At 40.1% G+C, this 144179-nt stretch overlaps 5 protein-coding genes across 11 annotated transcripts; 2 read left to right on the top strand and 3 right to left on the bottom strand.

The window, feature by feature from the left end:
* Positions 1 to 37730: 37730 nt before the first annotated feature.
* Positions 37731 to 85772, bottom strand: PMS1 (PMS1 homolog 1, mismatch repair system component). Of its 4 annotated transcripts, none has more exons than XM_086615825.1 (13): positions 85703 to 85772; positions 82175 to 82327; positions 76859 to 77041; positions 74720 to 74822; positions 73040 to 73203; positions 63090 to 63206; positions 59170 to 59292; positions 57040 to 57183; positions 54799 to 55694; positions 49198 to 49653; positions 48555 to 48685; positions 40230 to 40390; positions 37731 to 38105 (listed from the first exon to the last, which is right to left on the bottom strand). In XM_086615825.1, exons 2-13 carry the CDS (start codon positions 82304 to 82306, stop codon positions 37914 to 37916), a joined length of 2802 nt encoding a protein of 933 aa, XP_086471951.1. In that variant the 5' UTR covers positions 82307 to 82327; positions 85703 to 85772; the 3' UTR covers positions 37731 to 37913. The 4 variants fall into 4 exon arrangements, with proteins under 4 accessions (XP_086471951.1, XP_086471950.1, XP_086471953.1 ...); XM_086615824.1 differs by lacking the exon at positions 85703 to 85772 and adding an exon at positions 85589 to 85624; XM_086615826.1 differs by lacking the exons at positions 40230 to 40390; positions 85703 to 85772 and adding an exon at positions 85589 to 85624 and having other exon boundaries at positions 37964 to 38105.
* Positions 85773 to 87306: 1534 nt separating this feature from the next.
* On the top strand, positions 87307 to 91631 carry ORMDL1 (ORMDL sphingolipid biosynthesis regulator 1). The gene is made up of 3 exons (XM_009992435.2): positions 87307 to 87483; positions 89909 to 90060; positions 91496 to 91631. Exons 1-3 carry the CDS (start codon positions 87310 to 87312, stop codon positions 91629 to 91631), a joined length of 462 nt encoding a protein of 153 aa, XP_009990737.1. The 5' UTR covers positions 87307 to 87309.
* A 2270-nt stretch (positions 91632 to 93901) lies between these two features.
* Positions 93902 to 98819, top strand: OSGEPL1 (O-sialoglycoprotein endopeptidase like 1). 2 transcript variants are annotated; one of them, XM_009992981.2, is made up of 7 exons: positions 93902 to 94374; positions 95017 to 95404; positions 96421 to 96625; positions 96709 to 96857; positions 97281 to 97411; positions 97545 to 97616; positions 98677 to 98819. In XM_009992981.2, exons 1-7 carry the CDS (start codon positions 94163 to 94165, stop codon positions 98768 to 98770), a joined length of 1251 nt encoding a protein of 416 aa, XP_009991283.1. In that variant the 5' UTR covers positions 93902 to 94162; the 3' UTR covers positions 98771 to 98819. The 2 variants fall into 2 exon arrangements, with proteins under 2 accessions (XP_009991283.1, XP_086471830.1); XM_086615704.1 differs by having other exon boundaries at positions 94278 to 94374; positions 95022 to 95404.
* A 9985-nt stretch (positions 98820 to 108804) lies between these two features.
* ASNSD1 (asparagine synthetase domain containing 1) lies at positions 108805 to 113343 on the bottom strand. Of its 3 annotated transcripts, XM_086615455.1 has the most exons (4): positions 112986 to 113343; positions 111862 to 112835; positions 110049 to 110230; positions 108805 to 109110 (listed from the first exon to the last, which is right to left on the bottom strand). In XM_086615455.1, exons 1-4 carry the CDS (start codon positions 113341 to 113343, stop codon positions 108861 to 108863), a joined length of 1764 nt encoding a protein of 587 aa, XP_086471581.1. In that variant the 3' UTR covers positions 108805 to 108860. The 3 variants fall into 3 exon arrangements, with proteins under 3 accessions (XP_086471581.1, XP_009988201.2, XP_086471583.1); XM_009989899.2 differs by having other exon boundaries at positions 111862 to 113343; XM_086615457.1 differs by having other exon boundaries at positions 109019 to 109054; positions 111862 to 113343.
* A 7-nt stretch (positions 113344 to 113350) lies between these two features.
* On the bottom strand, positions 113351 to 116566 carry ASDURF (ASNSD1 upstream open reading frame). Its single transcript, XM_086615458.1, has 4 exons — positions 116492 to 116566; positions 114393 to 114446; positions 113770 to 113845; positions 113351 to 113436 (listed from the first exon to the last, which is right to left on the bottom strand). Exons 1-4 carry the CDS (start codon positions 116564 to 116566, stop codon positions 113366 to 113368), a joined length of 276 nt encoding a protein of 91 aa, XP_086471584.1. The 3' UTR covers positions 113351 to 113365.
* Between the last annotated feature and the right edge of the window lie 27613 nt (positions 116567 to 144179).

The raw sequence follows: 144179 nt of genomic DNA, 5'->3' as shown, positions 1-144179 counted from the left end.
AGACTGTTTGTTTTCTTCAGAAGTGGAGATAATTCCCACTAAGCATGCTTTCAAAATAGTAGTTTTCAGAGAAAATAAAACAGCTTAGCGTTCGCGACTCAACCGATGGTGCATCAGTTCTTAACCTAGAGGCTCTTTGCGCTCTAAACCTAATGTTGTCTCCAAAGCAACTAGTGACCCTAAAAGCCTTTTCTCCCTAAAGAAACGTCTTTCACTTGGAAGTCAATAACCAAGTTTAATTTCAAGTCTGTTGCTTTTCCATTATATTTATCATACTACCTAGAGTCTGCAAAAGTAAAGCCAATCCCTCTTCAAGAGCTGAAAGCATTCAGCTCAAATGAATCCTGCCTGTGGAAAGGCAGAGGCACAAGCCCTGGCTCAGCACTGTCGTTTCTGTTACTCCTGATGAAAGCTGTATGACCTTTGGGTGAGATGTGGTTAGGCAAGAAAGCATAATTATGCTCACTTTTGGCAGGAAATGCACCTTACGTTCCATGTTTCACCAGTAAAATTAAGAAGAGTCCTCAAAGATTCTGATGGTATAGGAAGAGCATCCTGGAAACCATTACGGAGGCATTGTTTGGTAGACGGCTTCCACAAAACTTAGAAAAGGCAGTTTGTAAAGTGTAACATGTTTATTGTAACTGATCATGTGCAAAGGATGGTCTGCTTCTACATATTTTGAGGAACTGAGCATAACATAAAAACTGAAATTTAAACGAGTTAAATAATTTGATGGGATGTAACCAAGACAGTAAGAAAGATTTTATCTTCCCAAATCCAGGATGCTACTGGAGGCATTTGCCTAAACTTCGACTTCCTTTCTCATAAGAATGCTTAAACTGAAAAGCCTGTAAGAGGTTTGTTCTTTACCAAGATTAAAAGATCTTTTAAAGTAAATCTAACTTAATCATAATCTGTTGCATCATAATCTGAATATGGAGCAATCCAAAACATATTTGCTGATGACTTGGCTAACAGCTTGCAGCTAAGATTATTCAGTTCAAGGACTTCTCCTGCAGAAATACAGTCAAAATATCTTTTTTCCTTGTTAGTTTTTCACCTAGGAGGGGAACAACTACCTTCCCAACCAAGCAGCAGTATTAGGCAGACAGCACTGCAAATTCAGCACCATAAAGCACTCTGAACTAATGCACTTTGTTAAGCATCACGCGGAACAGCATGCAGAGCAAAGGCTTTACGTATGCTATAGCATCTACATCTTTGAACAAGAGGTTTATTCTGATTTTAGTCAAGCAGCAATCCGCTCTCCTGCTAGCATTTCCGTCACTGTTTTTCATCAAGTTTAGTAGCACTGACATAGGAAACAGCAAAACTGAACACCTGGCTGCCATGCATTATAGCATCAGGTTGCAGCTTCACCTCGTGCGTGGTGCCAGGTGGTCACAGCAGCGGAGGAGCGGGAGGCACGTCAAACACATGCCTTCGGGCTGAGCTCAGCTGCCTACTGTATGCTGCTGTCATGTGGGATAGCACAGCGTAGGTGCTAGTTTGGGGGAGGGAAATAAAAATAAAAAAAGCCCGTTGCTTCGCTGCTATAGGTGACACCCACCACAACATGCTGAAGCTTCACCTCACCGGTTGGCCAGAGGTTTCTGTTCAGTTGCACTGCTCACCCATCGTAGCATGGAATAACGAATCCCATAGGATTCCAGTAACAATCAGTGTGTGTCCCAGGGTACCAAAAAGCATGGGTTATGCCAACTAACAACAGCATAACTTTATCATAATTATTTCCCTCTAGACAGGAATCATTCTAAGAGCACAGTAAAATTGGGCTTTTTGCCAATGCAGAAGCGTTCCTCCAAAGTCACATCGCAATATGCAGCCACAGCACCAGAATTTTATCCACTGACCTGCACTCAGATCTCATGGATCTGAGTCCTTACAATGCTATGTATCAACAGTTGCCAAAAACCTCAATAAACCAAACCAATCAAACTTACTTAATTTGGTTTTGTTTTGGCTTTTTTCTCTCCAGAGGAAGCTCTTACCTAGAGAGATATCACCTTTATAGTGATGATATTTATGATATTTTCCCAGGGAGACAGAAAACGTAGCTGCCCAAATCATTCTGTTTTGAGGTCACTGTCTCATCTCTGAAATATTCTCAGGCTACTTGCCTTACTTTTTATTTGTTAGCTTTTATGTATAACTTGTGGCTTCCCCATCTATTAATCTACACTTTCGTACCAATGTCTTTATTTCAGTTTTCAAGTATCTTATCAAAACTGGAAATGTTATTAAGGCATCCTCACAGATTTCTCTTCTGACTTCTAAGAGCATTTTACCCTTCTTGTTTCCAAACAACCGTCTCAACTTTCCTTATCAACCAACCCAGATCTAGACTCAAGCTGTAGTTGCCACAAAATGATAGGCAATAAGCCCAATGAGGGGCTTATTATCATTTCAGGTTTCTTTGAGGGGCTTATTATCATTTCAGGTTTCTTTGGTTGTCAAAAATTTTATCTGCTATTAAAATTCTCTTTTTCCTTCTTTTATTTTAAACTCTGTCTTTGTTCATGGAAATGTTAATAGTAAAGTAAAAAAAGCACAGAGAAATTTCTAGATTGTAGGGAAAAAAGTATTTAGAAAAAAAACACTAGCTTTTAGAGCTTTATCCATATTAAAAACTTTCAAACGGATTAATTTACTTATTTGTATTTAAAAATAGCAGTTCTGAACATTGGAAAAAAAGAAGAGGTATTTTTTAGTAAAAGCCATTTTTCATCTTAACCATTGGTGAATAAGATATTTATTCGTGACTCTTTTCTTACATATTCTCTCATCATACGTAATAAGCAACAGTGAATTACTTTTTTGCTGGTTCTTATTTCAGAGCACAAGTTTAAGGCTGCAAGATACTGGTCTAGTAAGAGATCTCATACAGACCTGCACCTTTTACCACCATTTGCTTCTGGCAGCAGTGATAGGCCTGTTACCTTACTTTTATCCATGTACTTGTGTAAAGACCACACTGGCCTTTACAAAATGCTTCAGAAATCTGTAGCTGCCCATGATTTCCCCACTTCTTTAAATCTCCCACCTCAATTGTACAAGATCTCATTTGTCCAGATCTGCGTTAATCGTTGCTGCGACACAATCATATATGCAGCCCTCTGCCTCTTTTTCTCTTTTTGAGTGGATCTCAAAACAAATTATGCCTACTGAAGGCACGATGCAATCCTCGGTATCTGTTTTTTGGTTTAGATATGGCTAAACTTCAGATCTTTCGCTGAAAAAGAACCAAAAATTGGTTCCACAAATTTCTCCTGACTGTGATTAAGAAGGAGCTTAGTTAGAACAAAATGCAATTACTCGGTTTTGGCCATGCAGCCTTCACAAGGCGTTTCCAGATCCGCTCCCACGGACCGTAATTCTGGTTCGGAAGCCAATTGTTCCTTGGCAATGTTGCCATGGATCTCACTCAGAAATTTAGCAACACCTTCTTCACTAGCTTACAGCAAACACTGACGTCCCCAGTACACTCACAGCTTGCTTATACCACAATTGTAGGTTATCCATATTAAATTACAGTGACAGGAAGGGTCAGATGCAGTGTCAACTGAGATTGAGCTCTTCTAACAGTACCCGATACTGTATTTTCACAGTAAAAAGTCAAAGGTTTGTGTAAGTAGAATATGCAGTTACAGACTAGACAGACATATCTGAGCTAAGCATAATCTACTCGGCATGAGAGCAATAGTTGAGATGCAGCAGCAAAAAGTTGGTTCTATGCCTGCCAGTTGGATGACCAGGACCATGCACTTGAGCTTCTCTCCCTCGAGCAGGTGAGGTGGAATCGGCCTGTGTTGATCTAACACCTCTCCGCAAGGCTCACTGTTTGTTCTTTTTGCTCTTCCACAGAGACAAAGCTATCCCTGTTGCATAAGGCACACACCAAAGACAAGACAACGCAGTCAGTACTTCAGCAGCAAGAAGCCAGGTCTCAAAAGCCAGCTTCACTCCCAAACGTGCCACCACATGCAGACAAGGACCTGACTTCCCTATATATACTTGACCTACACCATTTCTGCAGTTCTAGAAGTGACACCAACTCATACATGGTCTACTAAAAAAACCCAAACCCACGGTATTAGAGTTTCATTTAAACAGTTAAAGAAAATTGCATTTCTATGAGGCTTATATAGGTAGAACAAGGGTCTCTTCTGAGAGGGAGAAGTAGCAAGAGTGCTGTGAATGCCTCCTTTGCTACTACTGAAGCTCAGCAGCTGGCTGCACAGTTGGTTGCAGAACCATTTCTGTGTTAACAGGATCCTCTTTGAGGGTGAGCACTGCCAGGGAGAGGTGGGATCTACCTGACAAAGTGACCAAGATCATCTTTGCCAGCCAGCTCGCAAAATCAGTAAGCAGAGTTTTACCTAAGTTATTTGGGGGGTAGATTCCAAGTCCCTAGTGAGTGCGGGAATAGGGGATGGAAACATGGATGGAAGGGTGGTACTGCCCCTGAGCAAAGCTGCAAAATCGCCAGGTCCATCTCCAGTGCCCATACACATCATCACACATAGTGGAAACATACAGGAGGAATTAAGATTCTCCAAGCACTTGCAGAGACATTAGGATCAAAGATATGTCTCTCAAGAAGACAGACATGGTGGGTGTCTGTTATGGACCATCAATCAAGAAATGCAGAAGCCTTCCTTAAAGAACTAGATGAAACTTCATGGATACCGGTTAACATAGGGACTTCAACCACCCCAGCACCTGCTGCAAGGGCAACACAGCAGGGCACCAGCAATCCTAGAGATTTCTGAAGGATACTGGAGACAGGTGCAGGATGGGCTGCATGAGAGAGAACTTCCACTGGCTCTGCTGCTCACACCTGGATAGGAATGCGATAACTGCACGTAACTGTGTTATTGTGACTATGAGATGGTAGGGCAAGGGAAATGAGGGAAGCAAAACAACAGGAGAGCAGCCCTGGGCTTCTGGCTTGTTTCAGCAGGTGGGATCATGGTGGAAAGATGCCCTGAAAGGTGGAGAGCCCAAGAGAACTCGCTGATCCCAGAGGGTAACCTCTGCGCAACCTGGGAACGGTCCTGTCTGGTGTGCAGAAAGGGACGTTTCTATTAGATCAGAGTAACTACTATCAGTGCAGACAGCAGAAAAGAAAATAACCACACAATAAAATAGTCGACTCAATATTTTGACAGATGTTTCTTTAGGTGCAACGTTTCTGGGTTCTTTCTTGCAAACTCAAAGAGGCAGAACTGATGTTTGAAGTCAGTGAAGTGATTTAGAACCTTTTCTTTCAGATTATTGTTTTCTATGTGCTTCACCTGTTCAAGAGCGCTAAACAAATTGAAACAAGCATGAAACTGAAAAACTGAAATAGAAACAGATAAGCTGAAAGGGAACCATTTCAAGAATGACCTTCTGTCTCCTTCTTGAGCCAAAGCATCAAGTTTCCATGTCTAAAGTAGTTCCCATCCATCCATGTAGTATGACATGATGCTAACAGAAAGCCAAATCAGACAGTTGTCATTCCAAGAAAGCACATCTTGCACTTCACTGTATTGCCTTTACCACTATCAGATCTTTCATTTCACAAATCGCAAGATATGTAGGCACTTGTAACCAGCTTTACAGAAAAATAAATGACAAATTTTCTTCTGTAACAGCCAAATAATTATCATAACAAAAGAGAGGAAAAAAACCCACACCAAAACATAACTTCATCAACTCTCGCTTTCCTAAAAGCTTGTGAAACTTTGGCAAAACTGAAGGTTGTGTGGCATTAACATGGAAGTCAGAACCAGGCACCTTGAATTGCCAATGGTTTTGATTATTACAGAAACAATGACAGAAAAGTAAGTATTTACTGGATCTGAGAAGCCTCTGTTCCACTGGTCCTCCCACTCCGCTGAGTCATCTGGCTTAAACTTGTATTCTACAGAGTAATACGTTTTACATTCTACACAAAATGTAAGTTTTCAAGTATCCTACAGATAATATCCAGAAGGTTATGTCAAAAAAGTGCAATAAATTAGTGGGACGACTAATCTCCATCTTGCACCTAAAAATATTATTTCTCTAAAACCAGGCAAATTCTATCTCAAACAGGATGATCTTTTGGAGAATAAGTAACTTGGTAACTTTTCATGTTGGACAGGAGAAGGTGACATACACATGGATCAGCATCTTTGAAAGTCTTCTGGCATTAATATTCTCTCTCTACTGTAAATTACAGGAGAGGGATACAGTGGATTAATATTTGCCGAAAGACATCCCTGAAAATGTTTTTCAGCCTAAACCTTGACAACCTGACAACATTTAAAGAGTAAATTCAAAACAGACATTTTAGATAGTTAAGTCAAACACATAGGTACGGCTCACAAGCATCTACATTTCTGTATCAGGATCCACAACTGCCTAAGTCTTGCTATCCCTAACACCAAATCCATCCTACAAAGGTCCAACTGCATAACACTAAATTCATTTCATCCTCCTTCTCTTTGACTTAACTGTGTTGTGCTGCTGTTGTTTCTCTGGTGGGTTGTTCTGGTTTTGCTTTTGTTGTTGTTGTTGTTTAGTTGGGGTTTTTTTGTAGGTTTCTTTTATTTGTTGTTTGTTGTGTTTGGTTTGTTTTTTTTTTTTAATATACGGGAAGCCTTCTAAATTCAGTGTTGCTTTTCTTCTGGATGAGTGCACTCTCAAGCTGCAGGATAAATCTACTAAAGTATTACTACCTAAAGAGGAATAAGTATTTATTACATGGGGAAAAGAAGAGAATGGTATAGACTCATTCACTGGGTAGGAGGAGGAATAATATTTTCATCCTTTGTTCCAGTTCATTTTTAAGTCTTTTCTCAGCATTCATTGGTGGTCCAGGTCATTAGATTTCCAACAAGCCCCCAACTCTGTGAGCTGCATGGGCTTTTGTCAGTAAGGAATGTTTTGCAAAAACCAATAAATTGTAAAAAATAATAAATTTGTTAAAAAAAAAAATTAATCTCTTCCAGTGAAATTTTTGAAGTTTAATTATGTTCTTTAATGATTTTTAATTTTTAATTTAAAAAAAAAATATTTGCCCTTTTCCAATAATGCTTGGCCAGCATGAATAACTGGAAGAGTTATTGGCATTATTATTAAAAAGAAAATAGTCACAGAAAGATTCTTTCTTTTGTCTGTCCAGATGGTCGTATTTAAGCAAACAGTAAAACAACAAAAATAAATCCCCCTTGGACTCTGACAAAAATCACGGGCTGGATTCTCAATTTCATGACGATTATTTCATAAGTGAGATGAAAGTCTTGAATTCTAAATTTCAGTTGTGCTGAAACATTCAAGACATCTTTATTCTATACATGTGGAAAGAACGTAAGAGAATATTGCTATTATGATGGCTTGCTTTAGCGCACTACAGACACTACTAATAAATGTATTTTATCCCAGGAATTTAGCTGGGAATACCAAAAAAGCTTTTGGTACACCTATTAACAAAAAAATGAAGTTTCACTCACTCTCGCTGTCAGTAAGATAGAGCAATTTGGCTGTTTAAAGTTGAAATTTCTAGTTGGATATTTTTAATGCTTTTTAATATTTCACATATTTGGGATTAAAAGGAAGCATGACTGCACATAGGCCTCTGGGTGGGGAAGTGGCTTTAGCATGAAACTTCAACTTCACCATTATTCCATAGTTTTGTTCTTGCTTAAGAGTTCAACCCAGAGCAGGCTATAATTTATATTAAATTATTCTTAGAGTGTAAAATTCTGTCTGTTTTACTCTTGTGTTGTTCAGCGCACTAAGTGACCCTATTCTGAGATTGCTGACCAAGCACCCCTCTAGAACTACAGAAGATTTTGCTCAGCTAATGCCCAGCCTCGCTCATCAGTGCAGGGCTTGCACTAAAAATGGAAGAATAATGAACTCGTGTTCCAATTTCCCAGAATAGTGCTATATAAATAAAAAAATCAGAAAGACTCATCTTACAGTTGAAATGAGTATTGTAAGAAAATTCTGATAATGTATATTTGTCACTCGCAACTCACATTTGCACTAAAACTGTATATCATACAGTAGAATGATCACTCCTTAATCATAAACATTACTAGTTGCATATTTCAAGGATATATTTTTCATATCATTGTGAGCATGAACTCCCACTGCCACAGACTGGGTTACACATGCACTCTGACCAAAGGAATACCCTGTTATCTTCTGCGCCACTGTTCAAATACTCCAGACTATTGCCAGATGCTAAAAGCAGACTTCATAATTTGTACTAGTGATAGTAGAGGCACATGAAGTACTGTACAAAGAAATAGAGATGTAATTTCAAATAATTCACAGATGACGTAACAGTATTATACTCTTTACCAGAAATTAATCTAATAATTTCCCTATTGAAAACTAAAAGCACTAGATATCTAGATTTTGATTCATATATAGAATATTCCTAAACTACTTATTTAGAAAGTTCATCCTTTCTAGATGTGATGACCACATATATTTTTATCTACTCGACACAAGATGGCACTAATGAAAATAACCTTATTGAAAAAGCGAAGTGTAAAAGAACTTCTTCCAATTGAAGATTTCACAACAAAATTATGACAATCCTACAGCAGCAGCACTGTCACTGAAATAGTCTTATTGAAGATTCTCCATTCCTCTTATGAGGACACCCTGCATGAAGTGCTGAGGTCTGGAAACATACCTCTGGCTACAATAGTTGTTCTTAACCCCATCAGTAGCATTAAGATATTAGAAGCAGAATCCTTTGCGTTACTCTAATTTACACTCTGTTTCCCAGCTACCTTTTAAGACAAAACTATGCAAAACTCTACCTTCAAGATGAAATTGTATAAACATCTGAAACAATAGCAACCACAGGATGATGAAAGGTAGGTTTAAAAGCTAATACATGCTCCAGACTTAATCTTTTTGGGTGACTGTGACACGGGTTTCTATCACCAGTTTCTGGTGATAGACTTGATAGGTTTCCCAAGATAACTGTATCTCCTCTTGCCCTGCAACAGACAAGTCAGTAATCATACCTAAAACTAAAGAAAGTATTTGTGTAAACAGAAGATTTTATCCTAATTAACTACATCCAAAACATTTCCATTCGTGTTGGTAAAATAAATCAGCAATATAAAGGAAGATTGAGAAAAATTACTTTGAACAGGTTTGAGAATCATTAAGCAGTGTCAGCAAAACCCAACTTCTAATGAGCTTTCTTATCTTCAAGACAGTGGAGGATACGCAACAAAAAAATCATCCTTCCAGAATGCATTAAAATATTGGTACTAAAAAAACCCATCAAGAAGCACATACAGCTCAAAGTCTGTATGACAGTAGATATGTGCTCATATGTGAAAATTTCACAGCAAAGCAGTTCTAAAATACAGCACAGTTACTTCAACATCTTGGGAACATATCTGCAATACCACAAGATATGCAATAAAACTTTGTAATACTGCAAAAGGATGAAAACTCTAAAGAAACTCTAAAAGAAAACTCTTTTGCGCTAAGACGAGGGTCTTAGCGCAACAGCTAGCAGGGCTCGTTGACAGGGCTTTAAACTAGATTTGAAGGGGGAGGGGGGGAATATCAAGAATGATAAAGATATGCTGGAAGTACCTGTAGAACAGAAGAAGGGAATTCCAGCCGCTCCAGCCAGGAAGTCAGATTCATCTGGGGCCCAACTTAAATGCCTTTATGCCAATGCGCGCAGCATGGGGAATAAGCAAGAGGAGTTAGAGGTGTGTGTGCGCCTGTTGGGATATGATCTTATTGGCATCACGGAGACGTGGTGGGATGAATCCTATGACTGGAGTGTCAGAATAGAAGGGTACAGGCTCTTTAGGAAGCATAGGCAAGGAAGAAGAGGAGGAGGAGTTGCCTTCTATGTCAAGGACCAACTAGAGTGCATGGAGCTGCACCTGGGGACGAATGAGGTCCCGACTGAGAGCTTATGGGTTAGGATTAAAGGGAGAGCAGGGACAGGGTACGTAGTAGTAGGGGTCTACTACAGACCACCTGACCAGGAGAACTGGGTGGATGAAGCCCTCTACAGACAGATAGGAGCTGCCTCACGTTCCCGAGCCCTGGTCCTCATGGGGGACTTGAACCATCCTGATATCTGTTGGAAGGACAACACAGGAGGGCATAGGCAATCCAAGAGGTTCCTGGAATGCATGGATGATAACTTCCTTCTCCAAGTGGTAGAGGAACCAACGAGGAGAGGTGCTACGCTGGACCTTGTTCTCACCAGCAATGAAGGGCTGGTGGGGAACGTGACGCTCAAGGACAGCCTTGGCTGCAGCAATCATGAAATGGTAGAATTCAAGATACTTAGAGAAGCAAGGAGGGTGCATAGCAGGCTCACTACCCTGGATTTCAGGAAAGCAAACTTTGGCCTCTTCAGGGATCTCCTCGCTAGAGTAAAATGGGACGAGGCCCTGGAGGGAAGAGGGGCACAAGAAAGCTGGTTAATACTCAAGGATCACCTCCTCCAAGCTCAGGAGCTGTGCATCCCAACAAAGAGAAAGTCAGGTAGGAACACCAGGAGGCCCGCATGGATGAACAAGGAGCTCCTGGACCAACTCGGACACAAAAAGAAGGCCTATAGGGGGTGGAAGCAAGGACAGGTAGCCTGGGAAGAATACAGAGCGATTGTCCGAGCAACCAGAGATCAGGTTAGGAAAGCTAAAGCCCTGATAGAGTTAAATCTGGCCAGGGACATCAAGGGCAACAAGAAAAACTTGTACAGATATGTCAGTGATAAAAAGAGATCTAGGGAAAATGTAGGCCCTCTCCAGAAGGAAACGGGGGACCTGGCTACCTGGGATATGGAGAAGGCTGAGGTTCTCAACGACTTCTTTGCCTCAGTCTTCACTGGCAAGAGCTCCAGCTGCACAACCCAAGTCACAGAATGCAAAGGCAGGGACTGGGAGAATGAAGAATCGCTCACTGTAGGAGAAGATCAGGTCCGAGACCATCTTAAGAACCTGAAGGTGGACAAGTCCATGGGACCAGACGAGATGCATCCGTGGGTCCTGAGGGAGCTGGCAGATGAAGTTGCTAAGCCACTATCCATCATATTTCAGAAGTCGTGGCAATCTGGTGAAGTTCCCACTGACTGGAAAAGGGGAAACATAGCCCCCATCTTTAAAAAGGGAAAAAAAGAAGACCCAGGGAATTACAGGCCAGTCAGTCTCACCTCTGTGCCTGGCAAGATCATGGAGCAGATCCTCCTGGCGACTATGCTAAGGCACACAGAAAATAAGGAGGTGATTGGTGACAGCCAACATGGATTCACTAAGGGCAAATCCTGCCTGACTAATTTGGTGGCCTTCTGTGATGAGGTTACAGCATTGATGGATAGGGGAAGAGCAACTGACATTGTCTACCTGGACTTATCCAAAGCATTTGATACTGTCCCACACGACATCCTTATCTCTAAACTGGAAAGATGTGGTTTTGATGGATGGACCACTCAGTGGATAAGGAATTGGCTGGATGGTTGCTCTCAAAGAGTTGTGGTCAACGGTTCAATGTCCACGTGGAGGCCCGTGACGGGTGGTGTTCCTGAGGGGTCAGTACTGGGACCAGTGCTATTTAACATATTTGTTGGAGACATGGACAGTGGGATTGAGTGCACCCTCAGCAAGTTTGCAGATGACACCAAGTTGTGTGTTGTTGTGGACAGGCTGGAGGGAAGGGATGCAATCCAAAGGGACCTTGACAGGCTGGCGAGATGGGCCTGTGAGAACCTCATGAAGTTCAACAAGTCCAAGTGCAAGGTCCTGCACGTGGGTCGGGGCAATCCCAAGCACAAGTACAGGCTGGGCGGAGAATGGATTGAGAGCAGCCCTGAGGAAAAGGACTTGGGAGTGCTGGTGGATGAGAAGCTCACAATGAGCCGGCAATGTGCGCTGGCAGCCCAGAAAGCAAATCGTATCCTGGGCTGTATCAAAAGAAGTGTGGCCAGCAGGTTGAGGGAAGTGATTCTGGCCCTCTACTCAGCTCTCGTGAGATCCCACCTGGAATATTGTGTTTAGCTCTGGAGTCCCCAACATAAGAAGGACATGGAGCTGCTGGAGCGGGTCCAGAGGAGGGCCACGAAGACGATTCGAGAGCTGGAACACCTCTGCTATGAAGACAGGCTGAAAGAGTTGGGGCTGTTCAGCCTGGAGAAGAGAAGACTCCGGGGTGATCTTATAGCAGCCTTCCAGTACCTAAAGGGGGCCTACAGGAAAGCTGGAGAGGGACTTTTTACAAGGGTGTGTAGTGATAGGACAAGGGACAATGGATTCAAACTGAAAGAGGGGAGATTTCAATTAGATATAAGGAAGAAATTTTTTACCTTGAGGGTGGTGAGGCAGTGGGACAGGTTGCCCAGAGAAGTTGTGGATGTCTCATCCCTGGAGGTGTTCAAGGCCAGGTTGGGTGAGGCTTTAGGCAACCTGTTGTAGTGGAGGATTTCTCTGCCCATGGCAGGGGGATTGGAACTAGATAATCTTTAAGGTCCCTTCCAACCCTAACCATTCTATGATTCTATAAATAAAAATTAATTAAGTTTTCCAACTTTTAATATACACTCTACCTGCCAAAGATTCTACATTCTGTCTGTTTTTCTGAAGCTGTTTGTCACCTACTGATCATTAACTTATATTCAACTGAAAGTTCAGTTTCCATCCCTAGAGCTAAAAACTATCAAGTGATAATAAAACCCCCGTTGCTTCAAGAACATTGTCACAAGTGGCTTACTAACAGCAAAGACTCAGTGCTACTTGTCAAGACAACAAATCGCAAATGTTCCTTCAGAACAAAACATTACTGGAGGGCTATTCCAGAGTAACCTCTGCAGGTGGACATTTGGATTTAGGACAATACACACTTTAATTCTGGAAGAACTACTCCTCTGAAATGTAACATACAGAAGAAAGGGGAAAAATATGTAGAAAATACGAATCATTCCTTGATGGGACAAGGATGGATAACACAGAATATTCATCATCCCCATGTCCTACACAAAGAGGAGCCATGCAAAACAAGGTTTTGGTTGTGACTTTTGGTTTTGTTTGTTTTTCTTGTGTTTTTTTTTTTTTTTTTTTTCCCCTGGCACTGTGGCCAGCTTCTCAGCCTCCCTCTAGGACCTTCATACCGTGTTTGGTAATTCTTGCCTTTCCACAAAGACATCCATGATTTGGTTTATGTTGAGCTGTGATGGACTCTCTACTGTGATCTGCTGCTTTTAGCTTTTCTTCATTTATTATCTACCATGGTTGCTCTGGGAGAGCCATGATCCAGGGAACTCCTCTGGTCCGGGTAGAGCAGGGTTGGGAAACTGAGACCCTTACAGTTTCCATCACAAGGCCACCACCATTACAACACTTCCCAGGCTTTGTGAATGGGATAGGTACAGAAATTACTTGAATATGGTTAACTTGGAAAAAAATTGCCTGATTTTATCACTACACCCTGTGCATTAATGAATAGGTGACAGTAAAGAAAAAAAAAATTTTTTTACTTTATTATCAAAAAACTGCAGTCTCCCAAATAAAAATTACCTGAAAGAGATGGCAATTTTGCTATGCAGGTACAGAACTGTAATGAACATGATTTTGCCTCAGCTTGCCAAAGGTTGTTGAAAAAGGATGTGGAGTAGCAGGAAGCAGAGATTTTTAGGATTCTGCAGGCACCCATGTGTGCCTCTGAAGCCTGTTCCTGTAATCGAAAGCCTTCGTAGTGAAAGGAGACACCTGCTTTTCCGTAGTGCACAGTTCCCCTATGGGCCATGAATAATCTGATAAATTTCAGCAGTGGTTTTCATCCTTCTGAATCCAACAGTAGTCCAATTTAAAACACAGAATGGATTTTCCAAGGTAATAAATTATATCTGTTATTAACGTAAGATTTTTGGATAAATTTGCCTTTACAGAATCAACTAGGGCTTTCTAAATACCTGGATAATTGGTCAATATTGTCTGCTTTGGCATCCTTCTTGCTCAGTATCGACATTACACTATTCGAGCTGAAATATAACTCAGAAGCAAGGCAACAGAATACAACGTGTTAAAAAGACGATGTTTACATTTGATGTGTTCACATTGTTCTGCGTTGGACCAAACATTTAGAAACAGCTGGGAAACTAGAAACAGTGGTGGAAAGCTAAACTACGTGATATATTTAGTACTGGCGCATTCATCTGTTTTCCAAGTTCAAAAATCCAAGGCTAGAAGAAATATTTATTATTAAGGACTCTACTTAGGCTTTTAAACCAAGTGGTCCTATTCAAGTTTGTTTATGCACGCTATACTGAACTAAAAATAATAATCCTCAGTTAGTCATGCTTTTGCCTTCTTGCTCTCCTTCTACCCTCAGGAATATTACAATTTCTGCTGCACAGGTTTTTGTAAGACATATAGATGTTAGACACGTAAAATTAGATGCTCTGAATATCAGGCAGCAACAGCAAGAAGCTAAGCCATTTCAAAGGCCACGTGCCACATCACAGAGCAGCAGGAGTGACAAATTCACACGGGGTAAGGCCTTTTATGGCTGTAGCTCAGTACTTCAATACAGGTTTAAAAAATTACTCGTAAACCTCAATCAGTAACCCTGAGCTCTTGTAAAGGGTGTCCACAAATGTAAACTCATTCATACAGACACACACCAAAAAATTCCTTTTTGTAAGCTTTTTGCAAGGTCTATTTGATGAGTTTATTTTAGTATTATTTTACATGGCTATGCCCATTTCAGCAGCGCAGAATGGATAATGAAAATCATTCAATATCATTGCCTTTCCAGCTGTAGTTCTAGCTGAAATATTAAGCTATCACATAACAGTGGCAGCTCTCCAGGCAGGGAAAAAAATGTTTTGCACCTGTTTACAAATGTATTTAGCCATTATTCATCATTACCTTGACTCTACATCTGATTAGATACATTCATGCCAGGCTCGCTTTCCTTTACGACTCCTTCAATGCCCTTTACAGTCAAGCTTAAACCTTTGCTTTCTAAATGACAGGGAACCCCAGAGGCACTTGTCATTTTATTTTCTACAATCTTCTATGATTTAAAGAAATCCTTATAAGCGCTCCTTCAATGTTCTCTTGAAGATCTTTCAAGTCACTCGTCTGCCAAGCTATGTCGATCTTAAACAAATAACCTTCTCTTAGATGCCCCTTTCCAACAGAAACCACATCACTGAAGATCATCCTTTGCCACCAATCTCACTCCTCGGCTTCAGTAACTTACACGAGCATCCTTCCAAGGATGAGCATGGAGGCGAATGGCATTTTTATTTACACAAACACCGACCAGTCTCTCTTCCCGTTTTTAGCACTGCAGTTGCTCTAGGAGTTTGAATCAGGCTTGAATGATTTTGAAAGAGTTATACAACTTGGGAATTGAAATCAAAAGCACAAACCAAGCATGATGACAATATTTAGTTATTTTGGAGTCATAATATTATGTAAGGAACTACTGGGAAAATCTAAAACTAATATAGCTCCTTTGCTGAACTTTGTCCAAGATACTGACATCACTGCTAAAACCAAAAAATATAGGAGGTTATTTGAGCAGCAAATAGGACCATAAGAAAAACATATGAGTTTCACCATACCAAGACCCTGATTAATTCCAGTCACCACTTACCAGCTATGGCCAATGTATTTTTCCCTTAATTTTCAGACCGTCTCCTGTTCTTAAGGAACACAGTAAAAAATTATACTTACCGAGGAATAGATATTGAAAATGTTTTGCCCACACAGATCTGTGTAAGCTGCATATTTGCTATATGCCTGCAATCAGATTTCCTTGGAGTAAGCGTTCCTTTAGGTGTGACTGTGCCTTGTTTGCCCCTTTGATTGCTTTATAAGGGTAGGAGAGCCTTAACTGCACTTCAGCAGGGTTGGCTGGTTGGGTTTAGGGGTTTTTTTTCACCTAGACTTCAGAGTTTTGAGTCTATATTTCTTCAGCTAATTGGCACAGGGGAGTGTTAAAATGAGCATTACTGCAACTATACACAAATTTACTTTGAAGGTACATACATATCTCAGCATAAATGAAATTTATTCCCCAAGCAATTGTCCACAGGGACTCTCATCTATGTGATTCAAAGGTATTCTACATTGAGCTTCAAGATAGAAAAGTGCTCTTATTTGAAGAGTGAGCAGCGTGGACTACTAAACCTTTCTACAACTCTGCATCAACAGGTAAAGGAAAATAATGAATGAATCTAACATGTTCCTTGTTATTTGATAGTCTTAATAGAGTTAGAAGACAAACAGATGAAGGCTGGCTTTATCAAGATAGGATTGACAAAATCTATTACTTTTATGGAGCAGGCGTCAAGACATGGAGAGCATGAAAAAGGTCTAGGAAATAATGAAAATAACTTATTTTTCTCTATATTGAACTGCAAAAACCTTTTCACAAAGAAAGTGTAAAATTTAGCATGGTTCAGAATAAAACATGGGCTTTGAGAGGAAAAACAGAAGATAAATCATTTGGCTACACTGAAAGTCTAAAACTACCTTTTACAGAAAGCTTCTTGCAACATAGGATATGAAAGATTTTCCACAAGATCCTTTCTGTATCATCTCTCCCAGCTGAAGCAATAGCCAAACAGAAGGCTATATCAATTTAAAATTCCCAATATTGGGTAAGCGGTTTCTCACTGTGGGTCCAACAACACAATGGACATGTGAGGCTCCTTACAAGCTCCCAGTCTCTGATGGAGCTCTGGCTTCCCAGAGGGCAGCCATGAGGAGCATGAAGGTGTGCTGTTGAAATGTCCCAAAAGGACATGGACAACAGGGACTCTGCCCTACACCTACACTGATCAGACGGAAAATAAAACCAAACTAGGCTGAATAGAAGATAAGAAGCTGTTTGGGGAACATTTCCTTTAGATGCTCTATGGGACACAGCCAAGAGAGATAGCAGTGCTAAAAGGAGATTTGGTGCCAGAACAGTCCATGAAGGTAAGAACAGGACCATTAAGGAGATAATCAAACCTGAAGGCAAGTGTCATGGTTTGATGTGGAGGGGGTGGGGGTTCTGGTGGCAGGAGAGGGGTTTTGGTCCCTGTGACCTCCCCGGTTTTGGAACCGGGTTAGGCTTGGTTCTGGCCACCAGATCAGACTGCCATCCCCCTCGGGATTGAGCCAATCAGCGCCTCTGCGAATTGCCCTATTTAAGTCAGGACAAAGGAACCGGAAAAGGTGCTTTGCCCAGGATCGAGCAGAGAAGGGAGGAGGGCACTGCCCCCGCTCCCTGGCTCCCGGCCGGGCGGCTGCCAACGTTGGGCCGGTGCCGCCCACGGAGAATGGCGGCGGCGGAGCCAGCTGGGGAACTCAGGGAGCGCCCCACTCCCGGGGTGCCCACTGGGCTGAGTTCACCCAGAGAGGACTGAGATCTGAGAGAAACAGCTGCATCGACAGCAGGTCAGTGAGGATGGAGCGGGAGGAGGTGTGCCGGAGCCGAGTTTCCCCTGCAGCTGGTGGTGAGATGGCAGGCGGCCCCCCTGCAACCAGGACGGCCTCGGTGGAGCAGAGACCCACTCGCAGCCCATGGGGAGAAGATGCCTGAGCCTGAGGATGGTCGTGTTGGGGTGCACGACAAGGCAGAGAGGCATCTGGAGTCTGAGTGACGACCCACGCCGGAGCGAGTGGCTACAACTCCCTAAGTATCCGAGACTGTGGTAAAGCCCACACTTGGGCAATCTGTGGGGAAGGATTGTTTCCAGTGGGCTGGACTCATGCTGGAGAAGTTTGTGGATTTTTCCTCGTGGGTAGGGGATCCACTGGAGCAGGGGAAAAGGGTGTAAGGACTCCTCCTCCTTTAAGAAAAGAAGCAGCAGTAACAGCACGGAATGAACTGACCTGCACTCCCCCAGTCCCTGCCCCCTGTGCTGCTGGGGGGAGGAGGTAGAGCCGGGGGGGGGGAAGGTGTCGGTTTTAAGATCTGGTTTTGTTTCTTTCTGTCCTCTCGAGTAACCGGTTTTGTTTCCCTTTGTCCTTCTAAGTAACCATTAATAAACTGTTTTGCTTTAAGAATGCCCAGTCTGTTTTGCCCGGGACCATGGTTGGTGGGTGCTCCCTGTGTTGTTGTCTCAACCCTCAGTCCCTTTATTTTTTTTTCTCCTCTCCACTTTACTGGAGAAGGAGAGACTGTGTGAGTTTTAGTTGCTGGATCAGCCTAAAACGACGACAGCAAGACAGCCCATAATATTCTTTCCAGTCTGGAACATGAAATACTGCAAAAGTGGGTTGGAGGAGAAGATGATGATGTGGTTGCAGCTATTTATCTTTAGTTCTTCAGATACAAGGGCAAAGAGGGCACCCATAGCGCAGGTGGTGGCAGCATTCTTTGAAAGAATCAAACCTTACATCTGCAGGACTAACACACCTGGCCTTGAAGACTTGCAAGGATGGGGCAGCCACAACTTCTCTGAGCAACCTGGTCCAGTGTTTCATCACCTTCAGCTGTAAGATCCCTTAGATCTAATCTAAATCTCCCCTCTTTCAGTTTAAAGCCATCACCCCTTGTCCTATCAGTACACACCCTTGTCAAAAGTCCCTCTCCAGGTTTCTTGTAGCCCCTTTAGGTACTGGAAGGCTGCTAGAAGGTGTCCTCAGAGCCTTCTCTTCTCCAGTCTGAACAACTCCAACTCTCTCAGCCTGTCTTCACAGGAGAGGTGCTCCAGCCCTTGGATCATCTTTGCAGCCCTCCTCTGGGCTCGTTCCAGTAGCTCCATGTCATTCTTATGTTGGGGGCTCCAGAGCTGAACTCAGTACTGCAGGTGGGGTTTCACAAGAGCAAAGTAGAGGAGGAGGGTTCCCTCCCTCAACCTGCTGGCCATGCTGCTTTGGATGCAGCCCAGGATACAACTGGCTTTCTGGGCTGCCAGCGCACAGTGCTGGCTCATTGTGAGCTTCTTATCCACCAGCACTCCCAAGTCCTTTTCCTCAGGGCTGCTCTCAATTCATTCTCCACCCAGCCTGTACTTGTGCTTGGGATTGCCCCGACCCATGTGTAGGACCTTGCACTTGGCCTTGTTGAACTTCATGAGGTTCGCACAGGCAGAACAAAGTGCACGTTACTATATGTTTATGTGTAGGTTCTCTGCATAATTTTTACTCATTTCAAGTTATACCTTCAGCTCTTGGCGTCCAAGAGCCTCAGAACACACCTTCATCAGTCACACAGACTTTCCACATTGTCTTGATGCCACACGTAGGCTGGAAGCCCAAGCAGACAGAAGAAACAGGGTGGTATTATGCTTCAGATATACACCTCAACAACAAACCTCTGTTGTGTTTCAGGAACAAAACAGAGAGCATACAGTGGGCACTTCAGTAACTGGCCAGACACTAAACACCATGCAGCTTCTTGCTCACTCTCCCCCATCCCCTGAGGATGAGAACTGAAGGGGAAAAGGGAAGGAGACTTGTGGGTTGAGATAAGAACAATTTAATAACTGAAATAAAAGTAATAATGATTAAAAATAACAAATACGATAATAATACATACAAATGAGTGATGCACAGTGTAATTGCTCACCATCTGCTGACCAATGCCTGGCCCATTGCAGCTAGTGATCCTGAAGCTGCAATCCCAGAGGAGTGAGAGCCCTGAACAGAGATTCAAAGAGCAAGAACTTTCCAGCCAACCCTCATCTATATACTGAGCATGACATTGCATGATATGGAATATTCAGTGGTCAATTTGGGCCTCAATCTTAAATCTAAGCTCAAATCCTAAACTAGGAGTTGTGAGTTTCTTGCTCCAGCTATGCTCCCTCCCAGCTTGTTGTGCACCTGCACACTGGCAAAACATGGAAAGCTGAGAAGTCCTTAATCTCCTTAGCAACAACTAAAAACATCAGTATGTTATCAACATTCTTCTCATACCAAATCCCATACTAAATCCAAAACACAGCGCTATTCTAGCTACTAAGAAGAAAACTAACTCTATCCTAGCCAAAACGAGGACACCAAGTGATTTACTACACATCTACAACCTAAGCTAATGTAAAATGGACAACTGGAGCATCTGAGAGAAGCAAGGAGAGGACAAATTCAATGTTATTGATGTCTTTTTTTTTAAAAAACAAGAACAAACGAACCAAAAAATAATCAAGGTTAAAGTTAGATCACCGGGTTATCGGTTAAGGAAAAAAGAGAAATACTCCAAAGGAGATAAAGTGTTAGAGTAACTTTTGTTAGAGTAACAAGATGATGAAACAGTAGGCAAACTTCACTTGATATCATTAAGTTTGTGATGAGTTCCAAAGAGTGTGACTTGTCTCCAAGACAAGGCAAAGGATCAGGTTTCTAAGGGAACCAACAAAAGTAATTTAAATATGAGAACCTTTTGAGGAAGTCGCATATACAACTCATCATCTTTATAAACAATTAAAAGGAAGAAAAACCTCAAATCCAACAGCACTTCGTAGAGTGAGAAGTTAACAGGAAAACAGCATGAGATAACCCTGAATGGTAACATCTCCATATTAGCAATTCTCTTTAGGTGATTTTTCTCAGTCCAGTAACTCTGTTAAGGCAAACAGGGACGATGGAACAACATAAACCAGCTACAGATGCCTAGCTTTGCTCCTGGGCACACGCAAGCCATACAGCTGCAGCCGACGCCCCACCAGTCATATGCTTCATTTGATGTCACAGATTGACTGCAGGCTGGAAAAAGGGGGAAAAAACCTCCCAAACTCATGCTCCACCAGGCATCGATCAGCACCGGAGCCAGAAGAGCCACAGAGGCGAGAGGGAGGCTGCGGACTCAGCCATGCGAGAAGCCCTGGCCAAGCTGCTGCTCCCACTTCTGCTGTTGAGGGCTCGGCCCGTGGCCGCTGCTTGCCCTCAGTGGAAAGTTAAAACGACAGAGTGGGAAGAAACAGGAAGGTTTTGCGTTATGCTGTTATTTGTGGTGCCAGCAACAGCCAAAACAGATTAGTCGGTGTCCAAATTCACGAGCACGTGCTTCAGAGCCAGCTTCCCAGTTGTTCACCATTTATCTACCCCTCATCTCCTTCTAAGAGAGCGTTAACTGTTTCAAATCTTGAGTAGGTCACCCTCAAATTATTTCTCTCGATTTCAGTTAAAGTGTGTATTGCTGGTATGGCTGGTTTCCCCAAGAGCACAACGAAATTTTTGTGTAAATATCCACCTGTCCCCACAACCAAGTTAAAAAAACAGTTGTGAAAAAATGGAATTTAGAAAGTCATTAAAGACAACATCCCATAATGATGATGAATTTTTGGAGTACGTACAGATACTGCTACAGTTTCACTCCAATGAATGGAATAATAATCTATGCTTCTGGGTAGACTACACAACCTCCTAAATATGAGGAGGTTGAGGCTCTGAGAAAAACTGCTTTAATGCTTTTTTTGACATTTCTAAAGCATGTTTCCCACATTAACGCTAGACACTAGTACCAAAAACTATTTTTCTGAAAAAAAGCCTAATGCAAATTGAATTTTGTACATATTTTAGAATAGTTAATTATCAGGCTGTGTCTTTAATTACATGCAACCACAGAAGGGAATTTTTGAGTTTGGAGTGCTAAAGAGATAGCTTGAGTAAGAAGAAAAATGGTATCAATGGGAAAAAAAAATAGGTAGGAAACTGTGTGGAACAGAAAACTTTTTCTTTCAACCTTAGATATGAAAGCTTCTACTGAGTCCTATAAAACTGAATTTATAGTGCAACAAAAAGGCATTTCTAATTAATTTAAAATTGTTCATGAGAGCAGTGAGTGCTAGGGGGAAAAAGAAGCTGTAGATGGAGAGTTTAAAAAAACCCAGACAGTTGTGGGTAACAAAAAAGAGCGAGCAAGGGACAGTGAGAAAGAAATACAGGAGTAGAAGAAAAGATCACATTCTTCCTTTCCAGAGGGAGAGGATGTAAGAAGCAGCAAAAAAACAATGAAGGAGAGAATTTACTGGAGAAGAATAAAGTCTGATAGTTGCGGGGAGGGGGGGAGCACAAACAGCAGAGACTATTTGCTGAAAGAATAGAAAATCAGAATTAAAAAGAATTAAAAAATAAAGATAAATTTAATACATTTTTCTTTGATATTAATTCTGAAAAAATAAATTTGATACTTACATTAACAGGAAACAGACACTTCAAAAAGTTACAACACAGGGTCAGGTAAAGAAAAAAAGATGCAAATGAAGAAAAGCTAGAAAGATCATAGATGCACAAAATTATGGGGTATATACCTCCAAGATATCTAGCTATGAAACATCTTCCATTTAAATAAATCCTTTGCTGTCTTATTCTATCACATTACCCTTACCTAAAAATATTATTAATTAAATGAAATGTTCCTATGATATTAAAATACATGTGGATTTTTCTGCATGAAAATTTTCAGGACTTTGTGTCTCATCTTGGAAACAGAAGCTAGTGCAAAACATAAAAGGATGCTGATTTGCCAAAGCTCAAACAAATGAAATAATATAAACACTTCAGGATGCTTAGAAGACAAAAGTGCATGTGAGAGTTGATGGCAAGAGAGAGTACATTGCTCTTGTGCCTGTTAGGAGACCGTTGGTATGAATAAAGCTATTTATATTTACCCACATGTAAGCTAAATAAAAATTGCACATTTCCTTCTGTTAAAGAATTGCAAGCTAAACGTATTTTTAAACTGCATTGGTAATGTTAACTATAAAAGAGCATAAGATAAATGCTTCATAGCACAGCGGTATTTTATGCAAATATTTACTACTATATATTGCAATTAAAAAAGCACATTCTTAAAGGTTACAGTACTAAAACTATACAAATGGCTTATTTCAATTCTAAATGGCAAACTAGTTTTAAGTAAGAATAGGTCTGAATTGATCACAGGCAAGAGAACTAAATTTTCTGTTCCAAGTTAAAATCCATTAAAGCCAGACTGAGTGTAACTCCAACATCTGGCTATGATGTCAGTATAGGTTCCTTTCTAAGCAGCATGCAGTAGAGCACATAGAGCTAAATTTGGTATTAAATATTTATGCAAATTTATTTCAGCTTTTGTCACAGGTCAAAGAAAAAGATATCTTACGTTTATAATAGTGTAGTTTTTCACCGAAACACAAATGAAAGACCTTGCAAGGACATTTTATGCTTCAAGCTTTCAAACCTATTGTATCATAGTAGACAGATCTTTTGTTGTTTGGTTTGGTGTGGGTTTTTTTTCTTTTTCACATAAAGAGGAGTCTTTTTCAGTTTGTTGATGGGTTGGTTTTGCTTTTTTTAACCTTCCTTAGAAGCACCAGAGAGCGCCTGGCTGATGCAGGGGTCAAGACGCTTGGAGATCTGCACTGACTCAGAAAGTAACATAAAGTACTGCCTCAGGAGCTCAGATAGTGCATCATATTCTATGATTCTATATTCACTTGTATAGGGTCATATACTGATTTTTGCTATGTGGGACTGGAAATACAATTCTTGCGCTACCAGACAACTCACCTGCATCTTCAACCTTCCCTACGGTATGGTGAGTAGTTCACCTGCTTAGACCATCTTGAAAGATCTCACTTAATAAGCAAATATATTATGGCACAGATGGTCAGTAATCTTTTGCTTCTATCTGCAGCCTATGTGCTGATGTTCTCAGAGAGAAATATCTGACCTAAACAAATATTTAGGCTTGACACTAATACCAAGTCAAATGCAACAGCCTGTTGTACACCACAGACTAAACTAAGTGATTTCATGAATTAAAAGTTTAGTTCATTCAGGTTAACGTCTGTACAAAGATTTCCTATGTAGAACAGTTAGGCTTCATATGAGTCATTCCACAAGTGAAGAGGGAAATTAACTTTAAACTAAACACAAAGATGTCCCCCAGCATTGCTTTATCCTATTCGTATTACAGATACATGATTAGCAAATCCTATATTTAGAAAACACTGTATTTGAAGTCTCTGTATATTTGGCATATCCAGATATTCCTTCACTATCTTGTTAAACATTGAGTACTAACCCTCTATCTGTCTGCTTACAGGCAACATTTACATTTATATATAATTAGTCTACTTCCAATTAGTTTACAATATCTTTAATAAAAATTCCAGTGTTTCTATTAGAAAAGGCATTTCTGGTACAAGAAGTGGTAGAAAAGGAGTAACTTTTAGAATGTGAGTGTTTAGATGCTGCTCTTACAGTTACAACAGAACCCTTAAGCAAAGGGAACATTATATATATCTGCACATATATATACATACACTTCAATATGTACTTTAATTGAGGCAAAAAACATGTTAGCCTTAATACATAGTTCATATTCTTTCTGTTTTGTAATGAACCATTTAGAAAAGCCTTCCTATATTTTTAGCTTCGTCGGTTACTACTTCTAGCTAAAAACCCCTGGGAAGAAGCTCGATGAGGAACGAAAACAGTTGTCGATACTGTCTCATTCCAGGTCTGTTGTGCACAGTTCACGCACATTCAGGGCTCAGATTAACCTAGTCCATTTTAAACAGCAGATAATTAAAAAAAAAAAATTAACCATCATAAATTACATTTCATCCAAAAGGCTCTTCAAATGCTTTATAGACTCTACACGCAGATCACTCCATCAGTCACCGAAAGCAAGTACCTCTGGGATGAAATGCAACAACTGTTCCACGGGGCACGGCAGAGGAGAGGAAGTGAGGAATACCAGCACATCGAATTGCAATTGCAGGGGGAATTTAGGTAGGAAGAATGTAATTACCCTGTTTGGAGCCTTGCCAGACCACAGGGGTTAACATCTTATCAAGACTCCTATGAGAATTTTAACAACCCTTACGCTCAGGACCTTTAATTTATACTAGCCCTCGGGAGCAAGGCTAACAGCTCTGCTCAACTGGCTTTGTATGCCGCTACAGGGAGCGGGGAAAAATCAACCTCTCCTTGTTCCCTGCGGTTTCCAACCAACTACTAAGCAGATTAATACTACTTAGTCTGCAATATCTGATGAAAACGCAGCAGAAGGCAATTCTTACTGATCCTGCAAAAGTCATACAGGAAGAAAATGTTTCCTACTCCAGTGAGTCCTAAGACCTCATAAAGAAAGCGTTCAAGATCATCTCAGTAGGTGTAACAACAAATACTATAAAGATACACAAATAGGAAGATAACATCAGAAATACCTATTCCCTCTCCAAGGGCAACCTCTGAGAAAGATCAGGAAACTAAAGCATGTACACAGATCGGTTTCTTTCACAGATGAATTAAGCAATTGTCACCAATTACACTTGCTAATGTATCTTACGTTAGTAGATATGTGCGTGTGCATTATAATTCTTTTTGCTTAAGTAAGACTTAAAATTAAAGGCAACAATGAAAGTAAGAAAGATGAGCAGGTAGGAAGAAATATAAGCATGCAGCTCATCTTACTTTTTTTCCACTGTCACCTTTAAGTGATTAAAAAAAAAAAGTAGACTCACTTCCAAGTTTCCTTCCTCCAAAATAAAATATCAAGTGAGGCTAGAATGGAGCATAGCTTTTCACTCCCATTGAACCGAAAGCATTTGGAGCAAATTCCAAGAGACTGCCAAATACTCTTTGAAATTGTTTACATTATGTATCCATACCCTACAGAAGTATCTTATTTCTTCAGCTAGGTTACACACAATTTAGAGTGATTTAACTTCCTTACCATAGGCTAATGCAACACACCGCAGATATTTTTATCCCATTGTTTTTAAACTTCTGAATGTCCACAGAGGTGCATTTATTTGCCTTTGGCTAATTTATTTTGTTCATATCAGACATGCATAATAATGAAAGTATCATGGGACTCTATATGATTTTCTCTTAAAGACCCTTATTTGTTCCACCTTATAACCAGAATTACTCGTTAGGATGCAAGAAACTGAAAGAAGAAACAACAAAAGGCTTCTCCAAATCAAGAAAAGCAGAGCATTTTAGGTTGTAAATATTCCTTGGCCACAGCAGAGACGCTGTATATCATACGGACAATGCTATTGCTGCAGAAGCTTTGTGATTTATGCTAATGAGAAAAGCCACCTTGACGAACCGAAAACAAAGGGCAGAACAGTTCAGTGCTGATGCAGATTTCGAACATTAGGTTTAAGTTTCACAGGAAATACCAAAGACCAGTGGTTACAGGAATCTCACAACGCTGGTACATATCTGGGAGGCTTCACTGGAGAGATGTCAGTCAGAGTGACAAAATCACTTACGAGTGATTTGTACCATGCAGTTTTACCCCAGATACTACCAGCTCTCCCATGTGCTCTGGTGAAGAGTTGACAGTTCCTGCTTTTTAAAGAAGATTCACAGATCAGCACTCGAACTGCAAAAACACTCTCGAAAAAGCACATCATTCAGTCTTTTATGTAAGACCATCCTGCAAGACTGCTCCGTACCATTGCAGCTATAAGGCAGAACTTGTCCTGCTACAAGTTTACGTTTAATCAGGTCTCAGCACTGGATTGGTATGATCCCCTCCTCCTCCCCAAACAGTTCTGATACATTTTTCAAGGGCTAAGCAAGTGTCTAAGAGCCTGATTTTTCATTGACTTTCAAGATTAAATGAGCTTTTCTGAGTCCCTAAGAACTAGATTTTGAAAAGCATTTAGGCACATACAAAGTTTTCACAGGTGCTCATCCTCCATTGGCTTTTGAACATTTAGGAAACTCCAGCACTGGTTTAGAATCTGTGTGTCCTTACTATGTCCGAAGATGACCAAAACCAACACTGCAAGGTCTTTGGAAGGCCATAAAAGGCAGAAATTCATACTTCATGAACTTAGAACTTGTTACAGAAGACACAGACCTGCTCTGCTTGAAGGTCTGAGTGCATTCCACGGAAACCGATCTGAATAGGTAGGTTACTTTTAGGGATGACGGGTCTTTTGATCATATAAAGAACAAGTCTAAGTTACAAACTCATTTATTGTGCATATTTACTATGTGGATATCATGTCAGCTTGTTGGCAAATAAGAGCCAACAACAGTGACTCTAGAAGTGGATTTACTCCTTTCTAACAATCACACTGTGCAAATTATCACATCTATAAGTTAATCTCACGCTTTCACTTTTTGCTTGACTAAAGAGAGACACAGGCCACGGAGCAAACTTTGTCCTCGTCATTACCAGAAGTGCTCTCCCTTCCAACACCTGTAAGGAGACCTGCACTCGTGTATTGCTTTCACGCTATTCATGCCTCACTTTGAACACAGAAAATCCCACGCAAGTAAAGAAAACGCTACACAGGTAAAGACAAAATACAAAAACCCCTACGCTGACAACTCCAGGTTGCATTTAGGAGGAGCTCCCACTAGGCTCCCATGCAGAAGACAGCTAGTAAGCATTCCTACAATCATGGAACAGATCATTAAAATAAGGCCAATTAGAAAACGTAGCCAGATTCACTCTGGCTGAAGAGGCTTGAACTGCAGAAGTATCTATGCTATTGAAACATAAGTAAAATATTTTTCAGACAAAATAAAACCAAAAAAAGAGCAATTTGTGTGAATTGCAGGGTCAGCACTGTTAATTTATAGCAGGACCATGACACACTGAGCACCCTTTTTGTATTTCCCCAAATACACACTATCATACAGATGCAGCGCACTGTGTCACACATGCACAATAATTAACACGGACAACTTCATCTAGTTGTTTGCTACGACATATTAAAAAATAATAAAACCCAGCAGATTTTTGGTTTACTACAAGGTGGGGAAAAACAAGGACTGTATTTTGCCCCATTGGTTAAAGCGAACAAAAGTGGCCATGTATCTTAACACCTGGGAAAAGTCAGGGCATGCACAGCTGGCCGCGAGCTGGTCACACATTCCTGAGGTTACAATTACGGCCAGTGTTCTCAAACCAGGCTCATTGACAAGCAGTTGCAGATGGCCAAAACGCTTATGTATGGAAATAGCTTTACTCAGCAAAATCTTAGAAAAATAACGTATCAATAGGAACACTTGTACATGTAGATATAGCACTTTCTCAGTGATGTTTTCTTCAGTTAGCCCACAGGTCATGTCCTATAAACTGAAAATAGGAAACCTTTTGTGTTGCACATCACATATATCACTTGGTACCAGCATATCGTTTTCCCCAACAAGTAGACTTCCAATGTAGTTAAAGTGGGGAAACACTATCAGCATGTTAGGTTCTGTTCCCAGATTTGCCAAGAGCCAGCTCTGGGGCCAGTCTTCTTTTCAATGCACCAGTTTAATGAGGGGACAAATGGGCAAAACATGACTCATTTGTGTACAAAACTTCACGTTTCTGACACTTGGACGAACAGTCCACACTGTAAAGTATCATTTTAAAATCTCTGTAAGTAACATAAGGAAACATACTCATGTTTTTTCTCTTCAGTAACAACATTTAGAAAAAAAATACACCTACATGAAAACTTCTCTTATGTTTACTGAAACAATCAAAATCCAACCATGGCTAAAACTGAAAAATGTCCTGGTTAGATATGATAATATAAAATAAAGTCTTCAGTTATTCGCCAAACAATCCTTGCAAGCTACTTGTTTAGTAAGGCAATGGGGGGAGCACGTGATCAGGTGACGTTCTTTGTGATGCTGAAAGCATGGACACTTAAAACAGGAGAAAGGAAAACAGTTGTTAACATGTTAAAATACAGGAGGAAAATGATATTTAAGTGCAACATATAATATATTTTCAGTTCAGTGCTTTCAAACTTCTGTTTGGCAAAATCTATACCACAAATGATACAGTAGAAATTACCAGATTTCACACCAACATTACCAGAGAACCAGCAGTAAGGGCAGAAATATCAAGTGAAATTTAATTTAAGGCACTGATGTCTATTTCCGCCACTAAATGAAGCTTATTTTCATAGGGAAAGAGCCAAAACTGAATACACAAAAATTGCATCAAGATGTGATTACAAACTTTTTAATTTCAAAATTTTCTCAATAAAAAGCACAGTAGAAGAACGAATACACAAAAGCATTGGTCATGCCTGCTATGCCCTGAGCAAAAGCCCTGTTACTGCCATTAGCTCAGACCAACAGATGAACATCTTTATGCACATGATCAGCAAGGCCAAAAGGTCACTATGGTTGTAATTTACTATTTGCTATAAAACTCGTATCTTTAAACAGGCTTCACGTGTGTTTTTCAGATATTGTGCATGCCTTGAAGTCAACAAACCACTCAATATAAACTCCTATTGATAATTTGACCCAAACCAGCCCAAAGTAGAGAAGACCTCTCCAGAACGCCTTGCCTTCCATTTTATGGCCCTTACACTGCACTCCTTCAGACAGAGAAACTTTCCTCTATGAAGATCAGGGAATTTTGCCACAGTAAAGCACGTAAGGTCAGATGTATTGTACAACAATAATCACAAAACTCTCTTAAAATAATTAAAGTTTGCACATAACACTTCAACTCATTATTCAAAAAATTTGTACAGAAAGTAATAAAAGTGATTTTTAATTTTGTAGGTTAGTATTAGTGAATATATCAAAGGCTCTTGAAAGAGAATTAGTTGCAAGGTAAATTTGAACTTGCATATTCCCTTCTACATATTCAGCTTTTCAAAGATTATTTTATTCAGCTTGTAACTACCAGCACAAATGCTGATTCTAAATATATCTGCTGAACTCTAAATGACTTCTGTTTATAGAAATAGGACACAACAAGCTATTAAATCTTCCTTACAACAAACTGTGCTATGCCAAAATACTTGCTCCAGATTTTTAAGCTACAGTTAAAATACTCAGACTGACAACCAGAAGAAAACTGGTAAGACAGTTATTATAGCAATATACTTTATCATTTAAGTCTTTCCTTACCTGGACTTAATTTTAGTTTTAATAATTCTGCACCCACACAGGTTTAAAGAAAAGAAACAACAAAAACCAACCAAACAAAAAAAACTAGTGGTGCTTGAAACCTTCATTACTTTACTTATTTAAAAATTCAACACAACACTTTCTTGCTATATAGCATCCAAATAAATTCAGAAGAAACAGGACACAATAATAATAAAAACCTGCATAACTTTGAGACTCGAAGTAGTACAAGAGTCAGAAATTACAGTTCTGAGGACTCCACAAAGAGTTCATAATTAGAAAAAATTGACCACACCCACCCGTTAACCATTCGGTTCATGCTCAGCATAGTAAAAATGCAACAGGAGGAGCAGAGTTGGGGTTGTTCTCTCCTGCCCTGTAATCTCTGCATCCAGCTCTGATTGAGCTGCTTCCTCAGTTTCCATAATCTACAAGCAGTTGGTGCATTATAAAGTGTTTTCAAGTTCTACGGTAAAGCTCACTAAAAGTGTAAAATATTACAATTCTAAAAGGCCAGTATCCATTTTATTGATTTTATAGTTGATGCTTCATCACGTTTACTTATTTGCAAACATAGACCAAAACTGAAGTTTCAAATCCACACTTCCCAAAGGAGTTGGCAGCATTTTCAGTAGCTCAAAGGTCATCATAAATAAAGAATAGAAGTTATGGCTCTCCTAAATGGCAATGGGATTTCAGGCAAGCAGTTCTGAAGACGATTTTGAAGCTGAAAGTGAAGCTTTAAGTGCAACAATTAAGGAAATGCTCTGTATTGGAGGCAGATACCTTGTGGAAGAAGTAAGCATATGAATTCCTCTGATGAGGGAACCTTTTCTAGAACTATACAAATGTACTTTCACATGTCTTAATAACTATCAACAAGTTCTTTATTCTAAATTATACCCACCTAAGCTATCAGGGAACATCAGGAATGTTAACTGACTAAATAATTGCCAAACTCTGCCTGCTTTAAGTGAAGAAGAACAGAAGTCCAACGGTACGTTGCTTTGAAACAATTGATTACGAGTCAGTTTTGGCCAAGTTTGACAAGAACCATACCTAGATCTGCTCCTCACAGCTGAAATCGTTTGCTTTTCAACAACTACTTTACATTAAATAAACTTAAATTATCTCCAACAGAGTTTTCCTTTCCCTTGTCTTCAAGTGCCATCTTGAAGATGACAGGACTTTTTTAAAGCTACTTAAACACAGCAGGGTTCCTCCCTCCACCTTTTTCCAATTGAGAAAATAAACTCTCTTACCTTTCATCAGGACCACTCTCTCTCATTTATCTAACATAAACAGTATCAGGCTAACAAGAACAAGGACAGACATTACCTTTGTTGTTTTATATCAACTTGGATAATTTTACCAGACTAAGCATCTTTAAAATCCTCCAAAAACAGGCTGTCCTGACATTGGAAATAAGGTAGAACCTTAGTTCTACCAATGCAACTTTATTGACAACTGAATGCTCATACAGAAACGCTTCATACAGTGTTCCTCTGTCAAAACACTCCTTGTGAGTATTTTAATTTAAACAGGCATTTTAAGTGCCAAAGCAAAAAATATTGGTGATCTAAAATATCTGAAAAATGTAATGATTCAATTAATGCTGAGTTACTCCATGCATGAATGAACAATTTGATCTAGGCTTGAATACAGTGTTTTAATAACGCAGCTGCCATATTCATTGGTCTCTACATTTCCTGTAAACTAATCTGCCAAATAAGTTATACAGTATTAATCTTCTGCGCTTCCGTTCTTGGAGTGCTGAGCTAGTAATACTCCACGGTTGCATGTTATTTCATTAAAAAGCCACGTTTTTTAGAACCTTAACAGATACTATAATTCTAAAATTAAGACATATTTTCCAGTTGAAGAACTACAGTTATCACCTTTGAGCATCTGAGTGGCAGGTACTGGTTGCTAGGAAACTTCAGGTCAGTTTAGGCACTAATTTTTGAGTATTTTGAAGTACTTGGTGTTTCTTTTCTAGGTACATGTGGTATTGCATCTGCAGTTTTGAGGTGTGGGGTTTTATTTCCTCAAGAGGCTGTCAGGAACCGTAGCTGTATGTTCTGTATTTCAAAACCTTAGTAGCACAATACATTTGTCGTAAGACATATGGAAAATAAATGAACTAAGACTAAAATTAATTTTCACACAAAACAAAAAATTCCATGCACTAAACAAGAACTTCTCCCGTACCCCCTGACTGATACTATCCCAATATGCAGTGCTGGACCTAACCAAGCATGGTCTGGCAAAGCTTCACCTACAATGCCAACCAATTCCATATGGAGCTCATATGAAACGTGTGTTAGCCTTGGCCCTCAAGAGCAGTTTTTTTCTCCCCTTATAAAGACAGGTTGCTTCATTTCAGGGTAAAACTACAAATATAGAAAAAACCTTTAAGCAAAACCAAAGTCAGAGTTTGTTTTTCTGAGTAATTCAGCCCAATGAAATCATTGATAAAACTACTGATGTGCAAAAAGACTTATGATGGGTAGATGAAAGACTACAATAACTTTGGATAAACTGCAGATACAAAAGTGATTAAAAAAATAAGGAAGAATTCTGTAACTGCAGATGACAGCAGCATTACAGTTAATATTTAATCATGATATTGTGAGAATGTTCAGTAGTGGAAGACAGGATTAACATATTGCTTTAAAACATTCCATTACTTTCTGCATCTGTTTACTGATAATAAAAGAAACAGCTGTTCTAAATGTAACATTAACAGGTGTAAACCGTTCATTTGAGATTTTAGAACAATAATTCTCCTCCATTTCCTCCTTAGCTATTTTGAAATGACATTACAAACACCCCTCCTATTAGCTTACACAATTAACTCGTAATTGTTTAACCTCTCCGCATGTCCGCAAAACGTATACATGTGGAGTTAGCTTCCTTCTCGTTTTGTGCAAAAGGCTCTGTTCTTCTGCAGCGCACATCCTGAACTAATGCACCAGATGTGTCCCATAAAACGGTTGGTCACACTATTCAGCAGCTTTCCTTTAGCAACTGTTCTATATCGAATTTACTGTAAAAAAGCATCGTAATTATGAAGTAACACTGTATCAAATTCACCGACCTAATATCTCACTATGTTCAGTTCAACTATGAATGATAATTGAGCTTGAAATTGTATATTTACTTTAAATAAGTCCTCCAAATCATCTCCAACAATGTGTGCTTAATTCGAAGCCATTAACAAAAGATTTAACATTTCCACATTTATACTCTCCATAATTTCAGATACGATACTCCATACTTAGAGAGAGAGGAAAAAAAAATAAAAGCTACTTCTGGTAGCTTTCCATTTGCAAAATTAAACGGATGCACCCTAAGTTTCTTACAAATTCTAACCCAGCCTGTTAAACTTTGGATACAAAAGAAACAAAACATTCAAGAATCCTTCAATATTGCTATTGCTGCCAAAAAAATAATTCAAATTATAAAAGTCTGTTTAACAAAAGCAAACCAAGACAAACTCCCCTACCAAACCAAAACTAGATCTGCTTTACAGAAGATAAAACAAGCTTTGAAGACCAAATATTATAACTCTTTCAAAAACCTAAAAGGTTGCTCTTTAGTGCTTACTTTTGAGAAAGTAATGTATGTAAGGGGAAAAAAAAAAAGGAATGAAACCATTTGCATAAATTGAGACTGAGGAATGGGTGTTTGTATAACTACATAGAGTGTTGCTTAGGACTATAGATTCTATTGCTAGGTATTTTAAATATTCCATATTAGAATATGGAAATTCAGAAGAAGAATCCATTTTAACAAATCACAAGTTACAACACAGAGATTTTACTGTTGCCAATGACTAAGTGCTCCTGAAATCAGTTAAGTTTTCCTCAGTTTTTGCTGTTATTCTCTGAACTGCTACTATTCATACTAAAGGAAAAAAAAAATAATCCTCAGAAATACTCCAAATCCCTTCATACATACACTTCTTAACAGAGAGGAAACAGAAATTTTTGAGATTATTAAGATTCCCAATATATTCAGAAAAGAAACATGTAAAAGGCACTACTGCAGTTCATGTTTATACCCATATTTATATCTATGTAAAAATCATTTTTTTTTCAATGACATTTTCCTTCTTTTTTAAAAAGAAAATTGATATTCAATGGTTTCCTATTAAAATAATATGCAACTTTCAGAATTTGGGCGAGGCGGACACCTGAGTTGCAAATACACCACCAGAACTCAACCTGCCCAAACGATCCTCTGAAAAACGCAAAGCTACATACAACTAACAGGCTTTGTAAGTTTTGTCACCAGGTCATGCTTTAGTCTGGAAAGCTCCTGATTGTCACTCAGAGAACACTGCCACCTGCACTAGGCACGGTGCAGGAAGGCAAACACCTGCACCGTGAGAAGCGCCACAAGCGATAACACTTCGACCTGCTGGTGACTGAAAGGAAGGAAGGAACGATGCTTGCTCATGGCCAACCTCAGACCTGTCTTCCCATCACTTTAAGTGGGCAAAACCGTACAAAAATAAAACGCCAGCAGAGGGCAGCGCAAATACTAGAAGTCCCCGAAACGCCCCTACCTGGTCACTCGTGGTGGAAACAGCTGCAAGGGACCACGATGTGGCAGCCCGGCCGCGTGCCGTGGAGACGCGCACCTGCCACTTCTTCCTCTGAGGCAAGAGGTCAAGCACAACAATAACTAAGGCTACTCATTGTTGCACATTTTAGGTTTCCTCCTTCTTTTCAAATAGCCCAGGCGGCTGGGGACAGACTGACTACAAGGATGCCCTCCAGAGAGCCTCCTGGGGTTCATCACTTCATGAAGCATCTCAGTGGCATCAGGTGCTGACGCAACGGCAGTAAGTTGACGTGCCATCCTTTTCAATAGTATTAAATCAAGCACACCATTTGACTTCTTTTAAACTTGTAAACCTGGAACTGGGGTACTTTTATTGTTTAAATAAGGAACGTAAAATGGACGCACCACCAAAGGCATCAGTAAGAGCATCTCTAGAAACAGAAAGCAACATTTCCATCTGTCCACCCTGGATAAAGCAAGGAGAGACCTGTCCTATCTGAAGCCATCTCCAATCAGTACCAGAGCAACTCAAAATTTCAACTCACGCTCCCAACCGCGAGTATTGTGGTGGGGAAGCACCCAGACTTACAGCTCCGAAGCTGGGCTGTGGCACTCACCGCTGGCACCCAGCCACGCAACAATCCCCAGTATCCCGCAGAGACAGAAAACAAACTCTATGTACCTGTACTTAAGGAAGAAATCCATAGCAGCCCTCTGAGGTAAAGGACAGCAAACTTAGCCAGGAGGGAAAGATCTTCCCCATCTGACTGCCTAACCTCGTGCACCTGCACCCACAGCAACATCTGATACTAATTTGCTTCCACAGCAACTAAGCCCACCTTGGCACCTGTGAATACCAATTTACCAATTGCTTTTTATCCTCAACCTAGGGCCCAAACACCTATTAAACAACTTGTACTCTGCAATGGTACTACTATATGAAAGCACTTAACGTTGACTCTAGTCTTGGCAAAGATACTAGCATTTGATCCAGTAGCAACTAGGATACAGCTATTTTACCTCTTGGAAAAGAACTAGCAATTATTAATCTCATTAAATATTACACATTATATTCCCAACTGTCTAAAATTGGTGCATGTATTCATTTAAGTTCCAACAAACTCAGTTTGAAGATAAATTTCTGTTCTCCAGCTTGCCTTTGGCTTTTCTCACTGTAATGGCTACTCTCTAAACTCTCACAGTTTGTATCCAAACAGAATAAAAATAAACAAACTATAACCTTCTGCATCCACCACAAGGCTAGGATCCTGTTTCTCCCTTGGAGCCAAGAGTCACATCTCCTTCCTGTCTCTCCATCCACCTTCTCACGTCCATTCTAAAAATTCACATCTTCTGCACCGAGTGACATTTACAGCTTTCCAGTGACATTTTCATCTTGTACCTTGCTGACCAGTTAAGTTTGGAAAGATATCCTGCTTGTGCTCTCTGATAATCCCTGCCCTTTTCCCCCCTCAGTCCCTGTGCTGCCCACCCTCCTCTGGTGCCCACTACCAGAAAGGTATATTATTCATGGTCACATCTTAAGACTATCTCAGTACGGCAGTAGATATCAAACTTCCTCTTCCTCCAGAGTCGTCTTCTTCCCAATTTACATTTAACTACCATCATACAGCTTTCACTTGATGCCCTTCAGCTGTTCCCAGTCTGACCTTGCACATGCAGCAACAGAGAAGGTGGCACCTTCTCGTGCTCCTACTCCATTGCAGCTGTGAAGGATGGACACACCAAAATAGTAATGATGAGAGAGCACCTTGTTTGCTACCGTATCTTATCTTAGCTCAGGCCTTTGCACCATTCTGCCACATATCAGGAGAGGTAATAACCAAAACTTTCCTATGCATTTGCAGTCTTTGTCCCCTAAACCTTGCTCTGTGTGCCTCCTGGGCAAAAGTCAGCATGTGTTGTGAATGCAGAGGTCTACATGTGCTGGTCGTCCAGTGACCTGTTGCTGAACGAAGCAGACCATCAAGTTCAGCCTTTCAGCTACGTGGGGGCACACAGTACTCCTACCCCTGTCAGGAGCATTCCCCTAAGCACTTCACTCCAAACGCACACGTACGAACTCTGCCTAAGACTAACAGAGCTACTTTGAGGCAAACACACTATAATTAATGGGGGTGGCTCCTTAAAACAACCACTGATTTTAAATGACTGCTACAGAGTGTGGTTAATGCTTTCTGCACTTGTTTTTCCTTTCTGCAGTTTGAAGCTATAAGCCTCTCTGCTATATGAAAAGGACAAACTTACTTTAACATAAAACATAAGCATAAAAACATAACCATTACCTTTCAGTTTAGAACGTACAGGTTGTCACGTATTGCTGTGATGAGATCTCTTAACTTAGGGCACCAGTTCAGCAATGCTCGATACGAAACAAGGGAACAGCAAGTTACATTTTCAGATTGTACATTTGCTCATCTGGTCTGATACTCCTGTCCACAAACTGGCTTGCACACAGGTCTTTCAGCAACCTCTAACCATTTACTTAGCAGCCACAGAAACACTTCAAAGCTAGGTCTCACCACATTTTCATAGTGCCAGGATTTGCTAACAACAGAACAACTGGGGATGGACAGGAACTTTCAGGTGATCTTTCCTCAAACTTTTAAAACGTATTCTTCCACAGAATTGCTTCATGCAAGAAAAGTACTTGAAACAGAGGAGTAAATGTTACGTTCTGGTAGAAAGAGAACGAACAAGTTTACCAGAATCAGTAGCTCTCCATACAGCAGGCTTTGCCCTAGTTATGCCATGCTCTCCTCAAGGGAGGCCAGTTTATGTTTCCCACTCCCAGTTTGTGCATAGCACTGCACCAACACACATGTATTGGCATCTGCTTTCAGTGCTAACCTCGGCTCTTGTGACTGTGCCCCTTTCGTCTTTCAAGTCACTGGCCAGTTTTTATTGATGTAAAGTTTTAAGTGTGTACCATATTTTTAAGAATCACACTTTTGTAAAAGTGTAAAGAAGCTTCTTGGAGATTGGACACTAGGACTTCAACGCTCATTTATACGAGCTAGCAATTTCCAAATAGAAATACACCACCATAAAAGTGTAACTATAATAACTGCACATAGCAATGCCACATTTAAATACGTACAGCTATATGGCATTCCTTTGAAAATTAACATCTCATGTCCTTAGTACAACAAACTTTGCCAGGCTCTGTTGAAAGCAACTTCTAACCACTTCACATCTAAGAAATTTTGACATACTGGTATTTTCTAAACCTGCATCAATAAGAAAAGCATCAAACCAGTTGAGAACGTTTCTTTAATAAATTCTTTAAAAAAATAGTGATGAGTTGTTTCTCTACAGTATTTATTTCCAGTTTTCAAGTAATGTTTGAATTTAAATAAAAAAAGTCTCTAGGAGGTGAACATATGATAATGAAAAGTCATTATACAAAAGCTTTGCACAAAACATACTGAAATTACAGAGTAACGATCAAAATTAAGCAAGAGAAACATGATCCCAAACAAAATGTTCCATTTACTGAATAATTTCCGTGGAGTTGTGCTTGTCAACTTCTGGAATATCTGTTAAGTGATGAAAAAAAGGGCGACCATGAACACAGCCTTTATTTTCCTTTCCAAGCTGTTGCTTCATCCTGTAAATTGTGTTTTGTACATCTTCTTTTGACAAATGTAAGGGCAGCTGCCGAGCTAAACGTACTGCTTCTCCCTGTGGAAAGGAAAAACAAAAACAAACCCCCAATAGCTTTAAAGTACCACTTTTTAACGCATTAATCTGGGGCTACCAGAAAGCAGGAATTAAGCACTCATTGTTTAAAGGTCACTCTTCGCTTTTCTGCTGATAAATATTCTGAATCTCAGAAACCCAAATGCAACTCTACACATATCTTAATAGTCATTTCATGACACTTCTACAGTGGAGTCACACAGAGTCAGTCTCCTGGTCATGTTTGCACTCTCTTTCTTTTAGGGTCCACTTCAGCAAGATGCTTTGTTTTTCTGAATATCTTATTTCCTGTCGGCATCAGTATTAACTGAAGATGTTTTCCAGTTCACCAGACATACTCTACACCACAAACTTTAGAACTAATATAATGAAATCAAACAGTCAGCTAAACAAAGTTTTTAAAATACTATAGTGAAATATTGATGTTGCATTAAGTATTCTGTTGTATCCAGTTATCTTAGATGACTAGAAAGCAGAAGTGACTGCTAAACACTATTACTGAAGCACCCATCCTCAAAGAATGAAGCAACTTCAAAAAGAAGTTGTCAGGTTTTTCGTTTACTCCTCCAAGATGTGCCTTCCTGCCATTGTGCTCTCTTCTGTACTCTAGTAATGTTGCCTAGACAGAAATGGATGTGGCATACAATCTCCCTGCACATTATACAAACCTGACGCAGCGTTCACAACATTTTAATCTGAATCTTCTCATTTTGTTTGTCTGGGTTTTTCTACCATTCTTCCAAGTGGAAAAAAGATCTTGTGGACTATTGTCTACCTAGGAAGGCTGCTTTCTCTAACCATTACCTTATTCTTTTTTCTGGGTCTACCAAAAGACAGCAAAAGTTGCAGACATTCTGCCTGCTCAAACATGACACTTACAATAAAAGTTGCAATTCTGACCACGACAGTAAATGGCATTTCCGGTGTTTACCCCTCAGAATGGTCAAAAAGCTCAGTGCTTATTTTTATTTTTACTTTTTGTGATGGCAAGTCATATACTTCCTATTGGGATTAAAGATAGCATTAGTGAAACATCTAGACAAGAAGTGACAAAAACCTACTATTGTTAGTTACTCCAGCCTTAAACAGTACCACATATATTAGTTGTCTCTGAAACTTCGCGCCCACTATTTTGTCTCTGGATGGATGATTTTATCTATTTGCATATCAAATACTAACAAGAGTCATTTCAGTTCCAATTGTGGCATAGTAACTTCTGTAAAAAAACAGATTAGAGATTCTTTTACTCAAGTACCACATTTCTGGTAACTAATAATGCTGGCTGCTTGTGACGAACACGCGGTTTCCTCTCTGCCAGTGCACTAGAGAACTCAGTCCCCATTGCACTGAACAGAGTGGACTTAGGAGCCTGTTGGTTGTCAGCATGTGCCTCCTTCAACTGCACAAGTCCCTGATGTTAACTGAACACAGCATTTGCAGAAGCATAGGGGTTTCACCGCACGTGAGACTTCGTTTTTTACTTCAATGGCTTAATTCCAGTGACAGCTTGCTTTTTTGGGAAAAAAGGTTTCCCTTTGTCTATCTCTGTCCTTTCTTTGAATGAATCATAGGAATTTTTCTTCCTTAAGTGGAAATGGTGCACTTTCTGTTTTTCACGATGTACAGTACATGTCATTGAGTTTTACGTGAGAATTAAACTTGAATTAATGCCTACTTTTCATAAACTATTACCTTAAATCATTTTATAACTGCTTCATAGAGTTATTATAAAGGAGTTAAATCTTGATGACTGTTCCGGATTCAACTGCCTTCCAGACTTTGCAAGCCATTTTATGGCAGTTCTGTATTCTAACATGGAGAAGTACCTTTCTAGTCCCAAAACTGCCTATGTAGAAACAAGTTGTGAACATGTATTATATCACACTGGATGACTGTCTTTGCAAGTATCTGATGAAAGTATTTTGATAAGCAATGTAGAACCCATACAGCTCAGAGAGGATATGACATTCTCCTTTTTGAAAGTAGTTTCTGTTTAGAACTGAACTACATTAATTAAAAGAGAAAGCTGAAGAAAGATTTTCAAGCTGCTTAAGGACTCATTATAAGCCTAGCTGGCCAATACTTAAAAGCAAACTTCTGTCTTACCTCCAAGTAATTTATCACTTTGAGAGGCCTACATTCATATACTTCCTTTGCATTTCCATTAACTACCGCATACAGAATTTCTTTCAAATCAGAAATACCATAATATGGCAGACAATTAGCTATCCCTTCTATTTCCAGATGACTTTCTGTAGCTGAAGCACCTGAAAATACGAAAACGAAACAGTAATTTATACACTGCTTTGATTTCTATTCTGGAACAATTCAGAGAAAATTAAACTGATGTAGAATCACTTAGTAAATTAGTCTCACGAATTCAATACAATTAGGAAACTTTTTTTCTGCTCCTCCCTTGAACTGAGAAGCATTTATTTGTCCAATGTTTCATGATGATGATGTGTGCTTACTCACATCACAAATGTCTCAGCTCTTCTTAATTCAAATCCTAGCTGGCACTGTTTAAATGCTTAAAACATCTTGCAGCATTCCTAGTCTTGAGCATAGCTTTAATTAAAGCTTCTATGGCTTTAATTAAAACATACATGAAATTAAAGTAGAAGCTAGTAATAAAATACAATTTAGTTTGAAAAAAATTAAAACCGAGTGTTGGCACTGTTTCGTATGTAATTGGTTTAAACATTTGTAGATTATCAAATGTTATCACAACAAACTCAGCTTCCACTGAAACAAAAAGCAGTTATTTCTCCTACCACAGCAGAGGAAGAACTCGGGTCATATATCTGAAGGCTCGGTAAGAGCCTTCATGCTATCATTCACATGATACCACTGCTGCAGCAGGTACCACTCTGAATAGCAACGATGAATAAAACATTTAAACAACCTTCCCAACAAAATACCTTTCAAATCTTTGCGATGTAAGAGATTTCACTTCTTATTCACATCCCTTGCAAAACATTTTAATGCAATTGCTACTGTACAGCTAACTCTTCTTTCACTCCCAATCAGAAGTGAGTTCTCTAGGGCTCAGGCTCACACATAGAAACATAGAATGGTTAGGGCTGGAAGGGACCTTCAAAGGTCATCTAGTCCAACCCCCCTGCAAGGAACAGGGATATCTCCAACTAGATCAGGTTGCTCAGGGCCTTGTCCAACCTGGCCTTGAACGTCTCCAGGGATGGAGCATCCACCACCTCTCTGGGCAACCTGTTCCAGTGTTCTACCACTCTCATAGTAAAAAATTTTTTCCTAATATCCAACCTGAACCTACCTCCCTCTATTTTAAAACCATTACCCCTTGTCCTATCACAACAGGCCCTCCTGAACAGCCTCTCCCCATCTTTCTTGTAGGCCCCCTTGAGGTACTGGAAGACCGCTATAAGGTCACCCCGGAGCCTCCTCTTCTCCAGGCTGAACAGCCCCAACTCTTTCAGCCTGTCCTCATAGGAAAGGTGCTCCAGCCCTCTTATCATCTTCCTCATGGAGTCCTTTCAGAGCTCCTCCTCTCATTCCTGTTTAGTGCTCAGAAATCTCAACCAAACCAGCATGGCTACCTTTTCTTTTCCTCCACTACAAGTCTAAGAAATGAAGAGTTTCACAGGGAGAGAGCATGGAAGAATACAATTCATAATGCAAATAAATCCACTCTTTGTGTAATGGCCCCAGGTAGAATAAATTACACTCAGCCTGGGTCACAAATGGTTTTTGCAAAGTCAAAAAAGCTGGAGACAGATCACAGAATGTTAGGGATTGGAAAGGACCTCAAAGGATCATCTAGTCCAATCCCCCTGCCAGAACAGGACCACCTAGATCAGATCACACAAGAACGCGCCCAGGCAGGTTTTGAACATCTCCAGAGAAGGAGACTCCACAACCTCTCTGAGCAGTCTGTTCCAGTGTTCTGTTACCCTTACTGGGAAGAAGTTCTTCCTCATGTTTAAGTGGAACCTCCTATGTTCCAGCTTATATCCATTTCCCCTTGTCTTATCATTGGATGCCACTGAGAAGAGCCTGGCTCCATCCTCATGACAGTCACCCTTTACATAAACATTAATGAGGTCCCCCCTCAGTCTCCTCTTCTCCAAGCTAAAGAGACCCAGCTCCCTCAGCCTTTCCTCATAAGGGAGATGCTCCACTCCCTTCATCATCTTTGTGGCCCTGCGCTGGACTCTCTCAAGCAGTTCCTTGTCCTTCTTGAACTGAGGGGCCCAGAACTGGACACAATATTCCAGATGCGGCCTCACCAGGGCAGAGTAGAGGGAGAGGAGAACCTCTCTCGACCTACTAACCACACCCCTTCTAATACACCCCAGCATGCCATTGGCCTTCTTGGCCACAAGGGCACATTGCTGGCTCACGGTCATCCTGCTGTCCACCACGACCCCCAGGTCCCTTTCCTCTGTGCTGTTCCCCAACAGTTCAGTCCCCAACTTGTACTGGTACATTTAATCCACTTTGTAGCAATCTAACAAACTGTGATAAAGGATCATTCATGTTCCTAATCCAAATAACAATGTGAAAGATTTCAGAAGTGAAAGAGAAATATACATGCAACGTAAGTCACTACGATGTACGTTCATTCACTAGTAGAATGAGACTGTTATCCAGGTCTAGGCACTGTTTATTTGACAGTCACTAAGTAAGAGTGTAGATGATCAGGAGGACTGGGCAGGTTGACAGTTTTTCTAAATACAGGTGTGTCACCAGGTAAATAACGCTGTTGGGCCTTTTTAAGCTTCGTGGCAAGAGATATTCTGACCACAATGGGAATTTGATACATGGAAATTTAAGTAGTGGCGTTATTTTCCACTGGTTGGTTACAAGTGCCAAGGCAGCCGGTATTACCAAGGCAGATGGGGTATTTACCTGCTACTGCTCGTGGAGGCCTTGTAAGCACGTTCTTTGTATATACATATGTTGGGTGCATATATTCTACCAGGCAGACAATTGTACCCTAAAAGCCTGCACTGGAGCACGGCTCAAGGCCCACCATTGTTACAAAAACAGGTAAGACGTGTTCCTTGCTCTCAGTTCCTTTCCAGCCAAGAATTAACATCTCTCTTGGACTTTCACGGAGAGAAACGGACAGATGTGCTATGAAGGTCCATATAACAAACACATCTTAAGAAGAACTGGACAGAAAGTAATCCATCTTACTTCCTGAAATGCTTCTCTGTATGTAGGGGTCATTGCAAGCTGTACCCAGCAAACGAATGCCTTGCAGATCCCAGAATACTGAGTTAAGTAAAAGCAAACAGACTGCTCTCCCAAAGGTAGCATCACTTGAAGCTTCAGTGAAGTCAGAACATGAGGGGCCAGAGGGCAGTGCAAGACGGACTGGAGCTCAGTGTCACAGCTTTGCAAATCACAACAACTGGCACGTTCCACAAAGAAACCATTGATTTTGCCTAACTGACATACTTACAGCAAGAAGCTTTTTCTGAGCTATTTCACAACATGTTTTTCACTGTCAGCTATCCAAAGGAGTGTCTAGTTGAAAGCTCCTTAGACTGCTGAGCAGTCAACATAGAGAAACAAGGAGACATTACAAAAGATCTTAGTCTATCAAAACAAGAAGACAGAGCCCATCCAAGGTGTAGGATACTTGGAACAACTTTGGCTGCAGTCATACAGAGTCTCTGAACAACAGAAAACAAATGTAAATTACGTTCTTGTCTCACAACAAGAGAGCATTCAAAGGACAGATTTATCCTCAAATTAAACAGTAGGCAAGTAAGGCCTGAAACTCTCGCACTCTTGCAAAAATAACTATCCAAAGGCTGCATTTGTGAAAAAGGAAAACATTGCCAGAAGTTCAAACAGTTTTCCCACCAAAATGACAGAACACAAATGAAACTCCTTGTGGAACTGAGTCCTTGTTAGGAAGAAAAGACCTAATTAGATCTTTCAAAAACCTACTAGAAGTAGGCCAAGAAAAACATCTTGGAAATATAAGGCTGATACAATTGAAAATTTAACCATTTAAGCAAATAAATCTAATAAATAAATAACTGATAGCTTTCTGTCATTAAGAAAGATCAAAAGACCGTCTCTGATTGAAATAACCCAGCCCAATTCTAACTCCAAGAGCAACTCTAAGATGGCAGGAGCTGCTCATGTGCAGTGGCAGAAGATCTCATAATAAGGGGAGAGTGCTGGGTTTACAAACAGAAGACACAAATTTCTGAAAACAAAACTGCCTTGACCACTGATCAACTAACGGTACCGGTAATGCTCAAGCTGAGGTCGAATCTCTCAGTCTTGCTGTCCATGGGATCAAAAATGCATCAGAATCAGCAGAACAGGCTCCTCAGTCAGAAAGAGAAGCATCTGCAACTAAGTAAGTGGACCACAAGACGAAGGATGATGAGAAAGGGAACAAAATGGCATTGCTATACAGGTTCTGTTTTGTTCTCTTTGCTTTGGCAGGTGCTAAAGACATGATTTAGGACAGATATCATAATCCCCAACTGAATACTGAGAAGACAGCCCAGTCTTCCAGATACATGTGAATTTCTGTCTGCTCGTGCATCTGATGTCACATGGTGCCACAGGGTTCAGAGTGAGACGTGTCCACACTACGCCTGTGAGAAAGACTCCTAGTAGGTTATTAGAATAACTAAAGCTCAGAACCACCCCACTGGCTGAAAGGTTTCAGCCATCAAAGAGTATAATTGTATTTCTATGAATTCCAAGCACTGTGAGAGAGTAAGACTCAATTTCCAAGAATTAAACCCAGGACCTACCAAATTTAGTGCAAGACTAATGAATTACTTCCATTTATCCTATAAGAGAAATTGTCCTTTACAGACAAGTCATCCAAATAAGGAAAAAAACAATACTACATGGTGTGGTTTTTTTTTTTCAAGTAACAAACTATCAAAATCAAAATCTATTTTTATAAAGTTCCTCAGTGCCATAAGCTGCCAAAAGATAGGAATTTCAACTGCAAAGAAACATCTTTAATAAAGACCAGTTGAGATGCAAGCCCAAAGCAATAAGGAAATTACCAAAGTCACCTTTCAAATTAAGGCAGCTGTTCAGATTTGCTTGTTTATAAGTAGTCAGTTCTATAAAACACCCCCACACCGAGAGGAAATAAGGAATCAATCTGTGGTCCCATATTCAAGTCCTTACAGTCCTAGTGAGGTGCTCAATACCAAAGCAAGAGGCAGGTATTCCAAATTAGTATCTCAGTATGATGAGTAGACTTCATATATGATAATGGGTAGCTATACTCAGGGTCCATCTCTTCTCCTTTGGCTGAAGATGTGTGGAGATTTAAACAAATAATCAATGCAACCTACTAGACTGACAGTTCTCTTCAGAGATCACCATGGGTCAAGAAAAGCCTCTTCTTCTGCGGCCAGAACTGCCAAGCATGGAACTGTAGCAGCTAAGTGCCCTTTGTTCTTGTTTTGGAGGGTATCTTAGAGCTACCGATGGCATCACAGAATTATCCACATGGATCAACAGAAAGGCTTGTTATTTGGCAAGAAGAAGTTACCAGAAATAACACTTTCACATTCAAATTCAAAGCTAAAGAAATGGAACTTTTGCTTGTGACATAAAAGAGAATGTCTGTCAGAAAGAGGAAATTTTCTATCACAGAAAATAAAACTCTCAACCCAGGACGAAAAAGGAGGCCATGCACTAGTGGCTATTAATAAGAAATCAACCAGCAGTTAGAAAGGGACATCTAATATGACCATGTCAGGGTTGAAGTCCCAAAGGAAAGTATAGACCCTCAACTATACTACAGTGGATCTTGACAACAAGAAAGAGTTGATAGTTCAGTCGAGAAATAGCAAACACAAAGGCTGATCCAATTCATACACAATGTTGGGAAAAAATGAGTTGTAAAGGTACATGCAAAGAGAAGGCGGTTCAGGTGTGCTCCTATGGATGCTGCTAAGATGAAATTCTGCAACTACTGTGGGTTAAGTGCACTCTGGACACCTCTCCACAAACGGCAGCAAGCTGTGACCGTATCATCCACCATGCGAAGTAGCAACCCCTGACCCAAACAAATTTAACAATATATCCTGAAGAAACAAAACTTCTCAGAGGCAACTTTTAGTTCAACAGCATCTGAGCAAATGCCACCCTTTCAGGCTGTGTCTGAGTTTCAAAAATGACTGAAATAGTTGCTGAATTCAGAAAGTGAACAAAAAATCCACTTCTATAAGAATGGTGAAGAATGTTTTATGAGACAAACTTGTTCTTTCGAAGTTGAAAAATCCTACAGAATACTCAGGTGTAAGTGGGACAAATCACTCCTGGTCTGCAGGTCATTTTCTATAAAGATTATACAACAAGAACCTATAAATTAAAGAACCTCAAACTGCACAGTGAAATTCCCAGAGAGGAACACATAACAAGTGTTAATAATATCTATGTTTCTAAAAAACAGCTTTAGTAAGTATTTGTAGAAGATAGTACCATATTTGTAGAAGATAGCATATTTCAGGGATGAGTTTATGAAAAAAAGAAAAAGGAGGGACTGATGAAGCATTAAGTAAAAATCTTTGGGTCAGTTGGAAAAAAGGCTGGGAGAAATTCCATTTGTTTGCTGGTATTTCTACCTTCATCTGCAATGGTATGTATGTTCTTTTAATAACAGAGGCTGAATGTCATCAGCAGAAGCTTATAAACATGACTGACAAGCCTCAGATATTATTAACCTTTCATTCAAGTAGTTAAAATACAAGACTGAGACAAATAACTGAATTAATTCCCATTCTTCACATGGACTAGCCATATGATACTGATCAAGTCCATGACCACGGTGCACCAACCTGTATAGTGCGTATAAAGCACTTTTACTTTCACTAACTGTAAACGAAATGAGAACAGTTTCCTCACAAGATTTAATTTCCTTAGTTTTACATACTTAGGAACACAGGATTGGAAGACAGTTACTACTTGTCGAGTCCCTTGCTGTTATACTGTACAATTCTGCTCTTAAACTCATCAAGCTGTCTTAAAACTAGTTTCCCATCACCAGCACAAGAGCGGTCAACCACTCTCTTTCGCTGTTGCCTAGAAACTGTCTTCAAATTTTCACGTTCAATTTATTCACATCCAGTTCACCCTAATTAGATTTTGAGCAAACTTAGGACAGCAAGAGGTGGGAAAAAAAAAAAGGTATGTGAGCCAGCAGGCTAAGCAACAATCCCTTTCTCCCATATTTGCCTAGAGACATATCATAGACCTCCTCAGCTTTTGGGTTGCTATACTGAATAAACTTCTTAAGAGCTACCTCTTACAATATCCACTTTATTTCCCTAATCGTTCATCTGAGATTATCACCATGAACATCTCTTCCACACAGTTTTTGCTATTTATCTAGGGATTTAGCCAGTCAGAAGGAAGTCTCTTTGCTTTTGCTGTGCATGGTTCAGTAAAGAAAACAGCTTAGGCTCCGTTCTTCCCAAGAGCCAGCCTCTGAGTAAAGGAGTTGCTCTACATCCCTTTTTTGTACCTACTCTTAAAAGATCCCATATGTTACAGTAGATCTGTCATCACTGTACATATGTGGGGATCTGTAACACATGAAGCTATAGCATTTCTAACAGCTCTTATAGCAAATCTTTTCTCTGAGCTGTCAGCTAGGTACTACCCCCAAAGATCTTTGCTTTTCTTGGAATTCTACTAGAGAAATCCTGGTCTGCAGAACCGACCCTGGGTAGGCTGCCCCTGGGTCTCCAACAGCATCTCTATAAATCATTCTTCAGAAAAACATATAAACATTTGATCTCTTTTGCTAAGGTAGAAGGATCTTATATGAAACAGATTTATTCTGTGATAAACAGAGGCATCGAAAAGTAGGCTGTCTCAAAAGAAGTTCACATCGAACTCTATCAAAAGGTGCGATGGTGATCCTGTCACCCTGTCTTTACTGGCCCCTTTGGGCTTTGTGGTACAACTCTGATATGAAAGTAAGGCAATACCCACACCCAGCTCCTTATTGGACCTCCTCAACTGCTCAAGAGCAGAGGAGTAGTCAGCTAAAGCATGTACTGCCAGAAGCTTCTGCAAGTAAGGATCCCCAAGACTAAGGAAGTCTCATCAGTTTAATCTAAATTCTGTTAGAATGGCAATTAAGGATATTGACATCCAGCATTTTGAGAAAAGAACTAAAAAGAAGAGTCAGGAAAAATGTAGATTTCAGAGCATTCATTGAAATACTATAAAAGTTTTCTGTTCTGCTATCAGTTTCCATCCCTCAGTGTTCTATGTAGAAGATTACATTCTTTGCCAAGTAATAAAATCTCAATGTTAAGAAAAGTGAGATGTTAGTGCTTTAAATGATACAATGATGTAAAATTTAAATCATTAAATCATTTAAATCATTAAATCAGAAGAAACAAGATCCAATACAACTAAAAGATTTTAAAACCATCATACCTTCTGTCACTTTGATCTGGAATCCATTTGCTACAAGCCTTGGATCTGACAAATAACTGGATCCATTGACAATCTGGTAATCCTTCTGCATTTCATGAAGAACAGCCATATACTGAGATCCACCAAGAAGACTGCAAAAAAAAAATATTCCCAAAGGGTTAAAAAACCAAATCCTTAATTTGAAAACTAAAACTGTGAGAAAAATAGAGAAAAAAAGTAGTTGAGTGATGAAAAGTGATCAAGTTTTTTTTAAGTATTCTGAAAAAGTAATTTGTTTAAAGAAACAAAATAGCAACTATTCACGTATCTTAAAGAGTGACTGAGTTTATAATAACAATTACATAATCCATGGGGGAAAGTTAGCTAGAGTGAGGTTACATGGACCATTTAATTTTCCTCTGGGGAAGAAATTTGTCTTCACTGCATTACCAACGAAACTGGTCAAAATTTCAACCAGATTATGACCAGGCCAGCTCCTTACTGTAAGGTAAAAGTAGGTAAAACATGAAAATCTGTTCTTACAAATAAATGAAACTACAAATAATCACAGAATTAGCAAACAGGGCCTTACCAGAGCTTTCTGTAAATAATCATTAAATGATACTTGAAATAACGTAAAATTTTTTGCTTAATTGTACTATACCTGTCTGTTAACACAATTGGCTTGTCCAGCTTCTCTACTGGAAGTTTATGATTCATCAGTAATCTTTTATGTAGCAGGGCTTCTTCCAATCTATATGGATTCAGCAACATTAGCTTTTTTTCAGTAGCAAACATCCAGACATCAGGAAAACTCTGACGACGGATCAGGAAAAGCTTGTGATCATCTGAATCTTTTTTGTTATGTCTCTGAAGGTGCCGTCTACAGGAACTCAGCGAAAAAGGCACTGTGACAATTTTCATAGGCTGTTCGGGTTTCCGCTTCTTTTCAGTTTGAGCATGAAATATCTTATCAAGCTTCTGCTGGTTGGATGGGGAAGTCTTCAGCTTGGGTTTCTGTTTTTCTGCCTCCTTCGCTGGTCGGTGCACTGTTTGTCCCATAGCTTTCTTGACCTCTCTGTTGTACCGTTCCAGGTCTTTGGCAGCTTTTGTTTCATAACTTGAAAGAGAAAACAAACCAGTAGCATAATCAGATAAAAAACCCCAAACTCCAACTTCTAGCATACTAAAAAAAGAGGCAAGGTAACCATTCCAACAGACAAGAACAACTCCCACAGTTCATCCAAGTAGCCACATCCATATGCTTGCTGCTACGACAGAGGTGGAAAGTGATCAAGGGCTGTGAACCTACTACATTACCCTGTGAAGATGGCAAGTTAGAAAATTTTCCTTCATCATGACAGCCAGCAAAACCTGAATTGCTTAAGGGGGAGGAGTAGACTGCGTCATACAAAGAGCTACAGCAGGTTGCTTTTGACCTCAGTCCCAAAGACTATGTTTAACATTAATTCACAATCAGATACATAGTTTGGGAAGGAGTTTTGTCCCAGGCACGTCCAGCCCAATTCACAGTCATTTAAGCTCCTAGAGCTCCACAGACTTCAAGGGGAGTCCATGCAGTTAGGTAGAGTTCGGAGCCTGAGTAACTTCATATTAAACAAAGCCTGAGGCTTATGAAGAAGTACGTTTGACTTCAAATGGCCTAAAATTAACCACAAATAAAAAGCCTGAGAATACAGCATAGATATGATTACCACAGAATTCTTTAACTAATAAACTTACAGATTTTTTGAAAAGTACTCAGTAATGAGCCACTCCTAGGTGTCATCTAAATAGTTAAAACATTACCACATACTAAAGCTCTACAACCCGAGTGGATTCTTAATGAGTTTGCAAATGTCAGGAAGATAGATAAACATTTATAGATGCCAAGTTTGTACTTGCCTACTACATACACATCTCACTTTTTGAAGGCCAAAGGAGTGATTTGCTGATTTCCTTCTTTTTGCCTTTATTTGATATTCTAAATTCTAGCAGGTAACTCAAACCAGTCCAATCTTCAACAAAAAAAGTAGTACTATCATATGTAAGCATTGGAAATAAGTATTTTAGCTGGTCATATTTATTTATTGCTACTTGCTGGAACAGTTTGATTCAATTATGTGTATGCATGCTGGAAAATTAAGGTCAACAAAAGGGTCACCATTTGCAATTAATTATGATGTGCTAGCATTCACATATGGTACCAATATTTAGTTAACTAAAAAAGTCAGCTTAAGTAGTTTCTTGCAATAAATCATGTCCTAGAAAATATGGAGTAAACGTTAAGATAAAAAACATCTGCTCCTTTTAAAATGAATGGATGAAATCACTTAAACAGGATTTTTTTTTATCCCAATTACATTTATAGCTTTGACCAGATCAATAAATACTTTGTTTTGAATAGACCCAATTGTAATGCAGGAGAATATTTAACTATAAGAGAACCGAGCTTTCAGTGATTCACCAATAATCCAAAAGAAATTCCAAATAAAGTCCTACTTGCCTATCACTAGGCTACCAGAAAAATTCTAGTCTTACAAGCTTTGATTGTGATGGTGTTGCAAATTCATATGCATCACTATCAGTGATTTGTTCAGAATCAAAGAAAACAGCAGGTTTACAAACTACAAAGGAATACCTTTGCCTTTCCAAAAATCCTTCCATGGAGGCAAGCATAATCAACCAGTGCTACAAGAACAGTTTCTTCTCTGCTTTGCTTTTGTGAATTCAGGATCCTTTCCTCAAGCTACAAAACCTAAAGTCAAGGAAATTTGCAAAACTAGGTGTAAGGAGGGAAGTGGAAGACTAGAAAGAAATCTTATTTCAAAGGCCGCTTTGGTTTAACTAGAAAAATGGAGCTCATGACTTACCACTTTCTCCTTCTTAAACCCAAATGAAATATTTATCATACAACAAAAGCCTTTTAATATAAGGTCTCTCAGACCTTACAGGACAAATAAGATCACATGAATTTGACTATCTGGAGTAAACTCCCACTGGAGATGGCCGCTTGTGCAGATCCATACGTGTTCAGAACAGAATGTGATACCTCTCAGCGTCAGCCTCTTAACATAACGAAACCAAACCAATTCAAACTATCTCCACGAGTATGTATGACATTCCACTTCTGAGTTTCCTTCCTTTGTGAAGGGAAAAATAATTAAAAAAAGCTTTTAATTGCTCATTATCAGCTTCTCACAGTCTTCCTCTGAAACGCATAGGTTTCAGGTACGAGCACTGTTTCTAGGAGCGGAGAACACAGACCTACTATCATGACTGAACAGATGCTGGGGACAAGAGCAACAGATACCAATTATTAATACCATTATTCATGATTAATATCTGGCAGTAGATGAATGGATTTGGCTGGAGATATGACGGATGGCCAATGACCAGATGGTACAACCAAATTACCCCCATTCAAAGCAAAGAGAATACGTTAACTAAAAAGTTAAATTTGGTAAAAAAGAACTTTTATGGAATTGCTAAGCAGATTTGCTCCACTGTAAAAGAGCTGGAAATCATGCATACACACGCATGACGCAAGCCATGAGATGCCTGGAAAGTTTCCTAGGCAATAAAAAGCTACCACACATGAGCTAGTCACTACTAGCCATGAACAACTGCCTGTGTGCACGCTCTTACCTGTCAAGAGACAGCAAAGGCCACGCCACCTGAAATGATGTTTCTCCCAAGGTACAAATATACTCAAGAATTACTGTACAGCACTGACAAGGTAATTTGTTAGCCCCATGATAAAGCGTGTGTGGCTCTGAACTTCTCCTACATGTTCAGCGCAACTTCTGCTGCCACTGTCACGGCACTTGGAGGGACTTCTCCCGCTCCTACCTGAGCCTGATACACAAGAAATCTTCAGGTCAGAAACACACGCAAGCTGTATTAAGTAAGAGCAGAGCGAGCGTAAGAAATTAAATCCCAGCTCTGCAAAGCAGGGGATATACGATGCTGCCAACATGGACATGCATGGAGGCTTTCCTCTTCTATTATAACCTAAAGACCATAACATTTTACATTCCGGTTGAGTAATAAATGCTGGCTTGTTTTGGAAAGGCTATCCTATGTCACTACGAGACATCTGTTGGTTGTACTGCTCCCCAAAGGAATTTAAAACTCATTTAGACCTGCTGGAGAAGCCACAGAGAGAGAGATGCTGAAGCCAAGCACACCCATCGTAACATAAACGCTTGACCTTATCACAGAAGGATGGGGGACTAGAGCCCAGGAAAAGTAGTGTCTCGCCACAAAGCTTGCATGAAGTTGGAGGTACAGCATGCTCAGCAGAACTGAGGCACGTATATACATTTGTTGTTACCTCTAGGTGGCCCAATTTATCCAGAGTATCTGGTAGGCAAGACTCCTGTTCTCTGCCAGACATAGAACCGTTCTGGATTGTTGCCTTGGAGGAAAAGATGACTGTGTATCTCTTCCTATTTTTTGTTCGCTGAGGTAATTTTAAAACATCAGAATAGGTACACCAAAGCTGAAACGTACGGATACAACTAGTGGTAAATTTTTCATTCAGTTCAACATCTACTGGACCATACTGCATTCATTCCTACATACAAGGAAAACTTCATCACCAGAGAGGTCTCCTCCCTGAACTAATATAAAGCTAATCTGTAGGCACACTCTTAAACATAACAGTTGTACGAGGAAAGCAACCATGAAATCTCAAAAGCTAAAGCAGAGCAAATTAAAATTTTCTGAAACAGCTGGCAGAACCTTTTGTTTCATTTCATTAAAAGCACGAATATAACTGGAGTAGATTTCTACTATTACATTAATATTTCTGCTAATGCAGAGATGGACAAAACACCTTCCTGCACGTATGGTTTTGTGATCACGGCACGCTGCTTTCTTAGTGAGCTTTAAATTATATAAATCAGAATGTAGATAAAAAGGTTTTACTTAACTCTGACATAGCTGGTATTCAGAACAATGCAGATGTTTTCAAAGTAAGTAAAAAAACCCCCAGATATATTAACAGTAATTCAATAAGTATAGCTTCTCTTTCTTGCCATTCTCCTAATCAAATTTCTTATTAGTGTTAAAATGACACTGTTGGGCTAGTATAATTCCCTTTTCAGTGGTCTGTCTTAATTCCCTTCTCCTTGCTTCCATAACATGAAGAAAACAAATTTTCACAACACTTCCAATGAGCTTGTTCATCAGAACCAAAACTTCATTTCTCAAACTTCCTGCTACAAATCACAATATGCATTCAAATAATTACACGTTAAACTACTGAAGAACTACTTCTATTTCCCTCATTTGTGTGATGCCCTCCGGTGTTTTACATTTTATAAAATTACAAACAAAACTTGGAAGGTTTGGTGTTTTGCTTTTGTTTTTTTTTAAAAAAAAAACTGTCTTAGAATATCTCAAAATCTGTTACTCTAATTCATCTTCTACTATAACGTAAGTTGCACATAAAGGACAACCTATACCTAATATTTTAACTAATCCAATCCGTGCCCAAAATTAGGCTAAAATATTTCCCTTACTTGCAGATGGATTTCAAAAACTCAGTGACAATTCGCTTTAGAAAAACATGGAATTAAGCTATTCAGTCTGTAATCTAAAGAGATTTGGTTTTGATTGAAACAGATTTAAATTCAAACTGTACTATATTCTCTGAACCAGCACTGGAGTAGCTGTTTAGGGGAAAAAGAAATTCCTAGCGTCACTTGATTGGGTTTTATAAATACAGTTCTGAGGTAGCCTGGGTTGGGATACGAACTAAGTTTAGAGGAAAGGAGTTTACCAAATGTTCAAGTACTAAAAGATCCTGAAAAAGAGAATTCTCACTTCGTAGCAATAAAAAAGAACGCTTGATCGGAAAAGTTCTGGAGGAACTATAGGGTGCCTTGTCCACCACCATGCTGGTTTTCATTGGCAGTGCATCGGGAGTGACAATATATAGGCAGTCCTAAGAAAACAGAAGTTTTTAGGATTCAAACAGTACATTCTCTTGCCTGTTATCTCTGAATAACTCAGCAAAACTGTCCCTAACTAACTGCTGCATGGCACAGGGGCAAAATGAGTAACCCAAATCAGCAGTGCACGTATGCACACAGCAAAAAATGAGAACTCACGATATTGACGCTGATCTTGAAAAGTCAAAAACAATTTTCTGTTCTATTTTTTCATAAATAAATGGGAAGTTATAATTTTTTTAATTCACTACAGGTGACTTACTGGTAGCTACCAGATTTAGAAGCAAGACAGCCTGAAAACTTACTTCTTTTTTTCCTCTTCATTCAAATTCTTCCACTGCTCTTCAATTTTCAGCAGGATGTCCTCCATGCTGGTCTTTGGATTATCAGTTATCAATTTCGGACGCCACTCTTCAGTGAAAAATCCAATTGCAGACTTGGGTTTCCTTATTATTCTACTACTAATTAAGTCATAAGCTGTGACATGTCCAAATTTATCACTTATCACATTTCTTTTCCTTATGCTTTGATTTGAGATTTGTGGATCATTGCTTTGTTCGCCAGCATGTTCGCTTTGCTCGTTCATTGTTCCTCCAACTTCAGGAACCAAAATCTTAACAGGTTCCAGGTTGTCTCCAAGACAGTTTTTAAGCCCACTTCCCATACTCCAACTATCAGCAGAGATTTCAGGTAAGTCTTTTGGGACTAAGGCTTCTTCATTTTTTTCTATTTCATCAATATTATCGGAACTCAAATGATGTTCATCGTCTTTTTTAGACTTGGGGTCCATGGGAACACCATTACTTTGAGTATCGGTCATATTCTGTCCATTCTGTTCCTCCTCACACAATAAATTTAAGGAACTGTCTGGAAAGGCATGACTCTTAGAAACCTCTTTTTTGTCCAGGTGACTATGTACATTATCACTGCAAAACGTCTGATGATTTAAGCAGATCTCTGTGGTTTTTCCTGCTTGACAGTTTTGCACATCACTGCTGAATGAAAGGAATGAAGTACGAGCATGTGGATCATTGTTTCCAGATGGTCCCATTTCATTAACAACCACATCTGTGTGTTCTGTTCTAGGAACAAACATGTCTTCTGAGGTAACATCTGTTTTATTACTTTCACCAGGGACTGTAGCAGGTAGTGGCCCATACAGTGATTTCAACACGTTTTCAACTGCAAGCAAGACAGATTCCTGGAAAAAGAAAAAAAAAAAACAAACACAACAGAAAAGCCACACACAGAAGCACACCTGAAAATGTAACTGACAAATACTGAGAATACAGAATAATAAGCAAAGTGATCCTATTCAGAATATTTTTCAGACAAATCTGGACAGATTACTCATTGCAGTTGTTCACACGTGCTCAAAAAAACTCTGAATTGGACACTTTAGCCTCGAATATTTTGTGACAGGTATTCTGCTTCACTGGTTCACTCTGCTATCACAAAACCAGTTAACTGCTGTCTTTATAACAGGGTATCGACTGCTTAAACCAGTATCAGGTAAAGCTATTCCCATCTAATATGGATTTAGAAGCTTACAGTCAAGACAGATGCACCAACAACATCCTATTTCATGTCAGCATGTTTGTGTAGGTGCTTTTATGGTGCATGCTTCCAAGATAGATTTGCGCCAAATGACGGAAATGAAAAAAAGAAAAAAATCCACAAGATAAAAAATAAAAAAGGAAAACACAACTCTTTTTCTAATGACAAAGAAAAATTTAAAATTAGATCAAATGAGAGAATGCTGTGCTAATTTTCATACAAGTGACACTTACCAGGCAGTACTTTTACAAGATTAACAGAGACAAATACAAAAACTTTCAGTGAAGAAGAGGATTAACATATGAGTGTGACTACCTACATTCACTTTGAATAACCACCTTACCTATGCAGCCTTCTTAATTTCTGTGGCACTGTTTTTCATGTGAAATGCTAATAAGTGGAAGTGAGTTTACAGAAATTTATCACTACACAGCCTCTAAAACACGGGCATACATGGACTAAATCTCAGGTCTTGGTAGTATGAACAGGATATCCTGAATCTTAAGTAATGTCAACAATAATCTATACACATAAAGCAAAATATTGCCCTGACCAGAAGTCAACTCGCCCACCCACTCCCACCTTAACGTACGCGGCACTTAAAAAGTGATTACTTAGTGTACTTATGAAGCTAAGCATGAGATTCATGTAGGGACACACATCAGAACCCCATTTAGCTTCGCTTCTCTCACTATAAAGCCATCTGAAAATAAAGTGATACACACATATACCTGACAGTGTAAAAATGATCTCAGAAATCAACTGGGAAATTAATTTTGAATAGTACTCTACCTAGCCTGTTCGATACTTTTCAAACAAAACAATCCTGTGATAAAGGCAAGCTATCATGTAACTAAAAAATAAATAAATAAATAAATAAATCAGTGGCACTGTTTACCTTCAAACATTTCAGTAGTCCCAAAACCCCTTATTGTGCTTACATGAGTAAAAGGCTGATAACTCAAGAAACAGATTTAAACTTTAGTTACCTTATAATGCAGTAAAACTTGAGTTTTATCAGGTGTCAAATTTACATCCACAGCAGAGGCAGGTACAGTAATATTCAAAAAGAAAACGGGATATAAACGAGTACAGTCCTTGTGCATCACCACACTGTAGTACTGACGAATTAACTACGGATTGATTTAATAAAGAGATGTCAGCAAAGGCAATAAAATAGACACAAAGGCATAGAAACTAAATGTGACATTATAAAAAGATAACTAGTTTGGTGGGTTTTAGTTTGTTTGTTTTTTAAAGGAACACTAAAAAGGTCTTCGTGGGTACACGTGTATGCTGGAATAATCACCAAAAGGGCAGTTATTGGTGGTTTCCCCATTTTCACACCTAAATTAAAAACCACACCAAAGGAACCAATTCCAAGACACTAATGGTAGCTACTTTGACCTTCTGAATGAATGTATTGATTACACTTGGAAGAAAAGATACAATATGCTCAAATTAGACTGCTACTCCAATACTTACTTCTTCAATCAACACAAACACTACTATTTGTTTGGGGTTTTTTTAAATAAAATCTACTTATATAGCATGCAACTACACCGCTGTTCTCTTTCAGCTAAACTAAAGTCTGTTTGAGAAAGTAGCACTTGCACCACAGACCTGCCCTTTTCCCAGAACAGGATTAATTTGTTCCTTTTATTAACTCAATCACAAATTTACAGCTTTTCTCAATCTCTGCTTGCCCTTACTATTTTCTCTATAATCCTTGCAAAAACTCCTCCAAAAAGGCTAAAAAATTCTTTAGTTATTTCAGAATTTTGATCTTGTTAACCACAAGGATCAAATAAAGATCCTTGCATTTCCCTCTAGTGTCAGAGATTCTTCAACAGACATACATACTGGAGTAAAGAATACATTAATGAGACACAAAAAAAGAAAAAAGAAAGTATTAAATATTAAAGTCTTGCAGATTAAATTTTATTTTTTAATTAATTTTTAAAGTTTATTGTTTAAATAACACTAAACTTATTTAAATATGTTCAAGTTATTTTAACCTTAATATTCCTACAGTCTGTCCTCAGCTGGCACTGAACTGTAGTAACTGATCTCTAGCTTGTTTTGCAAACCCATCAAAAGGTATTCTTAAAGATGTATGGTTATCCTTACCCAGAAAAAAAAAATTAAAAACTGGAAAAAAAAAAGGGTGGTGGAAGACTATCACTTGCCCTACTACAAGAACAACCCTAAACGAAGGGGAATGTATTTTTACTTTGTATGATAGCGCTCTGAATTCCACCTTGACTCTAGGCCTCCATGCTCTGCTTAAAAAGTTGTCTCTGTCACAGGATTCAGGCTGAGCTTTGAATCCTGGAAGAGCCAGGCATATCAAATACTGTGTGGAGAAGGATTAGCCTTTTTTGTCACTTAACGTACCAACACAAATTGAGGGTTACATCTACAAAGCTTTGCTTGCCAACTGAAAACTACTTCATTGTCTCCCCTTTAAAACCTACACGCACACTTTGGCACGAACAGGGTTTTCTTTTCTGGGGAGAGGGCATGGATCAGAACAGCAAGGCTGCTCCAAGTGAGGTGCTGCAAGGTTCAGCAGTGTGAGAAACCCAAGAGTATCAAATTCTGCCTACACAATGCCTAGCTGTAGCCAATGCTGCTGCACTATCACTTTCATTTTTATCTAATGCATACACAAATTTAAAGGGAAAGTACTCATAGTTGCTTGACAAGCCCATAGTAAGAAGTGTACAGAATCGAAATTTTATTTTCAGAAAAATTCTCTTACAAGAAACCACATAAGGTTCCCCCATGGAAAACTGCACAAGTGTATCTCTGCAGGCTAATACAAAGAAAGAATCAACTATTCTGGTCTCTTGCATACAGTATCTGAAATTACTTTTTTTTTTTAACAGAAAAAAACATAACCTCCAGCTCTGTGGTCGTAAGTGACCACAGCAAATGGAACAGAACTGAGGAACCAGGAGCACTGGACTTGCGGAAGAGGTATCTGTTGTGAGTGCTAGTATCTTTACCTGTAATATTCTAGTTATTTTATGTGGGAAAGAGGTTGTATATTGCATAGGTGTCTCTGTCCTCAAGTCACATTTCTATTCCTTGAATAAAAAGCTAGAGGATGTTACCTTCAGTATTTCCTTCTGTTGAACAGGACGATTATTTATAAAAACAAAACTCCTTTCTGAACTTGAAAGGCTTGTCAAAGAACTGTCTGACTCAGCTTTCGGGAGAAATCCAGAAAGATTTATCTGCAATGATAAAACAAACACAGTACAAAAGTCTTTAAAAGAGAACCCCAAAAAGGTTTTCAAGAGATGAGATATTAAAATGAAATTGTACAGGAGTCCAAGTCATTCAAATGCAAGCATTGCTTCTTGAAAGTTATGATACAAAAAAAAATAAAAGCACTTAAAGAAAAAAAAAAAAAAAAAAGAAGTTGAGAAGGATGAGTTTGTATCTATTTTCCTGACCAATTTACTGAGAAATCTCCCATTTGGACTGCCAGTTGCAGCAGGTTGCTGTCTGCAGCTGAGGGCTATGAGAACAATGCCCGCTTGAGGGCTTTAGGCTTGCTGAGTGCAGGGCTGCCAGCTGAACCCCTGTACAAGCTAGGAGCGCACGCTGCTGCCCGACCTGGTGAAGGCAGCAGTCAGTAACTCCCAGGGGGAAAGCCCAAAACACACCATCCCTCCCTTTCCACACACAGGGCACCTTAAATAGCCTGTCATAGGGCATTTACTCAGGGCACCTAAATTTACCTACGCCACCTGTATCCAAATCATCTGACTGTCCAGGGTCCTGAGTGCCCACGATTCACAGACCGCAGCAGAACCTGTGAGCACACAGCACTCCCAAGGAGCCTCGGAAAAATCACACACTTTGAGTACCTAACAGTAATTCCAAGTTCTAAGATTCTTCTGTTAAGATTCTTCAGCTAAGGGTTTTTTTAGGTCAAAATGAGACCGATGACTTGTGCTGCCTGTCCCATCACCTCCCCCTCTCCCTCACCAAGCAACTTTGAAACTGCTGGATCCATTTCAATTCAATCCGAAGAAGAAGCAGAAATCTCAAAGATATCACATTTCCACAATTTCTGTGATAACTGACAGCTGTTCGGAGAGGAGAGCCTCAAGATACTGACCTTACTGAGGAACAGGCAACTGTAACTTTTCAAAAGACAGGATTCATCAGCATGTAAGCACTGACATGCCGATCACCCCACATACTGCCCCATACACCGCCCCACTACTGCTTGCCCAAACTAACAGGGAACACAGGCATCGTCAGGATGGAGATTTTGAAGAAAGTCTGAAGAATGTTCTGGTAGCAGGGTGGATCACAGAACACAGAAATCAGACCTCGTTAGCTTTGTTTTTGGCAGAACCACTCGTATTTACTAACATCCAAATTATCATGCATTTGAAACGGAATTTAAAATCCCTGGGATTTGGCCTATCCTTCCCATTCATCTACGTCACACCAGCTATCTGCTCATGTGCTTCCTTATTCCCTCTTGACCTTGTAATAAGCATTCTGTGCTAAAGCTGGAGTGTTCTGGTCAGCAACGTCGCGCAGAACCAAACACCACTGGTCAAGTTAAAGAGGTGTCAAATATCTGTTGGATGATTATCAGAAAACAACATGCAGCACTTCTAGATTTTATTCTGAAACTTTAGCACATCCTCCCTGAAACATTCCTCCTCTGTGCTTCAAGCTTCTTTCCTAATTCCTGAAAATCTGCACAAGTCTTTCACTTCTAACAATATTTTTATATACAGACAACATTAAAGCAAAACTGAAAGTCTCCAAATAACTCATTTAAGAAGCTGCCAGATTTAAAAATGGCTGACTGCTGTTACTATTTAAAGCCATGCAGAGTATCAGTATGCTCATTAAAAGTTAGCAACAATTTCTAAAACTAGTCTTAATTATCAGAATTTTCATATATGAAAGTACATGAAGTATAAAGACCAAATTACAGAGACTGGAAAAATATTACAGAATTTTTGCTTTTGCATTAGATCAACTGTTTCCAAAGTTAATACTTTAATAAAAAACATAATACATATTAAAATATATCTGTGTTGAGCGGAGAGTAGAACATCTCTCTTAAGAACTTACCTTTTTCCCAGTGGAACATGCATCTGCTAAACTTAATCTCCACAGAAAAAAAGAGTTTAGGAAAATTTCCTGTGTGAATGTTTTCAGCCAAAATAGATCCATCCATTTACAAGACTGGGGATGTGAAAAGCACAGATGCTGTTTTGTCTATGTAAAAAGTTGTCAACTCTTTTATTTTCTTAGCTTTCTTTTTATTTCACAAGTAGCTCCTGAGTTTGCGCGCTTTGGAGTCAGCTTGAAATGCATTCTAGTTTCATTCAGTGCTCACAAGGGAGAGGTTTTGAAGAAGGCCAGACTTTAAAACCCCTGGACCACTTGTTACAGAAGTTTTAACTCTGTAGTTAGTAAGGTACAGCTTACATGAAGTTGTTTACAGCAATGTTAGTTTTGTCTTCAGAGTAGACTTTGCAGGAAAGCAGTATGAAGCCACACAATGGACAAGTAGGAAAGGAAAAGAATTAAAGACCTGCCCTCTGGACTGTGTACTGAATGAGGTACGGGCCTAATGGGAAGGAAAAAAGCAGCAACTGCCTTGTCATTAAATACCTATCCCAATACCTGCACACAAGGGAGAAAGAAAGGGTTACACAGGCAGCCTTAATTCCATCATTTCGTAGTGTTTGGCTACTTAATTTAGAAATGTCTATGGTTTCTGAACGTAGATTTGTGCGTGAGCAATATGCATGGATCACTTATACACACCTATAAATGATGCACATGGTATTTTACACACTATTTAGAGACAGAGGGAGAGATGGAATGTTCCCCCAACTTCTATTCAAGGAATATGGATGCCTCATGATATAGCAGAGAGGTAACGTGAGAACCTGAGTGCCTCCTTCAAGCTAGTCCTTTCTAACTACCCCCACGTCTTCCCTCCGGAGCCCCCTGCACTTGCCCTGTGGGGCACATCTAGCCTGCGTTCAGGTAAGAACGACTCTGGGTGTTCTGTTCAGACATAAGCAACTAAAACTTTGTAAACTACAAGGAGCAACTTGTAGTTCTTCCCAACTAGCTCTTCCCTTGCCTCATTCCCCTGCATATGTACACTGTAAGTGTTCCAACAAACTCAAGGTTTAAGTCTGAATAATGCTACTAAACTTTAATACATACACATACTCTGACTTTATTAATGCTGTTAAACACAACTTAGCATGCTGAATGCAGCATGCTAAGTTATGTTTAACAGCCACTGTGACTTTACAGATGGTGGCTTATCTCATCTGTTTGACTGGTCAAGATTTTTACTACAAGATACAGGAAAATGCAACTTTGAAGGATCAGCAGTAGCAATGTCTCCAGTAAAAATGGAAGCAGAGTAAAAAAATTTTAAAAAATGTTGAACAAAGGAGAATATAACAGGGAACTCCCTTAATTTCAACAGGGGCAAAGAAAGTCAAGTGCAATAAATTTTTTTACAAGTAACTAGTATTTCATTGAAATACACGTTCAGTGGAAATTTTGCATAACTTGCCTTCTAAGTATGTGTTTCTTTTGCTGCTCAGGTGCCCCTCACCAAGATTGAGAGGATATTCTTTAGAACATAAGGCTAAGAGGCCCTGAGGAAGAGCGCGCTATAAATGCTTAGATATTAATCAGAGCACAACCTGCCCGTGGGCCAGGAATCCCAACTTAGACAGCTCTGAGCAATCAGCAATTCTGCATTTGTCATCACAACTGTTTTTACTGCCATTTGATCAGTGCCACATGAGTCCTGAGTAGATGATTCTCGGAGTGGATTTTTCAATCACCAAATCAATTAATTTTACAGAGCGGACAGTTATAGAATCAAATGCATTCATCAGATGTCGATCTGGACATAATAATTCTCTCTTTTCCAAAGTCTCCTTCTTTTTGAATATTGATTTAGCTCTCTTCGTTGACAGGCTTTAGGTGGATTTGGGAGAAGGAGGTTTAAACTCACCTCAGGATCTTCACAGCAGTGTTGAAAAGGTACCATACTGCCCATAACGGCTGTTCCCAGAACTGACATACAGGCCATTTTGTGATCTGACACCCTGGTCTTCTGCCAAATAACTGCCTGAAACAAATGGCACAGAGTCAAATTTTTGACATTATATTTATATTTGTTGAACTCAAGTCATGACTATGAACATGCATATGCAACTGCACACATACTGTATATGTAACATTCTGTACTCTGACCCTCTACATTCACAATTTTCAGCGTTATCACACACGATACGGTACCTTATGGCATGTCTTCTCATTTTGTATTACTTACTTAGACTCACAGCGATCAGAAAATTAAGCAAAGCTTATATTTATGGATTACACCACTAACCTGGACTTCTGCACCTGAAACAATTGTTAATAACAAATCAATAAAAACACTACTTCTCCTCTTAGATATATAGCAGTAGGCTTCACGTTTTTACCAAGCATATAAACTGAGGGTTTCTGACACGTCTCTGGAACAGTGGTCAACATTTGAAGGTGGACACTGCAGTGCTTATGGTACTTAAGAGATAGGCCAGTTTGGTAGAAATCAGGCTATTAGATGTCCTTTCATAGCTCTCATCTGGACACTCTAGGTCTATGACAAACCTGCTATTTAGAAAAGAAAGCAACTCTAAGGAAGCATTTATAAGGAAAACAGTTGTTTGTCTAATGAAAACTTTGTAACAAAGTTAGAAGGATAAAAGGATATCTGCTCTATTAGCTACATATCTTGCAATACTATTGGAAAGATTTAATAAATTCAGTAAGGCATTATGAACTGCAACGTGCATCAGGAGTTACCTGTCCCATCCACTTACACAGACAGAAAGTATTAGCTACTTTAGGAGGTGAAATTTTGCCTCTCACTAATGAGAACTCCTATACTAAACAGACACAAATTTTACTTTGAAATTGCTGTCTTTTAATGCTGTGTATCAGCAACGAAAAAAATTCTGTTTAGTTGGCTTTCTGCTTCTAGGCAACTGAGACTGCTAGATTCAGATCCACTTTACATCTATTTCCATCATTGTTAGCTGACTGAATGTATTTCAGTGTGCAACATTCAAACATAAAAGAAAAAAAAAGCAGCAAGTTGCACTTGAAATCTGACATTACAGTGCTCTTTAAAATTAATGCTTTAAATAGATGCTAGGTGTCAAAAAAATTCAAAATGAGTTCACAGTATTCTGGTACAGGATGTTACATGAAAGCATGGTCAGTGAGCAAAGAATACTCACGCATCCATCTCAAGAAATGCAATACATAGCCTTAAAATTCCACCTGTCCAGTGGGATATTTGCTGGCCTTGAGGGCTGAATTCCACAGAAGAACACGGTGCTCCTGTAAAATGATATTCCTTCCGTACAGGACAGGTGGAATTGTAAAGCTTTGAGACTGTTGAGCCCAAAACTATTCCCCAAATCTTTAATTTTCCATTCCCATGTATACTCTGCAGCATTTGTGAAGTGGGGCTTTTTAATCCTGCCTGAATCTAACTCACCTCCTGCAGAGAAACCTGACAGCCCTTTGCACATGCTGGATCACAGCTCAGTCATCCTAGAGTGAGCATGAACCCCTCAAATGTAAAGGACAATTTACATCAGGGAGGGCAGGGAATACGAAAAGGGGAGAAGGAGAAATGAGCAAGCAGAGCCACAGGCTGGGTGCCCACAGCTCTGGCACTGAGAGCCCCCACCGTGCTTCGGCAAAGGACAGCCCGTGGCTGCCCAAAGCACCCTGCCTCTCAGTCTCTCGCCTCTACACCTGCTGTAAATCTCCTCAAAGACATTTTGGAGTGATGAAAGAATTTGTCCTCTTTAGATCTCCTCTTATAAAACATATCCTGTACTGCTTCTATTTTAAAATTGATTACTTAAAATGGAAACATAAGGTGCCAAGCAATTTTTTCTTTACTAGATATATTTTAAATTAAATGCATGTGACTAAACTGATAAAGACACTTGTTACATGACTAATATAAACACCATCCTGTTTATTTTAGGTTATGCTAGTGTGATGCCGCAGGTACAGATATAAATCTTAGCTGCTGATTAATGCAAGGTTATTACACTGCCTGACCTGCCGAATGGCTGATACTCAGGACTGTGAAAAGATCACTTCAGTAAGGTGGTTTTAAGAAAGCTGTGGAACATGAGAACTTATTAAATGCAAACTTGCTAAAAGTAGATAATAAGTTCAGAGGGTATTTTTTAACTAGTCATATATTTATTGGATATTAATACCCAGGACGACAGACAAAATTTTAGGAACTAGTTACCACTGTAGGTTAAAGACAACATACTAGAGAGGCCAGGCAACTCCTAAATTTCTGTACTATATAAACTCAGAATAGATTGTGGGTTCATTTTTAGCCCTGACTGCACGCTATGAAGCGACAACATAGGAATAGCTGGTAATTTAAAGAAAATTATTTGTCTAGACTCTCCAGATGTAGCGACAGGCATTAAAAAAAATAGTAGGAAACAATGCCTGTTGCATTTCATTTACTTCAGAAAGTCCCTGTTTCCATGAGGTTCCTGCAATACTTTATTTTTTTAACCTTGATTATACCCTTTAGTTTAGCTAAAAATACACACCCACACACACCCCCCATATTTTTTTTCTAGGTCATATAAAGCAGGTGCCCAGGATGAGCCAAAGAAGAATCTGACTCTAGTCAGTATGATGACACTGCAGAAACCACCTACTCAAAGATATATTATTACATACGGCCCATCTTAGGTTTTGCTAGAGCTAGCCAAATATATCCCACCTCCCTCCTTGTTTCATTGAAGGGGATGACATGATCTAGATCTTACAAAATGTCATAATGTATATAAAAACATATTGCACATATACAGAAGGTAAGTACGTGTGTGTGTGTGTGTGTGTATGTATTTCTCCACCCCAATCCAGCCCTAGGACATATGCACATGCATACTTTTGTGGAGGATGACAACGTACATGCACACATGGAGCAGGCCTCTCTCTTATTTCAGGATGCACACACATAGCCCAGAAGGATTCCTTGAAAAACATGTAAAAAGTGGAGAAAGATTATGCGACTTCTTCCCACTGAGTTCCCTGGTATACGGCACTAAGGAGAGTAAGAGCTGCTCATTATTTGTCCCCTCAAGGACACCAAGGAAGGACAGGGAAAAAATGCTGCCACTCCTCATCCCTAACTATTCCTCATATTCTACCGGCAGCCACAACAATCTGCAATCACAGAAAAAAGAAAAATCTTAATTAGAGCTGGGAACTGGACGCTGTTGCTGACTGCGGCTACTTCAGCGCAACCATGATGCTACGAGTTAAACAAATTCCTCCTGTTTGCCTTAGTACGACACAATGGCAGCAACTTAACAAGGCAGACTTTCACTACCCAGAAACCATCTATCGTCTTTATTTATTTTGTGACAATCACTGTGTTATTTAGCCTGTAATAAAGTTTGAGGGTGTAAAAGTCCAGCACTGTATATGAACTGTAGGCTAGTCATGTAACATGAGTTAGGTCTGTAAAAGAGAACTGCATTTCAGTCTCTAGTTTTGTTTCACGTGCTACAAAAATCCTGTCACCCTGGCATCCGAGCTCTCACTGCAGACAGCTAACTCTTTGGGTCAGTATGTTCCTTAGCTTTCCTGACATAAACCACAATCATTTATTAGGCTTCAATAAAACCGAAAACATTGCTGCCTACCTGTTAAGAGGGCTTACAAACAGGAACAAAGCCAGGCAGCGATATCCAAAGTTTGAAATCAGCCAAAGGGAAACAAAAAGACATCGCTTTGTGCAACGTGTATAACCTCTTTTCCTTATGATACAGACACCTAGCTGCAAGGGCTAGCACACTCTCTGCAGTGGGAGAAAACTCATCAGCTAAAATCAAGAAGACACCAAGATAAAGTCTTAACCATGTGCTTTAAAATCCCAGCCTTCAAAAACGTTGATGTTGTTTATCAGCTCCACACCATAACTGGTGTCTTGCTTTAAAACCAATGGTAAGTTACCTTATTGAACGAGAGCTCTTGCAGAATCTTTCCTTGAAAACAGAAACCACCGCAGTTTTTCAATTTAGCTTAAAGAAAAATAATGCAACTTTCTACGTAATTGTAATTATTTTCCCCATATGTTTTACACTTGCCCCTGAGGAATCAGTTGTCCCATCCATTTCATAAACAATGGTGGGACAACTACCAGCAGAGGTATGTCATGGAGAAACTCAAGGCACCATTTTTCTCCTCATCAGATGCAGCTGACATACTTGTCTACTCTACAGGCAGCAGACATTACAGCTATCGGGGGACCTGTTGAAAGACTGTAATTTTCCACAGAACTGGTCATCCTACAAATTCTGACCTATTTCCTGCTCAGACTTCCCTTTTGTGCTACAAGAGCACCCTCCCCATTAAAAGGCTTTCTTGAGCATCATGCAGTGGAGAAATGCTTGGATTTGGGAGCTGGAAAGTAAGTTAGGAGATGAGCTAACAGATATTACAAGGAACTAAGGACCTTCATCTGGTAACACGTCTTCACAGCCTTTCAAGAATTACAGACTATAGTGAGAGTTGTAAGTTTTTTGGCTGCTTTAACCACACATGTTCAACTGTGGGTGTTTAGAGAAATTTTACTTCCATAACAGAAGGGAAAAAAAAAAAAATCTCTCATCAATTGAACTACTGTCAAAAAAACAGTTTCTAATCCTAAACTGTCATTCAGAGGATGTACGTCACTACAGTGAATTCCTTTTAAATAAAGGGATGTTGAAAGCCTTTTCTAAAACAGTGGTTAACCAAAGTAACAGAGAACACACCTAACTCTAGCAGAGTACACTGCTAAGGAAGAGGGAGAACTTGAGGCAGTTTTGGGAAAAGCCTTTTTCTGCTAACCTTTAAGTACACAAAGGGAACGTGAAAGCCTTGCAAGAGCTAACGGCACATCTCAGACTCTGCGACACACACTGCATATGTGAAACAGTAATTGTTTTGGGATTTCAGACATATACTGTGCTGTCACTTGAAAAAAGTGATGGATGAGAAACTGGAAACCTCAAGGAATTAGTAATAGGATATAAAGCATTTCACCTCTAGGTCACCAGTTCAAATTCAACCAGGTTGGTAGTGACCAAAAGTAGTTACCATCTGGCAGCTGTTCTCTGGCCGATGTAAATTGAGTTGAGGGTCTCAGCGCATTTCCTAGTGGACAGGTGTCCTCATCACAAAAAACACCATAATTAACTCTCTGTTTGGCTTTCTCAGCAAAGTTACTAACAACGAATGGAAGTCAGGACTGAGCTATATTCCAGGTCAGCATGAAAGTATGTTGGCTGCAGAGCACTGCAGATTCTTAATTGTAATCCCTCTTCATATTTAAAGACACATAGATTAGGGAGGGACTATCATCATTATGAAATTATTTATTAATTAGTAAAGTAATATATTATTAATTTGTTACATTAAGTTACCATCATTACATTAAATGGAGTAGACTTTCCAACTCAGGAAAGCGCTTGCATGTTGCTGTTTCTGCTCAATGCAGATTGCTTTTCAACATGCAGCTACAGCAGCATTTGAAAGTACAATGAATGAACATAAAGTATAATCTCATTATTAAAAACAGTAAATTTACAATCTCATTATTAAAAATGGTAAATTTACCCTAATGCACTTACTCTGCCTCAGAAAACCCACACTTGTTACACAGGACTCAGACACAGAAAACAAACTGGTTTTGACTATTGGACATGGACTGTAGGTTGAGATTATCTAACTTGAGAAATAAGAGGAGACTTTATCATAAAGAAAAAAATGAAGATCACATCCTTTAGGTCAACACCAACTACAGACACAAAAGAGGTCTGGGGAAGAATACCATCCACAGTTATAACAGCAGCTCCAAAACGGACCTCTTGCATCCAGAATTTCTCAACCATGTCTCTCAAGAAGCAAACAAGACACAGTTCTAGGCAGAACTGTAAGTCACCAAGGCTTAAAAACATTATATATGAAAAACACTGGGGAAAAAAATATTCCTTTATGCAGATTTTCCCACAACAGGGACTGGAAAGTTTCTGGAGTCTACTTATGGTTCACCTGTGCTTTGCACAAGACATAAGACCAGCTGCATACAGTATGACCTGCTGATAGGCGCCACCTGAACCACCTGCTGCCGTGATTTGCTCAGCCCCGTTACATCTGAAATTAGTACAACAGGTATAGTTACCACGTGCCCTTTCTCATTTCAGTGTTTGTGGAATACAGGCAACTAGAACAGAATCAGTGTTCTGTATTACCACCCTTTCAACACACAAAGGCGTTTCTTGAACATCAGTGGCTTGTACGACCGAGTCAAGGGCTACTGCTGTTAAAATCGCAAAAAGTGTGAAAACTGTTCTTCCAGGGAATAGTCCTGTATCGCCCCAGATAAAATACAGCCAGAGCTCATAGGGGGCTAGAACACAGCATTTCAGGCTGAAGAGTTTGACGCAGTTTAAGCGGTAGCTGACTTCGGAATGTTCTTAGCACGCCTTCAGATAATGTTAACTTTAAATAAACTTGCTGAATACTCATGTAAATTATTTCCATTTGGCTGTCTCATTATTCAATACGCTTTCAAGGAACATGGTGATGAAAGAAGAAAAATACCTCTTTCTAACATAACCATACTGGCAAGAGGATCAACATTATCAGTATTCAAAGAATGTCTTGGCAAGATAAACCTTCATAAAAAGAAGGAGCACCAGCTAATCCAAGTTGTCAAAATAGCAATAGTACTTCAAGGGTTGATCTGCAAAGTGATTCATTATTTATTGCTAATGCAAACAAACCATTCTGAGCAGAAAGAGCAATTGAGCATTTCCCATCTCTGAAATCAACTGACAGAGAGTCCACAATAAAGGAACCCTATGGTAACTGACAAAAGGATATCTGTTTTCTCGCTTACCAAAAAACAACCCAAAGGCAGGAAGAGCATTGCAGTTCTTCACAGAAGACAGACAGATATTTATAAATATCTAAGAAATTAGATATTTAATGGTAGCATTTTCTCAACTAACACAGACATGAGATGCGGCACAACAAGAAGGAAAATTTCTGGAAATTTCATTCAGAAGCATGAGACGTACATGGTGGAAATAAAACATGCAATGTATTGTACATTCTAAAAACATATATACATTTAACAGCTCAATAACAGGTCTGACTTGCCAAAATGAGCTTCTGCTGGAATCAATTAGGCAACCATTTTCAGATGCCTAGCCTCAGACACTCCTGTTAAAGTTTCAGCCTCATTACATTCTTCCTTGGTAAAGCTAGGGCTACACTTTCTTCCCTTCTCCTGTAATTTCTTATAAAACACAGGACTTTAAAGACTGAGGGGGTTTTTTTTTGGTTTGGTTGTTGTTCTTTTTGTTTAAATGTTATGGGTTTGTCATTTATTTTGAAGATTTCTTTGAAATATACTTTCATTTACACTTTTTTTACTTACTACTCTTTCAACCCATCTTTCCTCGTCTCCTTCTGTAATAACTCATCTCTGTTACCTTCTCGCTCTTTTAAGCCTCGGAACCTGATCTTACTCCTGACGTGTATCTTCTTCCATTGCAACAGAAAGTATTGGCTCAGCCTCAAGAATTTGGGATTCTAGGAACCCCTCTGAATAATTGCACATACAATTTTTTTTTTAAACTAATATATAATCTATGAGCTACATGAAAAATAAAGCCATTCTAAAAGTTGATTCTCTCTCCTAGTATGTTTCAAAAAGAAACATAACAGCCACTACCAAAAAAAAAAAAAAATCTGAGACAACCCTATCCAGCAGAGTATTATTCTAGCACAGATACACTGTAGGATCGCTACAGGAAAAGCACCTTCTGATCTGAATTTAAACAAATAATTACAATAATACTTAGCATCTGAAGGAAAAAACTAATGAATATTTATATTCTGTGATATTACAGTAAAACAGATGCACATAGACCTGATGAAAGTTGTTACACATTGGAATCTCAGAATTTCAAATTTCTTTAAAAGTTATGATGTAATAGGTAACTTTCTGTTTTGCAAGGAATGGCAGCAGCAGTAGAAACACAGGAATCTGCATTCAAAGTGTTTGAACATTTTCAGGCTATTTTAAAGCACTTACACATGCACAGAGACAAACTGCACTTTCTGGACGATTTCTTCAGCCTTTAATTTTCCCTGCTCAGCAATAGCTACTGAGCGACCTCTTGTGTTGAAACGTTTGAGCAGTTGCTTACTTGTTTTCTTTTTTTCTGAATAAATTAAATTAACACAAGGCCGGCAGTGCAAAATGAAGAGCCCCAAAAATCAGCACCATCTCTGTCATTACAATGAATAATACTGCCTGCAGATAGTGTCTGTATTGATTTATTTTACTTACTGAAGCGGTGTGTTGAGGAATTTAACTCTGAAGCTACTAGGACAGGTAGTCAAAAACAACGTGCAATGGCTACTATCATGCGGCTCTCCACACCATTTTTACAGTCAGTATTGTGAAAATGAAACGTGGTTAACTGCTTGCACATTATAGCCATGGTATTAAAATAAGCAGAGAAAAAAAAGAAAAACAAGGTACATAATAGTCTAATCAAAGGAGATGAAATCAAAATACCATTACAAAAGTCATTTGCAACTTTTGTAAATTTTTGAGAGGGCAAAAAATTTTGTAAATTTTGTAAATTTTTTGCAACTTTTTGAGGGGGCAAAATCAAACTGCCAACAAAAGACAAAATTAGTTTTATTAACCAACATTTAAGACCAATACTGTGAACCACTGCTAGGTACGTCAAGGAGCTTAACACAATCTAAAAACTACACATCCCTGGGACCTCTGGTTTCAAACTTTCTGTGGCCTCAACGAAATAAGACTGAAAGCAGCAACACTTTCTCAGCTTTTGAATACTAATACTGTACCCACAAGGCTGGCTTTTGTTTTCCACAGTATCTACACTTTGATATTTAGAAATTTATACATAAATATAATGAGACCATGTTATACAGCTCCTGGAAAGGATGGGCAATCTGTTGTCATTTCCAGAAAGCACAGTGTCATTCATCACTCCCACTGAAAAGGAACTGAAGTGTGGCTGTTTGGCTGACAGAGTAACTGCCGAACATCGCTGAGTGAACAGGCCAAACGGCGAGATCAACAAATGAAATTATTTTAGAGCAGAAAGAGACTTGCTGAGAGATGTGGCCACCAGATGTCGCTTCCACTCTGTGGCAACTTGCAAGTTCATTACCATGAATTTGCATTCCTCTCGGAGGTGCCCAAAGCAGGAGCACAGCCAATAGAATCAGCTATGTCCAACTGGGATCAGGTAAGGAACGGCTCAGCATGCCATCTCTACAGCTGTGTGCATAATTTCTGTAGTTGGGTTGTAGAATTACTGTTCAGTACACTGCGGAGTCAGGGCAGGCTCTTAGCAGCCTCCGAATCCATTCCCTCAAGTCTAAACAAAGAACAACTTGCTCTACTAAAGCCTGTTGTGGTAACACATTACTCTTACTTACACCAACGTAGAAAATTGATTTGAAATGTTTAGCCTTTTGAGATAAACCCATCATTATGTACTGAGCTCTTGTGACTCAGCATACAGCAAGCTACCTGTATGTGCTATAGTGTCTACCCAGGCAGGCAGCGTAACCAAATAAGTTTTGAGAGCTTTTTCAGTTGGCTTAGTTTAACACTTGAACGGGCCCTGGGGCCTAGTCAGGTCTCACTTCTTTGTTCTGCAGAACATCATCAACATCTTTACTAACCACTAGCATGTGAAACCATTCTTATACCACTAGCCATGTAAAACAATGTCTATACTTCATATATCTAACCAGGCATCTGTTGGAAGAGATCCTTAAGATAGCCAGTACAGAAATGCTCATTATTACCTTATTATGCGTGAAGGTTATCCTCAGGTCCGGTTTTATGATACCATACGCTACCAGTAGATCTTGGACTTTTTTCAGTTCTTCCTTACATTTTCTATTTGTTGAGTAAAACTGCTTTCTTACAGGAAGATTCTTAAACAGCTTTAGGACTGTTACTGTAGTACCTGCAAGCAGGTGACAAAAAATAAGTAGAAATTACATGGAAAGCATACCACTGACTGGATATTGAGGAAACTTCACTTTTACTTGGAGACACCTGTCTCTATGCTGCTGCATACAAAATAAACCCTAGTAACACCAATCTAGATTATATTAGCATTAGAAGAAATATACCAAATTAGCAGTCATCTTCCCCTAAAACAGTAGCTATAAACCTTACGGCGCTGTGATTCCTCTCCTTTATTCAGAGTTATGATGGCAGCAGTAAGCTTTCTGTCGTACACACTGACAATAGAGAAATCAGCACTACGTAAAGCTGAAGGCTCCCTCAGTGCATGTTAAGTTAACTTTCATTAGCAAAATGATTAACAGACTAGAATCTGATCAGACATACCTGGAGGCAAAGGAACACTGTGCTCCATGAAGGCCCGTAACGAGCATTTGCTTTAGGGTAGTACTTGAAGAGCCAGATACCTCGCTCAAGGCACAGTACGTACTAAGAGGAGGAATATTCATCTACCAACACTATCACATAAATTCCTAGGGTATTGCAAAGTATTAAATACATGTCACAGAATTCAGTCGATCATTCAACGATTTTGACAAAAGACAAGACAACACAACCCACAGGCTTTCCAGCCATGGAAAATATTAATATCTAAATCTTAAAAAGAGTCCCCGGTTAAAATTAGCTAAAATTAGAGCTCTCAGTTTCAGCTGCCAGCTGGAGGGTAGCTTGTAGGGCCTGAGCTACAGCTCAGCTGGGAAAAGCTGAGCTTTACGGAAAAGCTGCAACTGCTTCCTCAGGAGGACACCCTTGTCACAAGAAAGGAGCACACCACTTCTCTTCCGGGAACACACACCAGCTGGAGTGGGAGTGCGGTCTTAATGGTCCTCGCTGAGCAACAATTAGCTGAGCAGAGCATGAAGTAGAGCAGATGTTACCCCAAACCTACACCATGACTGAACCACCAAGACCGCCTCTGAAGTGAGGGCAACCTTTAATCTCTCACACAAACACTCAGAAATCTGATTTCTAGCGACACACCCTTCCTGCAGGTTAGAAAGAACTGTGACTCTGCCTGATCCTATAGCCATGCTGCTCCCAGCAACTCCTTCATACAGCAGCAGGGCAACTCTTCCTCCCTTAAACAAGGATTTTGCTACGTACAGAAACATTATTCTGGTCCTGAACAAGTCTTTCATATACTTATATAGCGAGTCTGCCTGGACCTGGGGCTTTGAATTTTTATAGTTTTTATTTCCACTGTCAGCTTGAAGAAGTGAGTCAAAGAAGGAGAAACTAGTTTATAATTACTATCTAAAGCAGCTTCCAAGACCTATTATTTCTTATGATAGTAACACATTCTCAGTTGACAGACATAAGGCAAGAAATGTTTACAGCCACAAAGATTTCATACTCAGCCTTCAAGTACAGAACAGGTATTTCAACATCAAATAGCGCCTCAAAGAAACATAAAATGCTACTGTCAGTGCAACACCTAAACAATATCACCCTACCTTGCCCGAGATGAGAAGGCTTTTTAGAAGTTATATGCCCATTGCTATCCAGAGCATACTGAGTGCTGAAATCATCAGCAGCTGTCTTTGTTGTGATCAAAACCTGAAAAGAGTGATTTAAAAAAATTACGTTAACCCAGGATTCACGAAGTTCAGAATGAGCTTAGACAAGCATTGCCACCACTCTTACCATTGTGTTATTTTAGTCGCCACAATTACATTTCATTAGTTTATAAAATTTTTCTTCTACAGGTGTTTCTTATTGTCACAGAAACATTCTGCATTATTACTCATTTTTCCATCCATTTAACTAAAAGCCACGCACTTCTATCACACTAACACACAAGCATAGCAATCCCTACCTACAACACACACTCCTATATCTTCTATTTTAACACAGGTTAAATAAACGACTAAATCAACTGATAACGTTGCATTTCCATCCTTCGTGAGACGGCATACTATGACAACTTCTTAAATTCATGTGAGATTCCACAAACATAACAACTACTATCAAACAGTGTATTATCTTTCCACACCCAAACATATCTAGCAATCAACAGTAGCATGTTTTGTAAGCTATTAAGGTAATACACAGATCAGCTTTAGCAAGCCTAGTCATAAACCAGAAGTTCAATAAAACTACCGAGTTTTATTGTGCCCTGAGTTCAGGTATCAACATTTTGAACAACAGAATCACTGCACCCTAACCACCTGAAAGACACAGAGGTTATCACACATAGAGCTTCAGGATATTTTGACTCATTTTAGTGTCTCATATGAATCATTCAGAGTTCAGCCATGCCTCTGGAGAGAAAGAACAGTAATTGATTAATTGGAAACGATAATATTACAGACCTACTTAAGGGCCAATAGTAAAGTACTTCTTAACTGAAACTTCAGGGGGCAGTTTGGGAATGCAATTAATGCCAGGAGTGTTTAATTAACATAATTACTGATGCAAGAATTACTACCTATTGAAGCACTTTATACAATCTGGCCACCTCCCATCTCTTACGAAACATACCACAGAGCTGATTAAAAGCTCCGAACAGATGGCATCCTGCTCTGACGACTCATTAGAAGCAACCAATGATTGAGGTCTGTCATCATCTGTCAAAACATCAACACTTTTGAAAGCATCTTTGGAAATCTCCATCCAAACACACCACCCACTCCTGCTTAGCGCAATATGAACGTAGCCCAAAGGTCCAGCATCTCTCCTGGCCTTGACAGTTGACAGTTCCAATCAGATACAGGTATCAGTATCTTCTTGCAGAATCTAATCCTTGGCAAACTTAGAAAGAAGGATCCAAAATTGACCTTGGTGCCATATAAGTATAGAAAGGCAGAGCACAGTGGAACAGGTAGATGCTGTGCCCTTAACAGCCTGAATGCTTTTCAGGTGGTTCTGAACAGTCTTTCTTACTTTTAGTCGACAAATTAAACCCTAAATATCAGAACACTCCCAGTCCTCTGAACACAAACGTGTGCAGCGGACTCAGGCCAGGGAGCAAGTTCCTGTTTACTCATAGAGATAACAACGTTTGTGCAATTGCAGTCTCCTACATGTCAAGGAGCAATGTGGAGTCCAGTAAGATCCATGACTCCTGATCACCTAGATAACATCAAGGCAGAAATCGTTACTGGAACAGTGGCTATGTGGGCCATCAGTTCCTGAAATGATTTCTCCTGGCCACCATCTGCTGTTGCTCATTCTGATTTACCCTAATTCAGGTAGCAAACTCAGCCATACTCTCCAACATTATGTTTGCTGAAAACACCAAAGAGGATAAGCCAGTGTTCTAAGGAATCATGTATCTACACCCTGATACAAAAGAAAAAAAAACACTAAGCAATGTTCTGACTGAGGAAAACAAGTAGAGCACTGCTGTAACCAGTACGACAGGAAGCCAGAACTGACACTAACAAGAAATCCATACTGCTTCCTAACTGTATGACATGACTTCTGGGAAGGAGGACAAAGGCAGCATACACAGACAAAATGTTTGGAAAACATATCCCTGGCAGGCTGCTGGATTTAGTCTTTGCACCAATATTTTAATAAAGCTTTCACAAACACGCACACACAAAAAATCACAACACAAAAAACTAGACACATTTATAGCAACTGCTCACCTCTGATATGCTACAAATTGATCCCAAAGCCTCCCCACGGAAACCGTATGTTGTCAACCTTTCAAGGTCCTCAGAAGAGCTTATTTTTGAGGTGTAGTGTTTAATTGCCATAACTGGAACATCAGCAACCTTGATTCCATTGCCATTGTCTCTTACTTCTATTTTGTTAAACCCATAATTCTCCTAAAAAAGAACAAAACATATGGGAACAATAGAACAGCCAAATGAATTAAGACACAAGTTTGAAGCAGCTGTTACAGCTTCTAGCCATCCAGACAGCAGAGAGAGTTTTGCTGATTTGGAGAAACTGAGTAACCATTAAATGTCTGTTTAAAAAAAGAAAAAGAAAACACAACACGTTAGGAGAGTAATGACCGTTTCTCTAATTAAATAATGTAATTCAAACCCTGTGGTTTTGAAATAGCACATAATACAGTAAATTGAAGGAGGATTTTTTTTTTAAAACCACAATGAAATTTGAAAAACCTAAGCTCAGAAAAAGATCTATAGCTAGAAAGCTAAGACTTTTCACCTCTCTTACCTGTTCGATAGCAATTTTTTCAAATCACACAAATGCAGTCCTGCATCCATTTAAAGTCAGTGGGCCCTCACTGAGAACTGTTTTCAACTTCATTCTCTATTTATGTGATTTCACTACTACAGAGGTTTTCCAGTCTCTATATTGGCTCTCAATCCACAGAAGCTGCAATTCTAATGGAGGCAGGGCATGAACGGGGAGAAGAAAGAAATAAGAAAGCTTGTAAAGAGGTACAATACTTTACAAAAACAAGTAGTTCTCAGAGGCTCTTTTAAAAACAGCTTTCAAGGAAGCAAAGTTCAATCTTTGTGATTTACCTCTACATACATGCAATACATATTTTACTGAATTCTGATTTAAATATGTCATTTCAATAAATGCCAGCATAAATAGGGTAAAAAAGCCAAATGAAATATGAAATTCAAGTTCTGTAAAATCTCAAACAGATGCAGCAAACAAATGCTTCCTTCCAGCTACGTTATAATCTGCACATGTAAATCACACTCAAAAATAAGCACAAGCCAGGAAGAGAAAGTAGTTTGAGCTGCAGGATCACTAACTAGACTTCTTTGACAGAAGCACATCTGGCTGTTTGAAAAGATTATAATGCAACACATGGAAAAATGTGCTGTGGTGTGCAACACATCTAGGGACCTTAAAAGTGGTTTTGCTTAGAAAGAACATCTTGAATGAGTGGCTCCCACTGATGCTGCACAGACCATGGGATGGCTGCTCACAGAAAGCCGAGTGATTAAACAGAACTAACTTTGTTGCCCCATCTGGGCATGTACTGAAGACAGTTATGAAAAAATATCATGTACTTAAACCAAAAGGAAAGTATCCAAAGACAGAATCTGTATTCACACATAATCTACATTAGGAAGCATCAAAAGCCTCTGAGGTGGGCACAGAACTATATACATTTAATTAACTGACACCCAATAGAAGTGTGGGCACTTCACTGTGCTTGTGAAGGAATGGTGCTAAAGCTATCTTCAGGTGATAAACAATGCTTTTGCTAATATTTGAGTCAACATCCCACTAAAAAGCAAAACAGAACCTAAGCAATACACCTCAACTGAACATAAAAACACCTAAGGAGATATAAACTGGAAACCTTCCACCCTGCTGCTCTATGCACTAATGAAGAGTTTGAGCATTTTACAATGAACTCCTATTTTCCAGTGTAGTATTCACTTCCAAACCACTTAACTGCTTAAGTGAGATTTATCTTCTTCAATTTGAATCAAAATGTTACATGAATGATTCTCTATTGCTTTTCTAATATTATTCATTTTGACTTGCACATATTTTACTTAAAATATTACAGTGCTTAAACTTTGTCTTCTGTAACACCTTCCACCACGCTTCATGACCTAAATACTACTGAGGTTGTGATCCCATGTGACAGTTAAGTTGCTCTACCAGATCACTGATGCCAAACCATAGAGGGCTCAGTTCCCTCCTCTTTTACTCACAACTGCAGAGTCCCATCATTCAGCTACAGCTCTGTTACTCATGCGAACTCCAAGGCCAATTCAGCTTATTAACCTGGCACAAATAACACCCTTTTCTTGCTGGGTTACTTTTCTCTTGCATCAGCAAGATGAATGGATCATGAGAGGTAGAAATGCCTAGCAATGCCATGCAGATGGATGTGGGTCTTTGCTTTTCAGGCAACGAGATGGATCAGGTGTACAGTGGAACCTCACCTCGAGCTAAACTTCCTCCAAAAAGGTTCTAAGGATTAAAGTGCCCACTTCACGCATTGGGAAAAAAGGTGCAGAAACAAGCATCTGCCTTTTACAACAGCCATTTCGTAAACCTGTAGCTAAGGTTTGTCCTTCCTGAATCCCAACTCAGCTCCTAACACAGGCTGTTGCTCACCTTCTCTATTAGTTAAAACACGGAGGTCTCAGTTAGCCTGTGAAGATTATTCTTATAAATTCCTGTTAGAGGTCAGCAGGGAAATTGACAGACTGATGCCCATGGAGTCTCTTTATCCGTACACAAGCCATTACATTGCTGCATCAATTTATTTTACCATACTTCAATCTGAACCCAGGACATCATGCCAAGACTAAAGCCATCACTCTCCGTATGCTTAATGCACAGCCATGCTACTGAGGCAGCTGACAGCACTGCTAACAACAAGGCAAGCTCCAGCATGTTTGTCCTTCTAATAGCAACAAAGTCAAATTAATAGATAGATACAACCCAACACCTTACAGAAAGGCCACAGTTCAGTTTCTAATCAAACAACCAGCTTTATACTATTATAAAAGCAATATCACATTATCTAAAACCGCAGCACGAACTGACGTTTTTCCCAGTGTTGTATTCCCAGTGACGAGTGCTGTTCCTCAAGGGTTGGTGCTGGGGCTGGTGCTGTTTAACATCTTTGTCGATGACACGGACAGTGGATTTGAGTGCACCCTCAGCAAATTTGCTGACAACACCAAACTGTGTGGTGTGGTTGACACACTAGAGGGAAGGGATGCCATCCAGAGGGACCTTGACAGGCTGAAGAGGTGGGCCTGTGAGAACCTCATGAAGTTCAACAAGGCCAAGTGCAAGGTCCTGCACATGGGTCAGGGCAATCCCAAGCACAAGTACAAGCTGGGTGAAGAATGGATTGAGAGCAGCGCTGAGAAGAAGGATTTTGGGGTGTTGGCTGAGGAGAAGCTCAACATAGAATCATAGAATCACAGAATGGTTTGGGTTGGAAGGGACCTCAAAGATCATCTAGTTCCAACCCCCCTGCCATGGGCAGGGACACCCTCCACTACACCAGGTTGCTCAAAGCCTCATCCAACCTGGCCTTGAACACTTCCAGGGATGGGGCATCCACAGCTTCTCTGGGCAACCTGTTCCAGTGCCTCACCACTCTCAGAGTGAAGAATTTCTTCCTTACATCTAATCTAAACCTACATGAGCTGGCACTGTGTGCTGGCAGCCCAGAAAGCCAACCGTATCCTGGGCTGCATCCAAAGAGGCATGGCCAGCAGATTGAGGGAGGTGATTCTGCCCCTCTACTCTGCTCTCATGAGACCCCATCCGCAGTACTGCATTCAGCTCTGGGGCCTCCAACACAAGAAAGACATGGAGCTGCTGGAGTGAGTCCAGAGGAAGGCCACAAAGATGATACGAGGGCTGGAGCACCTCCCCTATGAAGACAGGCTGAGAGAAGAGGAGGCTCCAGGGAGACTTCATAGCAACCTTCCAGTACCTAAAGGGGGCCTACAGGAAAGCTGGAAAGGGACTTTTGACAAGATTGTGTAGTGATAGGACAAGGGGTGATGGCTTTAAACTGAAAGAGGGGAGATTTAGATGAGATCTAAGGAGGAAATTTTTTACTGTGAGGGTGATGGAACACTGGAATAAGTTGCCCAGAGAAGTTGTGGATGCCCATCCCTGGCGGTGTTCAAGGCCAGGATGGATGAGGCTTTGAGCAATCTCATCTAGTGGAAGATGTCCCTGCCCATGGCAGGGGGGTTGGAACTAGTTGATCTTTAAGGCCACTTCCAACCCAAATCATTCTATTGATTCTACAATAAAAGCCAGCTGAGACACAGCACAAAGACCCTCAGTAACAAAACCTATTGTAGCCTGGCAAACCCAGAAGTTAACAAGAATAAAACACTAGCCATTGATTGGCTCACAGGATCTGATTCTGATAGCCTCACCCCTAGAACTGTGCGCACGCTACTCACTTTGGAGTTACTCAGGAAGAAAGACACTATGCAGTCTAAATATTGAAAAGACAGAGATCATCACAGACCACAGTGAAGACATCTTTGGCTCGCTTGAGGCAAATAACAAATAAGCATGTTCCTTGGCATCTGCAGGAAACCATACTCAGACAGAAAACACTTGAGACTCGTTCAGAAAAGACAGCAGTCACAGGGACCAAGAAACAAGCAGAAATTGAATTGCCCTCCTAACTAAGAGCATTTGTCTAACACTTAATTCAAGAATAGCTTATACATTCACTGTTATTTGCAGGAAAGGAAATTGAATGCAATTCTGGACACATCCATTCACAATGACCGTAACAACACACTTTTTCACTACGTAGGAGATACTGCTACTTTGCAGCTGTTGACAAAATACTGTAAAATCAGAAACACTCATGGAAGCAAGAGACATTGAACAGTAAGTCGTTTTACCCAATTTGGGAAAAAAAAAGCACAAATTCTTTATTATAAGCAATATTCTTTTTTTCAGAAACTATCTTTGAGTGAGTGATATGACAATCTTTTTTTAACATCTTATAAAAATAAAATATTAGATGTAGCCAGAGCTCACCATGCTAATTAGGGACCATGTGGTAATTTGTATTACATAAACACCTAGCATGGCCATCAACCTTTTCCACTGTTTCCATTTTCACTTCCCTGACAATATTTTGTAATGAGCATGAAATATGCCGGTCTAGCAGTGAAACTTAAGTCCAGTATCTTCCAAAACAAGGTATTAGTCAGAAAAAGTAATTTGTAAGTAGGATGAGACATATTAAAGAAGTTGACAGGTTTTCCCCAAGATACACTCAGGAGCACAAATATGCCCTACTGTTTCAGTGGGGCCTCAGAAATGTCAATGGAAACTGATTTTGGACCATTTTTATTTATTTGAGGTTAAAACACATGTATAAATATTATTAATACCCTTCCATTCCCCAAACCACGATAGCCTGAAAAACACATTTGCAGTGGAACAACTTTCCTTGCATCTTATTTTACATCCAATTCTTTGTAAGAGAAAAAAAGAGCACTTACTAGTTTAATATCAATATTTGTGGCACTGGCATCCAAGGAATTTTCTATCAGCTCCTTCACCACGCTGACAACTGATGTAATCACCTGAGAACTTGAAAGGAGACGAATAGTTTCTGCTGACAGCTGTTTCATAGTGGAGTTAAGTTAGAGAGGCTGCACAGAAAGATAACAGAAAAGGAATGTAGAAGGCACATTACAGATACATATTTCTCAGTAATTGTTTTTACAGTAACTTTTACAGCAATGTAGGTGAAACATAACATTATGGCTAAAAAGCATAGTTTTCAAGGTACCGTAGGTCCCAGCTTCCTCTGCAGTCAATGGGAATTTGACTTGCGGAAGAAACAGAACACAGAGGTCTAGACTAGAAAACATTCACACACAGAATCACAGAATGTTAGGGATTGGAAGGGACCTCAAAGGATCATCTAGTCCAATCCCCCTGCCAGAGCAGGACCACCTAGAATAGATCACACAAGAACGCTTCCAGGTGGCTTTTGAACATCTCCAGAGAAGGAGACTCTACAATCTCTCTGGGCAGCCTGTTCCAGTGTTCTGTTACCCTTACTGGGAAGAAGTTCTTCCTCATGTTTAAGCGGAACCTCCTATGTTCCAGCTTATATCCATTTCCCCTTGTCCTATCATTGGATGCCACTAAGAAGAGCCTGGCTCCATCCTCACATTATTTTAAGCAGGTTAAACTTCTAATGAAAAAAATTAAGAAGTCAGAGATCTATTCATCAAATCAGTATCTCACATGTATATAGTCATCTCCTGTAAATTACAATAACATGTGGTTGTGAACTTGCAATTGTAACAGAGCAGGCAGACCAGACTGTAAACCAGATCTGAAATGTCTTCAGATAGGGTATTTACCCAGCATCAGGCCTAATTCCAGCACTGATGCAAAAAAAATAGACATTTTGAATATTTCATTACTTTTTTTTTTCCCCCCAAACTCCTTGCATTGTGTCTTCCTCACATTCAAAACTTCTGAGCTCAGCACTGCTGTGCTGCACATACAATTCCCAGTACTCAAAAATTCATGGATGCAATACAACCTGAAAGTTAACTGTTTTGGAGTTGGGAAAGAAGTGGGGAGGAAGCACAGCGGTGCTGAGACAAAAGTTACATTCAGTGGCAACAGAATCTACTGGCCACAATGAGAAAAAAAATAACTTCTGAATTATAACCTTGCCTTTCTGATCAGACTTACTGCATGCCCTCAGGCAGGTCACTTTATTTCCGTGTCTCTGTATCTTCCACTTGAAAATGGAGATGCCTCATATTGTAAAAAAAATAATGTCCACTTGCTTATTACATCACTGAAAACACTTACAAAGGGCTATAAAATTCCTGCTGCGTTACAGAGACACGGTAGCATGAAGAAATTGTAAGTGGATCTGCAAATTTTTGCATGCATTGCTGTTTACATACCCAAGTAGAAACAAATAACCAAGCTCCAGGAAAAATCTTTGCTAATCCTTGTATCATGTCACAAGGAACTCAACCAGAGTTTTTCACACATATGAGAAGGGGGGGAGAAAGACCGTTGCTAGACAGCGCTTTGCGCCTCAAGAATGGTTCAGACTTGAGTTGCTCACTGACCTACAAGAACCGTTTCTTCTCTCCACAGCGGCACTCTTTACTGGGTTATGTTATGTAATGTTATTTACACTGAAAGGCAAACAATCCCGGCAGTCCTGGCTTCCCCATCAATTCAGCCCAAGCTATCTGTAGGAGCACACAGATCGCACATTCAGCACCCGTCCCAAGGATATGACCACATGTGGAGGAATGGAGCAAACCCAGATTTCCTCCTGACACAGCCAGGGACCACAGCCAACACCCCAGAGCACCACTATCCTGTAGGGTATACACAGTTGATACAACAATCACAGGACACTTCTCTGCCTTGACTTCCTTCTAAAGCCTGCCACTATTTAAACATAAAAGACAAAGCAAAAACATGGTTACCTGGGGGGGGCGGAGGTATAGTTGTTCCTGCTTTGAAAAGGAAGCAGAATTAGAACTTTTCTAAGAACAGCTACAAAGAAGGTTTCCCTTTATTGACATTACAAAGGGAGTTTGCTTTTCAGATGTGGTAAAAAGATCTGACATATCAGTTTTCCACCAAACAAACAGGGAAAGAAGAGGAACATGTGAAGACACGTGTTGTTGAAGACAGACCAACATTAATCACGCACACACATTCGGGAAGGCACGCTTCCTCGTGCAGTCACACACTACACAAGACTCCCATGTCAAACCCTTCACGATTAACTAATGACAAGCGCTAGATCGGAGCCAGATATCTTTACCAAGAGACACTGACTGAGACGAGGGAGAGTCTTAAAACAAAAACGTTGCAGATCCCAAAAACAGATTTCCTATGAGGCGTGACTGATGCAGGCAGCTCGGGAGCGGAACCAGCTCCCGGGTGCCCCGCCCTTCCCTGGACCCGAACGGCCCCGCGCAGGGCTGCCGGCTGCTCGCTGGGTCGCCCAGGGAGGACGAGCGCGGGGGAGATATGGCCACATCTCGGGGGCACCTGCTGGGAGGGATGGAGGGAGGGATCTCCGGTACTTGCTATCCATGGAAACGCATCCAAGCCGATTACTTTTAGCTACAAGATGCGTATTTCAGCTCCAGCCACATTACTGCTGTAACTCTTTGCTGACCAGACGTATTATAACCCTCGCTCAGCGGGAAGGCATGGTGTTTTCTGTGTCGGAACACCATCACCAACGTAGTCCTTCCAGCTCTCTAAACACAGGCTGGTACCTCGCGACGGGGGCTCTCTAAATGGCGGGAACGCTGCGCGCCGTCAGGTAAACCGCAAACGAACCCCCCTCGAACTTCACAGCTGCAGCCTCGCAGACTTCTACAGCGGCACCCGACCCCGCTCCAACAGCCGCCTTTCTCGGAGCCCGCCAGGACACGCGCGCAGCTAACTCTTCCGTTTATGAGGAAAAAAACAACAACAACAAAAAAAAACAGACCGAGGAAAGCTGCAGGTCTAACGCGCGGACAGTCACTGGAGTTTACCCCAAACCACGCGAACCGCCCCCAGGTCCCGGTTCTGCGCTTCGTTACGAAACAACGCCGGCAGCAGCATGGCCGCGCCCCTCAGCGAGGTGAAGGGAGGGCGGACAGGCCCCGCCGCGGGGCACGCGCGGCTCCCGCCCCGGCAGGCCCGGGCCCGGGCCCGGGCCCGTCCCGCGCGGCGCGGCAGCAGCTCCCGCCGCGGCGCTGCCCGAGGGAAGCGGCGTCCCCGCCCCGGCATGGGCCTTCGGGGGAGGCTGCGGCGCTCACCCGCGGCAGGCGGGCGGGCGGCTGCCCTGCCCCGCACCGCCCCTCTCCCCTTCGCCCTTCCCGGGCGCCCGCCCTCCACAGGGCCCGGGGCTGCGCTACCTGCCCGTCCGCGGCCTCCCCGCTGCCACCGCCGCCGTTCCTGTGGGCGGTGCGGGCGGCCCGGCCCCTCCCCTCGGCGGCAGCCCTGCCCCCGGGGCGGCCGGCGGGATCTACCTGCGGCTGCGGCCGGCGTTCCGCACCCCACTCCCGCTCCGCGGCTGGCGGTGCTTGGGCCGGCGGGTCTCCGGAAAGGTGGGGCCGCGCGCGGGAAGCGGGGGGCGGGGAAGCGGGCCGGGGCGGGCCGCCGCCGGCTGCGCGCCGGTGCTTGCCCGCAGGCCGCGGAGCTGCCGGCGGTTGCTGCCGGGCCCGGCTCTGAGGCGGGCGGGGGGCTCGGTGCGCCGGGGCGGCGGGACGGGCTCTGCCGGGAGCCCGCACAGTGCGTGGCCGGGAGAGGAGGTGGCTCCCGGCGCTTGCAGGGGCGACCTGCGCCGGGTCTGCGGGCACAGCGCTCCGCTGCTTTCGTGCGGCTGGGCTCCTGGCCATGGGACAGAAAATACGGGGACGGCGAACCGAGAGAAGGCGCCCGTCAGATTAGGCGAGAAAAATGATGGAAAAATAGGAAAAGATGGTGAATCCTGTCAGGAGGTCTCTCCAGGTGCTTGCTCACCCGCGGTGCTGCATCCCAGGCAGGGAGGAACAATTTCACTTCGCTCATATCGGTTCATGTGTCCCCTGCAGACGCACGTTTTGAAATACTTTGCAACAAGTATTCATCAAAATCGCCGTTGCCCCGGCTCGGTTTCGGGTTCATCACATCTGTTTTCCCTCTACAGCTTGCTATTAGTAGTGCAAGATGCTTGGCTGTTAGCAGTGCCTCACAGCACTAAGCAAGTATAAGAAACAAGCTTCCTACCAAAAGCAAACTGGTTTTGCTGGTTAAAAAGTGCCTTTGTTGATTGATTTAGAAGGAAGTTAAAAAATCTCCATCCTAGTCCCGTAAATGAATACAAGTGGTCTTACAGATCACCTGAGTGTGAAGTGTGCAATGAGGTTTTTTAAGTTACCATTACGAATTTTAGTACAACAGGATAAGAGTGTCACCTCCAGTAAGTTCTGTCAATCTCCTGAAGAAATCAGAATTATGAAATTGTTCTGTGTGTCTCTGCGTATGTCTTAGAAAAAACTTTTGAACCCATTGGCTAATTTCAGCCAGATTTGAAAGACAGAAACGTCTATCTGGAAACTAACAGATGGGGAGAAGAGGGAAATCCTGAAATCTGCGCTCTGCTGCAAGAAAAGCAGGCATAAATTAGTCCTTATTTGTTCTTTCTAGCAGTAGGTGGCTGGGCAATTGCTGTACGCAGAGTTCTTCATTAGCGTTACATGAAGGAGAAACAGGAGGAAAATTGATATCGGAAGTGGAAAAGAACTGTGGATATTGTTTTGGATAGAGAAGGGAATTTAGAGGACAAAAGTTACAAAGCTTGGTTTCTTACAGGTTTGCAACTTCAGCTTCTAACAGCACAGCTTACTGTTTTTTTTTAAACATTCCTTCTGTAGCAGGCTTGTCTGGGCTTTTCTTTAAAAATAGTCCTAACAGCTCCTTTGTTCTCTCTAAACCACACTTGGAAGATCTTGAGGTACATCTTCGCTTATGCAGTGTTCCTTCCAGACCGGCTTATTTAAAACAGCCTTTTCCCAAACTTGAAAATTGCATCTGTTAAGTACTTCTCTACAACAGTAGCCTCAATCTTCAAACAGTTCTGTTTTATAGGGTAAAAATGAACGTAGGAGTTGCCCACAGCGAGGTAAATCCAAACACGCGGGTGATGAACAGTCGTGGAATGTGGCTGACATACACGCTCGGAGTCGGCATGCTGCACATTGTCTTGCTCAGCATTCCTTTCTTTAGTGTCCCTGTCGCCTGGACTTTAACAAATGTGATTCACAACCTGGTAAGTGCCCTCTCTTGTAACAAAATTTGAAAAATTGTTCATACGTACTCATTTTTAGTAGCGGGAGAAGAGGAAAAATAGCCAGGCTGTATGGATAATGAAATCCCGGCTAGCCAAAACACCGCCTCTACTTGGCTCATCCACTGTTAATCGAGTTGGCAGTTTTTGGGAGGAGGAGTGATATGTGATTGCTTTGGATTTGAGCACAAAATACGTGAAACATTCCTTACGTATTTTATGTATTCTTTTAAAAAGCATCTAATTAAGCTAGAATCTCGAAAGCATAAAATCATTGTGCCAACTGACTGTTACAGTGTTTTGTATGTTATTAGAGAGCTGTGCTGAATCCATGAAATATATTACATATTTAATGCTTGGATATTATTTACTGATGTTTCCACATAAGTCTGTTAGTTTCCAAAAGTTTTTAATTTCAGCACTTTACCTATTGCCTTGGACAGAAACATTTGTGTTCTTTTTCTTCTTGCTTTGATTTCTGGTCAAGCTAGAGGAATTTTATCTCAGAATGACTTCAGCATACAATTTTGTCACTATGCATGACATCAGAAAAAACTTATTTGAGAGCAGTGGAAAAAACTGGACCACCTTGACCAGACCCTGAAGCCTTTTGTTATTCAGTGGATTGCAATTTGCATGATGACTTTTGTACATAAAAGGATTTGGGAGCTGAAGACGTTAAGAATCTTTTTGCCTCCTCTCCCCAGGATACTATAATTTTGTTGTAATAGTCTGAAGTCATGCAAGTATGTATATTGGTCCTGCCAAATTTAGAGAAGAGAGGGCCATAATCCAGCAATTTACATCATACTTGGGGTTTGCTAACTCAGCTTTCTAAGACTACCAGTAAAGCAGTCTTGACAAAACGATAGCTTCTTCCTTATTTAGGAAGATGATAGTTTACTTTAAAGGCTGAGGTTGGATAATATCTTCTAGAATCCTGTAAAGAATTTTTTTTCTTATTCAAGCTTTTTATTTTTGTAGCTAGATTTAAAACTAATAGTGAGATTGTAAGCACCATTAGAGCATTCTGTATGTTATCTTCGACAGTGTCAGACACGTCTGACTTCGGAAGATGTTGGCAGAGACAAGTATTACTAAATATTTCCCAAATGCCTTACTGAATTCATTGCAAGTAGCTACAATGACAACAGGGATGAGAGCATGCACTGGCAAGTAGTTTTCTAGTGGAACACTATGAGTATGAACTGCACTTTTGGGTATTTCAGCATTTAAATGGTGCTTTTTGGGAAACAAATCATTGAACGGTTGACAAACAAAAGATTCCTGGATTTCCACTAATGGATAACTCTTAGCTGACCTTGCAAGCTTTTTTGGCAGTCCTTTCTGCAAGTACCAGTGTGAAATAAAATGCATAGTAAGCATTTGGATCTGTCCTAAAAATGCCTTTTTGGGTAAGTTATTAAAACTGAGACACTGCAAACATCATGACTTGAAGAATTAATTAAGCAAATTAGTTCTCTTAGGTTAATAGGCCTCTGATCAGGGTGCTGTTCCAAAAAAAAAAGTGGAAGAAGGCGTGAAGTGATTTGCTCAACTTTCACCTGCTTCATAAGAATTCAGAAGAAATGTGATTTTTCTGTGTAAAGCTTTCCATAACAAATTCTGTACGTGCATGAGAAAGGAACACATCTGAAACAAAATGGAAGTCTCTGATGTTTTCTGGTAGCAACTCTTGCTTGGAGTTGGTGTGCTTTCTTTGACAGAAAACAGATGTGCGTTAAAACTGGAAGAGGGTCGAGTTCCCAATCAATCCCTGATTGATCTTTGGGCCCACATTGATCTTTCAGAACAGACCAGACTTGGATCATCAAATGGAAACAACAGCAAAGATCAGTCCGGTGTGGTTACGGAGAAGCAGCAGAGAGATGAACAGATGGTACTGGACAGATTGCTGGCAGGCAGCTCTACACATTTGAAGCTACTTGGGGGCTGAGAAAGCTTTCAAAAGTTCTTGTGATAGTGCCGGTATTCGAAGATAAATTCTTTGCTTTGTGCAGACTACCTCATAACTCATTTACACTGTCGTAGGAAAGTGGTGACGTAAATTGGCAGCCCTGAAATTGTTACAGTGCTTGTTAAATTCTCTTCATTTAGTGCAATTTTTGCCATCTAATGTAGAAGATGAGGCAGTGGATCGGATGTCACGTAGACTTTGGCTTTAATTCTGACTGTGCCACTGACTGCACAACCTCGGGCAAATTGCGTCCTGTCTCTTCCTTCCCCTTCTATAATTTGTCATTACAGGCTAGCAGCTCTTCTGGGTGAGAATTCATTTCTTCTCTTTTTTTCACCAAACAGTGAAAAAAAACTGGCTTTTTGGACAGCATAACAGTTATGAAGAAGTACAGCTAAAATTGCTCTATTCCCTTTTTGTTTTCCCCAGGGAATGTTTGTGTTTTTGCATGCAGTAAAAGGAACTCCTTTTGAAACACCTGACCAGGGGAAAGCTAGGCTACTAACACACTGGGAACAACTGGATTATGGAGTACAATTTACATCTTCAAGAAAATTCTTCACAATCTCTCCTATAATTCTGTGAGTTCACAACCATATTATGGATTAAGTAAATCGTAAAGCCATGATTTCAAAAGCTGCAACCAAATGAGTTGCGATTTACATTCTGAAAGCATTTTCTCTCATTTTTTGCTTTTTTGTTTGTTTCTACATCACAGAGGTGGGGAGTACATCTTTACAGGCCAAATAATCAACAATCTTTCTTCCTGCAGCTTTCAGCACTCATTCACGTACTGAAGTTTGTAAACAGTCATTAATGGGACAGGTTTTAAAGATTAGAAATGTTATGAGGAAAACTTACTGCTAACTCTTGACGTTCTTTAAGAGACTGTGAGGTGAAAAATACTGAAAATCTAAACTAATTGCCTTTGGCACACGCACATGACAGCATTTATTAACCATTTTGAAACTTGTGAATTAGGAGGAGCATGGCAGTCCTCACTGAGTGGAGTCCAGGATTTTGTGTACCAGTTTTGCTTTGTACAGAGTGTCTTCTGTTTACACTAGTTATGTAAATAGACGAGAAATTCTGTACCGCCTGTTGCTGTTGACAAAAGTATTGTTGTGTAACTAAAGGAAATCAGATACATATTTAACATCCAACTCTAAAAAGTCTTTCTATTTTTCCCTGAAGGAAGCTGCCCACTTGCATGGCAGGGGGATGAGGGAAGTGAAGATCTTGCATCGTGTTTAGAAAGTTGGTTCACAAAGGAGAGCAACTGAAAAAAATACCTATATCTCCTCAGAAAAAATTCTTAAGTTAGCTTCCTGCTTTCCAGTGGAATTTTGTACTCGTAACACTTGTGTTTGGTTCTCCTCATTCATTAATAACACCTGAGTAGCTGAATAAACATCTCAGTTTCACTGGGAAAAAAAACAAAAACCCAGCAAACTGATAGCCTTATTGCAGTGACTAGTTTTTTCAAAGAACAAGATTAATTTATTGGCTCAAATCATAAAGAAGTTGGTAGTGAATTGGATTTTCTGAGGCACATTTCCTTATTCTTGCAGACGAACAGGTTGTCGACTAGCTTAAAAGAAAAATGTGATGGAAATGTCTGCCAGAGGGAAAGCATTTTAAAATCACGCCAATCGCAGATGTGCTCAGCATAAATTATTTTTGCACTGAAAAATGCATTGTCACTGAGCTTGCTAGGGTAGGTAGCAGAAAAACTGTATCATAAGTCAGTCTCGTAGCTGCAGAAGTCAGAGACTGCGACTTGAGGGGTGGGGACAAGCGCTAGAGGAAAACACTAGTTGCTTTTTTTTCCTTGAGAAGTATGGGGAGAGACTTAGTGCATAATTTTGCTGTAGTTATTCTACAGTAAATATCTCAGGTGAGATATTAACTAGTAAAATATTACAGATTACCAAGCACTTTTTTTAACTATGCTTTGCTTGTTTATTTTTTAGACAAGGGTGTCACGGGCTAAGCTTCCTCCCTTGTCTCCCTCAGGTACTTCCTGGCAAGTTTCTACACAAAGTATGATCCAACACACTTTGTCCTCAACACCACCTCTCTCTTGACCGTGCTTATCCCCAAGCTGCCACAGTTGCATGGTGTTCGAATCTTTGGCATCAATAGATATTAAACAGAAGGTTTGGTGCTGACCGCCCCTGACATGGCTGCTGCTGCTCCCCAGGTGAAGGAAACAGTAACTGCTGTGCTGTGTATCTACTTGTATTCAATAAGAGATGCTTTTACATCTGAGATACAATTCCTGCTTCCTGCAGCATTATCTGGGATGAAAGCTGCGTTTATAAGAAAATGCCTTCAAATACTTAAATGTGAATCAGAAACCTCTAGAAGAAAGATTTCCATGAAGAACTGGGCAGGCCCAGCTCTAAGCGTAATCACCACTAAGGCTGTACGTATGCCTGGCTGATGGAAGCGACTTGCAAGGAAGGTGCAAGATACACTTGAAGTGGAGAGTGAGGTTTCACAAATACTCAGTCAACATCCTGCAAAGGATAACTTTACGTGCAAACCCAGGATCCTCAGTGCCAAGGACTGGTGAGGCCGCGTTGTTCGGCGAAGTGGAAGTAGCTAGTTTCTGCTGTATGGATTGTAGGTGGCTGTGCTTGTTGTTGCACCGTAAAAGTTTGTCTCACAGTAAATACTGTGACAGCTAACGTAAACTGGTGGTGTAATTCACGCCTTACCTGTTCTTGTGATGTTTTGTCACAAAGACCGAAGAAAGTCCTTAACTGCCAGCTCAGGGGATTTCTCCATCGGCTTGATAGCTCGGTTTACGTACGCTTTTACAAGTCACTACTCTTGTTTATTTCATTCTGCTTACCAGGATACTGACTTTTCTGTGTGTAAATGGGACATGCTGAAAAACTGAGATTTCTGTTAAGGTGTGGATTTTTGGGTGTTTTCTCTGATCCTTCACTGATGGGTTACTTTTCAGTAGTTGAGAGGCCTGTAATGGTGGAGGAGAGGGCTGCTGCTGTTGTAGCAGAAGCAGCTCCATGACACAGCAACAGTGTCAGAACACGTAAGAGAAACTCCGTGTAGGTCGTAAGTTAGGGTAGAAGCCAAACTAGAAGTAGGCGACTAGGCAGATCACATGAACTCACTGTATGCTTTTGCAGGAAAAGATATAGATAATTTGCATGCCTTGGAAACGCTGAGGAGTGCTGTGGTTTAGGGGTACTGTGTAATATGGAGTAACCTTGTATATAATCGACTCTGGAATTAGAGTGAAGGAGGTGCATCTAGCGCTTGGAGTGCTGATCGATTTCTCTGTCTTCGAAAATGGATGAATTCTGAAGTCTACCATATGTCTGCCAGCCAAAACCAGCTCAGATTTAACAGAAGACTCAATTTAAGACTTGATTTACAGATTGGTTGCAGTGACAGCCACTGTGCTGGAAAAAAGTAATAATAAAAAAATAAATAAGAAAAAAGCCCACAGTGGCATACTTCTTTTCTTGCTAAGAGAATTTTCTGGCTATTTACTTTATCGATAAAGATGCCGTTAAAAAAAAAAAAAGAAATGGTAATGAGTTATGAATCTTTTTTAGCAGTTGGAAGGAATTCTTTTATTTGTACAAGGTGGTAACTGGCTAATTTTTAAATGATGGCCGCCCCGAGGCTACGCCAGCGCTGCGTGTGCAAGTGACCGGGTCCGAACTCGCCGGCGGTGCGTGCCGGGCGGCGCCGGGACCGCCGGTAACGGGGCAGGGATGCCCTGGGGCGGCCGTACACAGCTCCTGACTTGCGCAACTAAAACCGCTCGCCCTCGCACGGCTGCCTTTGCCTCTCGGCCTTGCAGGCAGCGCCGCCCTCCCCATTACCCCGCCCCGGCGGCCCGAGCCGCTCGCCGCGTTCTGCGCCTGCGCCGGCCCGGGGGCGCCCCGCCCCGTGACCCGCGGTGGGCGGCAGAGGGCGGGCGCGGCGCCGCCTGCGTGTGTGTGGGGGCGCCTCGCCGGGCCCGGGGGTAGGAGAGCGAGCGGGCCCGGGGCCCGGCTGGCAGCGTGCCTCTGCGGGGGAGAGGCGTGCCGCTGGTAGAAGGGGCGTGAGGTGGCGATAAATCGCGACAGGAGGGTGCAGCGCGAGTGCGCGGTGACAAACGTGGCTGCGCCCGGCGGGGCGGCGGAGAAGCGGCCCCGGAGGCGCCGGCGGTGGGGCCGGGCGGTCGGTGCTGCCCTGGGGGAGCGGAGCCGGCGCGCACCTTCCGCCGTTACTGGCGGGGGCGGGTCCGTCGGCCCGCGGGGGGTGCGCGGCAGCCCCTGGCGATGAAGGAGCGAGGATGAGCTTGGAGAGCAGCCGCGATGGGGCTGTGCGCTGCGGCAGCGGCGGGCCGGCCCGTGCTCCGTGCTGCGGCGGGGCGCGGGTTGACGCGGTGGTCTGTGTCCCTCCCCGGGACGAGCCGTGCACGGCTGGCGGGGATGGAGAACTGCCCTGAAGCGTGACTGAGGTAAGACAACGACATTAGCTCCCGGTTCTTAATTTATTATTTTTTTCCCTTAGGGTCTTAGAAATATGTGCGGTCATCCGTAACTTCAAAAGTCGTACTGCCTCCTCAGAAACTCAAACCACGTGCTTGGAAACCCTCCGGTGAAAATAAACCGTGCAGTCCTTTTCGAGACATAACTACCAGGCACACTTGTAGCCATGAACGGCGTTGCCAGAAGCCTTTTGAAATCAGTTACGCCTGGCCGAGCTGCGTGGCTGAGGAGCAGCTCCGCTCGCTCTGGAAAACAGCATCTTCGGAAACTAGTTCTGGGAATAGAGACAAGCTGTGATGACACCGGCGCTGCGGTAGTGGACGATGCCGGCAATGTTCTGGGGGAAGCGCTGCACTGTCAGGAGGCAGTCCACTTACAGTAAGAGCGTACTTCTCTCGGGGCTTTCGCCTTACTGATGCTTTTGTTGTTACTTGTACTCGTCCGAATAAAAGTCTTCTCCTTCAGAAAACTCAGAAAGAAGTGAGTAGGTGTACAGACCTGTGTCTTGGGCCACACCACGTTCTGCCTGAGATATTACTAAGGGTGAGGAAAGAAATAATACTGTGCATTTAACAAGTTTTCTCCAGTATTTTCTTTCAAAAAGAGACAGGTTACTTATCTAGCTTGAATTAAAGATGAAATCATTATTACTGTTAAAACCACCAAATGTCTCCATTTTTTAATGGAAAAATGAATCAAATGTAGACATTGGTGGCTAAGTACACAAACTGACAAGTGAGGGTCTCTGAATAATAAGTTACAGACATTGTTTTGGAACAGCATTGAGATAGATTTTAAGAGGTATGCGTACAAAAAAAAAGCCAAGTTACATCCTTTTCTGACCTGCCGGTGATAATTATGCTGTCTTCAGTGCAGAGACGCCCTGTGCACTAAACAACATATTTGAGAATGTAATAAGGAGACAGGCAGGGTATGGCAAGGTGAAGAGGTGTTTGAAATCTGTTTTTATGCCATTCTATCTGTTACGACATACATATTGTAATTCTTTGTTTTTACTAGAGCAGGTGGAATAATTCCTGTGGTGGCACAGCAGCTTCACAGAGAAAACATCGAACAAGTAGTAGAAGCAGCGCTTAGTGTCAGTGGAGTTTCTGTGCGTGAACTTGCAGCTATTGCAACTACAGTAAAACCGGGACTGGCACCGAGCCTTGACGTGGGGCTGCGGTACAGCATGAGCTTGGTGCACAAGCACCAGAAGCCGTTCATACCCATCCATCACATGGAGGCTCACGCGCTCACCGTCAGGCTGACGCACCACGTTGAATTTCCCTTCTTAGTTCTTCTGCTCTCTGGAGGCCACTGCATCTTGGCAGTAGCACAGGGAGTTTCAGATTTCCTTCTGCTTGGGCAGTCCATTGATATAGCACCGGGTGACATGCTGGATAAGGTAGTATTTCCTCACACAAGTCCATCTAGGGGTTTTTTCCTTTTCATTGTGATTATACTACATAACAGTAGTATTAGCAGTCTGAGGGCAGTAATGCAGTGCAATATGAGCTTTACTTAACTTTTTTTTTCCCTATTTTGAAATACCATACATCTAAGACACAAGAGGCTGCTAAAAATCTATGCGTATCATCAGTTGTAACATGTGTAAATTAATTGTATCTTTAGCAAATAGACAACGTAAGTGTTCAAGGCCAGGTTGGATGAGGCTTTGGCCAACCTGGTGTAGTGGAGGGTTCTCCTGCCCATGGCAGGAGGGTTGGAACAAGATGATCTTTGAGGTCCCTTCCAACCCTAACCATTCTATGATTCTATAACCAAAACTGGTGTTGGGAGTTTCATTGACATCCATTATACAAACGAGCTGTATAAATTTGAGAAGATTGATAGCGATATTTGCAAGGACACTGACAGGTTTAAAACAGTATCTATTGTGTTTCTTACCAGGTTTTTTTTCACAGTTGGAAAAGCCTGGTTTGGCTTTCAGAATCTACATTTTCTGGGTCACTGAGTACAGTCTGTAAAATTGGTCACTTTCTGTTTTGTTCTCAAACACAAGCAGAGTTTTTAAACAGTATTTGTGTGTATTAATTAAAAAAGTGGGGGAGTGAGTGTAGTCAGAAAGTGGATTGTTAAAATTTGAAACTAACTTTGTTCCCGTTTATCTCGTAATACAGTATGGCAGTCCATGTGTGTTTTCTATAGCATAAAAATTAGGTAATTAACGTTTCCCGCAAAATGCGTTGATCCTGTTTGCCCAAATTGTTCTAGAATTGCATTTCTGATTATTCCAGAAAAAAATCCATCCGATACACGTCTTGTCCTTGTTTGCAATTTTATGTTGGATTGGATTTTGTGGTGTCTGATTTTACTCCATGGACTACAACACAGTGATGCAGTTACAGGAGGAATTAATCTAGCTCTCTGCTCTGAGTCTGTTGTTTATTATCTCCTTAGGTAGCAAGAAGACTCTCTTTAAGAAGTCACCCAGAGTGCCACAGCATGTCTGGGGGGAAGGCGATCGAGCACTTGGCTCAAACTGGAAACCGGCAGCAGCACACCTTCAGGCTTCCCATGCAGCAGTATCGTAACTGTGACTTCTCTTTTTCTGGACTTCAGAACCTTGTCAATAAAGCCATTATACAAAAAGAAAAAGAAGAAGGTATTTTTAAACAAAGTCAGATGGAAACCATGCTTTTGATGACCCATACTCAGGAGAACCTGTTTGATTATATGTTCTTACAGGTATTCAAGAAGGTGAGATCCTGTCCTGTGTGAAGGATATCGCTGCTGCGGTACAGCACGCAGTGGCTCTTCATATTATCCAGCGGACTTATCGAGCCATGCTGTTCTGCATAAAAAATAGCATATTGCCATCAAAAAATGCAACTTTGGTAGGTATATGTTCTCTTTTTTCCTTTCTGTATTTGACTGTATAACATTTGAAGATGGAGATGCCGTGTTGAAAATGTTGGTGTTATATATTAAAACACCAGCATTAAAGTAATATTCAAATAAATATTTACAATAAAGTCTTTCATAATTTGATCTTAAGGTAGAGATTTTTCTTACTGGCTAATCTGACTTTTCCTAACAATTTAGGCCCCATAATTCGACCTAGTGCTCCCCAGTACTTGACAGCTGTTCTAGTTATAACATGCTTTTATTCAGGAATCTCTTTTAATCTTCAAATGTGTTATTTATAGCTGTCTTCAGAACTTCATCTGATAACCTTTTTGTAAACAGGATGTTAGTTGAGTGTGACCCATCAGTACTTTTGAGTTAATGCCTTTTTTTCTTTTGGAAACTGCTGTCAGGTTGTATCAGGAGGAGTTGCAAGTAATAAGTATATCCGAAAAGGTCTACAGACTTTGGCAGATGCAAATGATTTTGCTTTTCTGTGTCCTCCTCCAAGACTCTGCACTGATAATGGTGTTATGATTGCATGGTAAGAGTTGGTTCTCTTTGCGTGTGTTTCTATGATGTTCTTGACATCAGAGTCGGGAACTTGTGTTGATGGTGGCTGAACCACACGCACATAATCAGATAGTACATTTTCACCTGATTGCTTTCCTGCTTAGGAACGGCATCGAAAGGTTACGTGCAGGACTTGGTGTTCTACATAGCACTGACGGCCTCCGCTACGAACCGAAGTAAGTGGCTCAGTTCATTCCCAGTCTGTGTCTTTGCTCACTATGGTCAATGAAAGGGGAAGGAGGTGTAGGCTGAAAAGAGCTGCAGAACCTGATGAGGGATGTCTTTGCAGTGCATATAAACTTTAAAAGTTACCAGCACTTCCTTTCCAATGTAGTTGTGAGACACAAATGATCCGTGCCTGGCATTTATGTTTGTTTTGACTCAGAAACTTGAATTACCATACATCATAAGTGTTTTATGTATTTTCCTGTTACTGTTGTGGTATGGGAAAACTGGAGCAAGTTAAGCTGTAATACACTCCCTCGTGCTTATCAGTCACTGTAGACGTAAATCAAAATGTTCCAACTCAAACTGTATATTCCTAATGAGCAATCCATTAAAAAAATTGATATATAAAATTATATAACATAATAGTGTTTTTTTTACTGATAATACCAATTTTATTGACTTGTTAGGTAAGACTTGTATGGATTTAAGTAGATCCTAGGCTTAAGGCCAAACAAAATTCCATTATTTCCAAAGTAACAGCTTGCTTCAGGTTTTTCCTCTTTCCATTTCCACGAAAAAACACTTGTTTTATAATTTTCACATGACAAATGATAAAATACTCTTCTTCAAAAATACCTTGCTTTATATATCTCAGTGAATAAAATACTGTTTTGTTTGCTGTAGACTGTACGTTAAGATTATCACAGAAAGAGATACCAGTGAATCTCTATTGTGTCTTGCATTTATCAGTGAGATGTCAAACAAATTGTCGACTAAAATCACAATCTAAATAAGATGACAGCTTCAAAAGATGGCTTTGAAGTCACAACTGTGTTTACTGAGCTCAGAATGGCTACAAATGCAAACATTTGCTCAATGTAAAGATGTTTCTGGGTACAGCTTCAGATGGACCATTTTAATGGTGACACAGTCTTACAGTGCAGGGAATCTGCAAAAATACTGTGACTTTGAAGCTCATTGCAAAAAAAGTCTGTGAATCTGCACACCTGTGTGATATGGCAATAATGTTGTTTTTTTTAACAAATACATAATTTTATTATTTTCTAGAGCTCCCCTTGGAATTGATATTTCAAAAAGAGTTGAAGAAGATTCCATCAAGTTGCCAAAACTAAAAAAGAAGATACGATGGCTGGCATCTTAAAAAGTAACTAAGTAAAGTAAATGCAACTGTAAATTCTTCAATAAAAACTGTTTCGATGCTCTTACATTTACTGACAGTACTTGGTTTACAAGAGTTGAAAATCACCTGTCAGAGACAAAAATGCTCTATCACCAAAATGATTCCAGTTACTGCTCCACCAATGTCTAAGAGTTCTAGGTATGAAAACAAACAAAAAAAAAGAGTGCACTTTCTAAGAAATATAAACTATATAAACTTACATAGATGAAAGTATCTCCATTGTTTACACTTTATAACTTACAGAAAGGTTTACATATTTATCATATATACCATATGTTAATTTAACCATATAGTACGTAATTCATACAAGGTTCATAATTTACACTACATGTTAAAAAAAAATCCATATGTTCCATGATTGAAAAGTTCGCGAAAGTGGATGTGAGAGCGCCCAGATTTTCAAGAAGCTCTCAATGTGTTAGCTGTGCCAGTACAGCTGAATTTCAACAGTACCTTGTATTCTGCTGCTAGTGCGAGAAGCCTCCTCTTACTTCTACAAAATTAAAATTTTGGGGTACAGGGCTAGTGCCTTTTAATTGCCTCCTTTCTTTATAAACAATTCAGTAAACCTAATGACACTGTGATTAAGTGAGCTGTTGAGATGCAAGTTCTGAGTTTTGATGTGGATAATGGGTTATTTGACCTTGCCTTTTGATAATGGCTGTAATAGGCTTTTACATTATTATTCATTGCACTGGTATTTACTGGAATAAACACTTCCAGTATTAACCACCTTTTCATTTTGAGGGGCAAGAAGAGTTTTCTAATTCACGATGCATGTGTTTAAAATTGCCTCCATTTAAATACCAAAAAGTAATTGGGACTTGTGGGACAATTAGACATATATGTTGCTTGTTTGTTTTTTTTTTTTTGACCCAAGGTAAAAGTCTCATTTTATGGGATTTCAACTACAAGTATCTTTTGGTAAAGAAATGTATCTGCATCTTTAAGTAGTTTATTTTCTTAGTAAAATAGTATATAATTTACTACATTTAACTGTCACATTTCATAGGCCCTATCCAGCAGTATGTTTATACATCTGGCTCACTGATTTCAACGTAGATGAAAGACTGGAATTTGTGAAACTAACAGTGAGCAAAACCTTTTCTCCTCTGTATTACATCTACTCTCTCAATTATCCCAGTTTTTAGTGCTTGTACTTCCGTGGGATCAACAAGCTAGTCAGTTTTGCTCCTTAGAAGTCTCTCCCTGCTTCCAAACTTTCTGAACGCAGAGGAGGAAGAAATCCCTAAATAGCTGTGTTTTGTGATCTGATAAAATACAGATTTCCTGTCGGGGACCCAACCTTACGTACTAGAGGTAGAGTGGTTCCAGTATGTCCCATGCCTCCCAAAAGTACTGTTTGGACCAGAGAGCTTGATGCTAACACCACAAACTTTCTTGTGTGATGCTACAAATACAGTTAAGGGATCACTATTATGTTCATCTAATTTTAGTTGAGTGTTTGAGAGTTTACACAGCAATTTTTTTTTTTAATTAAAAAATTAAAGCTCTTCCAAAACAAGTACATGGGAACACCTCAAGTAATTATATTAAAGACTTTTTGAAATATTTAAATGGAGATGTCTCATAACAAGGAATTAGAAATGCTATTGTGACAATTTCCTGGCCTATCTCAGTAAATCAAGTAAACCAGATTACAGGGTTGAAAATCTGTGCTTGATGAGTAGTTATTGATGGCCTTTTGATGAACTGTGATTGCGGACCACACAAGGTCTGGAAAGGCTTGCTGCAATGTCTCATTCTGTATTTTGTGGTTTCTTTGGGTTTTTTTGAATTTGTGGCTGCAAATTGAAAGCACAAAAGGAAGTGGTGAAATTGCAGCTCACAACCTTTTGAAAGCAGCTGCTAACACTTCTGAAAGTGATCTTTGTTTGTTTTGGTTTGTTTTTTTTAGAAATAAAATTCAGTAGACTAGTACACTTCAAGATAAACAAATACAACATACCAACTAGGAATAACAAGGCAGATTTGTAGGACTGTAATGGAATCAAACGTCATATGAATCAACAATATAGTGCTGAGAAGCATATATTTGGCTTTTATTATAGGAATAACATAAAAGACAAGAAATACAGGGTTGGGTTTTCTTACTGCAGTAAGAGGCTGACTATAACAATGAAGGTGATACACTGAGGAACTCAGTCTATTAAAAGGTATTATAAAACCAGTGTTAAGGTGTTCTTCATTGCAGGAAGGATTAAAGTGTTTAGCTGAATTTGCAAAAAAAGACTTAAAAAAACTGTTAGGAAAAGCCTTCTGTTTTAAGGAAAGGAAGTATGCAAGCATGTTACCTATTGAAACATGTTCCTCAATCACTGCATATTATATATTGGAGTAACCATTAGAACACTCTGCCAATGCTTGATTCTTCCCTCGGAACAAGGCTGTAAGCTCTGGGGTGCCGCGCAGCCCTACACTGCTACAGACACGCTACACACGCCTTGTCCTCACTGCTTGTTGGCCGCCTGGGTGTTATTAAAACCCACAGATGCAATCATTTGATATCACCTGAGGAGTAGTTTTGGTTTTAAAGCATATTCAGTAACCCTAACAGTCAAACAATTTGTAAGATTTTTAACCTAAAAATAATTTCATCTTGCAATTCTATCTTCATGAAATATGTTTTCCTAAGTTTTAGAGTAGTTAGTACAATTGAAAACATTTAACTTGGAATCTAATCTATCTATAGCAAGATAAGGAGTTTGCTTACATGAAATAATACCACCTCTCCCTCCTGTAGGACATTTTAGTTTTAGAGTGTTGAAATAAGGAAGAAAAATAAAAACTCCAACCACCATCTCTGCTTGTTTACAATTTAAACCTTAGTTTTATATCGCTTTTGTAAGAATGTTTTCACATGCTTGTATTTTAAGCATCGAAAAAACCCAAGTTGTTATTTTGATGAACAACGCTGTTTTTTTGTTTCTACAGAACTTTTGTTTCACTATTTCCAGAAAAAGTAACTGCATTATACAAAATAAATGGTTGTACAGTATTTAACCAGCAACGCAGTATGTCACCAGCAACTGTACTACATATACAGAACTTGAACTAGTATTTGATAGTGAGTGTTGTTTAATCTATTTAAAAAAAATAATCAAACTGGAATCAAAATACATTTTCTCTTGAGCCACAAAAATCTTTATTCCTCTCAAATTTTCACAGTATACTCAGCAATTTCAGTTAAGTAAATGCCAATCTGAAATCAGAAAGGACATCTACAATTTTAAAGACTAGACTATAGTATCTACTACTACCATGCACATTCCTTACCTCGTACTGTCAAATTCCATGCCTGGAATGGGGTAATGTTCTCTACCTGGCATTTCCTCATCAAACAGCTGGGCCTTATAGCCTGATGCATGACAGCCTATGAGAAAAGAGTTACTAAATCAGCTGTAAGGATTGTTTACATCAATACCTGCTTACATCAGTCAAATGATCTGACAAAATTGCAGTTTCACAAGTCTCACCAGTGCTCGGCAAACATGGAAGCTGAAGTACCATTTTGATTTCAGTTCATGTTTAGAAGTGCTTTGCCTCTTTTTACCGATCGTTCGACACATCACGGCTAAAGAAACCCTATCTAATGAGAAATATCCCTCAGGCAATAGTTCGTACCTCCTCAGGCGAATCCATTAGGATCGTTCAGACTGCTCCTGTGCCACCCAGAAAGGCCACCTAAAGGCTAAGCTTTTTGAGGGTGATGCCGTCCTTATGATTCAGGTATCTCGTGCCAGTTTGCACAGATCCGTATCGGCAGCAGATGTTCTTAAACACACGCTCGTTTGAGAAATCGGCACTGAACGCTGTAGTAGCCTGGGCTACAGAGCTACTCAGACAACCAAGCAACAACATAGTCCAGACAAACTATTAACTCCTGGGGCAGGCGTGTTTCTTCCTTATCTCTGATGCTCATTTTAACCAAGTACAATATTCTGTCATACTTTTTCAGCTGCAAAGACATGCACACGCATACACTACGAGACAGACAGCAAACCAGAATCATGATCTTCAATGATATCTTTTACTGACAGAATACATCAAACTCAGTTCCCTCATGGACATAAAAATACTCATTCTGTGCATATTGAAAATGTTGACGTCTGAAGTCTGGTCCAAAAAAAAACCCAAACCCAAAACAGTGGCATTCTCTTCCAGTTTTAACTCCACAAGATATTTTAAAAGATGTGATTTTTTTTTTCTTTGTTAGAAGTAGGAACATGAAAACAGCTTAAACCACTAAAGTTATTTTAGTATTTAATATATTAAAGATATAAATAAATTAGCATTTAAACATATTTAAAAAAACAAGGTACAATGTCTAGAAGATATAAAAATATCAACGCCAAATTTGAATTAAAAAATACTAAATTTACAGTTTTCTTACTAGAATTGAAGACATTTACTTAAATTTAGGATTTCCATCTTCTTTTTAAATCCCAGTAAAAATAGAATCAGACTTCATTAACTTGAGGTACTCTATATTCCTGCAGATAGCCATGATTTTTTCCAATTGTTTCTTCAGAAGCTTTTGCTGAAGAGCTAACCTCTGCTGCAGTCCGACAGGTTATTGTACCTTAATAGGCCTCCATATATCTTACTACATTGATGAACCTATTCACTGCATCAAACCTAAACACGTTTTCATACAGCCCAACTTGTGTAGTGCCAAGAGTCAATTTAAACAGCATATTATCAGCATATTGCATAAAAGACCCCTTTTTTTTCCTGTACTGTTTAGATTTTAAGTTGGATCTTCATTCGTATTTTTATCACAGGTTCCCTCAAAATCATGTTGGTGGAAATACCAATTAGACCTGCAAGTCAGGAATGAGTACCAAATTCTAGAAGGTCAAATGAAACCTTTTAGAACACTGTCGTTGCCTGCCATAAAAATACGTTTGTAGCACTTAAATGTGAGCGTTATTCTTCAGTTTTAAAAAAGCATTTGTCAGATGGACTTTGCTGTTGCATATATAATCTGACAGTATTTTTATTAATACACTCAGAATTATTAGTTATATGTTAGATAGAAAGTTAGAAGTCTTTTGTGTCTAACATCACGTTATATATTATATAGCAAGGCACCTAATTTTAAATCCTAATTATACAAACATGGCAAATAATAGAAATAAAACTATGTAAAACGTGAGGAAAAATATATGCATGTGAATTTAGAGATGTATTTTGAAGAGTTCAGAAGCCTGGAGCTCTTGTTATTCTCAGAGAGTGCTTCAGAGTACTGAGGATTTTTGCAAATCTGACTAATCACTTAAATACTAGAGTGGAAGCTGAGGTTTTTTGGAAATGTGCTAATTTACAGTATTTCATATAAGCTTATAATATTGCATGAGATTCAATTATCTGTATTTTTTCAAATAACAATCCCAGCTTTTAGGAATGCCATGTATAGACTACATGTAATATTAGATATTTTATAATATGAATGTTTTTGTACTCGTCTCCTGAACAAATACTCAAAAATATCTCCATCTGTTCGAGTTTTCCCATCCGTATCAGTGTTCATTTCAGAGCATGAGGCCTCATAGAACTGTACACATTTCTCTTTGGGTACATATATATATACCCGAAACTTCTACCATGTAATCAGCACTGATGGTAATTTGTCCGATTTTTCATAGATTTCATAGATTTCTAGGTTGGAAAAGACCTTAGAGATCATCGAGTCCAACCATCCCTAATCCCCATTAAACCATATCCTCAAGTAGCTCATCCACCCTATTCTTAAACACATCCAGGGATGGGGACTCAACCACCTCCCTGGTCAGCCTATTCCAGTGGCTGACAACCCTTTCAGAGAAGAAATACTTCCTAACATCCAACCTGAATCTCCCCTGACTAAGCTTATGCCCATTTCCTCTTGTTCTATCACCCATCACTAATGTAAAGAGCCCTTCCCCCACCTCCCCACCATCTTTTCTCAAGTATTTATAGGCTGTAATCAGGTCTCCCCTCAGCCTCCTCTTCTCCAGGCTAAACAGCCCCAACTCCCTCAGCCGCTCCTCATAAGTTTTATTTTCCAGCCCCTTGACCAGTTTAGTCGCCCTTCTTTGGACCCGCTCCAGGAGCTCAATATCTCTCTTAAAGCGAGGGGCCCAAAACTGGACACAATATTCCAGGTGTGGCCTCACCAGTGCCGAGTACAGGGGCAGGATCACTTCCCTGCTCCTGCTGGTCACACTATTCTTGATACACCCCAGTAACCCATTGGCCTTTTTGGCCACCTGGGCACACTGCTGGCTCATATCAAGCCGGTAGTCAACCAACACCCCCAGGTCCTTCTCCGCCAGGCAGCTCTCCAGCCACTCCTCCCCGAGCCTATAGCGATGCTTGGGGTTTTTATACCCCAAGTGAAGGACTCTGCACTTGGCCTTATTAAAGCTCATGCCATTGGCCTCAGCCCAACGATCCAGTCTGTTCAAATCCCTCTGAAGGGCCTCCCTACCCTCGAGCAGATCGACACAGCGTCCCAGCTTGGTGTCGTCCACAAATTTACTGAGGGTACATTCAATCCCCTCATCCAGGTCATTGATAAAGATGTTAAACAGAACTGAACCCAGCACTGAGCCCTGGGGAACCCCACTGGTGACCGGCCTCCAGCCGGATTTAGCCCCATTTACCACCACTCTTTGGGCCCGGCCATCCAGCCAGTTTTTAACCCAAAGGAGGGTGTGCCTATCCAGGCCAGCAGTTACCAGTTTCTCCACCAGAACACTATGAGAAACTGTATCAAAGGCTTTACTGAGGTCCAGGAAAACTACATCCACAGCCCTTCCCTCGTCAACCAGGAGGGTCACCCTGTCATAGAAGGTGATCAGGTTTGATTGGCAAGACCTGCCTTTCATAAACCCATGTTGACTGGGCCTGATCACCCGGTTAACCTGTATGTGCTCATTAATAGCACTCAAGATAACCTGTTCCATGACTTTGCCCGTCACCGAGGTCAGACTGACAGGCCTGTAGTTCCCCGGATCCTCCTTCCGCCCTTTTTTGTAAATGGGGGTAACATCCGCCAGCCTCCAGTCCAGCGGAACTTCCCCAGTGAGCCAAGACTGCCCAAAGATAATGGACAGGGGTTTGGCAATGACATCCACCAGCTCTCTCAGGACTCTCGGGTGGATACCATCAGGCCCCATAGACTTGTGGGCATCCAGCCGAAGGAGCAGATCCTTGACCCGTTCCTCTTGGATTACAGGAGCTTCGATCTGCTCTCCCTCCCTGCACTCAGACACCATAGGCCAGCTCACCTGGGAACTGCTGACCTTATTATTAAAGACTGAGGCAAAGAAGGCATTAAGGACCTCAGCCTTGTCCTCATCCCTAGTGACTAACGTACCCCCTGAGTCCAGTAGGGGCTGGAGGTGATCTTTAGCCCTCCTTTTGTTATTAATGTATTTATAGAAAGACTTTTTGTTGTCCCTTACGGAGCTGGCTAGTCTAAGTTCCAATTGGGCTTTTGCCTCCCTGATTATCTCCCTACATATCCTAACTTCCTCCCTGTATTGATTCCTGGATGCCTGCCCATTCTTCCAAGACTTGTAGACATCCCTTTTTCTTTTGAGATGTTCCCAAATCTCCTTTGTTATCCAAGCTGGTTTTCTACCCCGGCAGCTCGACTTCCGGCACACAGGGACAGCTCGCTCCTGTGCCTCCAGAATTTCCTTTTGTATCAATGTAAGCTGCAGGAAGCTGACAAGAAGTGCTGTGACGATAATTTGCATCTGAAATGACAGGTTTAAACAGCAAATTCCAAGAGCCCATTCTCTCAAAATCTGATGGACTTCATAATATAAGGGCATGTCTGAATCCATCGGTGCTAGCAAAGTCGCCGCCTGGGTACATAAGTTATGTTACAATTATAACACAATATATAACATAATATATAACATTACAATAACATATTAATAATGATATATTAATATATAATATATAAAATATTATCTATATTCTAGCTGGCCCAGTGTCCCACTGGGAATCTCTGCTGAGCACTCTGTCATGTTCTGAAGCCAGCCAGCTAGAGGACATGGCAGTGAGTAATTCTTGCTACTTACTTCTGTCAGACTTCACAAACAAGGCACTAGTAATTTTTCTCCGCTACCAAGTTTGACAAGCAGGTTGCCTCATCAGCTTATTCAGCTCTAGGGAACCCTTCTATCAGGCCTGAGCATTCTTCGAGAATGTTCTGCAGTTTCTAAAATGCAATACTGAGAGAGGCTAACAAAAAAAAGAGAGTATTACTTAATAACTATACTAGTATTTGTAAGAAAACAATAAAGCTCTTAAGGACAGGATTAAAGACAGTAACATTCCTGTAGGTCACTCTAAAATATTATAGAAAATTATTTCAATACATCAAGTATTTTAAAATGTCTTCCTACTCCTTCCTCTAGAACCAAACATTTGGTCAAGAAACTCTGTAAATAATAGTAACTATACCATAAATAATAACAATAAATAATGTTTTATGAATAACTGAAAAATGGAAAAGTTTGCCAACATGAAATTAAATGGTTGCTTTCTACTACCTAAAACTATTTAGAAGCCTTCAAAAATTACTTCCCACGTTTCTTTAAATATCAGAGGCCTCTTAATTTAGAAAAGAGTCTATTTGCCTAGGTGTAAAAAGCACATTTTTTTTTTCCCTTAGGGTCCTAGGTGACACATAACTTCTAGGAACACTCCAACACTACTAGAGATAAATAATCTCCACCTGATTTAGAGCATGATGCAAGAACTCTTGCAAACATCCCAGAGTAAGGTACTAGGGAGTCCATTTTCCTCAGAGCACCAGTAAGAAATCTGCCAGTGCTTTGAAGCAGTCTGAAATGTAAGTTTTTGTCATAAATATTTGTTTACAGACGTAAATTATTTTGAAAATCTATTTACACTCTTAAGAGACACTTCATAGGAATAGATGTATTATGCTTTGCACGAAAAAGGGTATTCTCTTTTTCTGATATGATTTTTCCTTCCTCTACTTAATCGGACAAACATAAAAATTAGAACTGTAAGGTAGCATGTTGAGCACTAAGCTCCAACCTTACTAAAACCACTGGAGAACATGTATCCAGTTTTTCCTACATTAACTTTGCATTCCTTCCACACACAATTAGAAAAACAAGCTAACTCAAACTTCTCTTCAGAGGAAGTCCATTCATATTTCTATTTCAACCCCATGATTGCAGCCACATACTCACCCAGAGTGCCTTTTATTGTTTAAGAAAGACTTTTTTTTGTTTTGTTTAAAAGAGGTCTTCCTTCAATACACCACGGATGTTTTACAACTTTAGAAGTAGTAGAGCTAAAGCTAAAAGCAGAGTCAGCAAGCTAGGGGAGTCAACAAGGGACGAAGAATAGCCTGAAGGGAGCTTCACAGTTTCTCCAGGAGCAGAGGGAGCCCCAGGCTGGGGACCACCAACCACCCCAGCACTGCAGAACTGGCCAAGAACTGGGAGGCTGCATGGGATGGCCCCAAAACACCACAGGTGTGTGTGGCATCTGTTTCTCAAGCAATGAAAGGGCAAGCGTGATGCTTGCAGGGCAGATCTCCAAGAGGTGACAAGGCCCAAGACCCTCGGGCTCTTTTTGGCTCTGGCAACCCAGGCCAGCTACTCCCCACGCCCTCCCTTCTAAAACCATAACCTCAATCTTCTCCTAAAGCCAGCCCTGTTCTACGGCAGCACAAAATCGACTGTACTGTCAATACATGTGATAGATTAGACAGACGCAGTATGCTTTTTGCAACACTGACATCAGTCAGGAAGGGTGGGAAAGCCAACCTCTGGCTACCCTCTCTTCCCCAGACCCAGTACCCCTCCCCCCTGAGGATGCTTTCAGAGCGAGTTTCTAGTACAAGCACACATCTACATGTATTACTTTGCAGATTAATAGTAACGTCCAAGTGAGTAAATAAACAGACCAAACCAAACATTTTAAGAAAACTCCAAAGATTTACTGAAATTGTATACAAGACAAACGCAACTTCTCAAGCTCTATAATTCATCTACTGAAAACACTTCAGCCTGCTGCATGTGTCAGATGCCTTTTCACTGTTGCTCTCTAGTTTTGCAATCCGAGATCCAAACTGTACAGCCCTTTTCGGCAAGATAGTTGAGGCTGTCAGATCAAGCTCCTTGGCTGCAAGGCGCAGAATCAATTTCTCACCAATTCCTCGAGGTAAAGTCAAGTCAGCTTTTTCTGAAATGGGCAGAGAATTGAGGAACGAAACAACATCTTCGTCAAGAAATGGAAACCTAAAGGAAGGATACACATGGGGAAAGACCCTTTAAAAATTTCTTACAAATACTAAGAAGCAGTATCAGAAATTTTGGGTTTATACAAATCAAAAATTATGAAGAAAATCAGACAAAACGATGGAAGAGCAAGACAAATTTTGAAGTAAAACTTCTCAAGATAACTTTCAAGTATTTAAAAATGCTATATGAAGCTACACTGTAACTTTGAAACAAAAATATTTACACAACAAATTCTGACAAGTCAGAATTCCAGGCACTTGTATCTAATCACAAGCACGGTTAACAGCATCGCCTGTCCACCACTGCAACTGCTAAACTGAAAATGTGCAACTAAGAACAGATTTGGAACAACACTGGCACAGAAATCACATGAAATGACCTTTCATGCACCTGAGTGGTGTCTGCTACTGGATAACACCTAAGGAATTTTTCACAAGTTTGTGGCAGCATGGAGGAAGTAAAGACAAATAAAATGACACTTCAACTATTCTGACTTAACAACCAGGAAATGCAGTGGATATGGATCACGCCTTTATCGCACAGACAGGAACATGTGGCTTCTACGCTATGTTGTCATTCTCCAAATGACCACAGTTGAACACTTCAAAGTTGTGCAGAAGAAAGTTCCACTTAAAATGATAAAACAAACTTGATTTTGACTATTTCAACATCTGTTGCTGCTTCTTAAAGTTTCCAGATGGAAATCCAATGTTCAAGTCGCTGAATTTCCTTAAGTACTTCTTCCACAGTACTACAGAGCACTTTTTAAAAAAGGAAAATAAAAACCCCCCACAACGCAGTACACGTTAATGAAACTGCAACAGAACTTCGAGGCAATAAAATGCACAGACGTTTCAATTAAGCTTTCTGTCGGAGTGTTAAAAGCAGAATCTAACCAGTAAAACCAGTCTTGCTTCATGTTAAAACAATCATACCTGGCTTCTTTTCCGTGATCACCAATAATCCTGTCATCTCTCCCAAGATTTCTAGAAGAAATGCGATCCATCTCCATTTCAAGTTCTTTATTCAGACCCTCTAAGCCATGTTTTTTGAAGCAAATACGATGTCGAGAATACCCAGCTAGCTGTTCATCTGCTCCAATTCCTGTAAGCACAACCTATGAAAACAGAGTGAAAGAAATCTTTCTTCCTATCTATGCAAGTTAATAATACGTAACAGATCTTAAATGTTTAACAACATCTTAAGCGGAATAACTTAATACATATCTTATAAATGTCTTACCTATCATGATGGGAAGTGCCTCACACATTTACAGAACCTGAAACACTTTCCAATTAAGTCACTGACAACTTGAAGTAGGTTCACAATCAGAAGTAAAAGTACACACAAATCTTTGTACCGAGGCAAGGAAAAAACACCAAAACAACCTTGTGTGCATCACAAATACACCAGTATCTCTGAACAACATCTTTGTTAGTTTCTATTACAAAAAAACAGCATTTTTTAAGTACCAGCCTTTATCAAAAATATTGTTGCCACAGAATATGCAGTATGTCATGGGTTCTAAACAGTCACCTGAATGTAAGCTCAGATTATTATTAATTTACCAGCTACTGGGTTAGTATCAACTGCACTACATGAAATAAAAATGTGTCATATTGTTCTATCTACTCAACGATAAGCACACAAAACGTTATCAAAAGAAAAACTACTGCATTTGGTCCGTTCCTGTGCCTTTGAGAGCAATCCCCTTTAAAAGTGGAAGTCACTTGGCATAAACAAGGATGTTTTACCAATCAGACACCAGCTACTTGTCAACTAAGTTTTCACCTGTGCACACTGGTAAGCAACTGACAGGACAGTGACAATTTCCCTTTATGTTCTACTAACTCATGACCCATCTCAATGTATTCTGGACCTACGATGAATTTGTATGCTTTGCAAGTCTGAGATACATGTCCCTGTGTAGACCAGTCAACCAAACCAATTGTGTTCTACAGTAGTTTTAAGCAAACTATTGTGTTTATTGGGGGTTTTGTTGTTTTCTTTTTTTTTTTTTTCCCTAAGATCTAGCAATTAGTAGAAAAGCAGCAGAAGCCTCAAAACACAAAGGCAGCAGTGAACTGCAAACTCCGGAAGTTAAACATTTTTTTTCTTCCCTACACAAACATTCAGAAATTAGGAATTGAGAAATAAGAATCAAATTCCCAAGAAAATAATCTACTTACTAAAAAGATTTTACTTAAAACAACATACATGAAGTTACAAAAAAGACCTATTTTTTGTAGTTCTGTCATTCAATCAGATTCTAATGACGAAAGATCCCAAGTAGTCATCTTTCCTGCCATTGTCGATTGCGATTTTGTCACTCAGTGTGCCTAAGTAAGGAGCTAGTAATCTTACAGCTGTTGGGATGCTGACACAAAACCATGTTACTTAATACTTCATGGCTTGTCTCTAAATTTAACTTACTCAGCTTGGCCTGAATAGCAGTTAAGACACTACTGGAGTTGAAACACTGAAAAGAGATGATAAAAGTAACCTTTTTTCCTAGTCACATTGTTGCTTACTCAACTTTAATGAAAAGCCACCCATCTTACCCGACACAAGAACCGAAGGCAGTTTTTAACTCCACAATTACACAAAGATTCTCAGTACAGAACTGTTCTATATTCTGCCACTGAATTTCAGAAGCCTTATGAATATTAAAGACCTCTGCTGACTTCTGAAACAACAGAACTGTTTTTACATGCACAGGTCAAGCATAAGGCAGAAAACAATCAGTACCTTTGCAGGACTTTTGTATGGTTTCAGTTCTCCTTGGTTACTAATAAAACCCTCTCCTCTGGAAGCAAACCAAATTGCACAGCCAATGCTGTCATCCAAGACTGTATCCAGTGGATAAATTAAGTGATTAATGCATTGTTGTCTCATTTTTTTCAATTCCTCTGGTGTAACATTGATTTCCACAAAGTTCCAAGTTCTTGAAGGGTTAATGGCTTCCAATTCTTTCAGTCCTGCCCTACCAGTGATTCTGTCAGGAACAGCAAAGCAAGATAAGTGAGCACCAGTTTTAGCATCAAGATCTTTACAGCTTTCTTGAGAACAAGGCAAATGAAGCTGTGCTTCCTGGTTGGTATGTTTTTTAGTGGTGCCCTTTCGATTAGCTTGTTCTTTTATCACGAAAGCTACATTGAGAAGATCAATTGGTTCCCCTAAAGGCACATGTTTATCAGCCAGAGCTGCAATAACCATAGAATCAATGCCACCAGAAAAGAGCACCGCAATGTGTGCTTTCCTATTAGACATGCTTGGAACTGCTCTTATTCTCTGATCTTCATCTCTAAAGAGAGATAAAACCCGTCTCTTCACCGCTTCATTTAAAACATCAATAAACTGATGGACTAATTTTTTCTTGTTTTCCTCTGCAAGAAATCCTCGAAGGGTATCCTCAGAAACCATATGGGTAATGTTGCTAATATTGGTGCCTGAACATTCACCTGAAGCTTCAGAAATTGTTTTATTTAAGGGGATAACTGGGGCTCTGAGACATAGTTTTGATTCATTCATCACGAGAGGTACGTGGATCGGCAAGTCTTTTGAAACTTGGTCCAAAACATTAACGAATATTTCTTCTACTGCTTTCTCTGTGCAGCTGTACTTCCATGGAAACAATGTTAAAGACAAAGATTTATTTGTTGCACAAGCTTTGAGATCAATTTTGAAAATTCCAGATGCTGGGACTTCTTGCCATTGGTTACCTGATTCGGAACAAACACTGACAGATGTGAGACAGAAAGCACTGTCAACCTCATTACCGAACTGCCAAAGCAAACTACGACGACCAAAATAATCTCTACCAAACCATAAACTGTGTCTAGATGCTTCATAATAAATAAAAGACCAGGGACCTCGAAGCGATGAAAAGAGTGACAAAACGTCCGCTTCACTGCTGCATAACGCAAGGTGATGAAACACTACTTCAGTGTCATTCTCTAGATCTCCTACATGCACTCCATCGAAAATTTCTCCGTTCCAAAGAAAAATATTATTATTGGCATCTTGCAGAGGCTGAGGAGTCATCAGGCCCCTCAAGTGAAGCACATGGCCAGAAAACAGACACTCGTAGAAGAGACCAGACGCGGTTTTTATGAACTGTTGGCTGCTGTTGGGTCCTCTTTTTCTAAGACGGCAGAGTATGTCTTCGTTAAAGAAGTCACGAATAGCATGCCGGCTACACAAGGTAACAACGCAACAAATACCACACATTGTGACTTTGAATTCAGATGGGCTACTTCTTGACCTTAGTCTTTTCTGCATTTTCCATCTCCTGATGTGCCTTCTTTAACTCATCTAAGGTATCTGTGCAAGAGAAAAATACACCAATAATGAGTTTCATAAACCGGTAAGTTTATGAACGAGTTTACAAGTAGACAAGTGTAAGTGTATATCTAAGAAAGGAGCAACTCCATCCACTTGTTCCATTAAAGAGATAAAAATGAAACATTAAGTAACAAAAGTGCTACAGTAGTGATGTAACACAAACATAGCTCACTGTAGCTTGTGTCTGAAGTCTACTTTGCATTTGATGTACAGTTGCCAGCTTTTCATTTTAATATACCTTTGAAATCATTAACAGCTACAAACGCAGCTTTTAAATAGATAACTATTTGATCGTTTACACTCCAAACTTACTTTTGCATTGAGATAGAGTTTCGGTTCGGTCTGCAAGGAAGAATATGTTGCTGTTGGGTTGCTGCCTATAAACTTTCTGTAAAACAAAAACAACACTGCATTAAGTCAAAGTAACAAACTCTGGCAACCACACTGCAGCAGAAGCTGATGTAGGTCCACCAAGATACTCCTTCACTGTTATGTCAGAAAGATAAGTTGTGCCCTGACAACACCAACGTTCTAATGCTGCACCATCAAAAACATTTCATGATCAGCCCATGACTATTCTGCATTTTTCTTTTCCTCATACATGAGGGATCACATTCTATTTTAAAACACATACACATGAAAAGAATACTTCATGAAGTCTTCTGATCAATTCAAACATCTTAATAATTAACTCAAACAAAATATAACAAGGCAAAAAAACCCCCAAACAACGCACTGTGTTACACTACGTGTACACAATCAAATTATTCAGAGGATAAATTATTCTGAGAACAGCAGACCACATCTGTACTAAAATCTACATAAAAACAAATTAAAAACAGTGACAGTGTGCTTCAATTTTGTTTCCCCTCTTGTCTCTATGCTTTCTCAGATGCTAAAATGAAATAGTCAAAAGCAAATTTGTAAACACTTACCCGGTTTTTCTTCAAATTAGAAAGCTCATCAACTACAACCTTCTGCTCTTTAATCTGAAAGGCAAAAGATGCACCTCGATTTAATTATTAAAGCTTACTGATATTTTAAGACAGCCATATGCATATACGGTTGCAGTTCTCTGAATGCACCATTGAAGACAACGTGGAAGTAGATATAAAAAAGAAATATTAAATAACAGCTCTGGAAACAGGCTGTCTTGCATAGATTGATATTTCTCCTACCCTTGAAAGCAATCACTACCGGGAAGCCAGGGCTACTCATAATCAGAGACCACATTTTTCCCTCAGAAGAAAAGAAAACATGCAAACAACTAATAAAACATCAAATAACTTTAGAAAACAAAATTTAGCATAATATCTACAATAGACTTTATAATCATAGGTATTCTCCAAATTCAAAATGAAACCAATAAAATCCTCAAACTGTACAAAGAGCAATTAAAGCCCTTCTATCATTCCGGAGTTTTGCAGAAACTTCCTTAGTGGGATTTGTTCAACTGCACTGGCAGAGGTGGTGGGTATTCCCATTTTCTTTTACAATGGCAGCTACCAATGCTAAAGAGCAATCAGCAGGACCATCACAAAAACCAACAAATACAACAAAATCTGGTCAGTGGGCACTTAATGTTTTTTGTGGAAACAAACAATCTGATTTCCTTTGTTCTTCCTTTGTGCCTCCTGGAATTGGTGCAGCAGTAGAAAACTGTCAGCTAGGCCGGCCAAACTGAATGTGGCACACAGAATAAATGACTTTTCCAGCAGCTACATCAGTATCTTATAGTTGTAATTCCAACAGACAGCAGTGTTGTCTTTTGCTGCAGACTAAACCGGCCACTTAAGCACAACAAAACTTACAACCTGCAATATTGTTATGTCCTAGCTTTACAAGCAACCAAAACCACCACTGACTTCAGCCATCATGGCCACACGTAAAGAAAGTATTTTTTTGAGGAAAAGCAGTTCCATCGGACTTGGCAGATTTTGCACTGAACAAAGCCACCGGCACCACGGAAACCAGAGCGGATTTACGAGGTGTGCCAGCTCCACGGCTGGAATCCCTTGGTACTTTCTGAGCAGGTACAGCTGAAGTAGACACTACAGAGAAAAACCTTGTTACCCAACAGTAAAGGGGTTAAAGTTTTTGTGCAAGAGTTTCATGAAGGTTTCAGTCAGCAGTAGGTGATTTACGCATACCTAAAGAAACAAACAAGATGAGCATCCTTGAAGCTGTCAGCAGTGATTAAAAAGGAGACTCTTTATCAAGAACTGTCTGCCCTTGGAGGGAACATCCCAGAAACTGCACAAACTTTGTTTTCATGTTTTTCTGAGCTGTGAACATGCAGTGACTTGGGGGAAATGGTAATTCCGGCAGGGGGAGATGGCGACCACTGACTCACGGACCACCTGCCTTAAATACACCCCAGTAATTTACGTGTTAAGTGAGAGAAAATTAACCAATTGTTTAAGAATATGTAATATGTTATGAATTATGCATGACTGTAGTGTATAACTAATTTTCTGTCCAGAAGCTGGGTGTGCATGCTAGGAGGAGAAATCCCCCGTGCACCCAGCGCTGCAATAAAGAATACCTGCTTTCTAAAACTCCAGAACGAGCGTTGGAAAGTTCCGTTTCCTTTTCAGGTATCAACCTCACTGCGACTCACCCGCCATTTCAAGCTCCACTCGGAGCAGTAAGAAGAAAAAAAAAAACAATTTGACAGGAGAGTGAACAGCGGCGCCGGCACGAACTCGCCACACAACAGCCGCTCTCCTCCGCGCCCTGCAGCGAACACTCCGCATCTGGGGAGCCGCGGCGCCCTGACAGGACTGCCCCTCCTCCCCCTCACGCTGATCACACCCCAGGCTATGCGCTCCGCGGGCCCCCCCCGCCCCCGGCAGCAGGGCCCTGGCCGTGCCTCAGCGCGCCTCACGCAGCCGAGAGCGCCGCGGGGATACCGGGGGGAGATTCCGGAGCAGGAACACGTAGGGCCGCGGTTTCCGGTACCGCCGCCAGCCGCACCGCGGCCGGCCCTCCCTCCCTCCCTCCCTCCCTCCCGCAGCAGGCCGCCGCAGCTCACCCTCCGGCTCAGCTCCTCCTTCTGGCGCAGCTTCGCGCTCTCCCCCTCCTCCTGCCGCGCCGCGCCGCCCGACATCCCCCCGCGGAGCGGGCCCCGCCGCCGGGCCCCGCGCGCGCCGGCACCAGCGTCCGCGAGCCGCGGCGGAGCATGCGCAGACAGCGGCGTGCGTGCGGCAGAGCCGCGCGGAGCGCCAATCAGCGGGCGCGACCGGGCACGCGCGAGCCGGTAGGCGCGAGCGGGCGGGGTGGGGCGGGGCCGTCGCGCTCGCATCTGCCGCAGCCGCCGTTGGCGGTAACGGGCACAGCCACGGCCACGGCCACGGGCACGGCACCGGCTCCGGCTCCGGCTCCGGCTCCGGCTCCGGCTCCGGCTCCGGCTCCGGCTCCGCCTGGCACCCGCCTGCCCTCCGCGCGCCGGCCGGGGGCGACCTCCCGGCCCCGCGAAAAGCGTTCCCGGGAATCATCGCCCCGCGGGGAGCCGTTGTCTGTCTGTGAGGGCGGTGACGGGGCGCAGGTGAGAGCGCTGTTTGCAATGGAGGCTGGAAATCGGCCCCGTAGAGCGTGAATAAAAAAAAAAAAAAAAAAAGAAAAGAAAAAGAAAAAAGAAAAGGAAGCGCTTTCCCTCTGAACGGCTTGGTGTGGTGGTGACCTTGAACTGGAGCCCGGCAGCGTGCTCGGAAGCACCTTTAAGCAATTTCCTTAAAGGTATTCCAGAGGAGATAGGAATTATGTAATATTTACAAATACTCCGATTATATGTGTTCCGCTTTGATAGGGTGGTCTTAATGTTTGCCTGTGCCATTGTACTATAGATGTATCGTAGCGATCCATCTGTCTTCCTGCCTTTATGCCAGGGAAGAAGTTGATGGAGTGGCAGGATGGTGATAGCACAAGGACAAATAATTTTATCACGATTTGCTGTCATAAATAAATTTAGGCTGAGAAATAGTAAAAGGAGCCAATTACTGTGATAAAAAGGTTTTGAAAATGTCCAAATGAGGAACAAGAAATTAACGTAAGGTAGAGTTGGATTGACTTGTGAGAGGAATTACATGCTCTGATGACTGAGCTGGTGAATGATCTGCGTATCTCAGGAAATTGGAAGCCTGCTGCTGCTTTTCACGGAAAACAGATCATATATTTACTAATGAGCATTTGTGGGTATCAGCGGGGAGTTTGGGTAAGACTTTGTAAAGGTGGTTGTCATAGGACTATTACAGTTAATTTTTGGTCTCATGTTATCCCGTTTGCTCTTTTTAAATATTGTTGTGTAATTATTCTAAAGACTCAAGAGGTACTCCAAACTTGCAGACTACTACTGATAGCTAAGTTGGGATAGAAATCTCATAAAATTCTACAAGTCCTAATGCTGCTGACTGCAAATATTGTGCAAATCTTCATTAATTTTTGAAATATTTGCTACTTTAATAAGCGAGGTAGGAGTGTTGGCTTTCGCTACTTTGTGATTTGTGGCTCACACAATCATATGTATTATGTATTTTGATAATACTTAACAGCTTGTGAGCAAGATTACACCTTGTTTTGGTGGCATCCATGAGCTTGGCTGGAATTTCCATGATGTTGATTGGAATTTTTGGCAATGATGTAGGGAGAATAAGGTTTTTGGCTCCTAGTAGAGGTATGAAAAAAGACAATTTGACTATAAGAATATTTAGCAATACAATAACTTGCAAATGTGATGCTTATTTGCTTTCAACAGAAACTGAGTTTACAGTTTCATAAAAGGGCAGTCTTGCTCTTCCCTGCGCATTCAACTGCTCGCATCTGCCTCCACCCTCGCTTCGACATGGCTGCTTGTGGGCTTGTGTGGCAAGACAGGTTAGGTGGCTGATCCAGCTTTCTCTGCAGTGTACCCGTGTTTATGTGATCCTGGCAGTCCCAAAGCAGATGAACTGCAGCTGATGAGGAACTGCCGCCTAGGGGTTGGAGAGGTTCTGGGGCTTGTCCCTCAAATTCTAGAGGAAATATGAGTGCCTGGGTCCTATACAACAGTTTTGATGCTATTGCTCAGCGTGCTTTGCAGTTTGTCACTCTTGTCCTGCGGAGTAATTTGTTTAATCTCAGCACCTCCCAGCCCTCTGCTGCCTGAGTATTTTATTTGCTGTTGATATGTTACAAAGGTTGATGGTCGAGTAACCCAGTAGTCAAAGTATGATTTCTGTACTGATGATCCTTTTCATGTTCAGTAATAAATACAGTTAATGTTTGTTAATCAAAAATTCATCACTCCATTCCTGAGAATGTTTCATCGGTTGGTTCGTAAGAGTGATGATTATGGTCTTGAGGCATAATAGTGAACGTGGAATGTTTTCAACTTCTGGTCTTGCCATGAATTGCTGATTCATCTACTGATATGAAATGTGCTTTTCGTAAGTCCTTTTTAAAATGAATGGATTCCTGCAACATGATTACTCCTGAAATTACGCACATTGATGCCCACAGTCAGAGAAGCTGTGTTTAAAACTCAGCAAAGTCCAGCACCTTTTACCTCCCCGTTTCAGGGCTGCTGTAGTTCTGTTGTTTGCTATGTGCTTGCACAGTTCTTCATGAGAGGTGGTGAGGTGACTCAGGAGCTGACCTGGCTGTCAGTAACTAAGTGGGCAGTGTAGTTCACTGACACATCTCTGGTCAATCCGCTGTGTCTGTGCACTTCTCTTGTGCTAACTCAGGTGCTCTGAACTATTTCTGGCATAAAACTCTTTTTAAGAGGTTAATAATGCCTGACACAATGTTGTTAATAAAGTATCAAGGAATAAATATTTCAGAGTTTATTTAAAGTCCTCACCTTTTCAGCATCTGGGATCTTTACTATACAAAATAATACAAATTACCCAACAAGCATCATAAACAGTAAAGAAAACAGGCAGTCCGTACTGATGCTAGAAAATATTTGAAGTTGCCATCGTGTGTTAGCAAACACATGACCAAAACAGTGTCCTCAAATAACCAAGTTCAAGGTCTTACAGACTTGTTAAAAGCATGCTGAAAAATGTTAGGCCATCCTTCTGAAAACTGCTCTTGGTCTTGAAGACCTCTTTTCAAGATGTTGGCAGTACGTTTGCGTCCAATGATGTTACGGATGTGAGAGGTAAAGGGTAGCATTGATAATGCCCTTGGGGCTTCACAGTGCCGAGTTTCCGTGCTTTGCTGTGGGCTAGAAATGTGCATGTACTCAGCTCTGTATCTCAGCTGATGCTTGGAAACATGTTAAGCACCGATAACTTGACTGTGGGTTCAACCTTGAGTTGTTGTCAGCTGTAAGTGCCTGTAATCTGAGGAAACTTGCCATGCTTTAGAAGAACCACTCATTAAGGTCCTTGGAACTGAGCAGTACCAGGACAATTGTAGCTCTGATGTTGGCCACAAGAGAGCAAGCTGAAGCTGTGCTGGCTGTTTGGTGAATCCAGGTAGTCAAAGAAAGAAGGAAGCCTGGGATATAAAACAGTTAGATTAAGTCTCTAGAAGGGGGAGAGCGTGGTCAGAGGGTATTTGCATTTATGCTGTGTTTTTGTCTTTTTTTTTTTTTTTTTTAAATTTTAAAATTCTGATCCTGGGTTATTTTGTATTCAGACATTGTAACTTCAGAATTCATGTGAGTAAATTCTGAGATGTAACATTGATCTCTACATTAACTTCTCAACTGAATCTAAATTTTAATAACTTACTAACTCATACCAGTCTAAGAAAATTCAAATTGCTGAAATTAATTTGGTTTGCTTTATAGTAATCCTTCTGCTAATTTGATTGAGACATTAGGATTTCAAGGCTGTTAGGTTAGTTTACACAACCAGGGATCTGGATCTATGTACTGGAATCTATGTAAAGTTGTGGTTTGCTTCCTTAGGTTAAGTATCTGGATTATCAATTGCACAAGAAAGCTTGCAAATCCTCTAATCATTCTGCTTTAAACATCCTATTACTGCAAGTAAAACAAGTCTGAGCACTTTTATGAGCTTGAAGTACAGTCAGTTTTTTCAGTATTTACTTCTGATACACTGTCAAAGCAATCTGAAAGCTCCTTTGCACAAAACTTCTGCATAGGTCAGATGCATAAAACTCTTAATTTTCTAAGTAAAAGCAGAATTTCATCACTTTCACATGGAAGATTTTAAGAGTGTTGTGAAAGTAGCTGAGAACTTGCGTAGCATCAGTCTATCATTAGTTTTTACAATCTTATTGCGTTCTTTAAAGCTTCTAAAAGGGCTGGACCAAGCAGCTTCTTTGTAAAATACTCCTAACATAGTCTTTCATCTGATGATTTAAATAAGAGGGTTTAAAAATAGACTTTACCAAGTCTACTCTGTTCTTCAGTGTAAAACTGAAGTAACTAATGGATGCAAGGGCCTTTCTCCAGGTCTCATGTTGTCGTAGCCAAAAACACAGTTTGACCTTTAATTCTCATAATCTTTCCTTCCTTAGTGCAGAACCTTGTTGTGCAGGTTGCTAGAGTTTAAAAGAGAGCTGAGAATTTCATATAAGTGGTAATTTGACTTGGAAAGGTAGAACGAAAACATTTGGTTTTGCCTTTCGTTTATGAACCCTCTTTTATAGAGAGTTCATAACCTGGCATGGCAGTCCCTCATATGCTTTGAATAACCAACACACAGGTTTACTAGTAACCATCTAGTTTGAATATGGGATCAGACTTTCAGATATACATTTTGAGCAGTGAATATTCGGGGATCTTAAAAAAATCAAGTGTTCTGTCTTACAACAACCATTTTGTTTGCAGTATGAAGCAGGAAGCCTGGTGGCTGGAAGCTGGAAGCCCTTCTCTTGATGCCAGTAAGGAGAAAGGGTATATGTGGCTAGAAGAGCTCATGAACACCGGGTGCACCTCTGCCTCGTTTGCTTCACCTTGGATTGGGGCATCTTGATGCCAAATCAGGTCAGTGCTAACATTTCTGCCTAATGAGAAAAGGAAGAGAGAACTGCACCAAATACCCTCTGAGTGAAGAGTCAGCCGGCCCAGTAGTCTGCTTTTTGCAAGCTGGGCTAGGAAGCCTGAAGAAGACTAGAGGGATAATTATGTGTTTGCTTTCATTTCCTGTTGGGACTGCCTCCCTGACAGTAAGCACTCTGTTTAATATGATGTACAACTGATGTTTTCTTGAAGATAAAACACAGAGATGAGATTGCTTTGAAGAAGTAGGCAGGCCTGAGCAGGACGGGCTGAAGGTACAGAAGTAGCAGCCTGCTTGTGTTACTCTAATACGGGTCTCCTAGAATCAGGGACTTGGTTGTTTCCGCGGAGATAGGTTGCAGTCCCATAAACCATGTTCCCATAGACACAAAATGGACCTGCCTATGTATGAGCTTGGTTAGACCAGAATATGTCTGAGTAGGCTGGAGAGAGAGGGAAATGCCTCATACCTTTACAAGGCTCCCTGAGGCATGAGTGAAGGTAAGGCTGTTCTACTCAGTTGGATGAAGATCTTGCGTAGACGGATTTGTTAAATGTGTTGTGCTCAAGTGCTTTTTGTCCCTTTGTTCTAACTGCTACAGACATTTGGATTTAGCTCTTGCTAGTGAGCAAATGTAGCCACTTGGACACCGAGGAGAGAAAATTTAGTTTTTCCAGGTTTGGGGAGGGGAGTTATTTGAAAGGGAACTCTTAGTAAGTTTTCAAATTCTAATGTGCTAGAGGCCATGTTATCAGGCAGTTTGTTGGGCTGTGCTTATTTTTATACTTAATTCTTTGTGTTTTAGGCTATGCTGAGTTTAGTAGTGGAAGTCAGAAATAAGAATACTGAATTTAGAATTAACCATCTTTGCCAAATTTTGCTCGCGCACTCAATAAGTTGAAGTAACAGCAATGTCAGTATCAGTTTACATGGGTGTAAAGGAGGAAAATTTAAAGTGGCCTAGCAGGAGTACCATATGAAGCTAAACTATGGAACTATCCTTTCTTAGTAGAATTGCAAGCAACATGACCAAGATGTGACTACATTGGATTCTCTCCAGACCAGGACAAAAAAAGAAGCATGACAATGAATTGTAATGAAGGAACATAAATTTCTAGAATTATTAGAGTTCAAAAGGATGAAAGTTCTCTGAAAAGAAGGCAAAACTGGCAACTTTTTCACTCTCTTTGTATCTTCTTAGCCTTCTCAGTTGGTTTCCATCCTCAATGAAATGTTGAAAATGATTATCAGGGAGATAATGAATTTCAGGCCTTAATATGGAAGCTGAAAATAGGTACTTGAGGAATGTGGTAGATTTTTCTAGTGTAGACTATGTGTATGTTACATGGATATGGCTCTCCCTTCTAATGCACCAAAAATAGTCATTATGTTATCTCAGTCATAAAACTATGTGAGTATACTTATATCGGAATTGTAGGACCAAATTGGTACCATGAAAATTCTGCTACTTCAGATACATGACGCTCTGTGGGGAGAAAAAAGTAGGTTAGAGTGTAAGATAACACACAAGTGTCTGCATGGAGTCAGATCAAAGGTCCATCTAGCTCCATAGGCTGTCTCCATCCGTATGTGATAAATGAACTCCAGGAAAGAACATGCAAAGAAGCGTAAAGAAGAAAACCCAATTTGTTTCAAATGTCGATTACACTAGAAAAGGTGATGCATGTGACAGAAGTTCTTTAGTTTTTTGAAGTCATACTTCCTTCTTTCACAAGATGGGATGAATTTGTCTCCTACTGTTTGCTGATCAAGGAGGAGCTGGGTGTGTACTTTCTCAGAGTAGAGAAGAAAGCGCAATGTGTAACAAAATCTTTTGGAAACTTGTTTCTCAGTTGTCACAGGTAGACAGCTAAGCATTTCGGAGGAATTTTTAAGGAATAAATGTTTCTTTGTGTCTTTCTACTTACTAGACTAGGAGAACTACAGTTTTCTAGCACACATGCATGGTAAAAAGGAAAAGCAAGCCACATTTTCTTTCAGTAACAATCTGCAAAATAAGTTATATTTCAGTAACAATGAGTCTTTATAGTATGCAGAAAGGAGTATGTGGTAAGTAATTAATTCCCAAAATGGCTGTTGAAGACATTTACATTTGCACATAACAGGTTAAATAGGGAACTGTGGTACATTGATCTGCCCCACTCTCACTGTTCATGTCAATATCAGATTATCATTTAGTCCCTGGTTTATAGCTATGTAGAATGTACAAGACTGTGCTACTTCTCCTTGAGGAACTGTTCAGCCTTCATGTTTTGTAGTCTGCAAGTGTGGTCAAAAATCCTTTTATGAACAGTGTTAAACGCTCAAAAGGCAATTCAAAATTTAAAACAAGCCTTAGGCATAGAGTATGGCTAAGATGTTGACAGTTGGACTGCAACGATTCTTGAGGTATCTGTCCCAGTGGGGTTAAAAACCCGCACACCCAAGCCCTTGAACAGTAGTGTCACAGGCTGTGCCTGGCTTATTGATGAGCAGAGTTTAAGTGGTAAGTTTGTCATACCTGTTAAAGAATTTATACTGTATTCAGCACAATTAAAGCAAAACAGGTTTGGCAAACACCTGCTGAAAAAGCCTCATAGCCAGCCCTTGCAACTACCAGATCTACTCTATCAGTTAAACACCTACTGCAGAAATTACATTAAGATATCTGATTAAAAAATTGTATGAACTAGAAGAAGGTCATGATCTTTTTAAAAATCAGAGGAAGATGATTATTACTTTCTTTTTTTTTTTTCATTTTACTTTTTATCTGTAAAATAAACTTTTGGTCCTCTGTTAACTAAGTCCACTAAATACAGTTTTGTATGAATTGTCTGCTAGTGAAATGAGTGCAACAGCTCCTTAACAGTACATAGAAAGATTCAAAATACTTTTGGATAAGAAATGAAGGCTCTGGCATTCAGCTGCTGTGCATGTAACTTGTTTACTGTGTCTTTACACAAAGTGTTGCTGGGAGATTTTGCCATGCTTATTTTCAATCATGCACTAGAGTAAACAAACTCTTGTAGACTGTATACTTCCTCCTTTAGTGCTCTACCTTTTTTTAAAAAAAAAATAAAAGAGCTAACAGCTGACACCTTGGAGAATAAAATACATATTTGTATGACTGAAAAACTGGAAAATTTTGTTCACACATGATATTGGGAAGTAAAAAGCATTTATTGTTCTGAGTAATAATTGGAAAATGGGTTTATTTTTAGTTTGCAATCATATTTGGTATTTTTAACTGTAATAGAAGTCATTATCATCTTATTATATAATAAGTTGGACATGTGATCTGCATCTTACTTGCTTAAATGAATAGTAGTCTGCAAAGCCAAATTCTGCTGCCTTCCATTTGAATCATTTGAATTGTATGACTGTTGATTACAAAGCAAGATGAGCAAGATTTAGGTGGTGAAGAACTATTTAGGTGACTACATTCTTTCTGTAGGGAATATAAGGAACACGGTCTTGAAAGTCTTGCTGCTAGAGGATTTCCATTATCTTTAATGGGACTTCGTGTCTCGTTTGTATAAATTTAAATGTGTGCAAGTTTGTGTGTGAGTACAGCAATACAAGTTTATGCATATAGGCATACTGTATTGGGTAATAGTCATCCTAGGTATTCTAATTATCGTTAGTAGCAATTCTTTATATTGTAGAATTCTATGTTTCCTATCTATGTATAGTGTTAAATAAGGAGTTTGTAGTTGAACTCTAAAAAAATAATTTCCAAGTTAGTGTCATTCCTAGGAAAGAGTGAAGCAGAGATAAAATATTGGAAGTGTAGACAGAAAAGCCTAAGATACTGTTAGTGAAAATCAAACAAGAATAATCTGGAAAAATCGACGAGGATGGAATCATCTTAGAGAAAACAGTTTAGAAGTTGAACTGTGTATTAAAGTTATACACTTGATTAGGACACTTTTTAGAAAGCAAGCAGAAATGATGGTGCCACACAGATGCTGATTTGGTTTGTAAAACAGCCTCCCTGCTTGAATAGTTCTAGGTTTTTTGTGAATTTTCAGTTGTGTCCAAGTATAAATAACTAGGATTTTGTAGAAAAGTGCCCACGAGTTTCAGCAAGCTCTTGTGTTGAAACCCATACACTAGTTTCAGAATTAAGTTTGGGCTTGATCAGATTCTGTTGGTATGTTAGGCATAAAACCCAAAACCACTGCAAACTATTTGGAAAATATTGTGGAATATGTGGGAATAATTGGTGCACTGCACAGATGACAAGGTCAGATTTATCCTAGAGTGTAAACTCATGTCAGGATGAAGCCCTAAGTGACAAGAAGTGTTACGCCGAATAGCTGTTCCCAGGGTGAATAATCTACAAGTTACTTAAGAGAAGAGTCTGAATTTTTAGTGGGCCAACAAAGTTTGAAATATTTAAAAATTGATTAGAAGTTAAAGGAAGTTAGATGATACTAAACACTTCAAAAAACCCACAAACTGTTAACAAACAAAAAAAACTTCATGAGAATGGGAAGAATTTTAAATAGTTTTATACCTTAACAAATGCTGTTCTTTCTCCCCTTTTGATCTCCCTTGCCTACCAATAAAATATTTTCTCTTATGCTTGATAACCTCTGAGGATGCCAGATCCTGTTTTGAAAAGGATTTTTAAGTCATCATGGATAACACAATTAATATTTTTTCAAGGTTACAGAAGTCATTTAAACCTAAACTCAGGTGAATTAAAACACTAGTAGAAATGGAGCAGCAAAGGGGACAGTTTCCACATCTCATGTAATGAATCAGACCTAAATATGCATCTAAGATCACTGCGGTTTACTATTTTCTTTCAGGCATTAGTCCATTCCAAATCCATGCAGAATGTCTTAGTACTTACCTTCATAAACATATTCAGTATTCAATATACACCTCAATATATTACCTTGATAATACATACAGTCTTATTCAAGCTGCTTTTGGATTTCAAAACTGAAGGTATTTTTGTTTGACAAGGTAGAACACACAGCTGTGTCATGCACAGGGCTGCAGAAGAGAGCTAAATATTTGACTCTAGTTACTGCACCATTCAGTTTGCAGTCATTGCAAAATTGTGTGTCTCATTCTCTGATGCTGAGGACAAAGCTGAGGATATTGATGGTAAAGACTTTCTGTTCTAGTATGTAGATAGGGAAGTGATTTTGGGGAGTGGGGGAGGAGAAGGTTTGTGGTATTCAGCCTCTTCCCAGCAGAGCTTCTAATGACCGGTTGCGCCATCTATTCTGCCTACATATCTGGCCCTACACAGAACAACAATGAGGAAATAGTTGCTAGGTGATTGGCAAGATGATTGCTAACACTGTTGACATTAATTATCTTTCTGATCTAACACTCCACTGGTACTATGTGGTTGATGTGTGGGAGAATTTATATACAAGTCTGTTAGTTAGAAAAATGGTTGAATGAGACATCCAAATAGTAGAGATTGTAGTCTCTTTTTAATTAGTTAATTTACTCTTTTAAAGTTTGTAACAGAAAAAGCAGTGATGGAGATATATGTATTTAGAACTGTAAATATTCATGTTGCACACGGTGGGTGCAGTGTAATGCCACAGAAATTCCTAGTTTAAAATGCAGATATGTTTTTTAATAGACTGATTTTATGAGCACTAATGTTATTTTTTTTTTTTGTCATAAGATACAGTAGAACAAGGAGAACCAAATCTCATGCTTCAGTGTATAAGCAGGTGTCAGAAAGGAATTGGTTTACACCCTTCAGTCTCCTTCTGCACCAGTGTGCAGATGGAAATGCAACAATGAATTGCACATCCACTGAAACCTGCTCTGTAGTACTGGCTGTTGGTCAGAGCGAGGCCAGAATGTCAGACGTTAGATCAATGTGGTAGATCTTATGCTCCAGTATCAAACATTCCTTTTAAGACATCAAGAACAACAACAAAATGGCACAGTATCTAGTGCTATGCCTAACTACTGCCAGCTCTTAAGTAATAAAACAATTTCACAAATGCTGGTGTAGTCTGAGTAGTCTTCTGGTATGGGAAGACAGGCAGTTGGCAATGCTAGCCTTTGGTTATCATCTTCAGTTTTGAAGTTTTTACTATGCTAATTAGCATGATTAATTAAAAATAACTGGATTCACTGAAGTTCTTTGCATTTTAGCATTAAAATGTTTGGGTATTTTTTGTTTTTCCAGTGAAGCATTTGCTATGGTTTTTACTGAGACACACAGCAAAAGGGAATTCTGCTTAAGCATTAATATGATTCATTTTTTAATGAATTTTCTAACTAGTTAATCTTTAAAAGTAAGCCTTTGTAATATAGCTGTAGATAGTAAATAGGTCTTTTTGCAAGAGTTTGTTATATGTCTGTCAATTTCTGATTAGCACAATAGATGGCAGTTGTTTTCAAATAGTACTGACTTCATGCATAGAAAAATGATTTAGCGGCGTTTCATTATTTAATTCTTAATAGTTTGTTTCTCATCAAACAGTGTAATGCGTGCTTGGATCAAGTAGTTCTTACTGCCTATGGAGCCGCTTCTGTATGATCCGGGCTAAATATTTTTGGTAAACTCAGCAGTTGAGGTGAATAGGCTGAGGATATTTTTATATGTTCCATGTGTTACTGTCATTTTATGTTAGACTGTACTTTTAGTCTTTCATATTTGAGTTATTAAGCAGGCTTCCTGCTTGACTTTGGTGCCATTGCTTCATGTATTTATTTACTTATTGTTTGATTGTGAAATAAAACTTTACCTCTGAGAATTTAAAAAAATCCTCACCAGCTCTCCATTAGTATGAAGTAATCTTTGTTTCCTGGCCTAAATTATTGCATAGTACCACTGTGCACAGCGGTGGAACAGCTGCAACATCCTGACTGAAAATTTTGCATTTTTTCTGAGTAGGGAGAGTGGTGTAATTGGGCCAATATTCTGCCCTTCAGCACACTGCTGTCTCTACAGATTTATGAAAAAAAGCCATCTTCAAACAGGAAGAATTATTAATTGGAGGAAATTTCCTGGGTATCCCAGCCAGGTTTAGAGAGTGCATTATGAAAGGCTCTTACTATGCAGGAGCTTTATCTAGCAAACTGTTTTCCTGCAAACAGAGATTTGATGAAAGACCAGAGTGCCACACCTTTGTGCATAGGTGTGGGAAGAACATTTATCGTTGCTTTGTCTGAGACACAAACAATGTTGCTGATTTTTAATTCTCTGAGGTGATGAGCATCCTGGCCCCGGTCTCAGAAGGCACATACGCATACCTCAGAACGAATAAAAATCTGTATCATGGCGTATCTTGCTCTCCTTTTCTATTTCCTGAACTACTACTTCTGCAGCTGTTGCTCTCGCTTTTGACTCCCTGTGGTTCTCAGGGTGCAAAATACACAGCCACTTACTCCAGTTACTGTTAGTTACTGTTTTGTTGATTATTTTGGCAGGAATGCTTGTGCAGCTGCTTCTCTTTCATGAAACATCCCAGTGGGCTGAAATCCTTGTTCTGATGACAGTGAGAATGTTTTCAGCTTGTACTGATGTCAGGTGGGAGCTTCTAAAATCGCTGCACTAGAGCCTTTTAGCCTACAGAATTTAAATATACCAACTGTGAGACTGTTTGTAACATGGCAGTGCCATCTGTTAATGCTTTACAATCCCCTGACCAAAGGTGTTTTTTTTTAAGTTTATAGCACAGTATCATCTCCCTTGTATTTTATTCTCATCATGCCACAACTCATACTATGTGAACTCTGTTAAAAAAAAAAAAAAGTTCAGCTAGTTATGCCTCCTTAGCAGAATAAAAGCAATTCCAGGGTGCCAATATCAATGAGGATGAAGCAGGAATGGATACAGGAGGTATTTGGCAACTGGAAGCATTAATTTCTCAGAGGAGATAAAGAAGATGCAGATGAGAACAGTGAAGCAGTGGAACAGGTTGTCCAGGGAGGTTTTGCAGTCTCCAACCTTGGATGAAGGTTTCAAGACCAGATTAGATGAAGCTTTGAATATCCTGATCTTACAGCTGACCTTGCTTGAAGCAGGAGATTAGACAAGAGACCTTCTGAGGTCCTTTCCAACCTGAATTGTCCTACTATTCACATCTTGGAGATCAAGAAAAGCTTGAAGTTGTTTAGCATCTCACAAGGCCCTTGAAACCTGCCACATTCTGGCCTGATGTTTACCTGCAACTTCTTCCTCTAATTGATTGCCCTTCTTTCCAGTGAGGCTGCTCACAGCTCCTTCTTCTGTTAGATGACCTGCGACTGTGTGGAATGCTACCTAAAACCCATTTCCCATATCCACTGATCTGCCCCAGACTCCAGTACAAAGACTGTACTGAGCAATTGTCCCCAAGGCTGCAACGGAATTTCTGTTTAACTCCCATGAAGTTATACTGCAGAGAGGAGAGCACAAGGACACATTATATTTGCAGGAAGTCTTCTGTTATTTTGTTTTGTGTGCACAACTACTGAAGTTAATTTCCTTACCTCTTTCACGCTGATAATAGTACTGTGAGTGATCGATGCACCTGTTTTTCTACCTTTCATACTTCTATCACACTATTTGGGGTAGAATAAACTTTTGACCTGGCCAGTCAAGCCACTCTCATTCTTTTACTCCAGCCATTCTTTAATTCCCATGTTTTTTCTACCACCTGAAATAAATGAATCGCATCTTGCGTTTCAGATTTTACTTTTACTGATTCCACTTTCCATCTTGTCCCCTCAGTTCAATAGATTAAGCATCCTTTGCTTCTGCAGCTACACTCTGTGCTGTACTGCTGCACAGTCCCTGCTGTAACTGCTGTACTTTATCCCACGATTCTTGTGCAGATCGGTCACCAAAAAGCTGTTTCACATCAGAAAGGACATGGCAAACACATTGGGAAGGCATGCACTGGTGAGAGGGCTCTGAAGACCTTCAAGGAAGGTCCTGTCTGTGAACTTCAGTACCTCATCACTGACTACGTAAGGATGTTCTTTCCTTGGAAGAACTGTAGTGAGGTTAGACACACTAGGTATTAGCTGGTCAATAGTTTTCAGTGTGACAACTCCAGTGCTGTTAGCTATATTTTTTTATTTATTTGTAATGGTGGTTGAATTACCCAGACATCTAGTATAAAGTCTCTCTCCCTCTCTCTCTCGTAACCAAGTACGTGAGATAAAATACACTGGTCCTCCCCATGCTTAGCTTTGTCTGACTGCTCTGTTCCCTGGGGAGCACCCGGCACTGTGGACAGTGTGTAAACACATGGTTTAGGTGCTAACAGCGTGACTTGTCCTTCCAAAGAGCAAATTATGACACAGAAATCCTGCAAACTGCATGCTTTCCACTGGGATTTTTAAAAGTGCTCAGCATCCTGCTACAAAGGAACCTGACTGGTACCACTGGGGGAGGAGCTCAGCTGAGATATAGCCCTTTTGAATGTCTCATTTTTTAGTACAGTAGATCTGTAAACTGAACTACACATTTTTCTCCTATACAAACAATTCTCAAGAAATAGCCAAACCCAATTAGCCCAGAGAACTGACCTCGTTTTTGTGGTCTCTCTGATTTATAATGTCACAACTAATAGAGTACTGGGTGCTAAGCCTTGGCCATTGTTCTGTTCGGTTGGTAAATTATCATCGGCTTATAATGCTCATTGTTCTAATATCACTCTGGGCACAGTAACATTGCTGTGCCTTGTCTCCTGTTCCCTGGCCTCTATGTAATATGCATGTGGTGAAACTAATAATAATATTCTTTGAATGCTGCCTCCCCTTTCAGAATACTTAACTGACATTCATGAATTTAACCTCTTAGTGACCCGTTAATTACAACACACAAAATAATCCTCATTCTATAGATGAGGAAATTGAAGGATATAAAACTAGACATGACTGCATATGACAGCAGTCTGAATTTACTGTGCAGGACACTATTCATCCACAAATTGTAAAAGACTTTAGAAAATACCTCTCTTTTTGTAGCACAGGAAACTAAGACAAAACATGCACTAGTTTGGGAATGCACAAAAGACCCGTGACAGAACCAAAAATAGACTCTGACCAGTGGATTGTCACTCTACAGCTATCAGGCTGCTGATAAAGCATAAAGGAAAATGTGACGCACTATTGACAGGTTTTTTCTGGAGTTGGTAGCATGGGCAGTATTAGTTCAGTCTCAGCACCAGTAGGTATGCACCGTAAAGCTTGGCACAGACTCCGTGCATCCCCCATTTCCTACACATCCTGTGTAGCTTCTGCTTAACTCAGCGCTGCCGTAACTAGACTGGTATTAGAGACTGCAGTGTAGGGGCACCCTGTATCAGTGACAAAGCCAGAGACAGGATGAATCCAAGGTTACTGATTAGCAAGCTGCTATAGCATTTCATTTGGGTATCAGTAAGGAGAAAAAAAGCAGTGAATTATCAGTTGTTCCATGCAATTTTCAGTTAAGCCACTCAAGCCACAAAAATATTGTTGTTTTTCTTTCATATTCAGATGTGAATGTTTAGATGTAATGTCACTTTTTGTAACTTCTCAAGTGATGTTGTATGTGGTGTTATTGAAAACGTAACGATTGTGTGCTATGGTTTGGAGATACAGCCTGTGTTTGTTTTTAAACTAGCTGATACTTTGCTAAATTATTACAACTTGCTGTCTGCTTTTACAAAACCTATGTGTGTGGCTTGACTGTGCTCCCATTTGAAAATGGGCTGGACAACCAGTTTTCTTTTTGATTGGCTAATAAAGCACATACCTCTGCTTCCTACCTTGCAGAGATGATAAATTATTTTTCACTGGGTTGCCCAAAACTAAAAATGTGTTAGACCATAGAGGCAAATTTGGTCTCAGCATTTAATAGTATTTTGGTCTTTCAGCAGTTTTTCTTGTACTTAGATTGAAAAAGTGGTTTACTCACTGATTAGGTACAGGAGAAGCAGAAGTGGACTAATCACTTGATTAGTATGACATCTGGTATTTCATGTACTAATTCACACTGAATAACAGTCATCTTTTCTGTTGCTGTATTAGATCATGATAGTTTACTTAAGTCAGTGGTAATACCTGACCCAAACACAGCAAATCTTCATTGGCAACAACCTAAATATATAGCTTAAAAATATTTATTAAAAACTTTGTTTAGGGATGGCTAGTGAACTTTCTTAACTGAGCTTTCTTCTGTTATACAAGTTGTTGTGATTTCACAGATAGTTGCATATATAAAGCCTGACACACAAAACTTTAGACTTGTAGAAAGGACAGCCATATTAAGTTGGATAGAAATTACAGTTGACTTGTGGCACCCATAAGATACTAATGGCCTAACAGATAAGACTGTTTTGCCTTCCTGAAAGACCTCAGCCTTCAGTAGAGGAATCATTAAGGAAAGTAAGTAACGAACCCGAATTTTAGCAGTCCAGAATACCAGCCTACTGGTCTGATTGTGACCGAATTAACACAAAGCTGCCTAAGATGTAGTAGGCTTTTGACTTTAGATGAAATAATCATAGAATGGTTTGGGTTGGAACGGACTTTTAAAGGTCATCTAGTCCAACTCCCCTTCAATGAGCAGAGACAAATGTATCCTATAGTTTGTGGTGATTTTTTTAAAATATATTTTAATAATATAAAATTCTAATGAACACCTGCCATCAACCATGTACTTTGATGCTGAGACACAAAAATAGACCTTAAAAATGGTCCCAACTTCAGAAAGCTGATGACCAATGCTAAATGTATTTGCTATTTTTTTTATAACTTACCAGCTGTTGTTATTTGCATTTGGAAAAGTGTTTTATCAGATGTTTCTGTAGATATTCGATAAAAGACAGCCCTCTACACACCATTTAGTCTTGGAATCTAATCTGACAATCAGTTGGGCACATGATTAAATTTAGCTGATAAATAGTTGTACACTTATAATATGCTTGAATCAAACATTAGCTAAATACAGAGTGTAATCATAGGTGAAAATAGGTAGAGGAGAGAGTACACAGCATTAACAAATGTAATCATAGGTGAAAATAGGTAGAGGAGAGAGTACACAGCATTAACAAATCTATGTTGATATTTTTTGCATGTTTTCTGTAAGTATAGACTGCTTTTGCTGAAAAGGAATGAGGAAGTCAGTTCGATGCCCTCCTAGCCATTGCTGTGAATTTGGCCTTTCATCTTCAAAGTACTTTCCAACCGTTTATTAATTATCTTTACAACATTCTGTGAGACTAGTAGATAAATAGAACCCTGCTTATGAGAAACTGAAATACAAAGGTGGAGTCATTTGTGGCCACATGGTGAGTCAGCACTGAATCTAAGATCAGAATCCAAAGTGCCTGGCACCCAGCTTGTTGGTCAGTCACTGGATTTAGTCTCTTTCTCAGTCCTGTCTTCCTGTGTGCCAAAGCCTTATTTATTTTTTTTCTTTGCTTTCTTCCCATTTGCTTTCTACTTCCCGCAGGCCCCACTGGAGATCAGATCATGTCCTCATTGGCAGGTACCGTCTTGAATTTTGTTTCTTCCCATCCTTTCCTACTTAAGTAAACGTCCAGCCTTCTTGTTCTTTTAGGTCCTGTCTTTGGCTTGTGCATCTTAGAGAGAGTACTAAACCTTGAATTAATGTATCTTGCATTTGTTAATTTAATAGATCAGAGCATAATTATATAATTTTACTAGTTAAATGGCTGTACCTAATAAAGCTGAATCAAAAGAATGAACCTCATGTCTCGAATTAGTTAATGAAATAGTTCTGTTGATGGCTTCCTTTAAATCTCTAAGTCTAGGCACTTATACAAAATGTTAAGGAACGGAACCATTTTATTTCAAACAGTGATTCCCTCAGCCAATTTCCATGTATTTAATTACCTAAGGAGTAATAATTGTGAAGATAAGCATGTTCCCCCAGACAATTGGGAATGATTCTCACCTTCCTTCTGCCCAGTGCCACTAAGAGGTGCGCCCCGGGGGCCCCGGTGGTGGTTGGGCCCCCCTGGGCCATGAGGCCAGCACCTGTCCTGCTTCCCAGCCCAGGGCTTTCACACCCTGCGGGGCCAGAACTATGATAGCAGTTGGACATGGTGTTGCAACCATTGCGTTTGCAGGTCGTTATGCTTTCCACCTTTGGAAACCATTGAATCAGGCAATTATAGAGAAAACAAAGAGGATTTCAACTTCTAGTCTTTCATCATACTAGAGAGGAGGATTTGAACAGAAAATGAGTAGGCGAGAGGCTAGTTTTATTTTAGGTGCAAGTCCATCTGCTGGCAAGGCCAAAATCAGAACAGCCCATAGAAGAATCATGATTTTGAATCATCCTTATCATCACCTTATTTAGCAACAAAAATAAATGAAGCAAAGACTTGTTGGAATCCACTGCCAAAAACTGAAATCCAAAGCCTTGGGTCATAAGAGATTTAGCAGATACATTGTGCAACAGCTTTCATATCTACTTGCTCTGCACAGTTTTTTAACACTGAATTGATTATTCCTATTTATTGTCATAATTAAAAGTTTAAGATTATTTAAAAGCAAACTGAAATCTTTTACAGTTATGTAAAGTTATGTACAGTTATGCTCCTGTGAGGAATGGGGAGTTGGACTCTGAGTCCTTTCCAACTCAAGATGTTCTATGATTCCGTGATTTCTAGTGAGTAGCTCCTTCAGTTACTACTCCAACCTGCTATTCACTACAACAGCACAAGCTCATGTTTGTAGAGCCCTCATTTTCTCCTTTCAGACTGCCTTCTAAAAATCAATCAGGACAAGTTCCTCCATAAGACTCCATCCAAGGTTTCTGATGCCTCCAAGTGATCATTCTGGAGGAAGTTATGTAAGGCTAAACTCATGCCATCCAAATGGTAACTAAGTGATAGTGTTTCGATTGGTTGGCTGTAGGCTTTTCCAGAGGAAAATGCTGGACACAAAGAGTGAAAAAAATTTGGGAAAACTGAATGCAGCTCTCAATTTCCCTGACCCTCAGTTCTTCCACAGCGTAGCTGTAACGCCTAGTGCAGAAGCACTGCTGAGTCTCAACGTAGAAATACTGGCAAAGTAGTCTTGAGGATAACACGCAAACCAAAAACATACCATATTAATAAACACATGCCATCTTAAAGATGTAGCATGTCTCCAACAGCCTCAGTAAGGTTTTTAGAGAGTAAGAGTTTGATCTGTTTTCCTAAACTTAGACATCTGTTGTCATCTGAGATGACAGAGGGTGTCCTGTCTGCCACCCAGAGCACAGATCTCTTACAGGACCTATGTTGTATTTGCCATGTAGGTGTTTCAGATAAACAGGGGTGTCTCAAAGGAGATGCCAATGTTTAGGCAGCTTATTTTGGCCCTACGTAGCATGTAGTCACTGTGCAGTTTTTTAGCTAAATTAATCACCATTTTCAAACTCGTTATGCGCAACAGCATGAACAAAATACTTGTTTTGCAACAGGAGGTACGAAATCTATTGCTGACAATAAGAATGTGGTCAAAACAGAAAGACTACAGAAGAAAGGAATTCACAAATGAAAAACCTGTGCTCCTTAGGATGGATGTGAATGTTGTGTAAATAGACATTAGTTAGAGGTTTAATTGTGTCAACGTTTTCTTTAATAATTATATGTTACAACAACTCTTCTGTTTGTTGTGATGTATTTAACCTTGCGAACAATGCTTCTGACCATGTCTGACATCCAGAAGTGCACCCTTCACTTAAGAAACATCCTCTGCCTGTTTATCCTGTGTAATTTCCCAACCACTTTGGAGCCCCATACTTAATTGACTTTGGCATGGACTCTCATCTTGAAAGCACTTGGAAGCACGTGCATAATAAATACTTGACTATTCCTACTGAATACAGCAATGGGCAAATTATGCGTTTTTATAGGACTGAAGACATAATTAGTGAGCAGCCCAAGATTTAAAAGGCTACTTACTTGAAATTTACCTTGAAAAGCAACTTAAGTCAGTCTCTTTTGCAGTGAAGCAAGAGCCCTGCCTCAGCCCCAACTGAGGGCAGCAAAACAAAAAAAAAATCAATATAATGTATTAAGAGACAATTTGAACTCCATCGATCTTGCCATTGTTTTACTTTTTCCATGTGCGAACCCATGCAGTGTAGTTTAAGAATATAGCTAATATACAGCTGTTCTTTGCCGTACCAGTAATATACAGACTTCATTAGATTTTTTTCTTCTCATAGTTCTTTGAAAATATTTTCTCTTTTTCCTGACACTGATATAGCAGGAAAGGATTCTTGCTCGCTCATGTTTGACTCCTATGCCAGGTTTCATGTGACCAGGACCCCCATGATGTATGATGTTGCTAACTTTCCATATCAGTTCCCTTAATTTATTAATATTTAATCTCCTGCTGTGCAAAATCTTAAAGAAATGATTGTGTTTATTATATTAATTTAACCTGGATTTGAATTGAATTGACTCATGAGCACTGAATAGACTGATTTTTCATGAGCAGTTCTTCTGTGATACCTAGTTATCTACAACCCTTCCACAAATTCAAATCAACATTACCTTTTCAAACAAACAAGATCAGTTTTTGACCATTTCTTCTTCACTTACACTGACTACTTGGTGGATCTGTAATGGGATTTATTCACAGTTTCCCCAAAAGAGAGGACCACAGCCTGCAGTTTGAGAAATTGAGTGCTGAGGGTGATAAAGTTTCCATGATCATAGAATAATTTAGGTTGGAAGGAACCTCTGGAGGTCATCTAGTCCTATGGCCTGTTCAAAGTAGGTCCCAGAGCATGTTACTCAGTGACTTGTCCAGTTGTGTATTGGATGCTCCCAGGATGGGAGCTCCCCAGCCTTTCTGGGTAATCTGTTCCAGTATTTGACCACCTTTGTGGTAAAAAAAATAATTCTTGTAGCTATTGGAATTTCTTATGTTCCAACTTGTGTCTCTTGCCTCTCATCCTATTACTGTGCACCTCCAAGAGGAGTCTGGCTCCATCTTCTCTGTATCCCCTCTCTCTGCATTAAGATGTGCCCTGAGCCTTCTCTAGTGTGAACAGGGCCTGCTCCCTCACCCTCAGCTCTTACGTGGTGTGTTCCAGCCTCCTGACCATCTTGGTGGCCCTTTGCTGAACTCACTCCAATATGCCAATATCTTTCTTGTCCAGAGGAATCAAAAACTGGTCACAGTACTCCAGATGCAGTCTCACAGGTGTCAAACAGGGGAAAGGATCAATTGCCTGGGCCTGCTGACTACAGGCAATTGATCCTGTACATTTAACTACAGTACATTTAACTACACTCTTGTTAAAACAGTCCAGGATAGGATGCAGTTGGCCTTTGCTGCAAGGATACAGCGCTTCATGTTCCACTGGTTCATGTCTGAGTCCATGAGGCCTCCCCAATCCATTTCTTCAAAGCTGCTCCTTATACAGTTCTCCCCCAGCCTGTACTGATGAATGGAGTTATTCCATACCAGATATAAGACTTTCCATTTGCTTCTGATGAACTTTTTGTTGAAATGTTGACCACACTTGTTTTTCAAATTTTCAGTGGGCACTTATATTGAGACGTGATTTCCTTAATTAATTAAATGTATCACAATTTGGGCCACTGAGTTTAATCGTTCCATGAAAAATTGCACTTTAGCCAGCTATCTGGGTTGGGATAACAGGTCATTCCATCGGGAGTGCTAGCCCTAATAATAGGGTGGAGAAGTATTATAGCAAGATAACCGCGAGCCATCAGACATATTTGTTTTCTCGTTAGCTTGATTTAAGCTAATGAGTAGATTTATGCTTAAGATATTGGAAAAAAAAAAAAGAGGTCTGCAAATACTGTAAGCCACGTTTTCAGCTCTCATAGAGCAGTGCTTGCACAAAGCCAAAACTGAGGGCTAAGACCACTGTTGTGGCCAAAGACTCTCTTTTTGAAAAACATCCTGAGGCAGAGGGGTTTGTATCTTGTCACTGAGCACAGCTACATAAATATGCTGGTGCTAACAGATTCCATTTATCATTCTGAATATTGCTGGGTCTCCCTGGCAGTATCTCTGTAATGCTATTTAGGCCATGGGTGTCATTAATGGAATAGAGAGGGAGTGCTTCCCTTGGTATTCATTTAACTTTCACTTCAGATAATTAGAAAATTAATATAATAATATTAATATGAACGTTCTCGTTAGAGCCACTATACAAAATTTTAGAGCAAACTTACATTTTTCATGTTTTCTTTTAATTTTTCAATTACTTATTAATGCTAGCACCTTTTAAGAAAAAAGCCTGAAGATTCACAAAGCCTTCTATGGGAACAGCTTTACCTGACTGAAATAATAGTTAGTCAATGCTTATTGCTGTTAGTGAAGACATATACCATCAGTGACAAAATGATATCAGGTCAAGTCTGATGGGTAAACTACTCTTTAGTAGTACCTTTGAAAGCTAAGGCTAGAATTTATGAGAATTGAAAGCTAAGTAATTGTAGAATGATGGTTAATTACTATATAGGTTATTATGAACAATCAATACAGCGCTAACACAAAAGGATTATATTAATGATATAGCAAAAGGGGTAATCACTGGCTTATTAATTCTTAATAAGATATAGCAACTTAGTTAATCAATGTCTAACATCAGGTGCAGTCAGATGGTAGTACGAGGTTTTTCTTACACCTACAAATGCATGCGAGAATCATCTGCGTGGGTTTTGCTAAAGATTTCTTTGGCCAAGTCTCGTGCCCCAGTGCAGAGCCCTGTTCACAGAGGGTGCTGTATGTGGGCAAAGGGCTCCACCCATAGTCATTTGCCTACAAAACTGATGGCTTTTGAGGTGAATGTTGTTTGTATAACTGCAGAACAGTTCAGATTGATTATTTTATTTACTGACATATACTTACTTCATCATGTAAATCTAAGTGCTTCTTGTACTTCATGCTTTGCCTTCCAAAAAATTACTTTAAAGTTGTGGCTAATTTGAACATAAGTGAATATTGGTTTCCAAAGACAAACATGTTTTTATAAAGGCTGTTCTGGGAGACACCCCAAAACAGAAATTGATAGTGCAACTGAAGCTCTTCTAAGGGATTTCCCTTTTCCTGCTGTGAGATCACCGATACTACAGATTGTTCAGTTCAGACTTAATGGCAGGTCAAAAGAAGCTTTTATGCCCTGGTTCACATCTATTCCAAAAAGTCTTTCAACGTTGTCTTAAATCTAGGAATTATTTTTCTTTATTTCATTGAAATCAATGGTAACTAAACATGTGCCTGAAGTTAAAAATGTGCTTTTAAGTGTCTTCTTGCTGTAGAATCAGAATAGAATATTGCAGAAAGGTGAATAGTGATGTCAAAATCTGACTGTCTTAAAGAGGTCAACCATAATCTTCAACAGGAGTTGTTCATGAGAAGAATGCCTTCTAGTTACAAAAGGGTTTCTTTCTTAAGGGATAGAAATACTATCTGACTTGCTTTCACATTTGATTTTATTGTATGTCTCAAAATTCTTGAACATTGAATTAAGAAATAAAGTCAAAATTCATAGGTATTAGAAGGCTGTAGGGAAAATATCAAATCTCAATGTTTTCATATTGCACCCTAAAATACACACAGGTAACAAAATACTGTTTATTAAGCATTGTTGTATTCTTTAGTAACAGAACAATGACACCCTGTAGGAGAGAAATGGCAGTAAGTTCTAACGAAGAAAACAAAACAAAATGAGCTTAAATTGCAGATAGGCTGTTATCTTACCCTGCAGACTCATTTCAGTCTCTTCCCCAACACATAGCGTTCCAATTCAAGTCAATAATTCCCACTCTTGAGAATAAATGTTCAGTATGATACAGGGAGTTTGCAGAAATGCCTCTGTTGACATTTGAGTGTGAAACATCCACTTGTTCCTGGTAGATGTGGTGTTTTCCTTTCTTTCGATTACTTTTTTCTCATTTGGTGGAAGATACTTTCCTTATCTGTGTTTTCGGTACAGTGTTTTCTTATGACTGAGAAAGATCAGACAAAAGGAGACTTACTGTAACAAGTTGTCACACATAATGTAGGATTTTAAGGGAGTTGTTTGCTTACTATTTAGGCCATCACTTTTCAATTACAAACATCTTAGTTTGCGCATGTGAGCACAGAGCTGCTTCAGACCCCTGAACTGGAGTTTTGGCTAAGCTAGGTAATTCTGTCTTCTCCAAGTAAACCTCAGAATTCAGAATTTGCTAAAGCTTCTGGATGGTTTACCTACAAGAGTTTGTCACAGGAGTCTGGCTCTGGTCATGAAAATGATGCTTGTTTCAGGTTAAAATGACTGCAGTCTGTCATCTAGCCCTGAGGGACAGGAGCTGTCACTTTGACGTCTGAGAGAAACAAATCCAATAGGAGCATAACACTATGAATCTTGGAGAGAGTGGGACAGAGTAGACATTTACTTAATGAGGATTAGTATGTATAGATATTCAGATTACTTACATGTAAGTGAAATAAGCAGTTTTGGAGTAAAAAGCATCTCTTTTGAAAGGAAGCAGGAATCCCAAGGAACCTGGGAGGCCTTCCTCCACCCCATCTCTGCCTGTTTCCCTGTGCAAGTGCACTGCAAGCTCTGAGCTCTCGGGTGTCAGCTGAACGGAGATGGTAGTTCTGATGGTCGAATGCATGGGGTTATAAGCGACAGAGCCACAGGTTTCCATGCCTAAGTCACAGCAGGGTCCCTTCAGTAAAGGCTCCTGTGCTTCACCCTTCAAAAGACAGCAGATTATATGTATATTCTTTACAGTTTTGCTAGGTTTTGTGTAAGCTAATTGAGTAAAAACCACTTCGCTCACCAAGAGGGGCGTCTTAATGAAGTCTGGTAACATCATGATAATTAAACTTCATAAAACCTCTCAGCTGAGTGTAAGATCTGAGCCTACACGAGGTCTCTCGCTATTATTCACGCCTCTTTGGTTAAACTACGATGACATTTATGAGTGTTATTTTGTAAAATTGCTATTGCTCTAGATTCAACAGCTCTGTTACAAGCATAGTGCTTAAAGAAGCTGCCACTGATGTGGGCAGCTGCTTAAAGCCAAAATATATCCTCTCTTATTTTTCAAGACATGTCTTTCCTGGAAGTGTATCTTTGAATATTCTTGGCATCATGGTTATGTGCTTACCAATAGCAAAAACATTTTCAGTTGTTTATATCTTGTAGTTGAATTGTTGCCCTTGTTGCCAGACAAGTTAAATAGACTACAACTTTTTTCACTTCTATACAGCTATCTCATTAGAAACATTCTGAAGAATGTTTCTGTCTTTTGAATGAAATTATTTTTGTATTTTAGTCTGAAACTTTAAAATTCTAAAAACTAATTCAGTAGTTACATTTCTTCACTCAAATAATAAATAGAGAGGTTACATTAGTCATATATTTTTAATAAAGCATAAGGAATTTCTCCCCTGAAAAACTTTGGCTAGGAAGACTATAACATAAATATGTATCTTGTTAATTCCCGTGTCTCTCTAGTGATGGGTTGTAAAGAATTAAGAGATTTCTATTAGGACTAAAGTGTATCTGTGACAGCTACAATAGAAGTAAATATAAATTCTGAAAGGGTTTTCCTTACATGAAAAAAAGAAACAAAACAAAGATAAATTGCGCTATCTAATAATCTGGAAAAGTTGTAATAAAAGAAATGATTAAGCCTTCCCCTAGGGAAAGCAGACATGTAGGTAAGAACAGGAAACATCAAGTTTTAAGTTAGGGAGGCTAGGGCTGGCCTAGCCATAGGAGAGATTGTAGGGCTGCCCACAAACATGCATCTCCAAAGAGCGGTGGAAAGCCAGGGTTATCCGCATAGCAAGGTTGTCTTACTGTTTTGGTCAACACTTGTCTCCAAAATCCCACTTTTTTGTCTCCGCTTCCACTCTGCCAGTGACGGTTAGTCAGACCTAGGCTCAAAGCCACAGCTGGTATGCTGTCTCACTATGTAAATTATTGCTGTAAGACTACTGAGTCAGGTCTATACCAAGTAAAACCGGTAACTCCTCTCCTACAGCTTCCAGCTATTAAACACTTCCCTAAACGCATCCGAAATCTGTAAATATTGCGGTGAAAAGACTCTGGTGAGCCAGCCAACCTGAAACAAAAGCTGCCTCTTTAAAAATATTCACAAGGGCTTCACAAAGCAATCTAATAAAATTTGGATTTAGTGGAGTATTAATAAGAATATTTGAGACTTTTTTAGCAGCATCTTCAATGCAAAAATCAAAGTGTTCCAGCTACTCTATTAGGTTTAACATCGGTCTTGTGAGGAATGTTCTGTTATTCCCTGTTTGACAGGGAAAGAAACCTGACCACAGACTCATTTTAATAAGCATCTGGGGAAAGATCTTGCAGCAAAGCAGTGGCAAATTCAGGAGAAAAACTATAGATTTCCCCTACCTGCCAACGCTACTGCTTTTGGAAGTAGACAAACGCTTCATAAATCAGCTATGACCTTTTAGTTACATGTCTAGGACCTCTGGACATTCGGCAGGCAAATTGTTAGAAAAGATGCTGTTACTGCCTTCAGAGATGATAAATTCTGGGTGGTACCTACTGTGCCTATTGGTGTAGGTTGACTCCAAATCACGTGTGCAGTGACTCTGGTATGTCTGGGACATACATGACCTGCAGGATATGAACGGCATGGTTTATTTGCACTGTGCAAATCATTCATATCATACATTGTGCACTCTGGACAGGCTGACTTTATTGTGTACAGGTCAACTCTACATTGCACACAATACAACCCCTCACTGACATCCAATAAATTCAATATTTTATGGACATACTGGATTCATAGTGTATACACTGGAGAGACTATATGTACTTCTGTGTGAGACATCTCAGAGAGACATGGGAACGATTGCTTTTTAAATTTCAGAGGATGGTAGGTACATTTTCTCGCCCTTTTCTATGCCTTAAATATCACAAAAAAGACTCATTGCCCAGTAGGAAAAAATAAAGTTGATGATTTCAGCTATATAATCCAAGGGACATGTGTAAAGTACTGCAAGCATTTCATCAGAAATGGTGATTTAAACTATAATTCATCCAAGTTCTTCTCTAGTAACAAAACGAGGTCTAACCAGTAGTGCTTTTCTGGTAAGTGTTCCTAGTGTTACTGTATGGAGAGTACATCTCTTTAGGATGCAGCTCTGCTGCTACTGTATTACAGACTAGATCAGAGCCCAAATCCATCATCTAGCCCAGTAACCAAACCATGACAGTGGCCAAAATGCCACCAGGGACAGGGGTAGGTAAGATGCAAGTCAAATGTGCTGGCCTGTATGGACCACTACTACAGGCATCTTGTAGTGCTGCTAGAAATTGTGCATCAGCTAAGGTACGAGTAACTCAGTAATCAGAGCCTTACTTCAGAAGAAACTGGAGTCAATTCAGTGCATCTACTTGCAGAATACACCAAAATTATCAGCAAAGGTGCAAGCACTGACAGTTAATAGACTTAAGATCAACTATCAGTTGATTTTGAGATACTGTAGGTTATTTAATATGGGCTAATAATATTTTAAAAGATAAGTTTTAGGAATAGTAATTCTCTTTTTATCTCTAAAGAAGAATACAGTTTAAGCAGTAAAGCTTTATAAGAGAAGCCATCAAGAAAATTTTGTTTACTTTTGATGCCAAGCTGAGAAAAGATTTTGTGAATTTTCTAAGGAACATACCATAAGAAGAAACACTTAACTCACTGAGGGTAACCAATCCCATTAGAATAGTAATTTTAGGCTTCCTATGTTTATATGAATCTTTATTTCTGTACTACTTTTTCCCAAGGTATAGTTCCCTTTATGCAA

The sequence above is a fragment of the Tauraco erythrolophus genome, chromosome 8 (genome assembly GCF_009769465.1).
Source record: "Tauraco erythrolophus isolate bTauEry1 chromosome 8, bTauEry1.pri, whole genome shotgun sequence".
Classification (NCBI taxonomy): domain Eukaryota; kingdom Metazoa; phylum Chordata; class Aves; order Musophagiformes; family Musophagidae; genus Tauraco; species Tauraco erythrolophus.
Note: the sequence above shows the minus strand (reverse complement) of the source record. Positions and strands in the feature narration are given on the sequence as shown.

What these genes read in the sequence shown, in the direction of transcription:
- OSGEPL1 (XM_009992981.2), top strand. Translation starts at nt 94,163, where the DNA reads ATGAACGGCGTTGCCAGAAGCCTTTTGAAATCAGTTACGCCTGGCCGA. An exon ending in CAGGAGGCAGTCCACTTACA is followed by an intron (nt 94,375 to 95,016) that starts GTAAGAGCGTAC and finishes TGTTTTTACTAG; the next exon opens with AGCAGGTGGAATAATTCCTG. An exon ending in AATGGTGTTATGATTGCATG is followed by an intron (nt 97,412 to 97,544) that starts GTAAGAGTTGGT and finishes TTTCCTGCTTAG; the next exon opens with GAACGGCATCGAAAGGTTAC.
- PMS1 (XM_086615825.1), bottom strand. Translation starts at nt 82,306, where the DNA reads ATGAAACAGCTGTCAGCAGAAACTATTCGTCTCCTTTCAAGTTCTCAG. An exon ending in CAATTTGTAGCATATCAGAG is followed by an intron (nt 74,823 to 76,858) that starts GTGAGCAGTTGC and finishes CACTCTTTTCAG; the next exon opens with GTTTTGATCACAACAAAGAC. An exon ending in AATGAAGAGGAAAAAAAGAA is followed by an intron (nt 49,654 to 54,798) that starts GTAAGTTTTCAG and finishes TTCTCTTTCAAG; the next exon opens with TTATGAAACAAAAGCTGCCA.
- ORMDL1 (XM_009992435.2), top strand. Translation starts at nt 87,310, where the DNA reads ATGAACGTAGGAGTTGCCCACAGCGAGGTAAATCCAAACACGCGGGTG. An exon ending in CAAATGTGATTCACAACCTG is followed by an intron (nt 87,484 to 89,908) that starts GTAAGTGCCCTC and finishes TGTTTTCCCCAG; the next exon opens with GGAATGTTTGTGTTTTTGCA. An exon ending in ACAATCTCTCCTATAATTCT is followed by an intron (nt 90,061 to 91,495) that starts GTGAGTTCACAA and finishes TGTCTCCCTCAG; the next exon opens with GTACTTCCTGGCAAGTTTCT.
- ASNSD1 (XM_009989899.2), bottom strand. Translation starts at nt 113,343, where the DNA reads ATGTGTGGTATTTGTTGCGTTGTTACCTTGTGTAGCCGGCATGCTATT. An exon ending in CATACAAAAGTCCTGCAAAG is followed by an intron (nt 110,231 to 111,861) that starts GTACTGATTGTT and finishes CTGTTTTCATAG; the next exon opens with GTTGTGCTTACAGGAATTGG. An exon ending in GATCACGGAAAAGAAGCCAG is followed by an intron (nt 109,111 to 110,048) that starts GTATGATTGTTT and finishes TCCTTCCTTTAG; the next exon opens with GTTTCCATTTCTTGACGAAG.
- ASDURF (XM_086615458.1), bottom strand. Translation starts at nt 116,566, where the DNA reads ATGTCGGGCGGCGCGGCGCGGCAGGAGGAGGGGGAGAGCGCGAAGCTG. An exon ending in AGGAGGAGCTGAGCCGGAGG is followed by an intron (nt 114,447 to 116,491) that starts GTGAGCTGCGGC and finishes TTTGCCTTTCAG; the next exon opens with ATTAAAGAGCAGAAGGTTGT. An exon ending in AACTCTATCTCAATGCAAAA is followed by an intron (nt 113,437 to 113,769) that starts GTAAGTTTGGAG and finishes TCTCTTGCACAG; the next exon opens with ATACCTTAGATGAGTTAAAG.